Below are 121,896 nucleotides of genomic sequence, written 5' to 3' on the forward strand. Positions count from 1 at the left end.
ACGGATAGGCTCCACCCCCAGGGGCGGAGCCTGAGTCCCCTACCCTCGGGTCCGGCGATTTGCTTGACCAATGGGATGCCCGAGCCTGCCTGTGTTCCATGGCCACCTGTGGGCACCCAGCCCCAGCATCCTGAGTCCCGACCTCCACAGGTGCCCACCAGGACGCCCCCTCAGACACCTTGCACCCTGGGTGGCTGGGCCCGAGCATGGTCACTCACCCTGTCTGACCCCAGCCCGGGAGGGACGTGAGACGGGGTGGACGGGAGCAAGAGGCGGCTTCTCCCGCCAGCTCCTCCACCCCTGCCGTCCCAGCCACCTGCCACGCAGGAGGACGGCTCGGAGCCCCAGGCTGCGCTTGGACCGCCGACCGCCCTGCTGCCCCGTGTCCTCCGGCCTGGGCTGACCCTCCCTTGGTGCTCTGAGGGTCACTGGCCACGTGTGGCACATCCGTGTGCTCGGGTGTTCTCCCTGAGCACCCGTGGGGAGCCCCAACTCATACCTGCCCCTGCCCACCGGCTCCACTCACCTTCCCAGCCTCGGTGCCGCCACACTGGGTGCCGTGTCCCCGACCCCTGCCTGCTTTTGTAAGTGGGAGGTGGGGGCTTCTCCCCGCAGGGCTGCTGGTAGGATGGGTTGTGGGAGGGAGACGGCCACATGGGGACGAGCTGTCCTCATCCTTGGGCAGCCCCAGGTCTGCCAGAGCCCCGCGGAAGGGGGCTGAGAGGCCTGGCTGCTTGGCCCCCGGCTCCCGCAGGGCACTGCACACAGGGAGAGGACTTACCCCAGGCTGACCGCCTGCCTGCCCGTCCGGGAGGAGCCCTGGGTTCCTGCTCTGATCTTGCCAAAGCCTCCCCCAGCACCAGGGCCAAACCTCAGCCCCCGCGCCCATCCAATACTGCCTGCTCTGGCGAAGAGGCCTGGGGCGCTGGCGGGCCCAGCTGCGGGGCGCCCGGCTCCCTCTCCTCAGCCCCGGGATGGGGTGCCATTGATCCTCCAGGCGGGGGGCCGTTCCTGCTGCCGACGCGGCCCCCATCGACCGCCCACCCGTGCTCCCTCCCTGGCGCTAACAGCCTAATTGACAGGACGGGCACGTGCTGTCTGGGAACCCTGGCCGTGGTGCCCACCCCCACCCCGGCTTCAGGAGGGGGTCAGTGTTGGGGGCCGTGACTGGGCGTCCCCTCAACCAGGTGACCAGGGGCCTCCTGGGTTCTGAAGCAAGGCCATCAGTGGGGTCAAGGGGCCCCCGGGGGTGGGTGGGCAGTGACGGGACTGGGGTACTGTGGGGGCTGGGGCCGTGGAGGTGTGGGGAAGAGTGGGACCCTGGCCTGGGATTTGGGTGGGAGGAGACCCTGTTTGGGGGGCATGGAGGTTGGAGGGAGACCCTGCCCTGGGGCTCATGGAGGGGAGAGGGACCCTGGCCTGGGAGTGGGGGGAGTGGGAGGGGGGCCCTGGCCTAGGGGGCATGGATGTTGGGGGAGAGGGACCCTGGCCTGGGAGTGGGGGGGAGGGGGAGGGGGGCCCTGGCCTGGGGGGCATGGATGTTGGGGGAGAGGGACCCTGAACTGGGAGTGGGAGGGAGTGGGAGGGGGGCCCTGGCCTGGGGGGCATGGATGTTGGGGGAGAGGGACCCTGGCCTGGGAGTGGGGGGGAGGGGGAGGGGGGCCCTGGCCTGGGGGGCATGGATGTTGGGGGAGAGGGACCCTGGCCTGGGAGTGGGAGGGAGTGGGAGGGGGGCCCTGGCCTGGGGGGCATGGATGTTGGGGGAGAGGGACCCTGGCCTGGGAGTGGGGGGGAGGGGGAGGGGGGCCCTGGCCTGGGGGGCATGGATGTTGGGGGAGAGGGACCCTGGCCTGGGAGTGGGGGGGAGGGGGAGGGGGGCCCTGGCCTGGGGGGCATGGATGTTGGGGGAGAGGGACCCTGGCCTGGGAGTGGGGGGGAGGGGGAGGGGGGCCCTGGCCTGGGGGGCATGGGAGAGAGGACCCTGGCCTGGGAGTGGGGGGAGTGGGAGGGGGGGCCTGGCTGGGGGGCATGGAGGAGTTGGAGGCGGGGGACACAGAACCCTGGCCCAGGAAGACAAAGGGGACCCAGGACTGGGCAGGAGGAAGAAGATGGCGGAACTGGGGCAGGAGTCACATCCCCTGGGATGAGCCCCACACCCCTGCTCCCCACCCCACTCTGGGGGCCGGGATGGGCTTGGCGCCTGAGCCAGGGGGCTGGGCTGCCCGTGTGGCTAGGGGGACAGCGGGTGGGCTGTGAGGGGCTCTGAGAGGACCCTGCTGTGCCTCAGAGCTGCACAGAACCGGCCTCAGGAGTGCCCGAGGGCCACTCAGCAGAGCAGAGCCGGGGGCGCCAGGACCCCGCGGGCCCCTGTGCCGGCCTCGGTTTCTGCAGCCCAGGATGCCTGGGGACCCTCAGGGTGACGCTGGGACCCGGGCTCCAGGGCGCCGCCTACCCACCCAGCCCTCCCGTCCAGCCCTCTGCCCGGCCCCCAGCGCCACCTCCACGCCCCGGCCCCAGGAGCCCCGGCCTGAGCAGCAGTGGGAGGGACCCCCGGCTGCAGCCCAGCTCCCGGAGGCCCCTGTGCACAGGGCGGATGTTGGCAAACCGTAGGCCCACACAGCCTTTCCGTTCCCTCGCTCGCGGCCAGTGCGCAGGCACGCCCTGCCCCAAGTCCGATTCTTCTCCAGCCAGCTGGCCCTGTGGCTGCCCGGCTCCCTTCTCCGGAAAGCCAAGGCCGGAAGCCTGGTCGGGCGGCACCGGGCCACGGCCGGCACCAGGACACCGGGGCGCCGGCCGGGGTGGCCAGGACAGGTGTGCGGCCGGTGGTGCGGCCGCCCATCCATCAGCCGCTAATCCCTGCCGCCCGCCGGCCTCTTGTGGGGCGTGATGGATGGGCGGGCGGCCGGGCCGACTGCTGTGAAATCACTCAGCGGCCAGACAAGCCCCTAAATCTGACGCGCGGAGTGTTGAAAGCAGCCATGTCTGTTTTCCCAGCCTACCTCAGCTGCGATAAATATTTAAAGCGCGCGTTAACATCCCGGCCGCACAATCGGGCTCTGTGGCCCTGGCCCTCGCAGATTTAATTAGCTCCCGGCTTCCCCTGCCGGCCGCGTTCGCCCGTGGACGGAAGCCCCTGTTTGCTTAAACTCCCGGCCCCCATAAATATCAGCCGCGCACAGCTGGGCCCGGACAGAAGCTTTTTGTCTGGCTGGCGGCGGGGAGGGCCGGGGGAGGGGCTGGGGCCCGCTGGCTGCCCGTGAAGAGGGGGTGGTCCTGGCCCTGGCTGAGCCCTGCCCCCCCATGCTCACAGTCGGATGAGGAAGCCAGGGGGGAAGGGAGGGCCGGGCGGGAGCCGAGCTCCCCCCTCCGCCCCACTCTGGGCTCTGGGGGCGGCCGGTGCCCCGCCCTGGTGCTGCAGCCCTCAGCGTCACCCCCATTTCAGGGACGAGGAAGCCGAGGAGGGCGGCCAGAGCCCCATGGCTGGCTGTGAGGGCCGAGCTGGGTGTGTGTGGAGCCGCTGCCTGCAGACCCTGTGTCCCCCACCCCCTAACTGGCCCAGCAGAGGCCCGAAGGCGGGGGCTGAGGCCCAGGAGAGGCCAGAGCAGGGTCTCTGAGGTCGGATTCCAGGACGGCAGCCCTGAGCTGTCCACTGTCTGCTTGGGAGCAAGAGGCGGCCAGAACGGAGCCGCAGGAGGGGCTGGTGTGGAGGAAGCCGGGAGTCCTCCCTGGAGGAGGTGGCTGTGCTGAGTCCCTGCTGTCAGTTGACCCAGCCCTCTGCTCTCGGCCCTGCGTAGACACAGGCACAGCGTGGAAGAGGGAGCGGCTGGGAGCTGCGGTGCCTCTCCAAGCCTGACCCCTGCAGGTTATGGGGGCGGCCTGCGACACAAGGGCCCAGCAGGGCGAGAGCTGGGGCACCAGACACGGGAGACGTCAAGGCCACAGGCTGCTGCCCTCGCGCCTGCTCAGGGCCCTTGCAGGAGCCGCCACCGCCCGCTCCCTCGCTCCCTCCCTCCCTCTCTTTCCAGGCTCACCCTCCTCTGGGCTCAGCCCAGGGTCGCCCCCGCCCCGCTATGCCCAGGTCTGTTCCCCCTCCGCAGTCCCCTCTCCTCCAGGGCACAGGCCCCACTGCAGCCGGCGTGACCCTGGAGCATCATCGGTTAGGGAGACTGGGTCCCTCCACGCTCCGGCCCCAAGCACGGGACCGGCACTGAGGTTGCGTAGTCGAGTGAAGTCGCACGCAGAAGTACTTGGGAGGCGTAGGTTAGGGCTCTGCTGTGTGAGTAGTAACAGTAACAGGACAAGAAGGTGGAAGACGGCCTATTACCTTCTGTAAGGGCCGGTGACAGAGTAACGATTGATGTGTGTTACACAGGAGACCAGCAATGCCCCGAGAGATACACAGTGGCTTTGCCCGGTTCCCTGGGAAATGCGGATTTGCAGAGAGCCACGGATAGGAGGATAGGACAAGTGATTCCTTGCAGGGCAAGTGTGGCCCCTGGGCAGAAGCAGCCGTCGGCCCTCAGCCGAGTGACCAGACAGGACTCCGCTGAGGTCCCCGAGCGCCCTGGGGACTGGGCTTCACTGAGCCACGGCCTCATGGCCTCCAGGACAGGCTGCAGACACCGTGGGAGACCCCCCAGGGCACGGCCCCCGAGGGTGGGCCAGGTGGGGCTGGCTGAGGCGCACCTGCTGCCTGGTAGCGCCAAGCCCGCCTTGGCGAGGAGGAGACTCAGACGGGGCAGCAGCAAGGGGCTCTGAGGCCCGAGACCAGAGGGCCGGGGGCCGGGGGCCGGGGGCAGAACACCCGCCTGGTGGGGGCTGCTCGCCAGGCCCGGGCGGGGACACGCCTAGCCTGGCTTGTGTCTGTGTGCCCGCTCCTCCCTGGCCCTCGGCCACCATGCATTTGCGGGTGTGCCCAGGTGCATGGGTGTGGGTGCGCGTGTGACTGGATCCTAACCTCTGGCCCTGCAGCCAGCCAGTGAGAGGCCCTGTGCGTGTTCTCGGTGGGGGGCAGAACCGCCCCCAGAATGCTTTGCCGAACTGCACCTGCCGCGGTGCTGTCCTGGGGAGGCAGCTCGGAGGTCCCAGGCTCCCGACACGGGCAGCTCCTGCCGGGGAGACACAGGTCACTGCCTGCCTGCACAGGTACACACATGGGAGCCACGTGTGAGCGTGTGCACATGCGTGCACGTGGGGCTCCTGGCACCACCGCTGCGGCCCTGGGGCGTGTGGGGTCAGCGGTGCAGCCTCCATGACTGGCACCGTCACAGCCAGCCCAGAGCCGGAGGCAGGGGTACAGTGGGGGCGGGGGCTCCCGTGCCGAGCCGTGCCTGTAAACCGTCGCCGTCAGAGCTTCCCGACAACCGGCTCTGGGTGGGCGTGTGGAGCGGGGGCCACAGGCAGCCCCGTCCCCCTCCTCCGAGCAGCAGAGCCGGAGACGGGCAGGGGTCACCAGCAGGCAGAGAGGCCCAGGGGCCGGTACTGGGACCCCGTGGTCGGCACCCACACTGGACTCGGACCAGAGACCCGGCTCATCTGGAGCTGCTCCGACCTCCGGCCCCCTGCCCACCGGGCACCACGGTCCCGGCGTGTGCATGCGTGTGCGTGCGTGTACACGCGTGTGCGCCGGGCCTCTCGACAGCCGATTTCTCACAGGCGCCCGAGCCAGCTCCCGCTCCGCCCGCTCGCTCCTGTTTATGAAGCGAAGGGTAAGTGTTTAATTAGTCGCCTAATTGCCTGGGTAATTGGGAGCCGCACTCAGCTCTCCAAGTAATCAGTCGGAACAGGCCTCGAAAATATCGGGCCCAATATTCATTAGTGTGGCTCGATCGTTAAACAGCTACCGTGTTTGGTGCGTGACAGGGCCCAGCCAACAGCTGCCGGCCCTGCAGTCACCGCCAGACTGAGGAACGGAGGGCTGCTGGGGGCGGGGCCTGCGCCCCCCCTGCCCCGCCTCTCCCGGGAGCTGCTGTCAGCTGAGCTGGCCCCTGGGGACTCTCCCGCCTAAGGGGCCCCACGGGGAGGGCAGGAGGTGCTCCCTTGGAACACAGGGAAGTGGGGGTCTGTCCCTCAGAGAAGCCCTGCCTGCAGGGCCAGGCCCACAAATGTGCCCATTTCCCAGATGGGGAGACTGAGGCCCACAGGAGCAAAGCTGCCCAGGGAGGGGGCCAAGTCTCCCCCCGCCTTAGTCAGCAGCCCCTGTGGTCCCCTCTGGAGGAGGGGCCTGCCCATCTGCCCCCTTCCCCAGGCACAGCAGTGAAACGGGATGCGGCTGGCGGCCGCTGTGAACCCCCCAGGTGTTCTGAAGGAGGGGACGGGGACAGAGAAGGGGCCCAGGAAGCCACTGTCTGAGGCAGGGTCAGCGTTGTGTGGGCGGGGTCAGAGCCCGGTGGGCAGGGGTCAGGGCCAAGTGGGCAGGTTCAGAGTCAGATAGGTGGGTCAGAGCCAGGTGGATGGGGTTCAGAGCCAGGTGGGTGGGTTCAGAGTCAGATAGGTGGAGTCTTAGCCAGGTGGGTGGAGTCAGAGCCAGGTGGGTGGGGTTCAGAGCCAGGTGGGTGGGGTCAGAGACAGGTGGGTGGAGTCAGAGCCAGGTGGGTGGAGTCAGAGCCAGGTGGGTGGGGTTCAGAGCCAGGTGTGTGGGTTCAGAGTCAGGTGGGTCAGTCAGGTGGGCGGGTTCAGAGTCAGATAGGTGGAGTCATAGCCAGGTGGGTGGAGTCAGAGCCAGGTGGGCGGGTTCAGAGTCAGATAGGTGGGTCATAGCCAAGTGGGTGGAGTAAGAGCCAGGTGGGCGGGTTCAGAGTCAGATAGGTGGAGTCATAGCCAGGTGGGTGGAGTCAGAGCCAGGTGGGTGGAGTCAGAGCCAGGTGGGCGGGTTCAGTCAGGTGGGCCAGCTGGTTCAAGGCGTGGCAGGTGCCAAGTCCCTGAAGCAGGAGGGGCTGCGGCTGGGGGGTGGGGGCGGTGGCCACACATTCGTGTGGGGAGCAATCCGGACTGGACTAAGTTACTGGAATTAAGACTTATTCTATGCATCTGCTCTCCCACAATATGGCGCTGGGAGAGAAGTAAACAGCTTCTGCACAGCTGCCTCCAGTTCAACCAATAAACTGTAGGACTTGCTCCTGATTGGAGAGCAGCGTACTCGGCGTGTGGGCAGCCGAGTTAGGATTGGCGGAGGAGGACTATAAAGGAGGAGAGAGACGGCATGCACCAGGAACATCTAAGGGGAACATCTAGCTGAAGGAACACCCGTGCAGCCCCCGAGAGAGCCGGCCGGCGGTGTGCCGCTCCCCTGCGGAAGTGGGGAATGTGGCCAGGGGGAACTGCCCTTCCACGGAGGTGGAAGGGATAGTAGCCAACCCGGGAAGAACCAGCAGCAAACCCGGGGAGGGCCGAGCAGACAGAAAGAACAGCGCAGGGTCCTGTGTTGCTCCTCCACGAAGAGGGGGAGCGACACATTCGGACGTGCAAAGGCTGTGAGGGGGCTCTGGGCAGAAAGGATGCCATGGGGCTGGCATTTGTAAAAGACCCTCTACAAGGAGAGGGGGCGGGGACCTGAGTGGCTGCCAGGAGAGGGAGGGGTACTTCCTGCTGGGGTGGACCCTCCATCCCCCAGCACCGCGTGGCTGGAGCCCCGCACGACCACCACGGTGCCTGTTTGGGGTCTCCCTGGCCCTGACCTCCCGCCTAGTGCATGGACAGAGACACAGCCTCCCCCGGGCTTGGGTTCCAGCCCTGCGGTGTGACCGGTGTGACGAGGTAGAACAGAGGTACAGCTCACGCCCGGGGTCCCCGTGGGGAACAGGAACCCAGGCAGCCCTTGATAGTGCTCCTGGCTGCTGCCTGGCCGGGCCTGGGGCTCAGCTGTCGCCTCGTCTAATTCCTCTCCCCTCCCACACCCCATCTTTGCTAGAAATAAACCTTCCAGAACATGAAAGAAACCAACCACGCCCCTGGGAGCCCTGGCTCCTCCCCCGCTTCCCATCTATTGGAGAGAAAGAGAGAGAGAGACAGAGACAGAGACAGAGAGAGAGGCTCTTCCATCCACTGGTTCACTCCTCAAATGGTCACAATGACCAGAGCTGGGCTAGGACAAAGCCAGGAGCCAGGGGCTTCCTCCAGGTCTCCCACGTGGGCGCAGGGGCTCCAGCACTCAGGCCATCTTCTGCCGCTTTCCCAGGCACGTGAGCTGACGGCTGGATCAGAAGTGGAGCAGCCGAGACTGGAGCCAGCACCCGTACAGGAGGCCAGTGTCGCAGGCGGTGTCCTAACCCGCTGTGCCACAGCACTGTCCCCCACGACCTCCCTGAACAGCCTGGCCGCCTCCAGCCCTGGCTCAGCCCCAGCTGTAGCCAAATGGGGAACAGAGAAATGGGCTAGCTGCCGTCCCCACTGGCGGCGTCCAGCTCTGCCCAGCCCAGCCTGAGGGTGGAAGCTGCCAGAGCTCGGGCAGGTGTCGGGGAGACGGCAGGTAGAGGGCGCCAGGGGGCCCCCAGCACTCCCTGCCCCTGGGGCTGTGGGTGAGGGGCCACAGGGGTGTCCAGCGGCAGGGCAGGCCGTGCAGAGGCCCGGGTGGGCACGGAGTGGGGCCCCCGGCGGGAGAATTAATTAAGCACCGTTCGCTCGGCTGCCACCCCAGGATTGCTGCTGACCTCACCGCTGATGAATATTTCATCCGCCTTCGGGCGGGAGGCTGCAGAGCGCTTATCAACCCTCCATGCGCTCTCTCAGCGCGCCCGCCACCAGCGTCCCAGCGAGGCCACAGGACGACGGCGCTCAGGCACCGCCCGGAGCTGGACACCACCGCCCTGCTCCAAACACAGCAGCACCAATGTGCCCCCACCAAGGTGCTCCAGCCGTGGCCTGTGTGGCCTGGCTTAGGTGGGCGGGGCTCAGAGGTCGGGTCAGAGGGCTGAGAAGTCCCCGGCACCATGCAGGTGGCTTCCAGCCGCGCCTGGTGCTGACCAGAGCAGGAGGAGCCCCCGAGGCCCCAGGACCTGAGGCCCCTGAGCCACGGGGGAGTGGGCCGGGCCAGACAGGGGCCTGGTGGACACGCAGTTCTGCCCGGCAGCTTGAGGAGAGGCCGTGAGCCCAGCCTGGACACCACACCCGGCGGCCGTGCCTGAGAGTCCAGGTCCCCGGCGGCCACCTCTGGTCACCAGCTCCGTGCTGCCCTCCACGACCCGCTCAGGTGCCCCGGAAGCACCAAGGCCGGGTTTCAAATGGGTCACAGATTCCACGCTGTGTGCAGGGAGCGACCCCTGCGTCCACCGGCCGGCAGCCCAGGCACGCAGGTGGCCCTCAGGAAACTCTGGTCTGACCCAGGCGCTCCCTGCCTTCAGCTCTGGGCCATGCTGGATCGGCCGGGTTCCTCACAGGGAGGAGGAGGACCTGGGACCCCTGCAGATGGCCCCCCTGGGGGCCGGGGGAAGGGGCTTCTCCTTCCCTGGGGAGGAGGGGGAATGCGCTGGGAGCTGGGCCGCCCGGTGCCCTCTCGGCCAGGTGCACGGGCCAACTCCGCGAGCACCCCTGGCCCCCACGTTGGCAAGCAGCGATGAAATTTTTAAATAAGACAAAAAATGAAAACTCCCCCGAGTTTTATTAAGCGGGGATGCAGTTAGATAATTACAAACTGGCTTAATTAAAATCCACGCTCTTCAGACGGCGCTGGACTGGGAAGGGAGAGGGGGACGGCTGACCCACAGTGGCTGCTGGGTTCACAAGCCTGGGGTCCAGTCATGGCAGTACTGGGCCGGGCCAGACTCCCCCTCCCCACCCGGGGCAGACCGAGGCTGGGGGTCCTGGCGGGGCTGGGGTCTCTGGGACTGGAGAAGGCGGTGGGGGAGGGGGAGGTACAGCATAGTGAGCGCAGGGACCCGACAGGCTGGAGGGGCAGTGCCCTGGGGCCCAGGGGAGCTGTGGGGCTGGATGGCCAGGGCAGGGGTGCATGGACAGAGATCACAGCTGGGGGTCAGACAGGCATGGGCGCTCACCTAGCCCTGGGGGGTGCCCAAAGCTGCACCTCCCTGCCCAAAAGACCCCGGCACCCAGAGTCCACCGGCACCTGCCTGAGAGCTGGGGCCACCCCCCCACTGCAGGAACCCCCAGGGAGGGGGGCTGGGCCACCGGCCAGAGCCTCTGTTTCCCCACGTGTCGAGGGGCTCCCGGCCCCAAGCCCCTTCCCAGCCTTCATCCCGGCCGTCCCCACGTAGGGAGGCCCCCAGGATCCTGGGCCAGCCCCAAGCCCACCACAGCCCGTTCCAGCTGCTGCCCACCTCGGCTCATAAACCCCTGAGCTTTGATCCAGCCCCCTTCTGTCCGGGCCGGAAGACACAGGGCCACTGCTCAGGCCAGGCCACCCGGGCGTCCCGGCTCCATTAACCTCTGCACCCGGCCGGAAGGAGCTGCTCCAGCGACGGTTCCCATGGGGGGTGGGCTGGGGGCGAGTGCTGAGGCCAGCCTGGAGGAGGCAGTCTCCAGGCCACCGCTGGGCTGCACTTCCTGTGTACCTGGGAGGTGTACACGCATGGCCCTGTCCCCAGCAGGGCTGACTGCTCCTCCCCTGTGGCACCCCCGGGTGGGGTCTTGGGCTCCCCATAGCGAAGCCTGGAGGCCTCTCCCCACCATCGAGGGTCATATCTGCACCCCACACCCTGCACGTGACCCCTGCGGCCATGTGCCCCCCGAAACCCAGAGACGTCTGTGTGTTGCGTGAGGGCAGGGGGCATCTCTCCCTCCCAGGCACAGGGCTCAGGAGGCGCTGGGGTCTTGACCCGGGAGGGGGTGGTCAGGGCCTGGGGGAGGAGCTCAGAGGGGGTGGAGGCAGAAGAGAGGGCAGGTGGGGGGCTTCTGAGCCGCGGGAGGGGGTTTCCACCGGCGGGAGGAGGCACGGGGGCGGGGCGCCTGACGCTGACCTTGGCCCCTGCCCGGCCAGGGGTCTCCACTCCAAGCTGCCTGGGGCTCCGCCGCTCCCCTCCCCCGTGTGGCTGGTGGCTGGGCGGCCTGGCTCCCCCCCCACCCCCCACCCCCGTCTGGAATCGACGCACTTCCTCCCCCGGCCCCGGGCGTGTTTCCCCAGCCGGGCTTACAAATAACTTCAAATTCTCCTGTTTTCCTTCCCTAATGGATTCTCAGAGGCGGAACCGGCTCCCGGGTAATGAGCGGGGAGCCGGAGCGCACGCACGCGGCGCCGTGCCCGCACCCGCGCTCCGCGCCGTGGGCGGGGATCCATTCTATCGACAGCACCGGGTGTGTGCTGCTGTGGATTTCTGCTTCTCACCCCGATTACCTCGTAATTGTACTGAGAAGCCCGGTTCCTTGAGAGGCGCGGTCCAGGGCGCTGGGCGGGGTCCCGGGGCAGCCTCTGCAGGGGCCGGAGCTCCAGGCGCGAGACAACCAGCAGGAAGGGTCGCCCTGGTGGGCCTCCCGCCGCCCGCCCGCACCTGGAGGGACAGGCAATGCACCTGCTCCGACCCACTTTCACAGGCAGAAAGCTGGGCGCAGGGGCTGGGTGGGCCTTTGCCCGCCCCCGGCCCTCCCCTGCCGTCCCTGGACCTGAAAGGGGCTCAGGCCCCTCCGCGCCACCCACCTTACAGACAGGACAGACGCTGCGGGGGGTTCTGCTGATGGACACAGGCGCTGCTGTCCTGCAGGCCCTGGGGTGCCCACCCACAGCGTGGGGGGGGAGGCCCCAGGAACCCCTTGCAGCTGAGGCCACGGCCAGCTCTGGACCATGGCGTCCTGGTGCTGAGCTGTGAGGTCTGGGTGAGGCTCGGGGCGCGGGGCGCATGCCGGGGAGGGGGCGCTGCCTAGCCTCACACCTGGGGGGAGGATCCCATAGGGAGTCTGAGGCTGGGGTGGGCGGAGCCCAAGGCTGTGGTGGGCGGAGTCCCAGGCTGAGGTGGGTGGAGTCCAGGGGAGGAGTCCCAGGCTGGGGTGGGTGGAGTCCAGGGGAGGAGTCCCAGGCTGGGGTGGGTAGGGTCCAATGCAGGAGTCCCAGGCTGAGGTGGGTGGAGTCCCAGGCTGAGGTGGGTGGAGTCCCAGGCTGGGGTGGGTGGAGTCCAGGGGAGGAGTCCCAGGCTGGGGTGGGTGGAGTCCCAGGGGAGGAGTCCCAGGCTGAGGTGGGTGGAGTCCCAGGCTGGGGTGGGTGGAGTCCCAGGCTGGGGTGGGTGGAGTCCAGGGGAGGAGTCCCAGGTTGGGTGGGTGGAGTCCCAGGGGAGGAGTCCCAGGCTGAGGTGGGTGGAGTCCAGGGGAGGAGTCCTAGGCTGGGGTGGGTAGGGTCCAAGGGAGGAGTCCCAGGCTGGGGTGGGTGGAGTCCCAGGGGAGGAGTTCCAGGCTGGGGTGGGTGGAGTCCCAGGGGAGGAGTCCCAGGCTGAGGTGGGTGGAGTCCAGGGGAGGAGTCCCAGGCTGAGGCGGGTGGAGTCCAGGGGTGGAGTCCCAGGCTGGGGTGGGTGGGGTCCAAAGTCAGGGGGTGGAGTCCCAGGGGAGGAGTCCCAGGCTAGGGTGGGTGGAGTCCCAGGCTGGGGTGGGTGGAGTCCCAGGCTGGGGTGGGAGGAGTCCAGTGGAGGAACCCCAGGCTGGGGTGGATGGAGTCCCAGGCTGGGGTGGGTGGAGTCCAGGGAGGAGTCCCAGGCTGGGGTGGGTGGGGTCCAAAGTCAGGGGGTGGAGTCCTGGTACTGCAGAGGGAGGGGGAGGGGTTCTTGGCTCCCACTACCCTCGCACGTGCGCGCACACACACACGCACACAGCAAGGGCCCTCAGCTGCCCTCAGCTGTCTCTAGCGCCCGTCCGAGAGAGGCGTCCACGTCAGGCCAGGAAGAAGCAAACTCCAGCGAGGGCGGCTGCCCCGCTCCCCCGAGGCTGCGGCTTCCCCACGGCCCCGGGAGCTGGGTGCAGCCTCTCCCATGTCTGCGGCCTGGCGCCCGCCTTGGCTGGTAGGAGCCCTGGCCACATCAGCTGCCCGCGCGGAAGTAGAGGCGTCCGTTGCCCTGAGAGCCGGTCTGCAGGCCCAGGGGCAATGGCACGCCCCATGCAAGGTGACAGCAGATGACACGCAGCACACGGGATAGATCACGGGAACACACAGGTGGCTGGTGAGCACGGCTCCAGGTGGCCCTGCCCTGCTGTCCAGGGCCTGGCGTGGCGGTGGGCGGGGCCGGGCAGCACCTCGGGTGGGAACAGTGGCTGCCAGTCCCCGCAGAAGTCACCTCCTGGCTCCGTGTGGGGCACCCTTGCGTTCCCCGTGGGTCCGCCCCATGGCTTGTGCTCGGGGACCAGGGGCCACGTTCCCGGCCAGCCCCCAGCACCAGATCGGCGCCGGCACACCGTGGACGCACCACAGAAGCATGGGCACAGCCTGACTGTGGACCCTGACCCCGGCCGTGTTTCCTGGCTTTGGCTAAAGGGGCCAAGAACATTCTGGAATGTGGAGGAGGGGCAGTGCACAGCTGCTGCAGGCTGCAGACCCTGGCGTGGGCGTGGGGGAAGCCTGCGTGGGGACAGGGCACAGGCTGGGCTGCACAGCTCTCAGGGCCAGCCCGATGCCCAGTGCTCTTTCAATTACTTTGTTCTGCAAAGATGCCCACCCCGGCCGGGCGGGCGCCTCTCTAGGAAGACAACCAACGAGGCCATCACCAGGACGCCTGCCCACTGCCCACCGTGGGCAGCCAGGGCCGTGGGAGCCGTGGGCAGAGTGGCCGGCACTGCACAGGGAGGGGCTGAAGCCTTGGCGGTGTTGGGCAAAGTGGGGTTCGTCCAGCTCTCTGGGGCTGAGCCTGGCCCCAAGTCCCCGGCGTGGCCACCGCTGGGTCAGCTCAGGTCGTCCCTGCCACCCCGATGGACAAGGCGCGGACGCCCGACCAGCCCAGCTTGCTCCCCTCCGGCCGCTGCTCAGTGCGGGGCCGGAGCTGCCTGGCGGGGGTGGTCCTGGCCGGAAGGGACTTCCTGCCCCACGCCTGGGCGGGTGCTGGGTCGGGGGGGGGGGGGCGTTCCATCTTCCGTCAGTCCTGCACCCACCCTGCGTGACAGCAGCAGGGGGCGTGGCTGGGACTGGATTCTCAATGCCCTCAGAGAGCGACCGGCTCTGACCGCCCACATACCCGGCGGCTCCCCTGCCCCGTGGTCAGGCACCCGGGGCTGCAAGGTGGCGGGGTGGGGGGAGGGGAGGCCGAGCTTCTAGGGGACTGCAGCCCGCCCCTCGTGGTCCACAGGGCCCTCCCAGCTGCACGGCCTGGGGCAGGCCCTGGACGCTCAGGGGTCGGGTCAGAGTGAGGTTGGTGGTGGGGGTCAACGCAGCCAGGCCAGGACCACCTAAAGGGGCCCCCACAGAACAGCCCCCGGGGATCCCGAGTGTGGGCGAGGACGTGGAAGACGCGGAAATCTTGGCTGCTGTTGGCAGAGTCAGTGCCCATCGACAGGCCAGCACGTGGCGGGGAGTGACCCGGCCGTGCCCAGCCAAGCATCCTGAGCGACACACGTCGGACCAGGAAAAGGCGTGCAGCCCGAGGGGGCTTCCTGGTGGAGGCGGCGTCCCACCGCGCACCCGTGCAGCACACGATTGTCGGATTTTGCTGCATTCCATGGGAAGCGGATGAACAGAACCCCAGGCCTGCTGTTTGGGGCCAGGTGGGCGGGAGCTCGGCTGCGTGGCGCAGAAGCCTCCGTGGGGCCTCCCGCCCGCGGCTGCCGGACAGGTGCGGGCGGATTTAATTAAACCTGGCGGCCACACCACACCTGGGCAGGAGGGCAGCGGCCAGGGTCAGCGTGGCCCAGCGTTGGGGGGGGGGAGGGGCCGCTCCTTAACCCGCCGCGGGCCTAAGTTAATCAAATCGCAGCCGGGTTGGCCTGCGAGGCCCTCCCAGGGGTTATCAGGCAATCATGGGGTGTGGGGCGGGGCTCCGGGCCGCGGAGGGCCTGGCGGCCGGCAGTGGGGGCCCAGGGCTCTGCACGTAACTCCCGGTCAGGGTGGGGGTGGGTGGGCCGTCCAGATCCCGACGTTTCAGTTATACAAGCAAGGAGCAAATTGTGCACGGGGCAAACCTGGGGCTCCCTTGGGGACCCCCCAGACATCAGTGACGGCTGCTGTGTGCCCTGGGGGACGGGAGACGCGTGTCAGCTCCCCGCGTCCCCTCGCCACCACCCTGTGTCTCAGCAGAAGCTCAGGAGAGCCGGGCCCTTGCCAGCCTGGCCCCGAATTTCCACGGAGTGCAGGGGAGGGGCGCCTGGGACCCCCGCGGCTCCTCTGCCCCCACCAGCTGTGCGTCTGCCGCTCAGGGGCGCCCCCAAAGCAGTGGGGTGGTGGACTGTTGCTTCGCTTCCAGTCTCACAGAGCCAGCACAGGGCACGGCCAGCACCCAGGCGTGGAGCCAGCGCTGTATCTGCCCCGGGGATCTGGACGCGGCCTCTGGCCAGGCTGGCGGCCCCACTGCCGCTGCCACGGGCTTGTGTCGGGTGAAGGCGGTGGTCTCAAGGTCGCTTCTCTCCTCTGCAGGAGCCTGCACACTGGGTCCAGCTGGAGCCGGGAGCGTCCTGTGGCTTCCAGCTGGGTGGCTGTGGGCTCCCGTGTGGGCAGCCTGTCCGTCCCCCCATGGCCTGTCCCCCCACGGCCTGTCCGTCTCCCACTGGCCTATCTCCCCATGACCTGTCTGTATCCCCACGGCCTGTCTCCCATTGGCCTGTCCATCTCCCCACGGCCTGTCTCCCATTGGCCTGTCCGTCTCCCACTATCTTTTCCTGCCTCACCCCTTTTGTGAGCGACTCCCCGGTTCCTGCCAGCGGCCAGGCCCAAGCGAGGCACAGAGTGAACCCCCCCCCGCCAGGGCAGCCCCCGCCCTGGGCAGACACCATGAGCTCACGGGGGAGGGAGGGCCCTGTGCTTCCTGCGGAGCCGTCTGGAGAGGGCGTCACGGGTCTCGGGCCGCTGCACGGTCCCTCTTCCCAGGGCAGGTGACGCGTCTCGGGGCCGGGGGTGGGGTGTGGGCCTCTCTGGGTTTGGCCTTGGTGTCCCCCTGACCCCAGCAGCACAGCCGCTCCCTGGTCTTGGATGGCTGGACTTCAGGTGGAGCCCTGTGTCCTCCAAATACTCTCTGGAATCTTCTAACGGTTCCAGTGGGCGACGCACAGGCGACCGAATGGAAGAGAGATGATGATGAACGCAGGCGGAGGTGGGGCGCACGCCCCCAGCAGTCCCTGGGCCCAGAGCCGGGCCCAGCTCCTGACGCCAGCTCCCTGCTCCCGCGCACCCCGGGAGGCGGCTGTCACGGCTCAAGTGCTTGGTCCCTGCCACCCACGTGGGAGACCCGCGGGGAGCACCCGGCTCCTGGCTTCCGTCCCAGCCCAGTCCTGGCCGTCGCGGGCACTTGGGGAGTGACCCAGTACTTAGTCCCTCTGCCTCTCAAACAAACAAAAACGTTCCCGTGTGCGTGCCAGACTGGCGGGTGGTGACAGCCCAGAGCCCTCCAGGACCAGGGTGAGCTAGAACCAGCCCTGTTCTGAGCTCTCCCAAAGCTCGGGGGGCCCCGGGGGCCGCAGGGGACAGGAGTGACTCCCAGGGCACGTGTGGGGCAGCTCTTGGGGGCCGGGCGCAGCCCCCAGGATGCCCGGAGCCTAGGGCGGCAGGGGTCTCCATTTGTCAGGAATTCAATTAGGTGGGAGTCGTTATTAATTTTATGGGCTCTGCCGGCCGGGCGAGGCTGCGCCGGGGGCCGCCCCTTCCCCTGCAGCCCGGTCGGCCGGCGGCGGTGCCAGCCGAGGTATTAATGAGATGCCTCCAGGTGCAAATCATACTTTAATAGGTGTTGCTCACGGGGAGCCCACGCGCCCGCGGCCTCCCCGCCTCGCCCGGGTAAGTAATTAGCGTGTACGAACACTCACTCGACACTTCAATAAAGTGTCAGCCATCACCCATTTGGTATTTAATAAAATAAGATGAAATATTTATTACATTTTGGGTATGCTTTGTATTTAAAACTCTCCGGCCCTCCTCTCCCTCAGCCCCCCAAGCGCCCCCATCCTCACCTCCCAGAGACGACCGGGGACAGGGCTGAGCCGGGAGGCAGGGGGCGGGAGGGGCTGCCCTGCACCTGCACAGGTGGGCTCAGGGGCGCTCGGGGACAGCAGACCTGGTTGGCCCAGCACCCTCACCGCGCCAGCCACCACCTAGACACGGCTGTGTCCCGAAGCCCTGAGGCCCTCCACCCCCCCGCCGCCCCAGCCCCTCCCAACTGAAGCTCCGTGGCCTCTGCACCCCCCCCCCACCGCGGGTGCTACAAAAGCATTTATTTATTTATTTATTTTTTCTGATGACAAAAGTGAAGAACGGGGCGACTGAGAAAAGTGGGGAGGGAGAGGTGGCCAGCGTAGGAGCCGGCCACAGGGACACCGGGTGGGCAGCCACGGGCGGCAGCCCCAGCGCCCAGTGGAGGAGATCGGACGCGGCTCCCCCCAGGAGGGTCCAGCACCGCGCACCAACGGACAAGCCCAGGCCAGGGGCGGCGACGCAGCCCCGCCCTGTGGGACGCTGGCCACAGGACGTCCCGGGGTGCGGCCAGCTTCCCCCTGGGGTAACGCAGGCGCCTCTTCTCCCGGACTCTCCTGAGAGGTCACAGCAGGGGCCCCTGCAGCCCCCACACCGCGGGCTCCCAGGGGTCCCCAGCCCGCCCACCCAGGTGCCCCTCAGCCGTGTCCGGGGTCCCCAGCCCCGCCCCGCCCACCCAGGTGCCCCTCAGCCTCCGTCACTGCTGCTGACCCGGTGCCGCAGCGGGCCTGGGGCGCAGCCCCCCGGGGACCCGGGCGCCCTGGAAACCGGCAGGGGCACCCCTGGGAGGGCCTTTGCTGCCCGGGGGTTGAGGGGGCTGCTGAGGGAGGGGTGGCCCCTGCCCCATGAGAAACAGCGTTAGGGCGACACCCTGGGGCTGGGCCAGACCGGGACCCTCCCGTCCCGCGCCCAGCACAGCCTGGGCCCGGGTGCGGTTCCCGGGGCCAGCGGGGGCACCCGCCAGCCCGAACCCCCGGGCCCGGCTTCCGTTCCGTTCCGTCCGGGCTGGGCCCCGAGGAGGCCCGGCCCCGGCCTCCGCAGCCAGCGCCCCGCGCCGCCCCCCGCGGGCCCCGCCGTCCCCAGGGCCGCGCGCACGGCCGGGGCCGGCCCCGCAGCCCCGTTGCCTGGCAACCACCCCGCAGCCCGGCAACCGCCATCTTGCGCGCGGCCGGGGCCGCGGGTTTCCACTGCGTCAGCGCCGCGGTCCCGGGGGCCCCGCGCGCCCCGCGCCCCTGCCTGCGGCCCCCGGGGGCTCTGCCCTGCGCCCGCGGACGGCCCCAGGCCTCGGCAGCTGCCCGGACCCTCGCGCCAGGGCCCCAGCTGCCCTGTCTCCAGCTTTGGTCGCGGAGACCAATTAGCGCTTCATTAATAATCAATGCGCGGCGGAGCGGGCCGGGCGCGCGTCGCCGCTGAGGGGGCCCGCGCGGGACAGGGCCCTCCCGCACCCCCCGGGTGTGCACCAGAGCAGGCGGCCAGGTGTGGGCCGGAATCACAGCCCCCGAGGGGGTCCCGGGTGGGCCGGGGCGCGAGCCGGTGCAGGGGTCGTAGGAGCGCCAGGTGTGGGACAGCCGGAGGGACAGTGTCCCTGGCACGGGCGCACGGGCGCGGAGGCCTGGGGAGGGCAGGAGGGGGCCGGAGGGTCAGTGTCCCTGGCACGGGCGCACGGGCGCGGAGGCCTGGGGAGGGCAGGAGGGGGCGCGTGGGCACGGGGGTCGCAGAGCAGCAGGTGCGTGCACAGGAAGGGCCTGTTCTGGGCTTGTGGACAGGGCGGGGACGCCGCCGAGTCTGGCTGGGAGGGGTCTCCGGTGTGTCCTGCTGCAGGCTCAGGGCACCTGGTCGTGGGCGGGCCCGAGAGGGGGCGGTGGCGCTGGGTGACAGCCGCGTCCGCCTGCACGCGTAAGGAGACCCTGGGCCCCGGCCACCCTGGACTTCTCGGGTTCCTCCCTGGGCCCGGCCCCCTCCCCGCCTCCCGCCGGCCCCCGCCACCCCCGCTGCGAGGTTGAATTTACGACGGACTGCGACCCATTTAAATCCATTTATTGCAAAAATTACTTTTCAATAATTGCATCACCGTGCCGACTGTGTTGCATAATGAAATTAGCATGAGAGATATTAGAGAGAATATAAAATTATAAGAAATATTGAAATACCTCCTTCCCGTCTGTCTCCATGAGACCCCGTAGCCTAACCGGGGAGCGGGCGCACTTGTGGATGGGATCGGTGTAATTCTATAACGTCTTTTGTATAAATTAATTATAACAGTTATTGCGGCTCCGTGTTATGATTGGGTTCCAGGCACTCGAGCCGGTGAGGGGAGCACCAGACCCCGGCCCCACCGACCTGAGCTGGGGCGCAGAGGTCAGAGCGCACAGCCTGGTCCAGCTGTGCATCTTGGGGGAACCAGCCACAGGCTCTGGGGCCCCGCCCTGGTGGCCTGGGCGGCTCCCCCTCGCTGGCTCCCTCACAGCCCCCCAGTGCCTCTGGCCCACGGCCCACCACCCCCGCCCCGGCCTCCAGGGCCTCAGGGCTCGGTCAGCTGAGGCCAGGAGCTCCACCTGCCCCAGCAGGGGTGGAGCCCACAGGCATGGGCGGGGAGGGCCGGCGCCTCTGGTCCTCTGCTGTCGCGGACTGGCTGCCCTGTGCCTCCCACAGGGGGCCGGGGGCCACGCTGCCCTGCCGCTTCCAGGGCCTCGGCGGGGTGGCGGGGGCAGCCAGGCTGCAGCCCTGGGGAAGAGAGGAGGGCTGTGTGGGCCGCTGGGGCAGCTGGCGCTCGGCCGCACCAAGCCTCTGGCGGTGGGCACAGGTCAGAGAGGTTCCGGCCAGGCAGCGAGGGCAGGGGAGACCTGGCCCCAGCGAGCCTCGGACGCCAGGCCCAGGGCCGCCTCGGTCAGGACGTTCCGGGGGGGGGGGGACAGAGGCAGGATCCCCAGGGCGGCTGGGGAGGGTGGGGTTAGCGGAAGCCGCTGCGCCCCCGCCCAGGGCTGTCAGGAAACAGAAGTGTCCGCAGGCCCCACGCAAGCCCCGCGCCCCTCTGAGTGGCTGGCACCCCTAACCCGGGAGGACCGCGCAGGGCTGCAGCCCTGGCCCTGCCCCCTCCTCAGGTGCCCCTGAGCACCCGGGTCGCAGCCAGGCGCCTGCCCCCCCCCACCAGCTCTTCCAGAAGCCGCTTTGCCAGGACGTGGCAGGTCCCCTCCCTTGAGCCTGGGCAGACCCCGAGGCGCGGCTGGGTGTTGGGCAGGGGGCACCCGCTGCGTGCCTGCTCCGTGCCTTGGGATACGGCACAGCCCGCTTAGGAGCCACCTCCTCCAGGAAGGCTTCCTGGCCCACTCCCAGCCACCCGGTGACCCGAGTGTCCCCTCCCCCTTGACACAGGGGCAGAGGAAGCGGACTCTCCCGGGAATCGCAGCACACGGCCCGTGCTTAACTGGTGTTTGTTGAATGAACAGCAGACGTCTGGCCCCGTGTTGGCGAGCTGAGGCTCTGAGTCTGCTCTCGCTTGCGAAGGCCAAGGGGCACGTGGCCGGTCGGGGGAACCAGACTGGAAATCCAGGCGTCCTCCCTGGAGGAGGCACCCGAGACTCTCCCAATCTCAGGTAGGCTTGCCCTGGCCACAGTGCGGAGGGTGAGGCTGTGGGGCACCAAACTAGACGGCAGAGAGCCAGGGTCCACGCAGCCCCCCGCCGCCTCGATGCCCTGAGGGTCAGCCGGCCAGCACCCTCACCCGCCCCCACGGGCGCCTGCGGGAGACTGAGGGTGGGCCTGTGCCCCCTCCAGCCCCCGTCCGCACCCCCGGCCCCGCTGGCCGCCGGCCCTGTCCCCCTGCAGCGGGCTCTGGCCACCTCCCAGTCTGTTTGTTTTCATAACCAATTCAATATTTAAGACCTGCCTGGCGCGCTTTGTCTCGGCGCCCCTCCCGCCCCGCGCGGCTGACAAGCCCGCGCGGCTGATGGAAAATTCATTAGTGGTCTGGGCCCGCCCTCCCGCTCCGTTCCCAGGCAGCCCCGCGCCGGATGTGTCAGCCTCTCCATCCTGATTATCTGGAGACGCCAATTTCAAAGAGACATCTTAATAGTGATGTCAACGAATTAATTAGATGTGTTAATGAGCTAAAAGCAACCCAAATTAAATTAATGCAGTAATAAGTACAGACAGCAAAATTAGCTCCAATTTCTCTAAATGATTCTGAACTGTACACAACAGCTCATCTCGCTAGAACATTACCAACCCCCAAAGCTAATCAGGAACCCGGCGCAATTAGCTCTTAATTACAAACAGGCGTGTGCACGCGCGCACGCACGCACACTCACACGCGTGCGCGCACACACACGCGCACACTGGTGTGGATCCGAGTCGGCTGCAGGGCCCCCCGGGGCCGGGCGGGTCACCGCCGCCCCTCCTGGCCCAGCGCAGAGCGAGCCCGGGGTCGCGGCGAGGGCTCGTGCACCCCGCGAGGGGCCGGGGCGGGGGCCGGGGAGTCTGGGGGCGCCCCCGGGGAGCCGCGGGGTTGTTTATTGCTTGCATCAGAATCCGAGTTGCGCGAGGAAGCCGGCTGATTTCCCACCGGGCCCGCAGGGCTGCTAATAGCGCGCAGGTATCTGATTAGCTGTAATTGCGGCTGGAGACGGGGCGGGCCGGGCGCGGGGGCGCCCAGGGGCCAGGCAGGGGGCACGGCCCTCGCACCCGCGCCGGGGCCCGCCAGACCACACCTGGCCGCCTCCGGCCCGCTCTCCACCTCTGCCTTCGTCACCTGTTTGTCCTCGCTCCTGGAAAACACCTCTGGGCCTCCCTGTCCCCGGCAGGAAGCGGGGTGCCGGGCCACGAGCGGGGCACCCCCAGGGACGCGGGCCCGCAGCCACCGCCCCTGCCTGCGAGAGAGCCCCCCCCCCGTGCTGCACCTGCTGGGAGCAGGTGGGGGTGGAGCCCGAGCAGCCTGGGCGGGGCCACGGGGAGCCCCCAGGGCAGGTGAGGGCTGCAGGGACCCAGAGCCGCACCCCCCCCACCGTGCTGCACCTGCTGGGAGCAGGTGGGGGCAGAGCCCGAGCAGCCTGGGCGGGGCCACGGGGAGCCCCCAGGGCAGGTGAGGGCTGCAGGGACCCAGAGCCGCACCCCCGGCAGAGCCCTGTCCACGACTCCGGGCCTGGGCCACGGGGACCCCAGCCCCAGGTGCTCGGGTCCGCTCGGAAACCTGTGGACTGGCCTGGGGGACCCTAGGCCTGGGGGGGCTCCTGTGACCTCCCGGGAGCGGGGAGGGGGCTGTTTCGCTCTGCAGCTGCCCCCCCCCAGGCCACCAGGCAGAGCCTCCCCTTGGCGGGGGGGGGGTGGTGGACAGGGCGGCCCCAGCGCCCACCCGGTCCGTGGCCCCGCCCAGCCCCACGCCAATCAGACACCGCGTCACGTGATGTTAATTTGCCCCTAGGGCCGGGAGGGGCGTGGAATCGCAGAGGCCCCTTCCCCGGCGGGGCCCTCGGGTGCGGAGCCCACACCCGCGCGTGCCTCCCTGAGCCCCCGTGGTCTCCGTGTCAGCCTCGGGGTGTCCACGCACAGAGCCCCACCGCAGCCGCCCGCCAGCCCCCGGAAGAGCACATGGAATTTGCTAGAATCAGGCGCCGGGGAGCAGCTGGTCAAGCGGCCACCTCCCCCTGTGGGCGCGGGTTTGAGTCCCGGCTGCTCCACTTCCGGTCTGGCCTCTGCCTCTGCCCTGCGGACAGAGGACCGTCTAGAGGATGCGGGGCCGGGCGCGGTGAGGCGAGGCGGCGCGAACGCCCCCGCTCCCGGGGCAGGGCCGGGTCGGGTCCCGCCCCAGGTCACCCGCCGGAGGCCCAGGGGCAGGGGGTGGAGGACGGGCACGCGGGACGCCCCCGCGCCGTGGACGCGTGTGTCCGCCACGTGCTTAGTAACGCGCCAGGCACGTGACCCAAGGCAGATGGAGGGCCGCGTGCGGCCCGCGAGGCGCGCACCGAACTCCACAGCAAGGACCGGAAGTCCCAGAGGCACAAACCGGAAGTCCTCCACAGCAAGGACTGGACGCCCCAGAGGCGTGAACCGGAAGTCCTCAGAGCTACACCCGGAAGTCCTCCACAGCAAGAACTGGAGGTCCTCCACAGCAAGGACCGGAAGTCCTGAGGCGTGAACCGGAAGTCCTGAGGCGCGAACCGGAAGCCCCACACTGCGCTGTCCCTTGATTAGCGAGGTTCAGGAGGTGTGGCGGGGTCGCGGGCCCGGGGCTCTTGGCGGCTAAAGGCCAGGCTGCCCCGTGCGCGCGTGGCCGCAGTCGGGGGTGCCCGCCAGTCACGCACGGCCTCGCTGCGTGCTGGTGTCGTCTTCGTGCACCGGGGCGCATGTCTGATGACGGAGCGCGGTCCCGGCACCCGCGGCTGTGCGGGAGCTCCGGGTGCACGCGCACGTACAGACGTGCGCTGGGCAGGACCGGGGGCGCGGCCGGAGCTGGGCCAGGGGCTGGGCCCGGCCAGATGGAGGGGCGACCGAGGCCAGGGGAGGCAGGCGCCTGCCCACCGCCAGGCCGCGTCCCGGGTCTTGGGGGGACCGAGGCGCAGGCCCTGCTGTCCAGGGAGGGCCTGACCGCTCCCAGGGGCCTCAGCACGTGCCCACCCCCTCCAACCTTGGCCACCTCCCCGCGGAATAGCGAAGCCCGAAGGGGCAGAGTCGGGGTGCAGGTGCCGTGCCCCCGCCAGCTGGGTTCCCCTCCGAGCTGGGGGCCGGGGACCTCGCCCCGCGCCCGCCTCCAGTGCCCCGAGGCTAGGTCTGCGGGGGCGTCCCCGCACCGGGTAGCGGCAGGCACGCGCACGGGCGCAGACCGGGAGCAGTGGGGCAGCCGTGGGGACGCTGGGCGGCGCTCGCGAACGTGCGGGGGTCTGCACCTGTAACCGCGACCGCCCCCGCGTCCGCAGAGCCGCTGGGCGCACCGGGGAAACGGCTGCAGCGCCCCCTGCCGGCCGCGCCCCCGCTCGCTCCAGAAGAGGCCCCGCCCCTCCGGAAGCCCCGCCTTCGGCCGGCCCCGCCCACTCTGGGATTCCGCCCCGAAGCCCCGCCTTCGCCTGGCCCCGCCCCCGTGGGCCTGGGCGCGACCCTGAGCTGACGGTGTCCACTCTTTAGGCGGCCGCGAGGACTCCCCCACCCCGGGAGCACCGGCAGAGCCCGCCCCGAGTCACTTGGCTCCATTGCACAGATGCGAGTGCCGAGGCCGAGCGAGGTGCGCCCATGGGCAGGGACGGGACTGCCGCTGGACTGCCCCGGACAGTCACTGCCGGTGCGCGTCCTGGCGGAAGGGGTGCAGGCGAGGCCCGGCCGGGACGGCGGAGGCGGCCCCGCGGGCCTGGTTCCCCGGCCGCGCGGAGCAGGCCTCCTGTCTGCCCGGGGCTCTGCGGGCTCAGGTGGGCCGGGCCTGGGGGTCCCTCCCGCCTCCTCCAGCGTGGCACCGCCAGGGGAGACTTAGGGGCTGCCAGGGACAGATGGCGCTGGCCCCTTTGCCAGCCCTGCCAGAGCCGGCGGCTGGGCTGGGCAGAACCTGCTGCTGTCCAGGGCCTGTGCCAAGCGCCGCGGCGGCCAGGCCTGAACCCGGGCTGCAGCGGGCGGGCGGGGTGACCTGGGCCCCCTCCCCACCTCTGCGCCCGCCGACCCTGCCGTCCACACCTCTCGAGCCTCGTCTGGAAAGCGGCCAGGGGCGGGGGCCGCGGCAGTGGGAGGGGGGCGACGTGCAGCCCTCGGCGGGGTCTCGCCGCCCCCCAAGCTGGCGCAGTTTCGTCCCCTTCTCCTGACCCCTGAGAGGTCAGGTGGCCGTCCCCTGAGGCTGCGCGAGCTGGGCGACCCTGCCCCGTGCCCTGGCCGGGGTGCCCAGACACCCCTCCCCAGCACCTGGGTGACTCCCGGGCGGCCAAGGGGGGGCGGAGTGGGCTGGACGTGCGGCCGGAGCAGCCACCTCCCCCTGCGGCCACGCGGACCCTGGCCCTACTGTCGAGTCCTCAGCCCCCCCCCCCCCAGGACAGGCCTGAGGCCGCAGGGCGCTGCACCAGGCTGGCCCCGCTCACAACCCCTCCCCTCCCCACAGCGCTCCCGGGCTCTCACCCTCCCCGGGCTTGTGTGGGGCGGGGCTGGGTCGGGGGCGTGGTTCCGCATGTGCGGGTGCTGGGCAGCCAGCATAATCCTGCAAATGCCCACTCTGGTTGTCGGGTGCATGGACGGGTGGGCTGATGGACGCCGCCGGTCAGCAGTGCCGAGGGGTGACCCCCTCACAGATGGAGAGCAGGCAGGCGGTGGGAGCTGACTGGCCCTGTGCCCTCGGGGCCACCTGCCTGGCCGAGGAGCAGGGGGCACTGCCCTGACTGCCACGGCCTCCAGCGGCGCCCTGGGGGCCTGCCTGTCCCCCACCGACACTGCGGAGCCCCCGTCAGGAGCCGGGAACCCACGCAGCCCTGAGAGGCGCCCGGCGCCCCCGAGGATGGAGGGGAGGCCCTGAGCCCGGTGTGGGGACGACCCCGGGGGCAGGCGTGGGCGGAGCAAACCCTGTGCCCCCTGCCCCAGCCACACCCCAGAGCCAGGACGCCCCCCACACGCGCACCGAAAACCGTCAGGCTCGGCAGCAGCACGGGCGCTGGCCGCGGTCCTGGGGGTGGGCGTGGCGTGGCCAGGACGTCTCTCCTGGCCTGCACTCCCCCGCGGGCTGCCCCCACGTGGGCTTAGCCGCGTCCCGTGTCCCAGGGCCGGTTCCCGTTCCAGCTGCTCGGCTGCCCCATCCGCTTCCTGCTGACGCTGGGCCTGGGAGCAGCAGGGGCGGCTCCGGCACCCAGAGGAGCTCCTGGCTCGGCCGGGCCCAGCCCTGGCCGCTGCAGCCACTTGGGGAGAGAACCGGCGGGTGGAAGTCTCTCTCCCCCCCCCTCCCTCTCCCTCTCCCTCTCTCCCCCTTTCTCCCCCTCCCTCTCTCTCTCTGACTCCACCTCTCAGATAAGTAAGTAAATCTTTAACCCCGGTGCTGGTGCTGTCCTCCTGTCCCCTGCTTGGGGGAGACCCCCGCTGCCCGCCTCCCTGACTCCCCACCTGCAGGCCACTCGGGGACCAAGGATCCCACCTGTGTACCCAGCCCGAGTGGAACCGACAGGCCCTGGCCGGCCCGTGCTGGGCCTCAGAGACCGCGTCCTGTGCACCCCGGGCCAGGGTGGACTCTGAGGCCCCGTGCGGGATGACTGTGGCCTGAGGCCACGTCCTGTGCGCCCCAGGCCGGGAGCTCAGGGCCAGGGTGGACTCCGCAGCCCGAGACGGGTGGTGACGGGCAGTGACAGCGGGTGTGTGACATGATGGGTGGTGACAGGCGGGTGTGTGATATGACAGGCGGGTGTGTGACGTAACAGGCAGGTGTGTGACAAGACGGGCGGTGACAGGGGTGTGTGACGTGATGGCTGGAGGCCACCGTCCATGGAAACGGAGCCGGGGGCAGCGACCAGGACAGCAGGGGAGGTGGGGGCCGGGCCGGCTCCAGGGAGGCCCCGGGGTGTGGCTGGTGTGGGCTGAGCCTGGCCGTGGGGAGGGGGCCGAAGGGAGGAGCTGCCGGCCCAGGTGCGTCCAGGTAGGGCAAGTGTGCGGCCCACCTGGCGCCAGGTGTCCCGGGAGCCAGAGAGCCCAGGGACGGCCCAGTGGGGCGCCCCGCGGCCTGCGCCCCGGCCTGGCCCCGGCCACCCCCGAGGAACCACCTCACCTCTCGGAGCCGGTCCAAGATATTAATTAAGATAAATCTACCTCAATTTTGAGATTCTCTTATCATGTAATTTATCAAAATTATGTTAATTATTTCTGTAGGGCAGCAAAATGATTACCTCTTTTGTGTCTGATTTGTATTAATATTCATAATTTAATAACTCGGCGCCCGGGCCATCTGGCCGCGCCCGCCGCCCGGCGCAGGTACCGCAGGTACCGGCCCCGCGCCCCGCCTGGCAGGTGAGCCGAGCTGAATTGACATTTTCCACAGTTTGTGAGTTTTACACTGTAATTTGACATAATTAATGCCTACATTACTGCTGATAATTTAGCTAGTTAATTAAACTCGGAGGAGATAATTAAGGAAAGGCTACTGCTTGGATTGCTAATTGTTTTTGTCATTATTTCAGGGCCGACAGCTGCCGGCTGACTCATCCTGTTTTGTCAGCTGATGGGTCACGTGACACGCGGGGGTCCCCGGGGGCCCCCCACGGCCGGGGGCGGGGGACGCAGGCGCACAGCCGGCTACCTGGCTGCCGCCTGGAGCCTGGCCAGGCCCCGCCCCCGGCCCGGGGTCTGGGGTAACCGGTCGGCTGACAGGCAGGACCCCCGGGCCGGGGGAGACCCGTGAGCAGAGCGCGGGGCAGAGGTGGCGGGAACGGCCGGGAGGGGGACGCAGAGACGGGGTGCAGCCGTGTGGGGGCCCCCACCCTGGGCCCGCCCCTGCCGAGGGGGAACACACTGCCCGCCCCCTGGAGTAGGCAGCCCGAGGCCGGAGGGCCGGACACTTCCCCACTCGGGGTGTCGGAGGCCAGCTCCGGGCCCCTCTCTGAGGACCCCGCGGCTGCCTGGCCACGGCCTGCAAGGAGCCGCCGGGACCCTGGCTCGACTTGCCTTCCGGAATATTCCACCCCAGAGCCCCGAGTCTGATCCTCCGGGCACAGTCGGGTCAGGACCCAGGGCCGCCCCGTGTCTGCCTCCTGGTTCTAACCGCAGCTGGGCATCCGGTGGGGGCCGTGCCCTCCCCGGCACCGGGAGGTTTCCAGGGCACCAAGGGTCTCAGCCGTCTCCTGCCAGACCCTCGCCGTCCCGACCTGCACCCAGGCTGGTGCAGCCCGGCCCCCGGCTGAGGTGCTGTGACCCCTCTCCAGCACCCAGGCTCCTCTGACCGCCCGCCCACCTGCAGGACCAAGTCCCTGGCGAGAGCGCGCTGACAGCCGGCGTCCTGAGTGCCCCGCACAGCCACAGCCGCGTCCTGGCCGGTGAGCTGGGAGCGTGCCCCGGGGCAGGGCGGTCCTGGGGCCCCAGCTGCCCAAGGTCCTTGCACCTGAGCCTCTGCTCGTCCCCCGGGCAGAGCCCGGTCCACCCCATGCCTTGCCACAGTGCCTTTGCCCAAGCTGTGGCCCTGCCCACTCACCCTCCACCCCCCCCCGGGGGGTCACCTCCTGGGTCGGGAAGCCGGACTGAGCCGTGCCACGGCCCTGGAGAGACCCCGGCCCTGATGCACAGTGGCCTGGACCGGGGTGAGGAGGGGTCCCTCGGGCCTCGGAGCCCCCAGGCCCACGGCACGTGTTGGGTTTAAGGCTAGGCACAGAGACGCCGACATCACTGTCTCAGCACAGCCACAGCCCAGCAACTGTCCCAGGGCCCCCGCGCCCCACCCGGCCCCTCCACCCCGACAGCCGGCGGGAACCCTGCCTGGGCTGACCCCGGTCCCCGTGCGCCTCCGACGCCGGCCCAGCAGCCGGGACCAGGGCTCCGGGAACTCTGGATGAGAAGCTTTGGTTGCCAAAGCCACACGCACGGGGTCACCCCCGCCCCAGGAGCCTGAAGCTGTGCCGAGGGACCCAGGCCCCGGCCATCACCGCTGGCGCCCAGGGTCTTCGTGGGCTGGGACTCGAACCCCGGCCCTGGGGGTGGGCCTCTGGCGTCTCCACGCCCAGGCCGAGCCCTCCCCTCCCCTGTGACGTGTCCCCCGTATCGTGTCCTGCAATGGACATGAATGCATCGAGACCCCTCCTCGGTGCGCCAGGAAGGGCAAGGTCCTCCCGCCAGCGCCAGCCCCGGCCATGAACACAGCCAACGGCCGACTTCCAGAGGGCTCTCGCCCCAGCACAGAGGCTGCGTTAGGACCGCCGGCTTTTTAACTTAAGAGAAGCAGACGAAATTCCCGCTTCTGATGGGAGGAGCTGGGAGCCGCGGGGCTCCGTGGGAGCAGGTCCTCGCGGCCACCCCACACCCGGGAGACCCCAAGGCTGGCCAGCCCAGGGCAGGGGGCACGCAGCTGGGCTCCTGGCCCCCAAGTGGCACGGGCAGGACCGGTGGGAGCCACAGCAGCTGTGGGGGGAAAGGAAGCAGAGGCAGGGCCTGGCAGGGACCCCAGCCGCCCAGGCCTCCCCGAGCCCCTCCCAACACTGCCCCTTCCACGTGCCCTGAAGGGGGGGTGCTCAGGGCAGGACGGGCCCAAGGCGAGAAGGCAGCGAGGAGACGCGGCCATCCGTCCACAGCAAGGGCCGAGCCAGCCACCCACACCAAGCCAGCCACCCCTCCAGCCCAAGCCCTGCTCCCACCGAGCACACCCCGGTCCCCAGGACCCGGAAGAGAGCCCGCAGGGGTGGGGCCCGGGAGGAGCAATGGAGTTGGGGGCAGTGGGGAGCCACAGTGGCCCCACGGCCCCGGCCTGGCCACGGCCACACCCCGAGGACAGGCCTGCTGGCCACAGTGGCCCCACGGCCCCGGCCTGGCCACGGCCACACCCCGAGGACAGGCCTGCTGGCCACAGTGGCCCCACGGCCCCGGCCTGGCCACGGCCACACCCCGAGGACAGGCCTGCTGGCCGACGGTGCCCTGTGGGGTCCGCTGGGGCAGGGGCTCTGTCTGTGGCACACCCACCATGTGCCCAGCCTGGGGCCCCAGCAGTCCGGAGCCCGAGGTGGCATAGCTCCCTCCCCCAAAGCCCCCGTGTGTCCCACCCCACCGGGGCTCCCAGGACCACTGGGTGCGGCCCAGAGCCGGCGGGGGGCTGCCAGCCACAGCTCAGCCTGCCTCTGAGGTCAGGGCCGCGTCACCCGGGGCTCTCGGGGCTGCCCCGTCCCTGAGTGGCACGCTGGCTCCCCCTTGTGGTGACGCAGCCACACTGCATCCTGGTGGGGGCGTGGGGGTCTGCCCCGCCCAGACCCCTCCCTGGCTGATACCCCAGATGCCCGCAGCAGCCACCTGCTGCCCTGGCTGTGTCCCTGACCTGCTGGCCGCTCGGGAGGCCCATGTCCCACGCCGCACCCCTTCAAGCCCCCCCAACCACTGCCCGTGCCAGGTGAGAGCTGTTGGGGCAGTCCTGGGAGCGCAGGGCCCTCCGGACAGTGCGTGCAAGGCAGGCGGCCCCCACCCCAACCCTCCATCCCAGCATCCCGGGGTTGGGTGGAGAACGGCTCGTTACTGCCTAGGTGGGCTGTGCCTGAGCAGTGGCCGCACCTGAGCGCTGCCCGTTACTCCTGTCCCCTCCCCCGCTCTGTACCTGAGCAGTGGCCACACCTGAGCGCTGCCCGTTAATCCTGTCCCCTCCCCCCTCTCTGTACCTGAGCAGTGACCACACTGAGCACTGTGACCCCCCCACTCTGTACCTGAGCAGTGACCACACTGAGCACTGTTACCCCCCCCACTCTGTACCTGAGCAGTGACCACACCTGAGCACTGTTACCCCCCACTCTGTCCCTGAGCAGTGACCACACTGAGCACTGTTACCCCCCACTCTGTCCCTGAGCAGTGACCACACTGAGCACTGTGACCCCCCACTCTGTCCCTGAGCAGTGACCACACCTGAGTGCTGTGACCCCCCACTCTGTACCTGAGCAGTGACCACAGAGTACTGTTACCCCCCACTCTGTCCCTGAGCAGTGACCACACTGAGCACTGTGACCCCCCACTCTGTACCTGAGCAGTGACCACACTGAGCACTGTTACCCCCCCCACTCTGTCCCTGAGCAGTGACCACACTGAGCACTGTTACCCCCCACTCTGTACCTGAGCAGTGACCACACCTGAGTGCTGTGACCCCCTCTCTGTACCTGAGCAGTGACCACACTGAGCACTGTTACCCCCCCACTCTGTACCTGAGCAGTGACCACACCTGAGTGCTGTGACCCCCCACTCTGTACCTGAGCAGTGACCACACTGAGCACTGTTACCCCCCCCACTCTGTCCCTGAGCAGTGACCACACCTGAGTGCTGTGACCCCCCACTCTGTACCTGAGCAGTGACCACACTGAGCACTGTTACCCCCCCCACTCTGTCCCTGAGCAGTGACCACACCTGAGTGCTGTGACCCCCCACTCTGTACCTGAGCAGTGACCACACCTGAGTGCTGTGACCCCCCACTCTGTACCTGAGCAGTGACCACACTGAGCACTGTTACCCCCCCCACTCTGTCCCTGAGCAGTGACCACTCTGAGCACTGTTACCCCCCCCCACTCTGTCCCTGAGCAGTGACCACACTGAGCACTGTTACCCCCCCACTCTGTACCTGAGCAGTGACCACACTGAGCACTGTTACCCCCCCACTCTGTCCCTGAGCAGTGACCACACTGAGCACTGTTACCCCCCCACTCTGTACCTGAGCAGTGACCACACTGAGCACTGTTACCCCCCCCACTCTGTACCTGAGCAGTGACCACACTGAGCACTGTGACCCCCCCACTCTGTACCTGAGCAGTGACCACACTGAGCACTGTTACCCCCTCTCTGTACCTGAGCAGTGACCACACTGAGCACTGTTACCCCCCCACTCTGTACCTGAGCAGTGACCACACCTGAGCACTGTTACCCCCCACTCTGTCCCTGAGCAGTGACCACACTGAGCACTGTTACCCCCCCCACTCTGTCCCTGAGCAGTGACCACACTGAGCACTGTGACCCCCCACTCTGTCCCTGAGCAGTGACCACACCTGAGTGCTGTGACCCCCCCCACTCTGTACCTGAGCAGTGACCACACTGAGCACTGTTACCCCCCACTCTGTCCCTGAGCAGTGACCACACTGAGCACTGTTACCCCCCCGACTCTGTCCCTGAGCAGTGACCACACTGAGCACTGTTACCCCCCCCACTCTGTCCCTGAGCAGTGACCACACCTGAGTGCTGTGACCCCCCCCACTCTGTACCTGAGCAGTGACCACACTGAGCACTGTTACCCCCCACTCTGTACCTGAGCAGTGACCACACTGAGCACTGTTACCCCCCACTCTGTCCCTGAGCAGTGACCACACCTGAGTGCTGTGACCCCCCCCACTCTGTACCTGAGCAGTGACCACACTGAGCACTGTTACCCCCTCTCTGTACCTGAGCAGTGACCACACTGAGCACTGTTACCCCCCACTCTGTCCCTGAGCAGTGACCACACTGAGCACTGTTACCCCCCCACTCTGTACCTGAGCAGTGACCACACCTGAGTGCTGTGACCCCCCACTCTGTACCTGAGCAGTGACCACACTGAGCACTGTTACCCCCCCACTCTGTACCTGAGCAGTGACCACACTGAGCACTGTTACCCCCCACTCTGTCCCTGAGCAGTGACCACACTGAGCACTGTGACCCCCCACTCTGTCCCTGAGCAGTGACCACACCTGAGTGCTGTGACCCCCCCCCCCACTCTGTACCTGAGCAGTGACCACACTGAGCACTGTGACCCCCCACTCTGTCCCTGAGCAGTGACCACACTGAGCACTGTTACCCCCTCTCTGTACCTGAGCAGTGACCACACTGAGCACTGTTATCCCCCACTCTGTCCCTGAGCAGTGACCACACCTGAGTGCTATTACCCCCCACTCTGTACCTGAGCAGTGACCACACTGAGCACTGTTACCCCCCCCACTCTGTCCCTGAGCAGTGACCACACTGAGCACTGTTACCCCCCCCCCACTCTGTACCTGAGCAGTGACCACACTGAGCACTGTTACCCCCCACTCTGTCCCTGAGCAGTGACCACACTGAGCACTGTGACCCCCCACTCTGTACCTGAGCAGTGACCACACCTGAGTGCTGTTACCCCCCACTCTGTCCCTGAGCAGTGACCACACTGAGCACTGTGACCCCCCACTCTGTCCCTGAGCAGTGACCACACTGAGCACTGTTACCCCCCCCACTCTGTCCCTGAGCAGTGACCACACTGAGCACTGTTATCCCCCACTCTGTCCCTGAGCAGTGACCACTCTGAGCACTGTTACCCCCCCCCACTCTGTACCTGAGCAGTGACCACACTGAGCACTGTTACCCCCCCCACTCTGTACCTGAGCAGTGACCACACTGAGCACTGTTACCCCCCCCCACTCTGTACCTGAGCAGTGACCACACTGAGCACTGTTACCCCCTCTCTGTACCTGAGCAGTGACCACACTGAGCACTGTTACCCCCCCACTCTGTACCTGAGCAGTGACCACACCTGAGCACTGTTACCCCCCACTCTGTCCCTGAGCAGTGACCACACTGAGCACTGTTACCCCCCCACTCTGTCCCTGAGCAGTGACCACACTGAGCACTGTTACCCCCCCACTCTGTACCTGAGCAGTGACCACACTGAGCACTGTGACCCCCCCACTCTGTACCTGAGCAGTGACCACACTGAGCACTGTTACCCCCTCTCTGTACCTGAGCAGTGACCACACTGAGCACTGTTACCCCCCCACTCTGTACCTGAGCAGTGACCACACCTGAGCACTGTTACCCCCCACTCTGTCCCTGAGCAGTGACCACACTGAGCACTGTTACCCCCCCACTCTGTCCCTGAGCAGTGACCACACCTGAGTGCTGTGACCCCCCCCACTCTGTACCTGAGCAGTGACCACACTGAGCACTGTGACCCCCCACTCTGTCCCTGAGCAGTGACCACACTGAGCACTGTTACCCCCCCGACTCTGTCCCTGAGCAGTGACCACACTGAGCACTGTTACCCCCCCCACTCTGTCCCTGAGCAGTGACCACACCTGAGTGCTGTGACCCCCCCCACTCTGTACCTGAGCAGTGACCACACTGAGCACTGTGACCCCCCCCACTCTGTACCTGAGCAGTGACCACACTGAGCACTGTGACCCCCCACTCTGTCCCTGAGCAGTGACCACACTGAGCACTGTTACCCCCCCGACTCTGTCCCTGAGCAGTGACCACACTGAGCACTGTTACCCCCCCCACTCTGTCCCTGAGCAGTGACCACACCTGAGTGCTGTGACCCCCCCCACTCTGTACCTGAGCAGTGACCACACTGAGCACTGTTACCCCCCACTCTGTACCTGAGCAGTGACCACACTGAGCACTGTTACCCCCCACTCTGTCCCTGAGCAGTGACCACACCTGAGTGCTGTGACCCCCCCCACTCTGTACCTGAGCAGTGACCACACTGAGCACTGTGACCCCCCACTCTGTCCCTGAGCAGTGACCACACTGAGCACTGTTACCCCCTCTCTGTACCTGAGCAGTGACCACACTGAGCACTGTTATCCCCCACTCTGTCCCTGAGCAGTGACCACACCTGAGTGCTATTACCCCCCACTCTGTACCTGAGCAGTGACCACACTGAGCACTGTTACCCCCCCCCACTCTGTCCCTGAGCAGTGACCACACTGAGCACTGTTACCCCCCCCACTCTGTACCTGAGCAGTGACCACACTGAGCACTGTTACCCCCCACTCTGTCCCTGAGCAGTGACCACACTGAGCACTGTTACCCCCCACTCTGTACCTGAGCAGTGACCACACCTGAGTGCTGTTACCCCCCACTCTGTCCCTGAGCAGTGACCACACTGAGCACTGTTACCCCCCCACTCTGTCCCTGAGCAGTGACCACACCTGAGTGCTGTGACCCCCCCCACTCTGTACCTGAGCAGTGACCACACTGAGCACTGTTACCCCCCACTCTGTCCCTGAGCAGTGACCACACCTGAGTGCTGTGACCCCCCCCACTCTGTACCTGAGCAGTGACCACACTGAGCACTGTTACCCCCCACTCTGTCCCTGAGCAGTGACCACACCTGAGTGCTGTGACCCCCCCCACTCTGTACCTGAGCAGTGGCCACACTGAGCACTGTTACCCCCCACTCTGTACCTGAGCAGTGGCCACACCTGAGCACTGCCCGTTACCCCCACCCCCACCCCCAGCTGCCCTGTCCCCGGCCAGCACCGCACCTCTCCGAGCCCCTTCTCTTCCCTGGAGCCCTGAGAGGCCGGAGGAGCTGGGCCCAGCGCCCTCGTCCCTGTGCCTGGGGCAGCTCCAGAAATCCCCATGGCAGCCCGGCCAGGGCGTCTCTCGGTCACCACAGGGCAGCCCCGGGCAGCCGAGGCCAGGACAGCGGCGGAGGCCGAGCTCTAACAGCAGAGCTGGGACTGCAACGTGGGCCCACCCTGCCTCCCCCACACCACCCCTTCGGCCTGCCCGAGACCCTCCCTGCAGCCCTGCACACCCACCCTGTCCGGTGCAAGGGAAACCCAGCACTGCAGTAACCAGCAGGGCTGCGGCAGCCGGCAACGCCGACACTGCTCACCGATTATGAGGTCGTTACAAGAAATCAGCTGGGCTGACACGCCCACCCCCGTCCTGCACCTGACACAGGAAGCGGGCAAGGAAGTGGGCAGCACTCAAGCCCCACCTTGCCCATGAATATTCAAATAAGCCCAACCCACCCTTTATGAATATTTAAACACGCTAAACATGGTGTTCTATGAATATTTGAATAACAATGACATAAACCCCGCCCTTATGAATATTCAAACAAGTATCAAACCAATACCCACCCTCTATGAATAATCAAATAAGCCCCACCCAAAGCCAATCCCAATGAGTATTCAAATCTCAACCCAAACTTGCTCTATGCATATTCAAATAAGTTCAGCCATGCCCCTTGTGAATATTCAAGATCCCCACCCAACACAGTTCCTATGAATATTCAAAGATTCAACTCAAACTCCACCCTTTATGAATATTCACATTCCATGTTATGAATATTCAAATAAGCATAAACCCAAATCCTGCCCCTTATGAATTTTCGTGTTCCCAACAAGCCCGCAACCCAAACCACACCTCTATGAATATTCAAATAAGCCCCACCCAAAGCCGATCACAATGAATATTCAAATGAGCATAACCCAAACCCTACTCTCTATGAATATTCAAACGAACCCACTGCAGGCCCCTCCCCCAAGCCTCCTGGATACAGCTGTGCACTGATGTCCCATGCAAACCTGACCCAGCCACAGCTGCACGGGGCAACTGGGGTGGGGGGCAGGGCAGAGGCTGGGCCCAGACACGGGGCTGAGGGCTCCAGCTGGCCCTGTCTGGCCCTGCCGCGACCCCACCACCCAGCTGCTTTGCTAATTCTGAGTGTCCCTGGGATGACGCTGGTCAGGCGCCCCCCAACCCAGCTGAACCAGCATGGCTGGGAGACCAGAGGGAAGCGGCTGTCCCAGGTGCCCCTCGGTCACCAGGGCCCGGGCCTGGCGAGGTCACGGGCTCAGTTCCTCTGTGCCATGGCCAGACACCTCACACCTGCGGCCGCTGAGGTCACAGGCTGCACAGGCGCACCCCCACCCCAGGAAACGAGTGAAACGGCCGCGATGGAGGGCCCAGGCCAGCCCAGGGAGGGTGGGCGCCTGCCCAGGCTGCAGGGAAGGGGCGAGCGCAGAGGTGGGGGGCAAGGGCAGAGGTTGGGGGGGGCAGAGCAGAGGTGGGGGGAGAGCAGAGGCGCGGGGGGAGAGCAGAGGTGTGCGGGGAGAGCAGAGGTGCGGGGAGAACAGAAGCTGGGGGAGAGCAGAGGTGGGGGGAGGGCAGAGGTGGGGGCAAGAGCAAAGGTGGGGGGAGGGCAGAGGCGTGGGGGGAGAGCAGAGGTGGGGGAGAGCAGAGGTGGGGGAGGGCAGAGGTGGGGGAGGGCAGAGTTGGGGGAGAGCAGAGGTGGGGGGAGAGCAGAGGTGGGGGAGAGCAGAGGTGGGGGGAGAGCAGAGGTGGGGGAGAGCAGAGGTGGGGGAGGGCAGAGGTGGGGGGAGGGCAGAGGTGGGGGAGAGCAGAGGTGGGGGGAGAGCAGAGGTGGGGGAGGGCAGAGGTGGGGGGAGAGCAGAGGTGGGGGGAGAGCAGAGGTGGGGGAGAGCAGAGGTGGGGGAGGGCAGAGGTGGGGGGAGAGCAGAGGTGGGGGAGGGCAGAGGTGGGGAGGGCAGAGGTGGGGGAGAGCAGAGGTGGGGAGAGCAGAGGTGGGGGAGAGCAGAGTTGGGGGAGGGCAGAGGTGGGGGGAGCAGAGGTGGGGGAGGGCAGAGGTGGGGGGAGAGCAGAGGTGGGGGAGGGCAGAGGTGGGGGGAGAGCAGAGGTGGGGAGGGCAGAGCTGGGGAGGGCAGAGGTGGGGGGAGAGCAGAGGTGGGGGAGGGCAGAGGTGGGGGGAGAGCAGAGGTGGGGGGAGGGCAGAGGTGGGGGAGAGCAGAGGTGGGGGGAGAGCAGAGGTGGGGGAGGGCAGAGGTGGGGGGAGAGCAGAGGTGGGGGAGGGCAGAGGTGGGGGAGAGCAGAGGTGGGGAGGGCAGAGCTGGGGAGGGCAGAGGTGGGGGGAGAGCAGAGGTGGGGGAGGGCAGAGGTGGGGGGAGGGCAGAGGTGGGGGAGAGCAGAGGTGGGGGGAGAGCAGAGGTGGGGGAGGGCAGAGGTGGGGGGAGAGCAGAGGTGGGGGAGGGCAGAGGTGGGGGAGGGCAGAGTTGGGGGAGAGCAGAGGTGGGGGGAGAGCAGAGGTGGGGGGAGCAGAGGTGGGGGAGGGCAGGGGTGGGGGAGAGCGAGGCGCGGCTCCGGCTTCCGTCAGTGCTTTATTGAGGACGCAGGGCCCCTGGCTGAGCGAGGGGCGGGGCGGGGCGGGGCGGGGCTCAGCCCGAGTGGCCGCTTTTGCTCTTCAGGGACCAGATCCTGGACAGGCGGAACTTGGACTTCTTCCTCTGCAGGCCTGGGGGGCGGGCAGCGGTGAGGCCGCGGGCAGGGGTGAGGCCGTGCCTGGTGCCCCGCGCTCCCAGCCCCCGGGCCCGGGCCCCCGCCCCAGCTCACCCAGCCCCTGGATGAGGTCCTGCAGCACCTGGTCCTCCTCCTGCTCCCTGCGGGCGGACGTGGGATGAGTGAGGGGGCGGAGCGTGAGCAGCGGGAGGGGCGGGGCGGGGTGTGAGCTCACAGGGCAGCCCGGCCCCGCCCACCTGAGCCGGTCCTGGTCCAGGAGGTCGATGATGTCACTGCGGTCATTCACGGTGCTCAGGTACTGGGTCAGCAGCTCCTGCTCCCGCTGCCGGTCGCCCAGGGACTTCAGCCCCTCTGCAGGCAGCGGGGAGGGGCTGTCAGTGGGGGCGTGGGAGGGGTCTCCGTCCCAGTGCCCAGGGGCGGAACGGCTGTGACCACCGCGCTGGGACCCTCCCCTCCCCTCCCCCACCACGTGGCCCTGGGTGCCACGGTGCAGGGTCCCACTCCAGGGAAGGACACGTGGGGGCTGCAGGGACCGGGCCACCCCAGGCACCCCAGGCCAGGGAGCAGTCACCGCTGGCCGCCACTGGCCCACCGAGCCTGGCTCCCGGGGACACCGCCTGGGTGGGCGGCGGGGGACGCACCGGGCTTGGCCATCAGCCGGCGCAGCTGGCCCTCGATGTCCAGCTGCTGCTCCTCCAGGCGCTGGTCCTTGGACCTGCGGGGCAGGGGCGGGGGGGTGGGAGGCCCGGCCCGGCTGGCCCGGCCCGGCTGACCCGGCCCGGCCGCCCGCCCCCGCGCCGCCCGGCCCTCACTTGTACATCAGCTCCGACTCCAGCCTCAGCAGCAGCTGCTTCTCGTGGATGAGCTGGAACCAGTCCACCATGAGGCCGTCCTCCGTGTCATCTGCGGACGGGAGCCAGGTGTGCCGAGGGCGCCCGGTGCGGCGGGCCGGGCCGGCGGGGCGGGGGGCGGCCACTCACCGCCCTCGGCCGCCCGCAGCCGCTTCTCCAGCTCCACGCCCCTGAGCTCCAGCGCGTCCAGCTGCCGCTCGATGTCCAGCTGCTGCTGCTGGATCTCCTCCTCGGGGACGTAGCCGGGGTGCAGCTGGGGTCACACAGGGGTGAGCAGCGGCCAGGACCGGGCCCCCACGGCCCCCACGCCCGCCCGGCCACTCACCCGCACGGGGGACGTCACAGAGGGGGCAGCGGCGGTGGCTGGGCCCAAGGACCTCCCTGGGGTAGAGAACCGGCAGAGTGGGCTCCTGGGCCCAGGGCCACCTGGACGTGGCCAGAGGGGGTCTGAGCCCTCCCAGCCCCCACCTCCAGTGTCCCCTTCCCCAGCCCCACGGCGCCCAGTGGAGCACCACAGATGGACCCCGCCCCCACCCCGCCCCCGGTCGGCAGCTCCAGGCACCCCAGCCCACGAGCAAGCCTTGCACTGGCTCCAAGGGCTGTGTCCAGTCCTCCACCCGACCCAGGAGTTAGGGCCTGTGCCATCAAGGCTCCCCCCACCCGACTCTGGCCCCCAGTGAGCTCCTATGCACCCTGCAGAGCCCCGGGCACCCCCAGGATGCAGTGGCCGGCTGCCCCGCCCACCCCGCCCACCCCCAGGGACCTGCCCTGTTCCTCCTTCCTGCTCGAAGCCGGGGCTCCCTGTCCTGAGGGCTCAGACTGCAGCCAGTCGGCAGAGACGTCGAGGCTGGCAGGCACGGTCAGTTTCCTCCGCTGGGACACGGAGGGGGATGCGGCTGGCGGCGCGGGCCGGGGAGGGGCTGGGGAGGAGACAGCCACCGTCAGCACCTCCCCCGCCACAGGCCTCCTGAGCCCCTGGCCACCTTCCGCCCAGCGTCCACCGGCCCAGTCCAGAGGGCCAGGGACCCTTTGAGGTCACACAGGAAGTGCACGGAGACGCACGCGGGTCAGAAGCGTGAGTGCCGGGAGCAAGCGTGCACTGTGCTGCACACGCACACGTCATACGCATGTGCAGGCGTGCGCAGGCAGGCACACACACCCCTCCGGGGCTGCACCCTGCCCTAAGGGGAGGCAGGGGCCCTGGTGCCCACGCCCAGTACCTAGGAGGCGGGGCCCAGGGCTGGCGGGGCTTGGCGTCCGGTCGGGCCGCACAGGGGTCAGTGTGATCCGGACGTCCCCCTCGGAGCCGCCCGAGACCTTCCTGGGTGCGTCACCTGCCCGCGGCTGCGGCTGCGGCTGCTCCAGAGCCCTGGGCAGGGGCAGGAGGTCAGCCCCACACCCGGGACCCTGCTGGGCCCACAGGTGTGCTGACCCCAGGGCCGCGGGCCAGCCGCCTCCAGGGAGGGCACGGGCTCAGGCGCACCCCCTCCCCAGCCCAGGCCCCGGTCACCAGCATCGATTAGGCACCTGCTGCACGTGCCAGGCACCCCTCAGAGCCCCCCACCCTGCCCTCACCTCCGGGCCGGGCTCCTCCGAGCGTCCACCGGCTTAAGGTGGGCCCTCCACCCCGCAGGCCCGTCCTGGGCTTCCTGGGGGCTGGTGCCTGGGCCTGTGTGAGGACCAGGAATCGGTGACGGGGGTCAGGGGGGGAAGGTGGCCCCACCCCCAACCCGCCTCCTGCAGCTCCCGCCCCGTCCCAGAAGCCCCCACAGCAGCCAGGCACAAGGGCAGGGCATGAACAGGTGGTCCTGGGGGCGCTGCCCCCACTCCATGAGCACGGGGTGAGGGGGCACGCCGAGGGGGGCGGCTGTGGAAGCGGGAGGCAGCCTGGACACCGAGCAGACCCTGGGCAGGCGGGGGTGACCCCCTGCACCCAGGCCCACCCGCCCCTTACCCTGTGCTGTCGGGGGCTCCGGCCTCGTCCCTGTGGGCACAGCCGCGTGCCCCCTGCCCGCCCGGGGCGAGGGGGATGCTGTCGAGGGGTGGCCCACACTCACAGGGGCTGGTGGCTCCGTCCTTGTCGCTGGGCGGGGGGCCTGGGGCGGAGGCTTGGCAGGGGGGCTGCCTTCCGTTTTGGGATGGGGATTCGGGGCAGAGCAGGTGGCTGGGGAGGGCCTGTGGGCGGGGGTGCAGGCGTCAGGCCCCAGGCCCTCCCCCTACCACCCCGGGCAGAAGCCCCCCTGCCCATGCCGCCCGGTTCCCAGTGAGGGGCGAGGGGCGGCCTCGGCACAGGCGCGGGTGTCGGATTTCACCAAATCCCGGGTCAGCGGAGATGGCGGTGTCCCAGCCAGGGCCAGGGCGGACATCGCCCTGGGTGCCCAGCTCCGTCCCAGGGGACTCAGGGCTCGGGGCCCCACAGCTCCGTGCGCAGGAAGTGAGGCTGGGGCAGGCGGGGCCCGAGCAGGTGCTGTGTCCCTGTCCCCTCTGCTTCCCCCAGTACTGGGCCCAGCGCTGGCCAATCCCCAAAAGGAGCTGGGACCTCCACAGCCAGACCCCCCAGAACACCCTGTCCCCAGTCCCTGTCCCCAGTCCCTGTCCCCAGAACACCCTGTCCCCAGTCCCTGTCCCCCAGAACACCCTGTCCCCAGTCCCTGTCCCCAGTACACCCTGTCCCCAGTCCCTGTCCCCCAGAACACCCTGTCCCCAGAACACCCTGTCCCCAGTCCCTGTCCCCCAGAACACCCTGTCCCCAGAACACCCTGTCCCCAGTCCCTGTCCCCAGTCCCTGTCCCCCAGAACACCCTGTCCCCAGAACACCCTGTCCCCAGTCCCTGTCCCCAGTCCCTGTCCCCAGAACACCCTGTCCCCCAGAACACCCTGTCCCCAGTCCCTGTCCCCAGTCCCTGTCCCCAGAACACCCTGTCCCCAGAACACCCTGTCCCCAGAACACCCTGTCCCCCAGAACACCCTGTCCCCAGTCCCTGTCCCCTGGTCCCTGTCCCCAGTCCCTGTCCCCAGAACACCCTGTCCCCAGTCCCTGTCCCCAGTACCTGTCCCCCAGAACACCCTGTCCCCACTCTGCTGCCTCCATGGCACCAGCGGCTGACAGGTGGCAGCTACAGATGGAGCAGAGACACCCCCACCCCCCAACAAGGGGCAGCAGGCAGCACAGCCAGCCTGGACTGGGGTCTCCTTCCCCCTGGGCCGCTGGAGGCAGAGGGAGGGGTCTGTGGTGGAGCCTGAAGCCCCCAGCAGCCGTGGGGAGGCCGCACACTCACCTGCTGGACACCGCCTCCCCAGGCTCCTCCGGCCCCTCCAGACAGGCCGACCGCGGCCCACCCACGACCCCCCGCTACCTCCTCCCCACAGAGTGCACCCAGGGGCAGGTGCGGGTGGGGCTTCTCCACCGAGCGCCTCCCCAGCTGTTCCCCAGCCCTGGCCCCCGGGGCAGCGGCCGTCGCCCACCTGGCAGGTGCGTGAGTGTCAGCCGACAGCCCGGGCAGGGCTTTCCTGAGGAGGCTCAGCGCTTGCTCCCTGCTGCTGTCCCTGGGAGCGGCGGCGGGGCCGGGGGCTGCCGGCGGCCCCAAGAACTTCTCCTGCGCCTGCTGGGTCCTGGAGGCCAGCGGGGTCCGGGCAGGGGGCCCCGCCGTGCCTGCGGGCTCCGAGCCGGGGCTGGGCCTGAGCTTGGGCGGGACAGCAACCTCTCGGGGTGCTGGTGGCGTGACCGGGCGCGGGTCCGGAGTGCCGGGGGACAGGGCAGGGCGGGAGGCCACCGCCGCCGTGCCCCAGCCGGCCGGGGAGCTGTTGGTTACGCGGACGCTGGCGCTGGTGGTGGCCAGGGGAGTCGACACGTGGACGCGGGACGAGGTGGTAGTTGGAGGCCCAGAGGAAGAGCCCACCGCCGCCAGCCCGTTTGCCTCCTGGGCCTTCCTCGGGGTGCTGAGGGACCCCGAGCCCAAGGGGGCCGCCCCCTGCTGTCTGGGGGCCACACCCCGCAGCGGGGAACCAGAAGAGCTGGCTGCGGGGTGGTGGCCGGCGGAGGTGGGCACGCCCGGCTCTCCGGTGCTGGGGCGTGGCGGCTTGGACCTGCGGGGAGAACGCTGGGCTGGCGGCCACTCGTCCACTCGTCCACTCACTCACCCCTGCCGGGGCACGAGCCCACGGACGCCCGGTCTACCCTGGGCCGGCGACTCATCCCACACACGCCTCCTCTCGGGGGTCTTTGCCCAGAAAGCGCCCACGCGTGTCGGCAAAGGGGCACACGCGCCGGCACGTCGGACGCACGCCCACTCCCTCACAGTCACCCCAAGCCCCGCCCCCGCAGGGCTGCCGCTGCTGCTCGCCTGCAGGAGCCCCCCCCCCCAGCCGGGAGGCGCGGTGGGCGGGGGCTGCCGAGGCAGGCGCGGGCCTACCTGAAGCAGCTGCGGTGGTACAGCTTCCCGTCAGCCAGGTGCCGCTGCACCAGGTGCACGTGCAGGCCGCAGATCACACAGAGGCTGCTGACCAGGCCGCCCACCGACGCCGGGCCCTGCGGGCGCCAGGAGCCACTGAAGCCGCCCACATCCCCGGCGCCCCCGCGGCCAGCGCCCGGCCTCCTGACAGCCCGGAGCCCGCACGCCGACTCCAAGGCCGGGGTCGCCAGCCTGGCCCTGGAGCGGGAGCGTGGGCCCCACTACAGTGGACCGCAGGGCACCTCGCTCCGCTCCCCGAGGGCCGAAGTAGCAGCCCAGGGCCAGCAGGGGGCGCACACTCACAAGTTATCACCGGGTCTCCGCGGGTGCCCCAGCTCCCGCAACCGGCCAGCACTGCCCACCGCACCTCGGCTGGAGCCCGGGGCGGGTCCACACCCTGTCCCACCCGCAGGGTCAGCCTGGGCCTCGGTCTACCCGTCATCCCCACCTGGACGTTAGCCCTGGGCAGGCTCTTGGCCACAGGCAGCGGGGGCCTTGCCCTGACCCCGGGGAACCCCCCAGGGGCCCCGGGGCACTCACAGCCTTTGGGGGTGGGCCCTCAGCAGCCCCATCCTTCCTGGGTTCTCTGGGGCCTGCCGGGGTGGGGGCGGGGGCCGGCTGGGGCGGCGCCTTCTTCTCCGTGGGCTCCTCAGCCGAGTTCCCCGGGGGCCGCTTCACACCAGCGATGCCCCCAACTGGAAACGGGGGTCGGGGGTCGGCAGCCTGCACCCGGCTCCCGCAGGGGTCCCCGTGTGGGGAGGGCAGGGAGGACGCCCTGGCCTGGGCGGGGCGGGGCGGGCGGGGCTGCCCTGCGCCCACACCGGTTCCGGGGATTTCTGGGGCAGCGGAGGAAAGTGGGGTGGGGGCCACCGGGGCCTGCCCTCCCCTGCCCAGCACGGCCGGGCCCACTGGGTCCGAGTCCTGGCACCCTTGCCCTGAGGGTGGGAGTGGGCTGAGGGGGGACCAGGCCCTGACAGGGCCCCGGGACCCCTCCCCCCGCTTCACATGTCAGCCGTGCTGGGCACCAGAGGGCCAGGGGCCAGCAGCAGGGGCGGGGCTGCGGGCCCCAGTGGCTCGGTGGGGGCGGGGCTGTGGTCCCAGCGGCTCGGGGGCGGGGCCCCAGGGCGGGGGCGGCACTCACTGGGGGAGCGGCCGTGGAAGTAGTTGTAGTACTGGGAGACGTAGGTCAGGATACTCAGGCGGTCCGGAACCTTCAGGGCCACCATGTCCTCGGCGTCCAGCAAGGCGGGGATGCCCAGCTTCTCCTCCGCCACGCTGAAGGCCTGGGGGCGGGCAGAGTCCGGGGTCCAGGCTGCAGCCCCCCTCCTCGGGCAGGCACCAGCTCACCGGGGAGGGGTCCCAAGACCAGAGACAGCCCAGACAGGGGCGGCTCAAGGTCCGGCCTCGGCTTGCCCATCTGCAGTGGACGCGCAGTCCTGCCGGGCCTGGGCGGGTTCTTGGGGCCACAGCCCTGGCCCTGGGGTCCTGCCCCACCCGGGCCCTGAGCAGGGTGGACACCTGGCGGGCGACTCAGCCCTCCCTGGGGGCAAGCGGGGACACGGAGGTGGCTGGGCCCCGGGAGCCCAAGCCAGGGGCGGGGGACATCTGATACTGAGCCTGGAGGCGGCACTCACAGAGCCCCTGCTGCACGCGGGCACGAGGCCCCTCCCAGCCGCCACCCCCCGGCTCCCTCCAGTGCAGCTCCCAGGGGCTCCCTGTCCCTGCCCCCACCTCTGAGGTCCCCACTGTCCCTGACTGGGCTGCTCACGGGGACCCGGGTCACAGAGGCCGCCACGGCCCTGCTCTCAGTGCAAGGCCAGGGCGGGGGTCCCCTCCCCCCCACCTCTGCTCAAAGCCCCCCCTTGCAGCCTCCCTTCCCCCCGCCCCCGGGGACTCCCATTCATCTGCCCCCTCGGGGGGGGGGGCCTGCCTGTGGTCACTGCGGTTCTGTCCCCCTCCCAGCCACCCCCCATCACCCGAGAGTCCGGAAAATTCCCCCACGTAAAAGGTCACGGCCTGGCCGCCTCTGCTGGCCGCAGCCCATCTCTCGTCCCTCTTAAAGCAAAACTCCCAGAACACTCGCTGCCCCGGCCGGGCAGGCTCCCCAGAGCCACTGCCCTCGCCCCACACTGACCCTAAACACGGGCCCCCACAGGCCCGCCCCACCTCATCCCTCGGGGCCCCCAGGACTGGCCCTCCCACAGCCACACAGGGAGCGGCCCCAGCCGGTCCTGGCCAGCTGCAGCCGGGCCGCCCCAGCCCCAGAACCATGCAGTGTCCACTCCCCTATGCTGGCCGCGGCACCCCGCGTGCCCCTCAGCGCCCCTAACTTGAGCTCCAATTCTAACCGGTCGGGAAGGTCTGACCCCCAGGGATGCCAGGCCTGGAGCAGGGGCGTGGACGGGCGACCCTTTCAGGTTATTCTGCGGTGGGGCGGGATTCAGACCCAGCGCCCACCTGGGCCCCCACCTCCCACAGCCTTGCTCAGCCTTGGGCAGAGTGGGCTGAGCCCCTGCAGGCCATGGCGGGGGCAGCACCTCCTGCCCCTCATTCCCCCACCAAGGACAGAGGGGGCCCGGGCGGCAAGACCAGAGGCCACTTCCAGGACGTGGAGGTTACCCAGCTGGGAACCCCCGGGACAGAGACTGGGAGTGGGGCACAGGTGCCGGGCGGGGTGGGGGCGGAGCAGGTGGGCTGGGGTGGGGGCGGACGGGGGCAGTGGGCTGGGGGCAGAGGGCTGGGGTGGGGGCCGGGCAGGGGCAGAGGGCTGGGGTGGGGGCAGGCGGGGGGGCAGAGGGCTGGGGTGGGGGCCAGGCAGGGGCAGAGGGCTGGGGTGGGGGCAGGCGGGGGGGCAGAGGGCTGGGGTGGGGGCAGGCGGGGGGCAGAGGGCTGGGGTGGGGGCCGGGCAGGGGCAGAGGGCTGGGGTGGGGGCAGACGGGGGGCAGAGGGCTGGGGTGGGGGCAGACAGGGGGCAGTGGGCTGGGGTGGGGGCCTGGCAGGGGCAGTGGGCTGGGGTCGGGGCGGACAGGGGGCAGTGGGCTGGGGTGGGGGCAGGCGGGGGGGCAGTGGGCTGGGGTGGGGGCCGGGCAGGGGCAGTGGGCTGGGGTGGGGGCAGATGGGGGGCATTGGGCTGGGGTGGGGGCAGACGGGGGCCAGTGGGCTGGGGGCAGAGGGCTGGGGTGGGGGCTGGGCAGGGGCAGAGGGCTGGGGTTTGGGCAGGCGGGGGGGCAGTGGGCTGGGGTGGGGGCGGACAGGGGGCAGTGGGCTGGGGTGGGGGCAGACGGGGGGCAGTGGGCTGGGGTGGGGGCAGACGGGGGCCAGTGGGCTGGGGGCAGTGGGCTGGGGTGGGGGCGGACAGGGGGCAGAGGGCTGGGGTGGGGGCAGACAGGGGGCAGTGGGCCGGGGTGGGGCAGGCGGGGGGGCAGTGGGCGGGGGGGCAGCGGGCTGGGGGGGCAGACAGGGGGCAGTGGGCTGGGGTGGGGGCCAGGCAGGGGCAGTGGGCTGGGGTGGGGCAGGCAGGGGGGCAGACAGGGGGCAGTGGGCTGGGGTGGGGCAGGCGGGGGGGGCAGTGGGCGGGGGGGGCAGTGGGCTGGGGGGGCAGACAGGGGGCAGTGGGCTGGGGTGGGGCAGGGGGCTCACCAGTTTGTTGTTCTCATAAACGTTTTCCTTCTTGAGAGTGCTGAAGTCTCTGGAAGATACAGCGCTCACGTCCACAGCCGCCCGGGGCCCGAGCAGGGGGCAGGCGAGGGGGCAGGGGCCAGGAGGGGCCCCAGGCCCTGCCCAGCACCCCGGGGCCACCAGACGCCCAAGCAGGGGTCAGGCGAGGGGGCAGGGGCCAGGAGGGGCCCCAGGCCCTGCCCAGCACCCCGGGGCCACCAGACGCCCAAGCAGGGGTCAGGTGAGGGGGCAGGGGCCAGGAGGGGCACCAGGCCCTGCCCAGCACCCAGGCAGAGGTGACAGAAAGCAGGCGGGGGCGGGGGGCAAAACGGCCAGCCCAGGGTGGCCAGGACCACCCGGGGCGGGATGGAACACCCAGCTCGGGCCGCCTGTCACTGCCCGCCCCTCGGCTCCCTCACGCTCCTGCCCTCCTGGGGAGTGGGCACGGCCACGTCCTTGCTCAGGGAGGCACATGCGTAGCAGAGAGGCCGCTGCGGGCCACGGCGCTGGGGTCCAGACGCCAGGGACAGACCCTCAGGGCCTCAGAGGGTCCCAGGAGGCTTGCCCAAGCCGAGGCTCCAGGCGACTGGACAGCAGGGCCAGCCCAGGGCACAGCCCCCACCCCCCAGCACCTGGTCCCCGTGCACCCCCCCATATACACACTCCAACACAGCCCGGATGCCCACATCCCTGGTCCGGCCCTGGCTCCCCTCGGATCCGGCTTCCTGCTGGTGCGCGGGGGGGGGGGGGCAGCAGTGACCCGTGGGAGACCCGGATGGAGCTCCAGGCTCCCGGGTCAGCCTGGCCCGGCCCTGGCAGTTGGGGCCTCTGGGGAGTGGGTGGAAGATGTCTCTCCCTCCCTCTCAAGTTTCCCGCCTGAGGGCACGCCCGTGGCCTGTGGGAGGACCGGGGAGCCGGCCACACTGGGCGATACCAGCCCTGCAGGCGCCCGGGTTTGAGCCCCATTTACAGAAGGGCAGACCGTTCCGGGGGGCGGCTCCCCGACATGGAGACCACCGGGCACACGGGCCTTCTGTGCAGGGAGGGGGATGCCCGCTGGCAGCCCCCGCCCCGGGCTCAGAGCGCAGGAGGAGGGGACCAGGCGCCGGGGCCACCACGGCTGCCCAGGGCTGGACCAGCAGAGACCCCCCCCCCTCACCGGACTCGCTCTCTCGGCACGGCCGAAGCGGTGACTCACAGGGTCTGAGACTCCTCCACGGGTCACGGGGTGACCCCGCGCCACGGCTGCCTCTCGCCCTCGCCCCCAGCTCTGGGGGCTCTGGGGGTGCACGCCCCTCCCCCTCCAGACTCCCCGAGGGCTGACCTCACGCTGCCTGTTTTCTGGAACAATCTGCAGCCCTGGGGGGTGGGGAGGGAAAGTCCCTGGCACCTCCAGCACATCTGGAGCTAATCCCAGCCGCCGGGGGCGGGGGCGGGGGCGGATGGAGCTGGAGGGGCTGGAGAGAGGGCTGATGGAGCCGAGGGGCCAGGGCTGATGGAGCCGAGGGGCCAGGGTGTCTGAGTGGACGGACATGGGAAGGGGATGAGGCCGCTGCGGGGTGACACGGGGACACCGGGACGGGCAGGGCCGAGCCCCAGCTCAGGAGGGGCTGGGCAGAGTGGGCCCGGGCGGAGGGCCGAGCCAGGGTTGGTTCTGGGCCGCCCACGTAGGTGGGCTGTGCCCCCGCCCGCCTCCCTCCGGGCAGCTCCGGCCAGCCTGGCAGGGAACAGAGGGCTTCTGTCCCCAGGCAGCTTCCTGCTGACCACAGGCCCTGTGCCACGGAGCCCAGCCCAGTCTGCTCTGACCCCGGAAGGGGGGGGCGCTGCCTCTGGGGCTTCTGGGTGGGGCACCCCATCCAGGCCTCTCCCATGCCCCTGAAGTCTGGGGAGCCACTGCCCCAGGCCGTCTCTCCAGCACCCCCGGTCAGGCCAGCCTCCCATGTGACTGCAAAGGCCCTGAGTGTCCACCCCAGGGAAGGGCTGCCCACCGGCTCCCCACGGGAGCCCGCCCCGCACCGGCTTCTGAGCTGTGACGTCACTGAGGAAGCAGCCCCCGCGGGCAGGCACCCGGAGGCCTCCCTGCAGGACCCCCCGCTCTGAGAGGCACAGGCGGGCTGACCCCAGCCCCGGCTGAGCAGGGGCGCAGGCCTCAGGGACCCCAGGTCTCCGCCCCTCCGGCCGCTGGCCTGGCGCCCGAGGCCTGTCCCCCACAGCTGCTCCCTGCCGGAGGCGGGGGAACGCCCTCCGCACGCGGCAGGAAGCACTTCCTGGTGGCCACAGGTCAGGAAGTCCAGGTGCCGGCTGCCGGGCGTCTCAGGAGCAGGGGTGCTCGGCCTGGGTCTGCGGGGCGGGGGGGCTCACCCCTGTGCCCATCCCTCGGGGCTCCTCCCCGGTCACCACCTCCCCAAGAGGCCCGGCTGCTGGCGGGGGCAGTGGCACCCAGGCGCCCGCCCGGGCCGCTGTGGGGACGTGTGAGTGCCAGCGTGGGCCACAGCGCACGCGGGGGAACAGGTCCCAGCAAGCCCAGACGCGGAGCGGAACCCGGCTGTGTGCCGCGCAGCTCCGCAGGCTGAGCCCGCACCGGGCAGGGCCCTCTCGCCTCCCCCAGCTCCTGGCCCCGGTGCTGCCTCCTCCCCCGACTGCACGCAGGCACCCAGGAACTCCTGCGACCCGGCGTGCCCATCCGCTGCTGCCAATGAGACAGACGGCCCCACCCCCAGGGGCCGAGCTCCCGTGAGGAGAGAGAGAGAGAGAGAGAGAGAGAGAGAGAGAGAGAGAGGAGAGAGTCTTCCATCCGCTGGTTCTCTCCCCAGATGGCTGCAACAGCCAGAGCTGAGCCAGGAGCTTCCTCCAGGTCTCCCACGCGGGTGCAGGGGCCCAAGCACTTGGGCCGTCCTCCACTGCTTCCCCAGGCCACAGCAGAGAGCTGGATCGGAAGAGGAGCAGCCGGGACTGGAACCCGTGCCCACACAGCATGCTGGCACGGCACACGCGGCTTCACCCACCGCGGGCTTCCCCGGCCCCAAGCCACTGCCGCCTGAAATGCTTTGAGTTTTGATTCGCTTAGCTGTGCCCCGAAAGCTGCTCCCGCATTTGGGAGCCAAGGAGACCTGGCACGGTGGCCAGTGCTGGGGACGGGACGCGCACGGACGCCCTGTGTGCACGCTCGGGTGTGTGCGCCCGTGCTCGGCTGTGGGCACGCGCACCAGGTCCTGGACCCGCACAGGAGGCTGCTGGCCCTGTGCCCTGCTCCCCAGGAGCTGCCACACCCGGGACACCCCACAGCCACACGTGCCCCAGCGTCTTCTGCCCCCAAGGGCGAGGGGCAGAGGTCACACGGAGGCCCCAGGTGGCCCCACAGGCCCCCGGCACAACCTCGGGGCTGCAGCACGGCTCTGCCTCCTGGCCGGTGCGGCCGGGGCCTCAGTTTCCCCGTCTGCTTCCAGGGTGGACGCCCGTTTCCAGGAGGGGCCTTAGCTGCGGGTGGCCGTTTCCCGGGTCGCGGGACCCAGCCCAGGGCGTCCAGCTCTGTCCCAGCTCACCCCAAGAACGTTCGTGGAGTGGACTCAGGGCCCACTCTCCACAGCTCCCGGGATAGGGACACCACCGCTTCCACGCAGGGGCCCCGCTCGGCCGCCGCCCCTCCCTCACAGCGCCCCTGCGCTCCCCGGGCGCCGGCTCGGGAGAGGGGCGGGACCCGGCCCCCGGCCCCCGGCCCCCGGCCCCGGCCCCAGGGCCGCACGCACTCACAGCAGGTCAGGCCGGTGGCGGTGCAGGATGGCGCAGAAGGCCAGGCCGTCGCGGAACGACGTGGTCATGTTGGTGATACACACGTCCCGGTAGCCCTCGCACTGCTGCCGGCACCATTGCTGCAGCGCGTGCAGCGCGGCCATGAGGGCGGCGGCGGCCCGGGCCGCTCGCACGGACGCACGGACGCACGGACGCACGGACCGGCCGGCGGCTGAGCTCCAGCCGAGCCGGCCGACGACGGGGAAGCGGCCACCGCCCCCAGCGCGCTCCGACCCGCCGGCCACACCCCCAGGCCACGCCCCCACGCCTCGGCACAGGCTCCAGCCCCGCCAGACCACGCCCCGCGCGCAGCCGGGCCCCGCCCCAACACGGTTCCCGCCCTGGAGAGGCCACGCCCCCACAATGCCCGGACCCCTAGCGGGCCACGCCCCCTCAAGGCTCCGACCCCGGGCGGGCCACGCCCCCGCTCGCTGAGCCGCGCCCACCGCCCGCGTCCCGGGACGGGGCCGAGGTGTGGCCGCCCGGCGGCGCCGCCCGCCCGCTCCCTGCCGAGGCCCGGGTTCCGTCTCGCACCATCCGCGCCCCGCTGCCCGGGCAGTGCAAGGAAAGGCGGGCGACGGCCGGGGAAGCCGAGCTCCGACAGACCGCCTCGGGGTCTCCGCGGGGCTTCCCGGCACGGCGGACGCCGGAGGTTCCTGGGCCTCCCGGTTAGCTTCGTTCCCCAGGCTTCCGCTCCGGGCGTCGTTTTTAAATTTTCTTTCTTGAGAAGCGGAGACGGAGAGGGCGCTCCTCCACGCCAGTCACTGCCCAGGCAGGGCCAGGAGCTGGGAGCCCCGCGAGGACCCAGGGACCTGGGCCGTGCCCGCTGCCTCCCGGGGTGCCCGTTAGCGGGGTGCAGCCGGGGCTGGGCCCCCGGCACTGCCATGTGGGGTACGGGCAGGGTCTCCACCGCTAGGCCAAAGCCTGGTCCTCACGCTAAACATTTGGCACAGCCATCAAGGGCAATGCCCCCACCCCCAGTCTTCTTGGGAACCCTGTGTGTGGCCATCCTCCCCAACTCCCCCCCCCACCGTGGGCTGGACCAACACCAGAAACAGGAGCTGACCCCCCCCACACACACACACACAGCCCCCAGGGCGCGTCTAGAAGTTCTGTAAGTGGCCCCCAGGAGTTGCCTGCTGCCCAGTCCCCGACCGGCCCCAAGGCTCCCCGAGGGGACAAAGGGCAAAGCCGTGCCTGCCCTCAGGGCAGCCGTTGGGAGAACCGGAAAAGCCGGTCTGGAGGGGCGGGGCTGCGTCCTGGAATTGCCTCCCCCCTCAGCCAAGGCCACTAGTGCTTCCTGGGGCACTGAAGAGCCCCCCATCACCCCCAAGGAAGGGGCCGGGATATCCCAGTGCCCCCACCGCTCCCCCTGCCCACTCGGCCCACCCCTGGCCCCCACCCAGCAGCCCAGCCTGGGCTGAGTAGTCCTGCTCCTTACCCGGCTCCCCATGCGTATCACCCGGCCCTGGCCCTGCCTGCGAGCTTGAGCCCACGCGTGCCCCGTGGGCGGCCTGTGCGGTCCCCTCCCCCAGGGGTCGCCCAGACACACAGCGGGCACTCAGTAAGCACAGGGGACACGCTCACACCTGAGCCCACAGGTGAGGCACAGCTAAGAGCTACACAGACCCCCAGGGGAGTGGGTGGAGACCCCAGACTCTAGAAAGCTTAGGGACTGGGCCGGCACACTGCCCGGGTTAGCCTGCTGCCTGCAGTGCCGGCATCCCCCATGGGTGCCCGTTCCTGTCCAGCCCCCTGCTATGGCCCAAGTGGGAGACCCAGGAGCTCCTGGCTTCAGCCTGCCCGCTGCGGCCATCTGGGGACTGAACCAGCTGGGACAAAGGCCCGGCCCCTTGGCTGGACACCTGCAGGAGCTGGCTGAGCAGGGCCGGCCACTCTTAACAATGCCAGCGGGGCGGGAGTCCACCCCCGGCTCTCGTTTTGCTCGTGGTCCTGACCATGGCCGACCCCACCGCTGCCCTGCAGGTGCCCAGCATGCTGCGGCCCCAGACCCTGGCACCGCTGTTTGCCCCGCGGGGAGGGGCCCCCAGCTCCTCCATTTCTGGTCAACACTGCCGTCCCATGGGGGCCTCTCCTGACCATGCTGTTAAACACCACAGCCACCCCTCCCTCCTTCACTGTCCACCCCCGCTCCTAGCAAGTGCCAAGTATACAGCAGGCACTCAGGGACCACACCCCCCCCAGGGGCCACAGCAGGCGCTCAGGGACCAGGACCCCCCCCAGGGGCCACAGCAGGCGCTCAGGGACCACCACCCCCCAGGGGCCCACAGAAGGTGCTTAGGGACCACCACCTCCCCTAGGGGCCCACAGCAGGCACTCAGGGACCACCACCCCCCCTAGGGGCCCACAGCAGGCACTCAGGGACCACCACCCCCCCAGGGGCCACAGCAGGCGCTCAGGGACCACCACCTCCCCTAGGGGCCCACAGCAGGTACTCAGGGACCACCACCACCCCCAGGGGCCCACAGCAGGTACTCAGGGACCACCCCCCCCCCAGGGGCCCACAGCAGGTGCTCAGGGACCACCACCCCCCCCAGGGGCCCACAGCAAGCGCTCAGGGACCACCTCCCCTAGGGGCCCACAGCAGGCGCTCAGGGACCACCACCACCCCCAGGGGCCCACAGCAGGTACTCAGGGACCACCACCTCCCCCAGGGGCCCACAGGCCTGAGCTCACGGTGCAGCCACGGCCCCTGCAGGCTGGTGGGCAGCCGTCTAGGGTCTGAGCCCATCAGATGGACAGGGACGGGATGGGGGGGCCCACGTGCTTGTATGAGCAGCGGGGGGGGACGGCAGTGGGAGCCCTTCAAGAGAGGGACCCTGCTGGCACCGACACCAGACCTGGGTCTTTGAAGAGGAGACGCCAGGCAGGTGCAGGTGAGAGCCCAGGGAGGAGCTGCTGCCCGCTGGTCGCGCCCTGCAGGCCCCCGCCGGCTCCCCACAGCAGAGGGGCTGTGACCCCCAAGGCCATGGCCCAGAGTAACAGCGCCGTCCTGGCCGGGCGGCAGTCGGCACCCGGCACCCCCCCATTATTAATGGCGTTCCTGAACTGTAGCAGCCGACGTCGCACACAATGCGCTATAAATATTTGATCCCGCATCCGCAGCCCGCCATCCATCATTTATAACGGCTTACAGAAACATTATAAAACATTTACCGCGCGTTTATAGATCATTTTCGGCTACGACGACGATGTGTTATAAATACATTATTAATCCTCACACCATTTGTAGGGGCCTCTTGTCGGGGGGCCCGGCCTGCCCGAGGCGGGGTGCCCTTGGCCAGCGGTGGAGGCCACGTGCACCCTGTGCGGGTGCTGGCCGCCGTGGGGGCTCAGGGACCAGAGGCCACCTGCCCAGCGGCTGCGGTGGCCACACGCCGTGGCCCTGGGCTCCTGGGACCTGGGACAAAGAGGCCGGGTTGGGAGGTGTTGGTCCCGGGGCCAGCAGCAAGCCAGGGGAGCGGACGGCGGCCTGCCCAGGGTCAGCTCCCCTTCCCAGGGAGGGGCGGCTCCTCCCCAACTCCCCCTCCTCTCAGGGCCTGGTTCCCTTCCTGGACCAGCACCCACGGAGCCCCGTGTTCCCCACCGCCCCTCAGGTTCCATTTCTGACCACCGGCTGAGGCCCCCGCAGGGAGCAGAGGCCCAGGCACCTGGGGGGACCCCAGCGCACCTGGCAGGGCCACTCTCCCAGGAAGCCAGGGAGGAGAGCATAGGGCCAGGACCCCCTGGGTAGCTCCAGCCCCCAAGGTGTAAAGTTCAGGGTGCTCCCTGCCCGAAAGTGAAAGCCGGGCGGCAACTCCGAGGCCGGGTGGAAGCAGGTCCCTGCCCTGTGAGGACACTCACCCACTCCGGGGCCTGGCCTTCGAGCCTCCCTGGCCTCTGCACTTCTCAGGCCTAGAGCACGACCCTGACCCTGACCCTGACCCTGGGAACACGGCTCTGCTCACGGCCCTGCCACTGGGACCCTCAGTCCGACATGGTCTGCTCAGGCCGTCCCCTGCAGGGCTGAACACGTGGTTAGCCACAGCCACCTCGTGGGCGCTGGAGCAAAACCGCCAGGTCCCCAGCCCAACAGCAGCGCTTGGCCACACCCCCCACCTGCCTCCCTCAGAGAGAGCAGGTGTGTGCGAGCCGGGCCGTGCCTGGGGACGGGGGCCCACACCCAGGCCAGTGGGCCAGGGGCTGCCCTGAGGCAGGTGCTCAGAGCCAAGGCAGGGGAGGCTCAAGAATGCAGCTCACCCCTGGCCTCACCTGACTGGAAGATGCCCCCACCCTGCCCTGCCCTGCCCCCAGGGGGACGCCTTCGTGGAGCAGCGGCCAGGTCCAGAGCCTCTGACGGGGCCTCCTCTGAGCCACGCTCTGGTCTGGGGGTCAGACAGGGCACAGGGCAGAGACACGGGGGGGGCAGGCAGGGGCCCCAGGCCCAGCCACGCGCTGCTGTGCCCGCAGAGCCGGGCGGCACAGGGCAGCAGGTGCTCGACTCCTGCCCGCTGCCTCCCCACGGGCAGGGCCATCTCCCCACGCGGGCCGCAGCTCGCAGCACACTGCCCCAGGCCCCGGTGGGCCCGGCGGAGATGGTGGTGGCCAAGGCGAGTACACTCGCTTCCCAGCCCCACTGCCCTGTGCAGGCCCTCCCAGGAGGAGCGCCCCACGGGTGAACCACAGAGGGCCGTGTGGTGCCGAGGACCCAGGCAGCCAGGCCATGACGGCAAGGGGACCGCAGACCTGGGCCCCAGCCCGCCCTCCCTTACCACCAAGCCCCACGGTCCCACCCTGCCCATTCCTAAGGGGGGGCACCACCCAATCCACGGGCGGCTCTGGATCTGGGGGGCCCCCAGGAGTGTAGGGTGTGCAGGTGCCCAGGCTCAGGGCAGGAGCCGCCCGTGCTGGGCTGCCCCGGGAATCCCTGCCCTCCCTGGGCCGTGTGTGTGCAACCCACAAGCAGCCCCAGCAGCCCCGCAACGTGGGGTGCCAGGGCCAGAAAAGCCGAGGGCAGGCACACCTGGTAAGGGACAGGCAGCTCCGTGCAGGGGTGGGGGCTGTGCCGGTACCCCTGTCCCTGCGGGACCCCGGGGGGCCAGCTGAGAGGAAACCACTCAGCCATGGTTCTTACCCCTCCCTCCTCGACCCAGGCCCTCCCAGAGCGGCCTGTTGTCCCCTGGGAGCCAGCACAGGCATGGACGCCTGGCCCTGGCACGTGCAGGGAGAGTGGACAGGTGAGCCGAGCAGGTCCGAGGTCCTCAGGAGATGTGAGCAGCTGAGCTCAAAGGCCAGGCTGGGGTGCGGCCTGCTGCCCGCCCTGCCCCCTGCAGGGCCCCAGGATGGCTCCTGGGCAGGCACCCCCCAGGGGCTCCTCTGGCTGATGCCCTCCCGCGGGGCCTGGGAAGGGTGTCAGTCTTCAAGCCACAGTGCCCCCTGGTGGCCTCCATGGGCCCAGCAGCCAGAGTAAATACAGCCTAGGGAGCGCGGCCCCAGGCGCCTGTGGGGCGGACAGGTCACTGTGGGTGCCAGCGGGGTCCCTGCTGTGGTGAGGGTGGGGCAGCTTTAGCCCATTCGAGGTGGGGAGGCCGCCAGCCAGGGGAGAAGTGCTGGAGGCGCGGTGTCCGTGCTACTCGGACACACTCGCCAACCCCACAGCCGCACCCTGGGGACACTCACGGACCCCACCAGAGGCTGGCTCCTACCTCTGCCGGCCACCACGCCCCAGGCCCACTGGCTGCTCAGACCGCTCCCCCTCAGGGCCCTGCTGTCTTCTGGGCTGGGTGGGGACAGCCCGTGCCACAGCGAGCCTGACAAGGCGACCCCACGGGCAGAGGACTCGGGGCAGGCGGGCAGGCAGGTGGGTCCCCCCCCCCCCCCCCGCCCCGGCCCACACAGCAGACCCGGCATCGGCCTCTACCTTCCAGGATCCTGCTCTCCGGGGACTAACACAGGACAGGAGACGGCAGCACGTGCGAACTGCGGGTTTCATTCAAATCCAGCCCCACCCCCACCCCCGCCTCGCGCACGCCCCCTGGACTGCCAGGCGCGCCTGGGCGCAGCAGCCTCCGGGGCTTGGCCGGGTCACATGACGGCCTCCATGTGCAGGGTCTTCAGGGCCTCGGAGATCTGCGCGCTGGTGTCGATCTGCCCGTACATGCCCACCAGGAAGGCGCGGTGCAGCAGCACGGCCGCGTGCTCTGCAGGAGAGGCGGGGGTCAGGGGCTCCGGCGCCGCGGCCGGCAGGGCCTGCACACACCGGGGCCGGCGGCTCACCTTGGCAGAGCAGCGTGTACTCGGGCAGGTTCCTCAGGGCCGTCTGCACCACCTCCAGGTCCCGGCTGCCCAGGCAGTACATGAACGTGGGCAGGAAGTCGGCCGCGATGCTGCACGGGGCACACGAGACACACGAGGTGGGCACTGCCCCTGCGCCCGACGCCCAGGCTCTGACCCGGCTGGCCTGCCGGGTCGGCGGCCGGGTGGACGGGGCGGGCTCACCTGGGGTTGCTCTGCATGGAGCGCAGGGCCAGGCTGAAGGCCAGGTCACGGCAGGACTCCTCAGCCGAGCTCATCAGCCGCTGCAGGTTGGTCTGGGGAGGGGGGGGGGGGGCTGCCGAGGTGACTGGCACAGGCTCAGCCCGCCCCCCGCCCTGCCGAGGTGACCGGCACAGGCTCAGCCCGCCCCCCGCCCTGCCAAGGTGACCGGCACAGGCTCATACGAGCCCCTTCTGCTGGGTGGCAGGAAGCTCCCGCTGTCGGAGGCTCAGGCAGTCACAGCAGTGAGGCCCTGGGGTGGCCCCTCGACCCCCACCCCACCCCACCCCTCACACTCACCGAGAAGCAGCCCAGGGCCTCAGGGAGGACCCCCACCCCACCCCCCACTCACCGAGAAGAAGCCCAGGACCTCAGGCCTGCGCCGGGACAGCTCGTCCACGTCGCTCAGCGCCTCCAGCAGGTCTAGGACGGCACGGGGAGGGGCTCGTGAGGCCCTGCGTCTCCCACCCCTCACGCCGCACAGCGCCCCCAAGCCTCAGGAGAGGGCACCGCAGCCCCGCGCCATCCACTGTGGGCGTGGTGCAGGGCCCGGGCTCTGTGGTGGCGCAGGCCAGCGGGTCACTGGCTCGCCATGTCTGGCGCCCGGAGCCTGGCCCCCGACTGCCCCTGAGCGTCCGCTCTGCCCGCAGCACAGCAGCCCCCGACACCGCCCCCAGGCCCTCCCCTCGTGGACGCTCCAGGCGGGGCAGTGCGGCCACCAACCCCAGTGGGGCGAACCAGGCCCTGCTTACCCTCGACGGTCTGGCCACGGGACAGCCTCTTCATGTAGGGCGCCATCTCGGCCGCGGTCAGCGGCGTGGAGAGGGAGACGCTGACCAGGGGCAGGGAGCTGGCAGAGCGCTCGTCTGCAAGAGAAGTCGGGCCCAGGAGGGCGGGGGACGCTCAGGCCCGCCTGGCCCTCGGGGAGCTCCTGCGGCTGCCGGCCTGCGCCCCGCCTGTGACCTGGCCCCAGAGGCCCCGAGGGCCAGGGAGACAAGCGTGGGCGGTGCTGAGCAGAGAGACGGCCGCCGTGTGTGGGGACACCCTGATGCATGCCCCGGGAGGCCCCGGAGCCGGCCCGGGCGCCCACTCACCCTCCCCGTCCTCGTCCAGGCCGCGGTCGGCTCTGCCGTCTCGGCTGGGGAGGCTCAGGCCCGCCAGGAGGGACTTCAGCGTCGCCAGGTCGCTGTTCTCAAAGGAGAGGTCGCTGGGGAGGGAAGACGGGGTCACCGGGGCCCACGGGCCACGTCCCCCGGCCCCGGGGCGAGGGCGGCCGCGAGCGGGCCGGGCGCTCACTGGAGGGGCTCGGCGTGCTCCTGCAGGAAGCAGACGGCGGCGGGCGCGTTGCAGGTGAGGTACTTGTGGATGAGCTGCACGAACTTGCTGATGAAGGGCGCCAGGTGGCGGGAGCACTTCCTGTAGTTCTGCGGGGACGCCAGCGGCACAGGGCTGGTCAGAGCCGAGCGCCCGGCCCACGCTGCCCGCCCGCGGACTGCGGCTGGCCCCAGGCAGCGCTGCAAGTGGGCAGACACGGTCCCGGTCCCCGCGGGCGCCCCGAGCAGGGGACAGCGCAGCCACGGCCCCCACACCCACCAGGAGCAGCCGGATGAAGGAGAGCAGGCAGTCCCACAGCGCCCCCTGGTGCTCGCTGCGGAACACGTGCGGCTGCAGCAGCTCCAGCACCCCCAGCACGTGCAGGAAGAAGGCCAGGTGGTTCTGCTGCCGGAACTCCTGGAAGTTGAGGTGTGTGCGGCCGTGCAGGAGCGCCGCGACCATGGGCAGGTGCCTGGGGGCGGCAGGGGCCTTGGTGGGGACCCTCCACCCTGAGCCCAGACCAGAGGCCCAACCGCAATCCCACACCCCACCCGGGACTCTCAGCTCCCCTTGCCGGCCCCTGGGGGCGGGGACGCGGTCCCGTGACCCGGGAGTCACAGGCTGCAGCTCCGGGGTCGGCGCAGGGGCACGGCCGGGCAGTACCTGAGCAGCAGGATGGGGTGGGCCACCGCCAGCTTCCTGCAGGCCATGTTGGCGTCAGCCACTCGGCTCTCGGATGACCGGGAGTCGCCGGTGTCGGCCAGCAGAGTGATGAAACGGTGGATGAGCCCGTCCAGCTGAGGAGGGAGGGGTGAGGCCTGGGCACCTTCCCGCCCTGCTCGCAGAACCCCAGGCCCCTGCACCCTCCCACGGCACTCCTGGCATCAAGCCCCCAGGGCATCCCTGGCACGCGGCGTCTGCAGCCAACCTTGCTACAGAAGTAAGCTGGCAGCCCCTGCGCTGACAGGCAGGCAACATGCCCAGCGCAGGGACACGCCGACCAGAAGCTATGTCCGCTTTCAGCCACGCGGTGCAGGTGAGGAAGCAGACGGGCGTTGCTCTGGCAGGTGTGACGCACCTGCAGCCAGCGGTCTGGCCCACAGCCCAGCGCCCACCCAGGCCGCAGCTCCCGGGAGCTGGCACGGTGGGCGGGCCCGGAGGCCAGTGCTGCGACCCCGCCCCCAGAGCGGGGGCTCCACGGGGGACAGGGACACACCCGGAGCCACGATGGTGCCCCTGCAGTCGCACCAGCTTCCCGTCCCTGACCCGACAGCACCCGTCGCCGCCTGGCCAGGCGCCCTCACCTTGCAGATGCTGCCGCTGGCGGCGCCTTCGCTGCGCACGAGGACCTCGGGCACGGGCACCCGGAGCTCCGGCCGCTGCAGGTAGAGCTGCAGGAGCAGGTCTTGGCAGCGCCTGCCCAGCGCGCTGCGGAGAGCCGACGGGCTTTGCTGGGGTGGCGGACGGCGACCCCTGGGGACCACCCGGGCCCCCACGCCGCCCCCGCGCACCTGTCCCCCCACTGCTGGATGCAGCTGGCCAGGTGCTCGGTGGCTTTCCGGACGCCCTCGTGGTCGCCGCGGCAGCAGCTGAGCAGCAGGGGCAGCCGGGCCTGGATGAGGGAGCAGGCGGCCGCGTCCCCGTCCTGGCTCCGCGTCTCGGCCTCGGCCAGGATCAGCTCCACCAGGCTGATGAGCTCCGCGGCCTGGATCCGCAGCACCAGCTCCTCCCGCCGCTTCTGCAACCAGGCACCGCCCGTGAGCCGCGCAGGCCGGCGAGGGCCACCTCCACGGGGCTGCCACCCCCAAGTCCCACCTGCGGGGTGCGCTGGTCCCTGCCCTGCCAGATCCGCGGGACGTGGATGCAGGCCCAGAGGAAATCCAGGGAGGCGGAGGGGTCAAACCTGGAGGGAAGAGGGGCCTGGCACAGCTCGGGGGGGGGACAGCACCCCACGGCGGAGCTCTAGTGCGAGCGGCACCACGCCTCCAGGGCACGACACCCCTGGGCACCCCGCAGCCGGTCATCCCTCACGGGGCGGGGCTGAGGCAGCCACAGCGAGGCCCAGATGGGCTCTGGACCACGAAGGAAGAGCTGTCCCCACAGGGCCCGGGCCGCCCAGGCGCCCTCTCTGGGGCACTGTGGGGGCTGCTCACCGAGCTGCCAGCTGCCGGGCTCTGTGGGGACCGTGTGGCTCCAGGCCCTCCATGCTGGAGCCGCTGGCCCGTGTCTGCCCGGAGCAGAGGAACGGAGCTCTGTGGCTGGCGGACGCGGGGACCTGCCTGGGGAGCCACAGGCCCCCAGGGAGGGGCGCTCACCTCTGCTCCCGGCTGGTGCCCAGCAGGACGCGGATGCACTGGTGCAGGGTAGACCAGCTGGACTGATGTGTGAAGAGAGCCAGCAGGTAGGGGCGGAAGGACGGCACCTGGACCCCGGCGTGGCCTTTGCCCTGGGAAGGGAGGAAGCCGCTGGCTCTGGTCGGGTTGGCCGGCAGCGGCCCAAGCGGCACGGGACAAGACTTCGTGGAGCCTCGGCGCCCTCAGGTTCAGGGGCCTGGCTGATCGGGCGGGGCGGGACAGAGCACCCTCCGCAAAGGAAGGCAGAGGCTGGGGCCGGAGGGGGCCGGAGACAGCTCCCCCAGCTATGGGCCTCACTGTTTCCCCAGCCCTGCCCTGGGAACACCACGGGTCCTCCTGGCAACGCTGCCCCTTGGGGTGACGCCAGCGGCCCGGCACCTGCACTCCCTCTGCTGGCCACAGCCCACCCTCGCTCCTCCAGGGAGACCCGGGCCCTGCCTGCCAGTGTGGGCCTAAGGGGGACACGCCCGCACCCGCGCCTGGGCCAGGCCCCGCACGTGCTGCCCACGCTACCTTTCTGCGTGAGAAGAGCAGCTTTTGCTGCAGGTCGGGGCAGCTGCTGACCACCTCGGGGTCCAGCATCTCCAGCCAGTCCACCAGCAGCCCCGACGCGGGCCCCAGCCGCGCGGGCTCCAGGCCGCCGCCGTCAGCGTCTGGCTCTTCCTCCTGCAGCAGCAGGGAGCTCACCACCACGATGGGCTTCGTGGCCGGCAGCGGCCCGGCCGCGTCCGCAGGGGCAGAGAACAGCGCCGTCAGCAGCTCCTCCAGGTGGGGCGAGCGCACCTCGATGAGCCCTCGCAGCACTGTGACGGACACAGGCCGGGCTCAGCGGGCGCCAGGGCAGGGACCTGTGCGGCCGGGGCCCGGGGCCGGGGCTGGGCGGTACCTTTGCTGACCAGCTCCGGCTCCACACTGCGCTGCTCCCCAGACTTCAGGGCGGCGACGATGGCCCGCACGGTGGGGCCCACCACCTCCAGGTCGCGGCGGAAGGTCAGGGCCTCGGCCAGGTGCAGCAGTCCACTCCGCACTGCAGGGAGGCCGGGTGACTGCCGCCGCCCGGGCTCCGGCCCCCCCGTGGCCGACACCCCGCGGCAGCCCGGGCCCCGCCCTCACCGTCGCTGATCCGGTGTCCGGCCGAGTAGCGGGTGGCGAGCTGCTTGAGCTGGGCCTGCAGGGGCCCGCCCTCCACAGCGGAGCCGTCCAGCCACTGCAGGAGCTGCAGCAGCACTTTGAGGAGCAGCGAGGAGAAGCCGGTGTCCTGGGGCACGCAGCGCTGCGGGAGGGCCGGCGGCACCTGAGCCACGTTTCACCCGGGAGAGCTCGGGCAAGCGGGAACTGCCCAGAGGAGGGGCCGCGGGGCACCCCACTCCCCCGGGCCACTGGGCCAGCGCCTCCCAGCCCCCCCGCTGCGGAGGGCGAGCAGTGAACACACGGCTCACCAAGCGCTCCCACAGCACACAGGCAGAGCAGGCCTACGCGGCCAAAGCCCTGCACTCAGCGGCAGGTGCACGTGCGCACACACACCACCACGCCCGGGTACCTGGTACTGGAACACCGCTCCCCACCCCCAGGCCCGGGTACCTGGTACAGAACACCGCTCCCCACCCCCCGGGCCCAGGTACCTGGTACAGAACACCACTCCCCACCCCCGGGCCCAGGTACCTGGTACAGAACACCGCTCCCCACCCCCCAGGTACCTGGTACAGAACACCACTCCCCACCCCCGGGCCCAGGTACCTGGTACAGAACACCGCTCCCCACCCCCGGGCCCAGGTACCTGGTACAGAACACCGCTCCCCACCCCCAGGCCCGGGTACCTGGTACAGAACACCGCTCCCCACCCCCGGGCCCAGGTACCTGGTACAGAACACCGCTCCCCACCCCCGGGCCCAGGTACCTGGTACAGAACACCGCTCCCCACCCCCCGGGCCCAGGTACCTGGTACAGAACACCGCTCCCCACCCCCGGGCCCAGGTACCTGGTACAGAACACCGCTCCCCACCCCCCAGGTACCTGGTACAGAACACCACTCCCCACCCCCGGGCCCAGGTACCTGGTACAGAACACCGCTCCCCACCCCCCGGGCCCAGGTACCTGGTACAGAACACCGCTCCCCACCCCCGGGCCCAGGTACCTGGTACAGAACACCGCTCCCCACCCCCGGGCCCAGGTACCTGGTACAGAACACCGCTCCCCACCCCCGGGCCCAGGTACCTGGTACAGAACACCGCTCCCCACCCCCCGGGCCCAGGTACCTGGTACAGAACACCACTCCCCACCCCCCCGGGCCCAGGTACCTGGTACAGAACACCACTCCCCACCCCCCCACCCCCCCACCCCCCGGGCCCGGGTACCTGGTACAGAACACCACTCCCCACCCCCCCGGGCCCAGGTACCTGGTACAGAACACCACTCCCCACCCCCCCACCCCCCCACCCCCCGGGCCCGGGTACCTGGTACTGGTAGAGCTGGCGCACCAATGGGCAGGACAGAAAGTGGCTGCGCTGCATGGCCATGACCAGGGCCCCGCCGTGGGGGGAGCCCAGCAACGTGGCCATGGCCTGCAGGAGGCGCACCGTGATGCCCGGCACCTCGGGGTTCCCTTGGCGGACTCGCGCCAGCTCCTGGCCCAGGGCCTGCTGCAGCGCCAGGGCGAGGGGGCGGGGACGGGAGCTCTGCCATCGCGGGTCAGGGTTCAGCGGGAAGATCTGCAGCCGCGGGGCAGGCAGGTGAGCACCCCACACAGCTCAGACCCGCTGCCCGCGCAACTGCGGCCCCAGCCCTGTGGGCCGAGGGGCCCAGAACCCACGAGACTCGTGCTGGGGGCGGCCACAAGTGCCGCGTGAGGGACAGCAGCACGGCAGAGGGCCGTGCGTGGACTCGGGAGCGCGCAGGGCAGGGCCCCCCACCCCCGCAGACGCGCGGGCCGCTGTGCGCCAGGGCCCAGCCGCGGAGCCGGTACCTGGAGGAACATGCCGGCCAGGTCGTCCTCGGGGCCGAGCACCCGCACCTGAGTCCCCGGCCAGATCCGCCCCTGGCCTGGGGGCTGCTCGGGGCTGCTTTTAGGTCTTGGCGCCTCTGTGCTGTCTGCGGGGGTTGGAGGGGGGGTGTCTGTCATCGGCTGGGAGCTGCCTGCTGCTTCCGGTAGATGGACGTCAAAGCCAAGCCTGGCCCGGGACCACCACCCAGCCACCCTGCAGGCCCCTCCCACCGACCCCAGGCCTCGCTCAGGCCTCAGGGAGCACAGCCGCGAGAGAGCAGGCAGCACACCAGCCAGAAGCTGCTGCGGGCCCCAGTACCTCGCCGGGCAGGCAGGGAGGCCGTGAGCAGGGAGTGGAAGGTCTGGCCGCCAGAGGCCCCGCGCTCGTGCTGAACCTCGACCAGGTGCGCCATGTAGTCTGCAACACAGCGGCGCTCAGACCCGCGCCCCGGCACCCCGGACGCCGGCACCCCGCTCCCGCAGGCCTTCGCGAGCTGGGCTTGCACTCCCAGCACTCCCTGTCAGCAGGGAGAGACCCCCGGCCCCAGGGAGGGCAGGCCTCGGCCCGGCGTCGCCCAACCCCATGCTCCAACGCCGACGCCAGGCGCCGCGGCCCGACACTCACTCTTGTCCATGATGTTCTGCTCCAGGGTCTGGGGGTCGTGGGCCACGGCCTGGTCCAGGTGCTGCAGGAGCTTGCTCATGCTGGACACGGGGATGCCAAAGGACTGGACGAAGAGCAGCAGCTGCTGCGGCTCCAGGTCCTGCAGGGCTGAGGGCCAGGCCTGCTCGGTGACCCCGAGCCCACGGAGCCGCAGAGCCCGCCTGAGGCCGACCCCCCCCCCCCAGGGGCTCCCGGCAGTGCTGCGGAGCGAGCGCCCGACAGCTGGGGCTGCCCGGCGCAGGGAGCCGCACACAGGCCCCTGTGGCTCCTCCTGCTGGCTCCCAGCTACGTGACCTCGCCTCCCCGGTCACCAGGGCTCCTCACAGCTCCCAGGACGTGGCCGGCCCTGGTCCTGTCCATTCCACAGCACCCTCCCCTGCCACAGCGCGAGCAAACCTCATACGCCCTCCAAGGAACCCAGCACCCCTCCGCTCCCAGCCACTTGCTGTCCTTCTCTGCCCGGGCCCGGGCACCAGGTCAGAGCTCGTGCAGGCAGGGTTGGAGTGAGGCCCAGGCCTGCACCTGCGTCCACCAGGCGAGGGACCTCAGAGCGGATCATGCGCAGCTTCAGCCAGTCGGGCAGCAGCAGGGCCTCCTCGGACGTGTCCACCAGGAAGGCCGTGGGCAGGGGCTGCTTCTCCGGAAACCAGATGTCTAGCAGCGCCCGGAACTCGCCATCGCCAGCTTTAAGGGAGACAGCAAGTGAGCAGCTGTCCACACCCAAGAACGACCAGGGGTCACCCAGGCGGGTCTCCCTCTCAGAGTGGGGAAACCGAGGCCCGGAGGAGGAGGGAGGCTCAGGCCTGGTCAGGTGCGTCCCAGGCACCGGCTTCGTTCAGTGTTCACACCGGCCCAGGCGGCCAGCACTGGTCAGGTGCGTCCCAGGCACCAGCTTCGTTCAGTGTTCACACCGGCCCAGGCGGCCAGCACTGGTCAGGTGCGTCCCAGGCACCAGCTTCGTTCAGTGTTCACACCGGCCCAGGCGGCCAGCACTGGTCCCTGCATCCTCAGGGGAGGGGCTTGGCCGTGGCCATCTTCCCAGGGATGGGTGTGGCCACAGGCAGAGCCCACCCCTTTCTCAGGCTCCACAAGGCCGCAGGACACAGGACGTCCCGGACAAGAACGGTGCAAAGCCGGCCTGCCCTCGCGCCATTCCCTCACCCTGACGGGGTCACACGGTTATGCAGCGCCCACCCACACAGCGCCAATCTCCCACAGGGGGTCCATCCCCCCCCCCCAGGGATGTCTTGAGGGAGACGGAACAGTCAGACGTCAGCCAGCAGGGAGTGGAGAGGCTGCTGGCCAGAGGGGCCGACCGGCTGGGGTCCCCAGGCTCTCAACACGACCCTGGCCACACATGCGGGCTGCTCCACAGCTCCACCGGCTGGCCAGGGAAGACGAGACCGGGGCAGTGAGACCCTGCGGGCTCCCGGTGCTGTCACGCACAGACCCCACACCCCACAGGCAGCTGAGCGCGCCAGGAGCGGCACCGCCTGCCTCTGTGGAAGCAGCTGAGCCAGGATGGGAAGGGAACCCGCTGCCCTGCCCACACTGCCCGCTTCCTGCCCAGGAGCAGAACGCACGGCCAACCCCGGGCCCGGGCAGGTGCTGCCTGGGACAGCCCCACCCGCCCCGCCCGCCCCGCCCCGCCCGGCAGCCGCTCACCGCGCGGCGGGCCCAGCGTCAGCAGAATGACCATGGCGTGCACCACGAGGATGTGCATGGTGGCCGTCTCCCCGCTCGTCCAGCGCAGGAAGACCTGGTCCTGAGACTCCGACTGTGGGGAGGGAGGTGGGGAGGAGGGCCAGTGGGCTGAGTGGGTGCGTGCGGGGCGGGGCCGGGGCGGGGCACAGGGGCGTCACTCAGCCTCACCCAGCTGTACACCTCCTCCCCCTCCTTGCTCTTGCGCATGCGCTGCACGTAGCGGGAGAAGATGGCGAGCAGGGCGCCCAGCACGGCGTCAGACGTGTCACTGCACGACAGCTTGGAGAAGAGGTGGGACATGATGGTGGAGCGCTCCACGACCAGCCGCGCCACGTCCTGGAAGGAGGCGAGGGGCCGTCAGCGGCCCGGGGACCCCAGCCCCACCTCCCCCTGCCGTGGCGCAGCTCTCATGGCGCAGGCCACACCAGACGGCGCGCGGGCTCTGCCGCAGGGACGCCGGGAAGCCCGTCTCGGCCGCCGGGGGCCACCCTCGGCACCAGACGCACTCGGGCCACACGGGTGGGCGTGGACTGGAGTCCACTCCAGCCCCCAGCAAGCACCCGCTTCCCAGTGATGCTGCTCGCTCATTCACGGAGTCACGACCTAGGCCAGAGGGCAGCCCTGCACCTCGGCGTCCCGCCCCCACCCGCCGTGGCCTGCGCCCGCACAGCGGCACCGGTCACTCTCAAACACAGGCGTGAGCACCCCCGACTGCACCAGCCCCGCACCCTCAGCGCTAAGGCCCCGGTGCGCACGCGGGCCCCTCACCAAGGCCAGGTCGCTGTGCGGGCCCTGCTCCTCCACGGGCGTGTGCTGCGACAGGTAGACCAAGTAGGCGCTGATGGTCTGCGGGTCCGTCTCCATGTGGATGGCCTGAGCGGGAGCGGGCGTGAGCTGGTCCCGGCAGTGCGGCGGCCCCGCCTCCCCGCAAGCACGGCCCCCACCTGCTGCAGTGCCAGGGCGGTGGTGGTCCTGACGCTGTCGAACAGGGGCAGCCGGGGCAGGTCCCGCAGCAGCCACTCGTAGCCCTGCAGAGCGTCCGCGCCCCCGGGGTCCTCCTCCGGGGGCTGCTCCTTCTCCTCCCCGTCCCGCAGGCCGCCCTCCGAGAGCACCAGCGACAAGCCCTGCGGCCAACACACGTGGCGTCCACACCCCAGGCCTGTGCACATGCGGACCCGCGGGTACGGCCCGCCGCCCGGCACTTGGCCTGCCCGGAGCAGCAGCAGGCGGCCAGTCCTCCCGGTCTAGGTCCCCCCCGCCTTCTCCACGTGGCAGCCGCGCGCAGTGTGGGCGGGCCGCGCACCTTCATGGCCAGCACGCGGGAGGCCACCTGGGAGGAGCTGAGGCGGCCAGTCCTCCCAGTCTAGGTCCCCCCCCCTTCTCCACGTGGCAGCCACGCGCAGTGTGGGCGGGCCGCGCACCTTCATGGCCAGCACGCGGGAGGCCACCTGGGAGGAGCTGAGGCGGCCAGTCCTCCCGGTCTAGGTCCCCCCCCTTCTCCACGTGGCAGCCGCGCACAGTGTGGGCGGGCCGCGCACCTTCATGGCCAGCACGCGGGAGGCCACCTGGGAGGAGCTGAGGCGGCGCAGGAAGTAGTCCAGCACCTCACACGTGGTCTGCTCGTCGGCCTTGGGGCCCAGCAGCAGGTCCTGCAGGCGGCCCAGCAGCTGCCGCTGCTTCTGCTGCCTCTGCGGGGCACAGGGTGTCGGGATGTCGGGGTGTCAGGGGTGTCGGGGTGTCAGGGGTGTCAGGGGGCGGGGCGGCGGGGGCGGGGCGGGGCACCGACCTGCCGCTTCTTGGCCTTCTGCTCCTTGCTCTCGCCCTCCTCCTCCTCCTCCCCGGAGGCGGCATCGTCAGCAGCGTCGTGCAGCAGGAACTCGCACAGGCACTGCACGGGCAGCACGTCCAGGGAGCCCTCGCTGGACTGCACCAGGTCGGCCAGCCAGGGCATGGACTGCGAGGAGGCCTGGGAGGCGACACTGCGGTCAGAGGCAAGCCCACGCTGTCCCCTGCCCAGCTCCCCCCGCAAGAGTGGGCCCGTCCACGCCCTGCCCCTCTGCCCCATCACACACTGTCCCCATGGCAACAGTGGGCCCGTCCACGCCCTGCCCCATCACTCACGCAGTCCCCATGGCAACAGTGGGCCCGTCCACGCCCTGCCCCTCTGCCCCGTCACTCAGGCCAAGCCCAGGAAGCCTCGGGCTCACCTGCCTCTGGATGATGTCAAGGAGGAAGTCGGGGTTGCGGCTGCGACACAGGAGGTGCCCGAGGCGGAGGGACTGGTTGAGGCCTTTCACTTGCTCCAGGATGTGGGGAGGGGGCCTCCGGGGGGGCCCTCTGGAGGGCAGAGGACACAGAGGCGTCAGAGGCCACACAGACGTATCAAAGGCCACACAGAGGCGTCAGAGGCCACACAGACATATCAGAGGCCACACAGAGGTGTCAGAGACCACACAGAGGCATCAGAGGCCACACAGACGTGTCAGAACACATAGACGCATCAGGACACACAGACACGTCAGAGGCCACACAGACACGTCAGAGGCACACAGACGCGTCAGAGGACACAGACGTGTCAGGACACACAGACGTGTCAGAGGCCACACAGACGCGTCAGGCCACACACACAGGTCAGAGAACACACAGACGTGTCTGAACACACAGAGGCGTCAGGACACACACACGCGTCAGAGGACACACAGAGGCGTCAGGACACACACACGCGTCAGAGGCCACACAGACGCGTCAGGACACACAGATGCGTCAGAGGACACACAGATGTGTCAGGACACACAGACGTGTCAGAGGCCACACAGACGTGTCAGGACACACACACAGGTCAGAGGACACACAGACGTGTCTGGACACACAGAGGCGTCAGGACACACAGACGCGTCAGGACACACAGACGCGTCAGAGGACACACAGACGTGTCAGGACACACACACAGGTCAGAGGACACACAGACGTGTCTGGACACACAGAGGCGTCAGGACACACAGACGCGTCAGAGACCACACACACGCATCAGAGGACACACAGACGCGTCAGGACACACAGACACGTCCCTCACCCACAGCAGCTGCACCAGGCAGGACCAGGGAGGCCGCCACCTCCCCCACCCCAGCTGCTGACCCCGAGCCCCACGGGGTCTGGCCGCAGAGCACCGAGAGACACGGGCCAGGGCCCCCTGCCCCCACCCACACCCAGCACGGGCCCAGGCCCGGGGCTGTCTGCGTGGCCGGCAGAGCGTACTGGGGGTCCAGGCTGGTGAGCTGCGACAGGAGCAGGCTGCTGCTCTCGGTGATGGTCTGCTTAGTGGACGCGGCGGCCAGGTGGCCCTCGAAGGCCAGGATCTCCTGCTTCTCGCGCTGGGCGAGCTGCAGCTCCCGGCTCACCATCTCCGTCCGCGTCTCCTCGTCCGTCAGGGTGCACGGCGGGTAGGAGTAATTGCTGAGACGGAACGTGCGAGAACTCGGCACCCTGCCCCGCCAGGGCTGGCTCCATCAACAGCGCTCAGGGCCGAGCAGGGTGATGACGCCCAGCGTGCTGCCGCCCGGCGCCCGGCTGGAGCCGTCACGGAGCCCCAGGGCCACCAGTGAGGCTGGCAGAGCCGGGTCCTGGCACTGTGGCCCTGGCTTCTTCTAGCAGCCCCGCCCCGCCCCCTGGCTCTAAGGGACCAGGCGGCCCCGCCCCCTCGCTCTAAGGGACCAGGCGGCCCTGCCCCTCGCTCTAGGACGTGACAGGGGTTGTGCAGCTCCCCGAGAAGCGCTCACAGGCTCCAGGGCTGAGAGCTGAGAGGCCACGGGCCAGTCACGGGGCACACGCCCGTCCCGACAGGGCCCCAGCCCAGGCCCCGCTGCGTGGCACTGCCTTCTGCACAGCACCCTGGCCCAGGAGCCCAGTCATGCCAGCCCCGCCAGCCCCGCTGGCCCCGCGCAGGGGCCTCCACCCAGCGTGGAGGGAGCTGCAGCCCCCAGCCCCAGCTTCCCTGCCGGATGTGCTGAGCCAGGCTCCACCTGCCCCGGCTGCGCTGTTCTGCTCACCTGCGGCTGGCCCCAGGCGGCCCCGGCCCCCACCCTGTGTCTGGGATCTGGTTCCCGAGCCTGGGCCACGCCCCTCGGGGCGTCACTCCAGACAGCAGCACAAGCGCCACCCAGGACACCCCCAGCCAGCCCGGGGACAGAGGGAAGCAGAGCACACAGCGAGCCAGAACCCGAGTCGGGCAGCACGCGGGAGCCAGGCGCGCACAGGCCCGGCTCGGCTCCGGCCAGGCCCCGACGTGAGCCGGCTTACTTGGTCATCACCATTTCCATAAGCATCTTCAGGGTGGGGTACTCCTCCCAGGCGGCCAGGCCTAGGCACAAGGGGGCGGGGTTGGCCTGGCTCCCTCTCCAGCACCTGAGCCCTCCTCCAGCCCCTGGCTGGGCTGCCCCGCGCCCACGCGCTGGCAGAGGGCTCACCGATGTTCTCCGGGTTGAAGGCAGCGACGACCAGCAGCAGGGGCCAGGCCTTCCAGTAGAGGGTGGAGATGGCGAGGTTCGGGGGCTGGTACCTGAAAGGCAGCACCGGCCTCAGGGGCAGGAACGGGCTGCAGGCCGGGGCGGGCCCCAGCAGACGACCCAGTGACAGGTCACCCTGGGGCTGCCTTCGAGACTCTGCAGGGGCCAGTGCCGGGGCACAGCGGGTGAAGCCGCCACTGTGATGCCAGCATCCCGTATGGGCGCTGGTTTGAGTCCCAGCTGCTCTACTTCCGGCCTCACTCCCAGCTAATGCACCTGGGAAAGCAGGAGATGGCCCACATCTTTGGGCCCCTGCACCCACACGGGAGACCTGGAGGAAGCTCCTGGCTTTGCTCTGGGCCAGCCTTGGCCACTGGGGCCATTTGGGGAGTCACCCAGTGGACAGAGCTCTCCTTCCCTCGCCATCCTTCCATCTGTAACTCTGCCTTTCAAATAAAAAAGTAAAATCCATAAAAAACACAAGACACTAGGGCAGGTATTTGGGGAGTGAATCAGCAGGCAGAGGGTCGCTGTCCTTTTCCTTCAATAAGTAAATGGAATAAATATTTAAAGCCCTGTGATGCTAACACTGGGCTGGGGACGTGGCACAGCGGTTAGACCCTGCTAGAACACCTGCGCTCCCTGTCGGCATGGCCGAGTTCAGTCCAGCGTCCTGCTGGCCACACCCCATGAGGCGGCAGGGACACTCAGTGCTGGGTCCGTGGAGGTGACCCCGACTGGCTTCTAGGCTGGCTTTGGCCCGTCCCAGCCTGGGCTGCTGTAGGCATTTGGGAGCGAGTCTGTGGATGGAACCCAGCTCTCCTCTCTCTGCCTTTTAAATAAACAACAGAACCCCACCACCCCTCCTGGGAATTTCTCCTCCAGCCACAGCTGGCCAGGCCACGGGTGCCGCACAGGCCCAGCCCGCGGGTGTGCACATGACCCACCCCACACAGAGCCCCGCGGCTCCTCATTCACAACCCAGTTTCCTGGCTGCTCCAAATCCCTGGGCCTTTCCCAACCTTCCCAAGCCTCAGCTGTGTGTCTGTGAAATGGGGACACACGCTCAGCGCACAGGCATTCTCTACCCCTCGGACAGCCAGACACGGCCCGCAACGCCAGCAGCACCCACACTCGGCCCTCTCAGCTACGCGCACTGAGCACAAACCAACACAAGAAAGACAAAACAGAAACACAACTTGCTCGCCAACCGGAAGGTGTGCCATGCCGCATGCCCGCGCAGGGCTCCCGTGAGGACACTAGGGCTCAAAGTCACCAATCTTGAAAATGACCAGGGGTGGGGGACCCGGGCCTGCCAGTCCTAGAGCCCAGCATGGACAGCAGTGTAGACGACGTGCAGGTAAGGGCCAGCCCCACTCACGACGGTGGCCTGCGACTGAGCGCGCCAGGGAATTCGGCAGGGACAAGTCTTTCCAGCAACCGGACCCCCCCCCCCCACACACAGGACACACAGATCCTAACTCCAAACCAGCCAGACTCGGGCAGGTGTAGGACCTAAAACTGCGCCGCCCTCGGAAGCAGGCAGGCTTGGGTCTCCGGGACCCCGGGCCAGGCCACGGCCCGGCCCAGCACGGACGGCAGAGGAAAGCAGGCAAGCGGGACTCGGCCAGCGTCGGGACCTGTGACAGGACCTGAGCACGCGGAGGTCACCGCCCGGCGGGAGGCCACACCTGCCAAGCACAGGTCCGAGGGGCTGCCCCTGGAAGAACTCTCGCGACAAAACCACGAAGACCTAAAGCTGGTCACATGGCAGGCCGGCGGTTTGTCTCCGCCCCCGCCCCCGATGCTGCCTCCTGCCAAGGAGTACCCGGGAAGCGGCAGCTGTGGTCCAAGCACCTGGCTCCCTGCTGCCCACGCGGAAGCCCGCACTGAGTCCCAGGCTCCTCGCTGCGGCCCGGCCCGCCACGACTACCGTGGGCATCAGGGGAGGGAACCCAGAGGGGAACTCCACCCCCACCGCCGTGCCTTCCAAACAATTACACGGTCAGCACACGAGCTGGCGCCCCGCTCCTGGGAGCCTGCGTGACATGACGCCACAGCAGCAGGTGCCAGGAGGCCCCGGCAGTGGACACAGCCACACGGCCACAGGCACACGCGCTGTGCCACGACACAGTGAACCTGGCAAACAACCCGCTCACTGGGGCAGCAGGCGGCCCCCCTCCCTGCAGGATTCCCTTTCCACAAGTGCCCAAGGAAGGCCGAGCCGGGGGGGGGGGGGGGCAGGGGAGAACCCTCATCACCGCAGAGGCCTGGCACCCGACCCGGAAAGCCACGGGAGCCACGCAGGGACCGCGGAGACAGGACAGGCCCCTGCTGTCCAGAAAACAAAGCACGTGTGCGCCAGCGAGTCACGGCAGGTAAGGGGGAGGCGGGGGGCTCCAGGGGCAACCATGCAGGGCTCCTGCAGGCCTGGCGCCACGCCCAGGTCTGGGGGATGGGGCGGGTGGGGGGCTCCAGCAGCGGCCATGCAGGGGTCCCTCGGGGACAGGGCGGGTGGGGGGCTCCAGCGGCGCCCACATAGGGCTCCCACAGGCCCAGCACAACGCCCAGGTCTGGGGGACGGGGCAGGCGGGGGCCCCAGCAGCGGCCACCGGGGCTCCCGCAGGGCCCCCGCAGGCCCCCCGCAGGCCTCCCGCAGGCCCGGCACCGCCCCTGGGCTCACCCGGGCGGGAGCTGGATGTTCTCGGGGTGGTGGTAGGTGCACAGGTTCAGGACGGCGTCGATCAGCTGGATCCTCTCCACCTTCAGCACGTCCACGTCTGAAACCCAAGGCCGCACTGTCCCGGCAGCCCCGCCCACCCAAGGCCGCACTGTCCCGGCAGCCCTCCCACCCCTCAGGGGACACCGAGCTCAGGATTCGCCTGGCTGAGGCAGAAGGCGGGTGCGGCGACCAACAGGAGGCGCCATGCGCCAGGACAAGGAGACGGCGCCGCAGCAGAGGGACGCTTCCCCGTGGGGGCCGTGGGCCGGGGCTGGAGAGCAGAGCCACGCATGGGCACGGCCTGCTGGGGCCGGGTCACCGTGGGGTGGACACGAGCAGGCCCTGGCCGTGTGCACCAGAACCCGGGCCAGGGGTGGTGGAATGCTCCCGCTGGGCCCAGCCACACGGGGAGAGCGGACGCGCTCCACAAACCCCACAGGCTGAGGGGTGGCTGAATGCACGCGGCGCCGCCGAATCTCACCTCCCAGGGAGCCACCCACAGTGGGACGAGGACGGATAAAACCCGAGGAGACGAGGTGCCACCAGCGCAGACAGACCCCACGGGGAGCCATCGCCCGCCGGCTCAAAGCCCAGCACAGCCCCCGGGACCGTTACCGTCGGCCTGCACGGCGGCCGCTCGCTTCACCAGGTGGTCAGCTAGCTCCATGGCGTCGGCGGGGCCGAGCGGGAGCTCCCGGGACAGCCCGATGACCAGGATGCGCATCAGCGTGTCCTCCAGGATGGGCACCTCCGAGCAGAGGCGCAGGAAGAAGCTGCGGGACACAGGGCGGGGCCGGGGCTGAACCCTGCAGGGAGGGGCCTGGGCAGACCGCAGCCGGACAGGGCAGGGCTCCGGCCCCTCCAGGCCTCCCGGCAGGCAGCCCCCGCCCAGCCCGCCCTGCTCACTTGCGGTCACTCTCAGGCGGCCAGTTGTCCCACTTGTAGTAGGTCTCGGGCTGCTCCGTGAAGAGCACCTTGTGCAGGCTGGGAGGCGCAAGACAGCTGCTCAGCTCACAGGCACCGGGGCCACGGGGCTCCCACAGGCCCAGCGCAGCCAGGGCCCCGCCCTCACACCGGCCGCCAGAGCTGCCACTCACAGGGTGACCGCAGCCCCTCTGCCACACACCGGCATGTCTGGCTCCCAAAGGGCAGGAGCTGGGGTGGGGGTAGGGGGCACCCCGAGGTGACAGGCTGCCGCGCGGCAGGTCAGCGGGTGCTGGGAGGCGGCCTCCCCGCGGGCAGAGGCCTAGGGAAGCGGCCGGGGCCGGGCCTACCAGTGCACGTAGTCCTTGGGGGCGAGCTTGCTGATGGAGGGGACGACGGTGTGCAGCCACCAGACGGCGTCGCGCTGGATGGCGGCAATCTGGTTCTGGAAGGAGCGCAGCACCTCGAGGTCTGAGACAGACAGGCCCGTGGTGAGCGCCACGGCTGTGCGCACAGCTCCCGCGAGGGAGGCTGGACAGCGCGACCCGGCTTCCGGGCCGTCTGTGGGCAGGCGCGTGTGCCCAACGAGAGCCGAGGCAGCGTGGGGAGCGGAACCCTCGGAGCCGCCACCTCGCTCCAGCCGACTGCCCACAGCCCCTCTGACCTCGACACCGTCCTCCTCCTGCCCTGCCCTGGCTGGAAGGCCACCAGGCCTCGGCTACCCGGCCATGGGCTGAACCTCAGTGAGTGGACAGTGCAGGCGGAGGGCAACTCAGGAGCCCCTTGGTCCCCTCCAGTGGCTGTGCTGTGGGAGCCCCCCCGCTCTGCCCCAGGAGCCTCTGGGGACAGCCTGCAGCTTCAGGAGTGCCCCTCGGTGCCAGGCGCGACCCCACAGCCCGCAGCCCCACACCCCACAGCCCCGCGGCCCCACAGCCCCGCAGCCCCACAGCCCTACAGCCCTGAGGCCCCACATCCCACACCTCCATGCCCCACGGCCCCGCAGCCCCACACCCCACATCCACACCCCCACGCCCCACAGCCCCGCAGCCCCACAGCCCCGCGGCCCCACAGCCCCACACCCCACAGCCCCGCGGCCCCACAGCCCCACACCCCACAGCCCCGCGGCCCCGCAGCCCCACAGCCCACAGCCCCGCGGCCCCACAGCCCCACACCCCACAGCCCCACACCCCACAGCCCCACACCCCACAGCCCCGCGGCCCCACAGCCCCGCAGCCCCACAGCCCCACACCCCACAGCCCCACACCCCACAGCCCCACACCCCACAGCCCCGCGGCCCCGCAGCCCCACAGCCCACAGCCCCACGGCCCCACAGCCCCACACCCCACAGCCCCACACCCCACAGCCCCGCGGCCCCACAGCCCCGCAGCCCCACAGCCCCGCGGCCCCACAGCCCCACACCCCACAGCCCCGCGGCCCCACAGCCCCACACCCCACAGCCCCGCGGCCCCGCAGCCCCACACCCCACAGCCCCGCGGCCCCACAGCCCCACACCCCACAGCCCCACACCCCACAGCCCCGCGGCCCCACAGCCCCACACCCCACAGCCCCGCGGCCCCACAGCCCCACACCCCACAGCCCCACACCCCACAGCCCCACACCCCACAGCCCCGCGGCCCCACAGCCCCACACCCCACAGCCCCGCGGCCCCACAGCCCCACACCCCACAGCCCCACACCCCACAGCCCCACACCCCACAGCCCCGCGGCCCCACAGCCCCGCGGCCCCACAGCCCCACACCCCACAGCCCCGCGGCCCCGCAGCCCCACACCCCACATCCACACCCCCACGCCCCACAGCCCCACACCCCACAGCCCCGCGGCCCCACAGCCCCACACCCCACAGCCCCGCGGCCCCGCAGCCCCACAGCCCCACACCCCACATCCACACCCCCATGCCCCACGGCCCCGCAGCCCCGCAGCCCCACACCCCACATCCACACCCCCACGCCCCACAGCCCCGCAGCCCCGCAGCCCCACAGCCCCGCGGCCCCACAGCCCCACACCCCACAGCCCCGCGGCCCCGCAGCCCCACAGCCCACAGCCCCGCGGCCCCGCAGCCCCACAGCCTTACTCCTCTTCTCTCCTTTGTCCCAGGCGATGCCGGCCTCCTTCACCTGAGCCGTGATGCCCAGCATCATGGACACGGCCAGCACGTCTGTGATGTGCACCACGAACCGCTCCTGTAGGCACAGCACGGCGGCGTCTGGCTCCGCAGGGCCTGCACCCGGCGGACCCACTCCACACAGCCCAGGGACTCCCGCACTGGCAGAGGGCCGGCGGGAGGAGCTCCTGGGCCCGTCGGGTCTCTGGACAGGACGTGGCCCTGGGCGTCTGCTCCTGCCACCGCCCCCTCCCTCCAGCCCGCAACACTCCCTGCCCCTGCTGCCCCGGCACCTGCGCACCCTGCCCTTCCCGCTCCCCCCAGCCCCGCCAGCAACAAATCGGCCCACACCCAGCCCAGGGGCCGCCCACCTCCCATGCCCGGTCGGCTGCTCCTGGGTCCTCCCACGGGACGGAGCCCACACTTCCCACAGACCGCGGGAGAGCAGCCCCCCCAGCTCCTGGCGCCACCGCGAGCCCAGGGCAGCAGCAGCAGCAGGGCGCGGCACGGCGGGCACCTTGAACTCCATGTCCAGGTACTGGGGCTCCCGGCGCTCCTGCATGAGCCCCAGGCAGAAGGCCTGGAAGTTGACCTCGTGCTTCGTCTGCTTGATGATCTCCCGCAGGAGGGCCCGAGAGGCCCGGAGGTAGTCGTCCTTGCTGGTCAGCAGGTCCTGGAAGACCATGGCCAGGAACTGCGCAGAGACACCACACCGCTGTGACGGCCGTGGCGGACGGCGGCCCTGCCACGCCCCACCAGGGCCTCAGCTTGCACGAGGCAGGCAGGCTGGTCCTGCCCGGGTGAGCGCGGGGACGCACCTCACTCACTGCCCTGGCGACTGTGGTCACGTGCGTGCTGTCCCGGGCAGCAAGGCCACAGACGCCTCCCTGCCCTCAGCCCAGCCCACACCCAGCCTCCAGAGGCCCCCATCTGAGAGCTCAACCGACCCGCAGCCGGCGCCCCCTCGGGGCCACAGCACGGCCGAGTGCAGAAGAGACACGGGATCCAGGGCACCTGAAGGCTGCACTCGGGAGCCCCGGAAAGCCACTCTAGCTCAGAACCGACCGGGCTTCAGGCTCCAGGGGCAAGAGCGTGCGCCCCTCACCCCCGCCCCTCCAGAGCCCCCGGAGCCCCCCACTATGCTGAGGCCTGCCCCGCCCCCACGCCCGGCCCCGCCCACCTTGGGCGCCAGCTCGGAGCTGTGCTGCAGCACCGTGTAGAGGATCTGCATGTTGTTCGGGTTCCGGGCGTTGGACAGCTCGTTGAAGATCACAAACTTGATGGTGGTGCCCAGGTTGTCCTTGTGTGCCGTCAGCAGCTCCCTGGACACAGCCCAGCACGCAGAGGGGCCTGAGCCGGGGGCCCTCCCCCACTGCCCAGCACGCCCGGCCCCGGCCCTGCCTACCTGACACACAGCATACAGTGGGGCCTGGGCCAGGGGCAGGTGTCCCCTCCCCCCACTGCCCAGCACGCACCTGCCCGGCCCCGCCTACCTGACACACAGCATGCAGTGGGGCCTGGGCCAGGGGCAGGGGTCCCCCTCCCCCACACCGCCGGCCCCGGCCCCGCCTACCTGACACACAGCATGTAGTGGTTGAGCAGCACCTTGGGCTTGAGGCGGATCTTGATCAGGTGGGAGATGACGTCCGTGTCCTCGGGGCCATGCGTGTTGCAGTTCATGCACACGGACATCAGCAGGTCCTGCGCGGGCCTGGTCAGCTGTGGGGAGGCCAGGCGAGGGCTGTCAGCAGCCGCTCAGCGCCGGGGGTGCGGCCACAGCAAGGCGTCCCCCTGACGCCCCGACACACCCGGGGTTCTGCAGCGAGGCACCCCCCCCCGCACCCCGGGGTTCTGCAGCCACATCCCCAGCTTCCGCACGGCCATGAGCCACAGCGAGGCCCCCCCACACACACCCCGGGGTTCTGCAGCAGACGCCCCACACACACCCCGGGGTTCTGCAGCGAGGCATCCCCCACACACACCCCGGGGTTCTGTAGCAGACGCCCCACACACACCCCGGGGTTCTGCAGCGAGGCCCCCCCACGCACACCCCGGGGTTCTGCAGTGAGGCCCCCCCCCACACCCCGGGGTTCTGCAGCCACATCCCCAGCTTCCGCACGGCCATGAGCCACAGCGAGGCCCCCCCACACACACCCCGGGGTTCTGCAGCCACATCCCCAGCTTCCGCACGGCCATGAGCCACAGCGAGGCCCCCCCCCACACACCCCGGGGTTCTGCAGCCATATCCCCAGCTTCCGCACGGCCATGAGCCACAGCGAGGCCCCCCCCCACACACCCCGGGGTTCTGCAGCAGACGCCCCACACACACCCCGGGGTTCTGCAGCGAGGCATCCCCCACACACACCCCGGGGTTCTGTAGCAGACGCCCCACACACACCCCGGGGTTCTGCAGCGAGGCCCCCCCACGCACACCCCGGGGTTCTGCAGTGAGGCCCCCCCCCACACCCCGGGGTTCTGCAGCCACATCCCCAGCTTCCGCACGGCCATGAGCCACAGCGAGGCCCCCCCACACACACCCCGGGGTTCTGCAGCCACATCCCCAGCTTCCGCACGGCCATGAGCCACAGCGAGGCCCCCCCCCACACACCCCGGGGTTCTGCAGCCACATCCCCAGCTTCCGCACGGCCATGAGCCACAGCGAGGCCCCCCCCCACACACCCCGGGGTTCTGCAGCAAGGCCCCCCCCCCCACACCCCGGGGTTCTTCAGCGAGGTGTCCCCCCACACACACCCCGGGGTTCTGCAGCAGACGCCCCACACACATACCCCGGGGTTCTGCAGCGAGGCCCCCCCACACACACCCCGGGGTTCTGCAGTGAGGCGTCCCCCACACACACACACCCCGGGGTTCTGCAGCGAGGCCCCCCCCCACACACCCCGGGGTTCTGCAGCGAGGTACCCCCCACACACACCCCGGGGTTCTGCAGTGAGGCCCCCCCACACACCCCGGGGTTCTGCAGCGAGGCACCCCCCACACACACCCCGGGGTTCTGCAGTGAGCCCCCCCACACACACACCCCGGGGTTCTGCAGTGAGGCGTCCCACCCACACACCCCGGGGTTCTGCAGTGAGGCCCCCCCCCACACCCTGGGGTTCTGCAGTGAGGCGTCCCCCACACACACACCCCGGGGTTCTGCAGCGAGGTACCCCCCTACACACACCCCGGGGTTCTGCAGTGAGGCCCCCCCACACACCCCGGGGTTCTGCAGTGAGGCCCCCCCACACACCTCGGGGTTCTGCAGTGAGGCCCCCCCACACACCCCAGGGTTCTGCAGTGAGGCCCCCCCACACACCCCGGGGTTCTGCAGTGAGGCCCCCCCACACACCCCGGGGTTCTGCAGTGAGGCCCCCCACACACACACCCCGGGATTCTGCAGTGAGGCGTCCCCCACACACCCCGGGGTTCTGCAGCGAGGCACCCCCACACACCCCGGGGTTCTGCAGCCACATCCCCAGCTTCCGCACGGCCATGAGCCACAGCGAGGCCCCCCCACACACACCCCGGGGTTCTGCAGTGAGGCGTCCCCCACACACACCCCGGGGTTCTGCAGCAGACGCCCCACACACACACACCCCGGGGTTCTGCAGTGAGGCGTCCCCCACACACACCCCGGGGTTCTGCAGTGAGACGTCCCCCACACACACCCCGGGGTTCTGCAGCGAGGCGTCCCCCACACACACCCCGGGGTTCTGCAGTGAGGCGTCCCCCACACACACCCCGGGGTTCTGCAGCGAGGGCCCCCCACACACACCCCGGGGTTCTGCAGCGAGGCCCCCCACACACACACACCCCGGGGTTCTGCAGTGAGGTGTCCCCCACACACACCCCGGGCTTCTGCAGCGAGGCCCCCCCGCACCTTGGGGTTCTGCAGCCACATCTCGAGCTTCTGCACGGCCATGAGCCGCACCTCCTGGTAGCCGCAGGTGGAGGTGAGCAGCCGCAGCAGGTTGCGGGACACGTTGTCGATGGGCTGGCGCCGGTTGAGCTGGTCCCGCAGCACCTCCAGGACGTACTCCTCCACGCTCTCGGCCAGGTCCTCGTACCTAGGCCCAGGGACGGAGCACAGCAAGGGTGGCCGTCCCCGGGCGCCCAGCCCGCCCGCGCCGCGGCCACGCCCGGTCCGAGCGTGCGCACACCCACCTGGGCATGAGCTGGCCCTCCTGCTCGGGGCTCAGCTTCTCCTCCGCCACCAGCAGCTCCGTCTGGCTGTCCTCCTCCTCCGCGAGCGAGGGGTGAGGGCTGCTCCCTGCGCGGGGCCGTGGAGAGGGGTCGCGGAGGCTCCCCGCCCGCCCACGCCCGCCCACACCCGCCCACACCCGCGCAGGCTCTGCGGCAGGGAGGGGCTTACCGGCACCGGGCTCCCCGCCGCCGCGCCCCACCTCCCCCTGCAGCAGCATGCTCTTGGGCGGCATCTTGGTGCCGAAGGCCGTCTGGATGTTGTCCACGAATGTCCTGCAGTGGACGCTGTCCACCCAGATGCGCTCGCCCAGCGAGTCCTCGATGTACACCTGCAGAGACCCGCCCTCAGCTCGGCTCAGCGCGGCAGTGCGCGGGGCAGCGCAGGCAGACACACACAGAACACACATGCGCACACACACACACAGGGCACACGGGCTCTCCCTGCGGCCAGCGTGCACGGGGGCAGCACACACAGACACACACACATGGCTCTCCCTGAAGCCAGCATGCACGGGGCAGGAGACACACACACACACACACACATGGCTCTCCCTGAAGCCAGCGTGCACGGGGAAGGAGACACACACACACACACAAACACACACATACGGGGCTCTCCCTGTGGCCAGCGTGCACAGGGCAGGAGACACACACACACACACACACACACACACGGGCTCTCCCTGTGGCCAGCATGCACGGGGCAGGAGACACACACACACACACATGGCTCTCCCTGAAGCCAGTGTGCACGGGGAAGGAGACACACACACACACACAAACACACACATACGGGGCTCTCCCTGTGGCCAGCGTGCACGGGGCAGGAGACACACACACACACACACACAAACACACACATACGGGGCTCTCCCTGTGGCCAGCGTGCACGGGGCAGGAGACACACACACACACACACACACACACATACGGGGCTCTCCCTGCGGCCAGCGTGCACGGGGCAGGAGACACACACACACACACACACACACACATACGGGGCTCTCCCTGCGGCCAGCGTGCACGGGGAAGGACACACACACACACACACACACGGGGCTCTCCCTGAAGCCAGCGTGCCTGGGGAAGGAGACGCATGCACACATGCACACACGGGGCTCTCCCTGAAGCCAGCGTGCATGGGGCAGGAGACACACACACACACGCATGCACACACACACACACACACACGGGGCTCTCCCTGAAGCCAGCGTGCACGGGGAAGGAGACACACATGCACACACACACACGGCTCTCCCTGCGGCCAGCGTGCACGGGGAAGAACACACGCACACACACACGCGCACGCACACACACACGCGGCGCCCACCCATGTGTGCCTGCCGCCCTCCGCCCGCCCGTGGCCGACTCGCCTTGACGAAGGTCTCGGGCCAGTTCTCGTCCTCCTCGTAGGCGGCCATGAGGAGGTTGCAGGCCAGCACGGACACCAGGCTGTTGCCCTTGGCCTTGAAGTTGATGGAGGCATCTCTCCGCAGGAGGCTGCACAGGGCCTGCGTGGGCGGGGCCGTCACCCGGAGCCCCGCCCCAGCCCACCCCCCACCCCCGGACCAGGGGCGGCACAGGGCCTGTGTGGGCGGGGCCGTCACCCGGAGCCCCGCCCCGGCCCACCCCCGGACCAGGGGCTGCACAGGGCCGTCACCCGGAGCCCCGCCCCGGCCCACCCCCGGACCAGGGGCTGCACAGGGCCTGTGAGGGCGGGGCCGTCACCCGGAGCCCCGCCCCGGCCCACCCCCGGACCAGGGGCGGCACAGGGCCTGTGAGGGCGGGGCCGTCACCCGGAGCCCCGCCCCGGCCCACCCCCGGACCAGAGGCTGCACAGGGCCTGTGAGGGCGGGGCCGTCACCCGGAGCCCCGCCCCAGCCCACCCCCCACTCCCGGACCAGGGGCGGCACAGGGCCTGTGTGGGCGGGGCCGTCACCCGGAGCCCCGCCCCGGCCCACCCCCGGACCAGAGGCTGCACAGGGCCTTGTGGGCGGGGCCGTCACCCGGAGCCCCGCCCCAGCCCACCCCCCGCCCCCCACCAGGGGCTGCACAGGGCCTGTGAGGGCGGGGCCGTCACCCGGAGCCCCGCCCCGCCCCGGCCCACCCCCGGGCCAGGGGCTGCACAGGGCCTGTGTGGGCGGGGCCGTCACCCGGAGCCCCGCCCCGCGCCCCCCCACGCCCCGCGCCCCCTGCCCCGAGCCCCCGCGCAGCCCCACCTCGATGACGCCCTCGGTGGCGAAGATGTTGGGCTTGATCTTGGCCAGGTACATGAGGCCCAGGTAGAGCGTGCTGTCCGGCTTGGCGCGCGTGGCCCGCAGCTGCTTCACGGCCCCGCACAGCACCGCCTCCACGCGCTCGTCGTTCCCGTCCAGCTCGGCCGCCTCGATCTCGTCCAGCAGCACCGTGGGCAGCACTGCGGGGGGCCAGAGCGCCCGTCACCCGTCACCCCCAGAGCGCCGGCCACCCAGTCACCCCGCAGGGCGGCCGCCGGGGCAGAGACTCCTGGGCTCCCTTCCGCTGGCCCTGGGGTCAGCGTCCGCCCCTGCCTCCTACCCCACCCCCGCTTCCTCCACGTTCAGTCTCGCGTGGGCGTCCCCCGTTTCCCACGCGACCACCTTACTTCGCTCATTCCCGGCCCGCCTCCTCCCCACGCCGGGCACACGGGGCCTCCCCCGCAGCCAGTGTGCACGCGGAGGGGAGCCGGGCCCGGCTCGGCTACTGCGCACGCCCCCTCCCCACCCCGCCCCCGGCCTCACCCTCGATGGGCACCACCGACGGCTCCTTGATGGACGGGGAGATGGCGCGCTTCTCGGCCACGGCGGCCTCGGCCAGGCGGCCCAGGGCGCTCAGCGGCGGCGTGGAGGAGAGCTTGGGGCGCTTGGTGAGGCCGGTGAGCGCCGCGGCCCCCGACAGCGCCGCCGCGTCCCGCTTGCGCTCGGACGGCAGCCCCGCCGGCGCCGGCTTCAGCAGCGTGGACGCCGCCTTGGACTCGCTGGCCTGGCCCTTGGAGCCCAGCGCGATGAAGTCTCCGGGCGGAGGGTGCCCTGCGCGGGGGAGGCACGAGAAGCCCGCTCGCCGCCGCCAGCATCGCTCCCTGCCCCCGGGCGCGGGAGAGGCGCCGCGGGGCCGTGGTGCGGGGTCCCCGCTCCCGTCCGCCCCCTGCCCGCCAGGCCCTCGCCCGCATCGCCGCGGGGCCACGGTGCGGGGTCCCCGCTCCCGCCCCCAGGCCCTCCCCGCATCGCTCCCCGCTCCCGGGCGCGGGGTCCCAGGTCCCCCTCCCGCCCGCATCGCCGCGGGGCCACGGTGCGGGGTCCCCGCTCCCGCCCACCAGGCCCTCCCCGCATCGCTCCCCGCTCCCGGGCGCGGGGTCCCAGGTCCCCCTCCCGCCCGCATCGCCGCGGGGCCACGGTGCGGGGTCCCCGCTCCCGCCCACCAGGCCCTCCCCGCATCGCTCCCCGCTCCCGGGCGCGGGGTCCCAGGTCCCCCTCCCGCCCGCATCGCCGCGGGGCCACGGTGCGGGGTCCCCGCTCCCGCCCACCAGGCCCTCCCCGCATCGCTCCCCGCTCCCGGGCGCGGGGTCCCAGGTCCCCCTCCCGCCCGCATCGCCGCGGGGCCACGGTGCGGGGTCCCCGCTCCCGCCCACCAGGCCCTCCCCGCATCGCTCCCCGCTCCCGGGCGCGGGGTCCCAGGTCCCCCTCCCGCCCGCATCGCCGCGGGGCCACGGTGCGGGGTCCCCGCTCCCGCCCACCAGGCCCTCCCCGCATCGCTCCCCGCTCCCGGGCGCGGGGTCCCAGGTCCCCCTCCCGCCCGCATCGCCGCGGGGCCACGGTGCGGGGTCCCCGCTCCCGCCCACCAGGCCCTCCCCGCATCGCTCCCCGCTCCCGGGCGCGGGGTCCCAGGTCCCCCTCCCGCCCGCATCGCCGCGGGGCCACGGTGCGGGGTCCCCGCTCCCGCCCGCCGCCCGCGGACACTCGGGAACGCGAAGCCCGCCCGGCGCACCTGAGGGCTTGGCGGCGGCGCTCGGCCTGCGCACGGCCGGGGGCTTGGCGCGGTTCATGCCGGCCCGCGCCTGGGTCCTCTCACGGCCGAGGTCCCGCACCAGCCCCACGCGCCGGCCGGGGAAGCAGCCCCGGCCCTCACACCTCCCGCGTCTCCGGGCGCCCCGGAACCGGAAGCAACCTCCTGGCTTGGCAAAGCCGACTTCCGGGGCAACAGGAAGCAAAATAGAGCAGAGGGCGTGTCTGGGAGCAGGGCCTGGGGGGCGTGGCGGGCGGCGAGTGCCCCGGGCCTGCAGCGCCCTCTGCTGGCGGGAGGCTGGCCAGGCTCGGTTGCGGGGCCCGGAGCGGGAGGGGCCTGCTCCTGGCCTGCGCGGCTGACGTCATCGAGGGGGCACGCCCAAGGGCGCTCGGCCAAGAGGGTGACGTCAGGGTCGGGAGCCCTGCTCCTCCCATCACCCTGCCAGATAGCGGGTTCTGAAGGGTCGAGGATGCTGTGCCCAGGGGGCAGGCGGGGGGCGGTGGATCCCTGGGCTGGGTTGCGTACTGGGCTGGATGGGGTTGGTTCTGTGCTGGTCCCTGGTTTGGGTCCTGGGCTGGTTCTGTACTGGTTCCTGGTTTTTGTCCTGGGCTGGGTTGGGTCCTGGGCTGGTTCTGTGGTGGTCCCTGGTTTGGGTCCTGGGCTGGGATGGGCTGGTTCCTGGTTTTTGTCCTGGGCTGGGTTGGGTCCCGGGCTGGTTCTGTGCTGGTCCCTGGTTTGGGTCCTGGGCTGGGTTGGGTCCTGGGCTGGGATGGGCTGGTCCCTGGTTTTTGTCCTGGGCTGGGTTGGGCTGGGTTGGGTCCTGGGCTGGTTCTGTGCTGGTCCCTGGTTTTTGTCCTGGGCTGGGTTGGGTCCTAGGCTGGTCCCTGGTTTGGGTCCTGGGCTGGGATGGGCTGGTTCCTGGTTTTTGTCCTGGGCTGGATTGGGTCCCGGGCTGGTTCTGTGCTGGTCCCTGGTTTGGGTCCTGGGCTGGTTCTGTGCTGGTCCCTGGTTTGGGTCCTGGGCTGGGTTGGGCTGGGTTGGGTCCCGGGCTGGTTCTGTGCTGGTCCCTGGTTTTTGTCCTGGGCTGGGTTGGGTCCTAGGCTGGTCCCTGGTTTGGGTCCTGGGCTGGGATGGGCTGGTTCCTGGTTTTTGTCCTGGGCTGGATTGGGTCCCGGGCTGGTTCTGTGCTGGTCCCTGGTTTGGGTCCTGGGCTGGTTCTGTGCTGGTCCCTGGTTTGGGTCCTGGGCTGGGTTGGGCTGGGTTGGGTCCTGGGCTGGGATGGGCTGGTCCCTGGTTTTTGTCCTGGGCTGGGTTGGGTCCTAGGCTGGTCCCTGGTTTGGGTCCTGGGCTGAGCTGGGTCCTGCTTTGGGCCCCTGGTTTGCTCCCTGCCGTGGGCCGCTGCAGCCAGACTTTGGGTCCTGGGCAGGGGCTGTTGCTGCTGCTGGCTGAGGACCTTGTCTTGAGCAGGAAGGCCGGGACCAGGGCAGGGCCAGCCGCCGGGGGAGAGGAAATGCCATGGCTTCCGTCCTCCGAGGAGTCACCCTTGTTCCTGGCGCCCTGTGGCGGGCGCTGCCTGCCCAGCCCCGCGCCCAGCAGGCTGGGATTCCTGGGGCCGCCCAGGGAGAGGCCCTCGCCTGTGCCCCACTTAGGAACCCCTCCTGTGGGGTGAAACGGACAGGGTACAAAGGTGCTGGCCAGCTACAGACATGTTCTGAGTGCAGGCTACTGCCTGTGAGGCCACGCACACACACGCACACACACGCACACACACGCACCGGGACCCTGCACAGCACCCACCCGTCCCCGGGCAGCCACACATCCGCCTTCTGCCAGTTGGCTTTCCGGCAGCCTCGTGCGAGGTCTCAGGAGACAGGTGCACCAGGCCCCGCCCACAGGCCCCGCCTCCATCTGTACCTGGCTCCGCCTCCATCTGCACCTGGCTCCACCTCTCTTGGGAGGAGCCCCCCCCCACAGGTGCGGCAGGATAAAGCCCCCTGCTGCGTCTGGGGGCACACAGACTCATCTCAGGGCGACTCCTGGGTGGGGCGGGATGGGGCGGGGGGCCGCCTAGCCCCACACCAGCGCCTCCCCTGGTGTTTCTGCCAGCCTGGTTCCGGTCCCTGGGACCTCGACGCATGCTGGTCCCTGAGTGTGTGTTGGGGGCATCCCACATCCCTGCACCTTGCTCCAGGGACCCAGATGTCACCTCCACGTCTTCCTTTATTCTTCCACCCACTGACTCACTCCCCGAAATGCCACAATGGCCGCTGCTGGAGCCAGGAGCTCCGTGTGGGTCTCCCCTGTGGGGGGCAGGGGCCCGAGTGCCCATCAGCAGGGAGCTGGAATCGGGAGTGGAGCCCAGGACCACGCTAGGGGCACAACATCCTCACCGCCCAGCTAACTGGCCTGGAGCCGCCCCCAGACCCGGCCTGCCTGGGCCCCTCCCCCCAGGACCGCGCCCCACCCAGTCAGGCCAGCGAGATGCGTGACAGGTGCAGATGCGGGCTCCCCAGCCTGGACTCCCTTGCTGTGACCCTGGGGCCCGCCCGGCCCCACCTGGTGCCGCCGTGGGACACTGTCCCCACCACAGAGCAGACCCCAGGGGCTGGGGCAGAGTGCAGCTGTGTGTGGTTTAACTGCCCGGAGCCAGGAAGCAGCTGCTGCCAAGTGTGCAGCCTGGGCCTGCACAGCCAGCGACCCCCGGGGCCCTGGGCTCCTGGCCTGGGCCCAGCACCCCCAGCTCGGACCAGGCCCGCGGCTCCCAAGGGGCCTCCCCCAACCCTTCCTGCCCCGCCCGCCCCAGGGCAGCCGCCCCCTGGCTGGCATCGCTCACCTGGGGTGGGGCAGACCCGTCTAGACCCCTGCCTCATTGGGGCAGGCAGGGCCATGGCTACACCCAGAATGGGGGGGGCAGCGTCCCCAGGGTGCCCTCAGCCCCAGCTCTGTGCCCTCGGAGCCGGGCAGGCAGCCACAGGAGAGTGGGGAATGGGAGCTGCGGCCCTGAGCCCCCAGAGGACCAGTGCTTCCTCTGCAGACCCCCTCGCCGCCCAGGGCAGCCCCCGAGCCCCCGAGCCCCCGAGCCCCCGAGCCGTCTCCCGCAGCCTGCACTCCCGGCCTCTCCCTTCCCCGAGTCCCAACGCGCGCCCGGTCCCAGCGCCCGGGAGCCCCCGCCGCCTCCACGGCGCGTGTTCCACCCACCCCAGCCTGACGCGCGCCACTGATGCTGTTTAAAAAATTTTAATATATTTATTTGAGGTCTGGGCGTTTGGCCTCACGGTGGAGATGCCTGCATCCCACACCGGGGAGCCCCCAGGGTTGGGGTCCCAGCTCCCCTTGTAGCTCAGACACTTGTGGGAGGGGGACTGTGAGAGTTCTTCCTGCAAATAAATAAGATAAATGTGTGCACGTTGTATCTGTTTGTAAAGCTGTGACCACTTGAGAGGCTGGGGAGCCTGGCGGGGGGCCGTCCTCACTGCTGCCCCCCAGGGTCTGCAGGGCAGGAAGCTGCAGCAGGGGCGGGGCTGGGACTCGAACCCAGGCCCAGGATGTCTTGGTGAGGCCACCCCCAGGAGCAGCAGCCGCAGGTGCGCGGGGGGAGGGGAGGGGACGCCGCCCCCAGCGGGAGAGCCGCACCACCTGACTTCTGCACCCCAAGCCTGCACGGCCTCCCCAGGGGACCTCCAGCTGGGGGGCAGGGCGGAATGGGGCCCTGAGGAGGCGTCTCCACCGGCGTCTGGCCTGGGGCTCACTCGCGGGGCCACTGATCTCCACATGCATGCGTGTGCATGCGTGTCAGGCTCTCACTAGACCCCTCGTGCTGGCCGGCTCTGCCCGCCCGTCCAGGCCGGCTGCAGCCTCCCTCCTCCAGGGGAGAAACTGAGACCCCGGGCAGCCCAGAAGCTGGGGAGACTCCAGCCCCCTGGCAACTGTTCACAGCCCACAGGGCTGCCGAAAGGTGCAGACGTCGCGGGCGGCGGGCCTGTCCCCGGAGCCGGGCAGGAGTGGGCCCAAACCCGCCGACACCCCAGCACCGGGAACCTGGGCAGGCGACTTGCTTCCGGGATGTTCAGCCTGGGGGCCTGGGGGGGTCTGTAAGGGGGGGCAGCCGCATGTTCCTCGGATGGGGTGGGGACAGAGCAGACAAGGAAGGGGCAGGGAGAGGCTGGGAGCCTCCTAGGGCCAGCAGTGGTCACCGACCCCAGGGGGCCGAGGCCAAGGCCGGTGCCCAGGACAGAGACTGAGCCGGAGTCGGGGGAACCTGCAGGGAGCACGGGGCGCCTGCACCCCACATCCTCGAGCCCCTGCCTCCTGGGAGGCCGCTGGTGAGGCTCACGTCCCTGGAGCCCTGCCACCCCCTTGGGAGACGCGCGTGGACATCCTGGCTCCAGGCTTCAGCCTGGCCAAGAGCTGGGAGCAGCTGAGGAGTGAACCAGTGGACGGAAGCTCTCTCTTTCTCCCTCTCCCTCTCTCTCTTGCTCCCTCTTTCTCTGTCACTCCGCCTTTCAAATAATTGTTCTTATATACACCTTGCAGGTGAGGAAGTGAGAGGGAACAGCTGGGCCCCGGCCCCAGGATGCCAGCGCTCTCCCCCCTTCCCTGGTACGGCACTGGGCAGACGGCCTCTGTGAGCCTCAGCTTACCTGCCTGGGAAAAGGACGCAGGGACGTCCTGCCCCCCGAGGGGCCTCAGCCAGCCGCCGCCCCCGAGCCCCAGCTCAGGGCGGGCACCGGGCTGGGGGTGCCCTAGAGGGTTCCCACCCATGCTGCCGCCAAGTTTAGCCCCCACTTCTCCCACGCTGGAAGCCGGGTCAGTCCTGGAGCCGGGAGTCGGTGGGCGCCTCTCAGGCCCGAGGTGCCCGGCCGGGGGTGGCGAGCAGCGTGAGCCCCAGGTCCACTGCAGAGCACCCCTGTGAGTCCACGCACTGGGGCCCACAGGCCCCCCGGGAGGCACGGCAGCGGCTCCAGCAGTGGCACTTGGGACGCCGGGCAGCCAGGCCTCGCGGGAGTGGGAGTGGAAGCCGGGCGGCAGCCTCTGCCTGGAGACAGCGACGCACTTCCCAGCAATTGTCCGGAAACGAGGAGATGCTGCAGCCAGGACGGCCGTGGGGCGGGGAGGGCACCCAGGGCCCTGCGGGAGAAAGTGAGACTGGGGGCACCCTCCCCGCAAAGGAGCCCCAGAGAACTCGGTGCTGGGTGAGAGGCCGTCCGGCCAGGCCGGGGGCGCTGGAGGGAGGACCTGCCTTGGGGTCCCGGCCGACCCCGGTGGGGCTGTGCCCGTGGCCTCCTGACCACCATGTCTGTCCGTGGTGGACCCCAGAGCGGTGGCGCTGGCTCAGAAATCGGGTCTGGGATGGACGCTCCCTGGGTGTCTGGGACTTCTCGGCCGAGGAGGGCCGTGTTCCCAGGCACCAGGTGGGCACCGCTGGTTTCCTGGGGCGTGCGGGGTAGGGGTCGGGGGGCTCACAGCCCAGGCTTTCTGCCCTCAGGACTCCGGGGTCAGCCGCGCTGAGCCGGGCAGTTGCTGTCAGGGCGCCCATCGTGTGGCTGCAGGAGGAAGTGGCCGGGCTGCCCTCCCTGGTGCTGGCCGTGGGCCGTCCCTCGGTTTACGCTAATCTTTTTCAAAGCTGGCGCTGTGGCGTCGTGGGCTAAGCCTCTACCTGCGGCACCAGCATCCCATATGGGTCCTGTCTGCTCTGCTTCTGATCCAGCTCTCTGCTGTGGCCTGGGAGAGCAGTAGACGATGCCCAAGTGCTTGGGCCCTGCACCAGCGTGGGAGACCTGCAGGAGGCTCCAGGCTCCTGGCCTCTGATGGGCTGTTGTGGCCATCTGGGGAGTGAACCAGCAGAGGGAAGACCTCTCTCTCTGTCTCTCCTTCTCTCTATCTGTAACTCTACTTCTGAAATAAATAACTTCTTTTAAAAAAAGTTATTTCTACCACATTAAAAAAAAGTGACAGAGAAAAGAGAGCGAGAGAGGTCTCCCATCACCGGTTCACTCTGCAAAAGACCACAACAACAGGGTCGGGCTGGAAGCCGGCAGCAGGGGCCCAAGCACTTGGGCCATCCTCGGCTGCTTTCCCAGGCCATCAGCAGGGAGCCAGATCGGAAGCCGAGCGGCTGGGACTGGAACGGGCGCCCACATGGATGCTGGCGTGGCAGGCGGCGGCTTCACCTGCTGCACCACAGCGCGGCCTCCCAGTCAGAACCTTCAACCCCAACTGAGCTGGGAGAGGAGGGGCTGGGGCAGGGGTGGTCGTCCCCGTGGGGATCAGGACCCTAAAGGACACGGAGTTTCTGCACGGGCGGCCACCTCTCCGAGCTGGGCGGGGGGCGCTTCGTGTGGCCAGGGAGCAGCCTCCCCCAGGCCCTGGCGACAATGGCCTTCCCGAGTCCGCCTTGTCCTGTCACAGAGGACGTCCCCGCCTCGGTCGGACCCGCGTTCGCAGTCAGGGAGCGGGAGGCCCTGCAGAGTGAACGTTTTACACCCACTGCTCACCCGCGTCACCGGGCATGGCCGAACCGCAGCTCCCTGCCAGGCTCGGGGCCCGGCCCCGGAGGGCTGTGGTCGCCTTATCCGTGTGGCTACAGGCCCTTCCGGAAAGGAATCCGGCCGCTCTGAGCACGGCCACCGGGGCCCAGGGCCCTGAGCCATGACCGCCAAGCAGGCTGCAAGCGCCCGTGCGCAGGGCCCACCCTTTCCCGCGGTGTCTGCGCGGTTGGGGGGCGGGCTCAGACGCCTGGTCCAATACCAGCCAGGGGAACGGTGCAGGGAGCCTCCCCTGGGAGAGAGAGAGAGAGATTTCTCAGCTGCTGGTTCCCTGCCCCCGGGCTCCCACTGGGATGTCAGGGACATCGGCCGCCTCCCGGGCTGGGTGCAGTAGCCGGGAGCTCCCTCCGGGCCTGGGCTGGAACCTGAGGAGGTCCAGGTGGCAGCGCCACAACCCCCACCCCAACGTCCCCCTCTGACCCCCACTTAGGGACTGGGAGATGCTCAGAGGTGGCGGCTGACTCACCCCAGGCCACACAGAAGCCGGATCCACTCCCTGGCTCTCCGGGCCAAGGGGTCTCAGGACCACCCCTCTCCAAGCGCAAACCTGGGCCTCTCGCTGGCTTCCAGGTGAGGGACAAAAGCAGGCAGAGCGGCCCCGGCCCCTCCCAAACCCCGGCAAGACCCCGGGCTGCGGCTGCTTCCTGGCAAACGGAGAGCAGGGCACGAGGCCAGGCCGGACACCTGCCCGCCTGAGAGGAGGCACCTGCCGTGGCCTGGGGAGCAGGCAATGGCGCAGGGGCAGTGAGGGCGTCCGGTCAGCTCCCCCATGTCTGCAGCGGCCAGGGCTGACCGGAGCGGGGGCCGGTATCGGAACCCGGCGACCCCACACCCAGGCTCAGGAGGCCTCACTCCCTCCTGCTCTCGTCCAGCTGCCCGTGCAGCCCGCAGAGACCGGCCTGCCAGACCCGGGGCACTCAAGCACCAGTGTGCCCATGGGAAGCATGGCGGCCTGGTCACCTCCGGCACGCAGGGGTGTTCCACTCGGTCCCCTCTCCACCAGCCCTGGCCCCCCTCACCGGGGGGAGCTGGTTCTCAGAGCGGGCAGGCCCCCTGGCCATGGCAGCTGCTGAAGCCCCCGGCCCAGGGCCACCCCCACCTGCGGATTGCTGTACTCACGGGATCTGGGGACCAGGGCCACCCCGACCTCACCTGGTGCCTACCTCGCGAGGGCCTACATGGGGTCTGTGCCCCCAGCTGCCCCCTCCGCCTAGGGCCGCGTCCATGGAGGAAAGCTGGTCCTCCCGACCCTGTGCTGCGGCCCGCGGGGGGTCGTCCGGCCTCTATACCTGTGCTGTGGAGTGGCAGCTGTGACCCTGCGCTCGCCCCAGCGCACCTGGGACCCAGCAGGGACCCCCTGCAGCGAACAGGTGGGCGGCGGGGGCTCCCCGCAGGTGTGACCTGAGGCACAGACCGCACGCGGGGCATGCGGAATATGGGGTGCGGGACGCCATCGTCGTTCAGGGTCTCCCCCCGCACCCCGACTCTGCAGAGGAAGGAGCGCAGGTGCCCCGCTCAGGTGCGCGCCACAGGAGCAGCCGGGGGCGGGGCCGAGGAGGGGGCGGGGCCGGGAGGGAAGGTCGCTTTCTGGGGGTGTGGCCGTCCGGGGGCGGGGCCTGCGGGCCGGGGCGGGGCCGGCGAGGGCGGGGCCTGGAGACGCGAGCGTGGGAGGAAAGGGTCGCGGTCTGGGGGCGGGGCCGTGATGGGACTCGTCGTCCGCGCACCACGGGGCGGGGCCGGCGAGGGGGCGGGGCCGGCCGGGGGCGGGGCCTGCGGGTGGGGCGGGGCCGCGGCGTGACGCGCGCCGACGCGATCCCGGAAGCGGTGTCAGATGCTGGGAGCCGGCGGCGCGCGGGCGGCGGGCGCGGGGGGGGAACTTGTTGTTCTTCGCGAAGTCGGAGCCCGAGCGCGAGGCGGCGGCGGCCGAGGGGGAGCACGGGAGTGAGCGCGAGCGCGAAGAGAGCGCGTGCCCGCGAGGAGCCGCCGCGCGCCCGCCCGCGCGAGCCAGGTGAGCGCGGCGGGCGCGGGGCGCGGGGCCCGTGGGGGGCGGGGGGCGCTCGGAGCCACGCGGCCGCGGAGTCACGGCTGCCGGGGCCCGCGCGCCCGCCCGGGCCCGGCGCTGAGAGCCGGGGGCGCGGACCCAGGCCCGGCCGGGGCCCTAGCACCTGCGGGGCGGGACGGCGGCGCGCGGGGCCGCCACGTGCGGGTGCGGGGCCGCGACCGCGTGGTCCGGGGGCGGCAGGTGTCTGCCGTCGCGGAGCGGGGCCAGGCGCGCCTCGCCCTCGCCACGTGCCCCGGCAGACTCGGACCCGAGCTCCGGCAAGTGTCTGGCCCCGACAGGACACGGTAAGTCCTGGTCAGGTGCGGCGGCGCCCGGGAGCTCTTACATAGGTGTCGGCCCGGCCGGTGGGTGGGGTCTGGGGGCCGCGCAGGTGGGCGGGACGCACCTGCGGGGCACGGCTCGGGGGAGGACCTCCTGGTGGGAATGCCCGAGGGGGCCTGCCCCGAGGACCCGGCCCGCAGTAGAACGGTCAGTAAGGCAGTCCCGGGGGCCAGGATCCCAGGGAGCGGCCCCGGTGAGGCCGCGGGCGCCCGGGACGGCGGGAGTCGGTTTACAGCCTGGGGCGAAGCTGTCGCCGCGGACCCAGAAGAAGCCGTGCCTGTTGGCGGCCCGGCGGCTCCGGGTCTAAAGGTTCCTGGAGTGGACTTTCTGGGTTCCGGGTGCAGTCCGCACGGGAAGTGGCGATCGGGCCAGCTGGGAGCGCTCTCCCGGGCAGTAAACAGTGACTCACGCGCTCCGCCCGCCTGGATGGGAGGCGCCGCTCCCGCACGCACGCACGGGGGGCTGCGAGCCGGCCTCCGTTTCCTCTTTCTGAGCTGCAGGAAGCGGGAAGTTATCTGACAGTGCAGGGCAGGTGGGGGTGGGGGTGGGGGTGGGGGTGGGGGTGGGGCGCCACCCCGGGCCGCGGGGTCCCCTCGCCCCCTGCCAGGCTCGCCCGCCTGTTCTCGCCGCCGGCTCAGCTCCGTGGGGTCTTGGGGGAGAGCAGGTGCCTCCCACGAGGAAGGTAGTGGGGAGAACCTTCTGGAAGAAGCAGCGTTGGGGGAGGGCTGGTGCCCGGTGCACCTGGGAGCTGTCAGGAGGGACCCACCCACGTGCAGCTCAGGGCTGGGGCTGAGCGGGGCAGCTGCCCCTTGGGGGCGAGGTCACGGAGTCTGGGTCAGCACACAGACAGGGGAGAGCCCGGGGTCAGGCTGAGGGCGAGGCTGTGCGGTGCAGCGGGTGCCCTGGGGTGGGGTGCCCTTACGCGAGCTGCACACAGGTGAGGGAGGCGGGCCGGGGCTGTGTGTGCTTTCCCAGGGCGCGTCCCCGGCTGACCACGGAGCTTGGGGCCTTGCTGAAGCGCCTGGGTGGCCAGCAGAGGGCCGGCTCCGTGAGCGGGGCTGTGTCAGCCTCATCCCCACGCACCTCTGCATGTAGCAGCTTCCTCAGCCCAGATCAAGGCGACTGGACATCCTACAGGTCCGGGGCTGCCGGCTGGGGGCACTGCGGGCACCTGCCCGCCGAGGGGCCGTGTCCCGGCCAGGCTGGGGTGCTGGGGGGGTACAGTGGGCACCTCCCACCTGCCCACAGAGGGGCCGTGTCCCGGCCAGGCTGGGGTGCTGGGGGAGTACGGTGGGCACCTCCCACCTGCCCACAGAGGGGCCGTGTCCCGGCCAGGCTGGGGTGCTGGGGGGGTACAGTGGGCACCTCCCACCCACCCACAGAGGGGCCATGTCCAGGGCCGTGCTGGGGGGCACCATGGACACATCCCACCTGCTCATAGAGGGGCCGTGGCCAGGGCCAGGCTGGGGGGCACCATGGACACATCCCACCTGCCCACAGAGGGGCCATGTCCAGGGCCAGGCTGGGGGGCACCATGGACACATCCCACCTGCCCACAGAGGGGCCGTGGCCAGGGCCAGGCTGGGAGACACCATGGACACATCCCACCTGCCCACAGAGGGGCCGTGGCCAGGGCCAGGCTGGGTGCTGGGGGGCACCGTGGACACATCCCACCCGCAGAGGGCCATGCTGGGGGGCACCGTGGACACATCCCGCCCGCAGAGGGCCGTGTCCAGGGCAGGGGCAGCGGGTGTCTCTGCGGTGGGGCCTCGTCTTCAGTGGGGTGCGAGTCAGCGTGTCTGTGGCCCCAGCTGCGGCTGCGATTGGCTGACGTGTTTACTTGACAAGTGTGTGTGGCCCCAGCTTCCGCGCCGGGGCGGCCACATCCTCCGTGTGTGGATTTGCATCTGTCACGGTTGCTGCCTGGGTCTTGACTGCCGCTCCCGGTCCCGCCTCCTCGCCCCCCACTGGACGCCCGCGGGCAGGACGGGGCAGGTGGGACCGGGCGTGGGTCGCAGCCCCGGACCAGAGCCAGAGCTTCGGCAGCAGGCAGGAGAGGGCGTAGCCGGTCACTGACGAGGGAGGCTTGGAGCCCTGTGCGGCTCGGGGACTCCGGGGGCCTGAGTGCTGGCCTCTGCGGAGCGGGTCCCTGCCCCCAGGAGCCCCCGGCCGCATCACTGTCCCTGCACTTGCCCGGCCTCTCTGCCGCGGCCCCGGGCGGGCGCCGGCACATCCTTTGAGAGGAAGCCACTCTTCCCGCGGCGCTGGGGCTGGATGGCTCACGAGAGTTTCTGGCTGTGGGTTTAAAACCCACGCAGGAGTCGCCCGACAGGTGTTGTGAGTCTGCGGTGCCGGTGCCGGACAGGCTCCTGGCGGGCGTCGCCCATCCCCGAGGTCCTCACGCACGTGGCGGCTGGGGTGGGACCCGGCCTGGCCTTGGTGCTGGCATCCCGGTGGCTTTTCTGAGATTTTGAGGCGCTCGGGTGCCGGGGTGGGGGTGGCGCTGCCGAGGGGTGCCTTGGCTGGCTGCCTGGGCCGGGGGGGCAGGTCCGTCTGGGCCTGGGCCCCCTGCAGCCCTCACCCCAGCTCTGCCTGAGGTGGGACGGCGTACGAGGCCCCGCTCGGAGCGTTGTTTCCGAGTCAGTGCTGTTGCGACCTTGCAGGTGCGAAGCTCTTCCCAGGTCTGTTTTCCGGAACCCTGCTGCCCTGTTTCTCGCCTCTCATGTTTAAAGCAGCCTTGGGCATACGGGGCTCACGAAGGGAGCGCCCCACCCAGGCCGCACCCTGCCCCCGGCACCAGGTCGAAGGGCAGCAGGCTGAGCTGTGCCCATCCAGGCCTGGCCTGGGCTGGGGCCAGGGTCCGGGCGCCCCAGAGCTCTGACCCACCTAAGGAGTGCTGTGACGAGCGTCTCCTGCCTGGGGAGGGCCCTAGGACAGGTGCACCCCAGGGTGCTGGGTGCTCTAGAGCCCCAACATTGCCCCCTGCCCTGGGAGTTCTGGGAGCTGGGTGGGACCCTGGGCTCTTGATTGTGTCCCCAGAAGCAGAAGTGAGGACCCTCGGTGGAGTCGGGAGGGTCCCGTGTGTGGTCTGCAGCTGCCCTGGGCAGGGTGGGAGGCGTGTGGGTCCCCCATGTGTGCACACCTCGCTCCCCGTGCTCCTGGTGTCATCCTTGGAACAGTTCCCAAGGCAAGAGCAGGTCTGGGGCCCTCGCCCTGCACCCGGCAGGGTCCCGTGCACTTGTCCGGGGGTCCTGGGGCCCAGGGCGAGGGTCCCGTGCACTTGTCCTGGGGCCCAGGGCGAGGGTCCCGTGCACTTGTCCGGGGGCCCAGGGTGAGGGTCCCGTGCACTTGTCCGGGGGCCCTGGGGCCCAGGGCGAGGGTCCCGTGCACTTGTCCGGGGGCCCTGGGGCCCAGGGCGAGGGTCCCGTGCACTTGTCCGGGGGCCCAGGGTGAGGGTCCCGTGCACTTGTCCGGGGGCCCAGGGTGAGGGTCCCGTGCACTTGTCCGGGGGCCCTGGGGCCCAGGGCGAGGGTCCCGTGCACTTGTCCGGGGGGCCCGGGGCCCAGGGCGAGGCGGGCCCAGTGAGCTCAGAGTTGGTGCATGGCCCCTGTGCCAGGCTTGGGTTTCTAGGGTCGCCTCCTGTTGCCGGATGTGCCTGACCTTGACCTCCTGGGGAGGGTCCCCTGGGGGGGCGGAGCCCCATCCTCTGCACCCTGGCTGCTGCTGGGAAGTTTCCTGGAAGGAGCCGGCTGAGCTTGGTGCCCGCTGGACGCCCCTCTCGGGCCCTCCCTCCTCTCGGTGGGCGGTGTGGGGCGCGGTGAGCGGCGCGGGTCGGTCCGTGTGGGGTGGGAGGGGCCTGGCTGTGGGAATGTGAGCCGGCTCTGTAAACAGCGGGTGACTCACCGCATAGCTATGTCACTGGCGGGGAGATACACGGCCCCTCCTCCCTTTCCCGGCCGGACTGGAAAAGTTTCCAGGGCTCACCAGGCTCCTCAGGTGCCACACGCGTGGTGGCCTCTGCAGTGCCCTGGGTGGGGGTGGGGGCTCCCTGCTGCGTGCCGGGGGTCAGGTCTCGGGGTGCCGTCAGCACCGCCTGCCTCGGGCTCCCGCGTGGCCAGGTGAGGGTGCTCGGGCCCCGCAGGTGCACCTCGGCGCCCGTGGGAGTGGCTGGGTCCTGTGTCAGCGTGGGGACTGCGGAGACCAGCAGGGGCCTCCCTCAGGGCGGGGCCCAGAGCTCAGCTGTCCTGCTGGGGGCCCCGGGGTCTCTGTCCTGCACCTGAGGCCCCCCCCCGCCTGCCTTCTGGACTCTCCTCTGGCATCCAGCTCGGGAGGGCTGGGGGCAGGGTGGAGGGCCGTGGGCCCGCCCTGTCCGGTCTCCGGGGTGAGCTGGCTTGTTTACCGTCTGATGTCTTCCTGAGCCTGACCCAAGTCAGGATTGCTTTTGGGCTTCTCCGTTTCCATGACGACTGTGGGGGCTGGCTCGGTCCCAAGGTCGCCATGGCAACTGTCGGAGGGGACTCCTGCTTGGGATGCTCCGGCTGGTTGGCGGTGAATGATTAGAATGTGTGACACAGCCCGGAGCAGGGGCAGGCGGGCGGCGCGTCCGGGCCGCAGCCGCTGAACCTGCCGCTGGCTGGGACCCCCACCCCCTGTGGCCGCACACGGGACAGCCTGGGTGCAGGTGGTGATGTCACAGCTGCAGTGCCCTTCTCCACGGTAGGTGTCCCCAGGCCTGCGGGGAGGGGCGGCAGGTGCTCCGTGATGCGACTGAGCTGGGGCGGGGGCTCCCCCGAAGAGGGGCACCAGGCTGGGTCTGCAGGGCCGGCTGGGCGTGGCCGACCTCAGCAAGTGGCCGGCTGCTGGCCACCTGGGTCCTCGGGATACAGGTAGCTTGTCTGAGTTGGGAGGGGTGAGGCAGGAAGGGGCGGCTGGTGGTGGGGGCAGCAGGGCCCTGTGTCCCCGCTGCTCTAGGGGCTGGCACTGGAGACGGGGTCCAGCCAGGCCTCTGCTGAGCTCCTTGGGCAGGGACAGAGTGGGGCCAGGCTGCACACCTCGGGGGAGGCCCCAGGACTGGCTTGTGGGCGGGGTGCTGTGATGGTGACGGGAGGGAGGGCCCGACTTCGCCAGGGTGTCGCTGTGGGAGGCGGCCGGCGCGGCCTGAGCCCGGCATCTGACCTGTGCTGCCCCGCATGCTGCTGTCTTTCCAGCTACGGTTTCCCGGCAGCTCCGTCCTGGTGACCGTGCCCAGGTTATGACGACTAATCCCAAGCCAAACAAGGCACTGAAGGTAAGGAGAGCCCTGGTCGGCTTGGGAAGGACCCCGCGCCTGTCCCACGCCTCCCCGCCTCAGAGCCTCAGGCCCCAGCAGCCCTGTCCAGGGAGGTGACACCAGGCAGAGCGGCGGGCGGGCGGGCGGGCGGGCAGAGCCTGCGGCCCCGGGGAGTCCCGTGCCCCGGCTCCCAGGGCTTCCCAGTGTGCACGTCCCAGCCCTCCCGAGGTCCCTGCCGTCCCGAGGGAGCCCTGTGCAGCCAGCCCCTGGGGGGAGGGAGGGTGGCCTCCGTGCCCCGTGGCGGGCAGCGTGACCGAGCTCCAGGTCCCCACCGACGTCGCCCGGCCCTCCTGAGAGGGCCTGGGGTCTCCCCGTGGGCAGGGGCCCCGGGGCGGGTGGTGTGGCGCGGCACGCGGTGCTGGGCGCTGACCCCGGCGGCCCCGCAGGTCAAGAGGGAGGCGGGCGAGAATGCCCCAGTGCTCAGCGACGACGAGCTGGTGACCATGTCCGTGCGGGAGCTGAACCAGCACCTGCGGGGCCTCACCAAGGAGGAGGTGACGCGCCTGAAGCAGCGCCGGCGCACGCTCAAGAACCGCGGCTACGCCGCCAGCTGCCGCATCAAGCGCGTGACGCAGAAGGAGGAGCTGGAGCGGCAGCGCGTGGAGCTGCAGCAGGAGGTGGAGAAGCTGGCGCGCGAGAACAGCAGCATGCGGCGGGAGCTCGACGCCCTGCGCGCCAAGTACGAGGCGCTGCAGAGCTTCGCGCACACCGTGGCCCGCGGGCCCGTGGCGCCCACCAAGGTGGCCACCACCAGCGTCATCACCATCGTCAAGTCGGCCGAGCTCGCCGCCTCCGTGCCCTTCTCGGCCGCGTCCTAGTGCCCGTGGGGCGCCCCGCCTGGACGCGGACGGACGCCCGGGGCTGCAGGCGCGGGCCGGGCCCAGGAGTAGGCTCTTGTGAGCCGCGCGCCGCACGCCACCCCACACGCGCACACGCGTGCACACACACCCTCACACGCCCATCCCTTCTCCCCAGCCGCGTCTCGTGCCTGTGAGAGTCAGGATGGACGGGGGAGGGTCCTCAGAGGGCCCCACCGTCCCCCGCAGGGGCTGCCACGAGGGGCGGTAGGGGGCCTGTCTTCCGTGCCTCCAACGAGCGGCCCGTCCACGCCTGTCCTGCCGCATCCACCCCTCCCAGCCCCGATGGCTCGGGCCCTCCAGGGGCAGGTGGGGGCAGCTGTGGCCCTAGCGTGCCCTGTGGAGGAGATACGGGAGGGCTGCCTGAGCAGCTGGCGTGTGCACGTGGGGCCGAGCACACATGTGTGCACACACGTGTGTGGGCGTGCCGTCCCAGGGGTTCTTGAAGGAGCAGCTTGTTGGGCGGAGAGTGGGTCCCAGGCCCGGTCCCCACCAGCTGTGCTGCGCAGGGCAGGTCATGCAGGTGCCTTGGGGGCTGGAGGGGGTGGGGCAGGGAGAGGAGGCCAGAGCCTGGAGTGGGCCCAGGACACAGCACGGCGTGGCCTGGTGGCCCAGGTGCCGTGGCAGGGGGTGGTGGGCACTGGGCAGGAGAGCCATGTGGACACGCGCCCCCCCACTGGTCCGCTGTCAGGAGGGGGCACAGCCCTGGTGCTTCATTATGGCTTGGAGCCTTAACCGGAGCCACCGGTGGTCCTGGCGAGCCTTCCCGGCTTCCTCTCCATGGACGCCCTGGGGCCCCATCCAGGCGAGAGGGCGGCATGAGAGCCCCGAGCTCTGACACCCAGAGGCCACCACACAGGACAGGCAGGGGCAGCCCCCGGGGCCCCAGCTTCCGCCTCCCGGTGAGGTCCCCGGGCCAGGGCCCAGGTGGGCAGGAGGGCAGAGGTGAGCCCGGGGGCTGCGCCGCAGCTCCGAGCCCGCCGTGGGAAGCAGTCCGCGTGCGGCGCCCCCTGCCGCGCCCAGGGCCCCAGATGGCCGGGCCAGGTGTTTCTAAAAACAGCTGTTGATACCATAGCCATGGTAGGTAATCCATATTGGATATCAGTAAGGACCATGGGAGATATTTAAAGAGAAAGAAGAGATATATATCTATAAAGTTATGCACATTTTATCGCAGATTCCGTAACGACTTCTTCCCGTTGTATACTGCAAACCTTCACTGGAGCAGCGCTGCGATGCACGCGGGGGCTGGGGTCCCGCCTGGCCCCGGCCCCCCGGCGTCCCTCGGGCACACTGGGGCGGGGCGGGCCCCTTCTGGCTGCCTGGCAGAGCGTTGCGGCCTCACCGACACGAGTTCATACATGGGTTTTTTATTTAAGCAAAAGGACAAGGACCTCTGTCGGGGGTTCGTTTTCTGTCTCCCTCGGACAGGGCGCCCCGCCCGCGCCAGCTTGCCCAGCTGCGTCTTCCTGGCAGGCTCATTTCAATATTTATTTTTGTGCCGTCACCGCCACGACCACCGAGACGCGGCCACGTGCGGAGGGCCCGCACCGCCCTCGCGGCCCCCTAATTTATTGCTGGACGTCTCCCGCTTCACCCCACGACAATAAAAGTCCTGGTTCAGAGCCTTCCTGCCTGCGCTCCTTGCTTTGCCACGCCCACCCCAGCACCTTGGCCCCCACAAGAGAGCTTCCTCTGTGGCCAGCCGGGACCCCCGTGGCATTGGGGCGGGGGGTGGCCGGCTGCTGTGGCAAGCACCAGGGGTCGGTAAGCAGTGGCCCCCTCACTGGCCAGAGAGGGTCTGGCGGCACTGAGCAGAGTGGCCTGCCTCCTGGGGGGTTGGGCAGCAGCACGGGCCGCGGCCTTGGAGCCACGCGTGCTGAGACCTGTGCTGGCCGGGGCAGGGACGCACCAGACAGCACACAGCACAGGCCGGGCCGGGCAGCCGCGAGCCGGGCACGCCATCCCTGGGAGCCTGAAGAGCTTCCCAGCCAAGCCGCCCAGCCCCGGGGATCCCCGGCCTCTCCTGTTTCTGGCGCACAAGCCTGAGCCCTGGCCCAGCGCCAGGCTCCTGGAGGCTGTGGGCGGGGGGGAAGCTGGTAGTGGGGACCCTGCCCGGGTGCTGGCCAGGCCCTGGGCTCCCACCCCTCCTACCTCCGCACGCCCTCGTGTGTGCCGCAGGCCCCGGTCCAGCCCTCCTGGGGCTGGGTTCCATGTGCAGGTGGCGAGAGCCCTGGAGGCTTCTGTCACCTTAGATAGGTGACCGGCAAGGGGGGCAGGTAAGTGGCCGCTGGTGACGCCACGTCCCTGCTTCAAGTCCTGGCTGCGCCACCTGTGCCCCAGCTTCCTGCCGTGGTGATGGCCCACGTGGGAGACCCAGATGGGGCTCCTGGCTTTGCCTGGCCCAGCCCCAGCTGTTGCAGGTGAACCAGTGGATGGGAGACTCCCTGCCCGGCTCCACCCCCGCCCCACCCCTGCCCCTGCCCCAGTAGGTGAGAACAAAAAAAATACAGCCTCAAAAAAAAGCCAGCTTGGGGGGAGCTGGGGGCGGGGAGGAGCAGGGAGCAGGTGGAGTTGGGCCGTGTCCCAGCCCTGCCCACTGGGACACCCTGGGCTCTGTCACGTGGGCTCAGCAGGGGGGTGGCCCACACAGGGATGCAGGTGGGTGCCGACTCCTGCCCTCACCCTCAGTGTGGCTTGGGGTGGCCTGTGCCCCACGGGGCAGCCGGAGGCTGGGGGAGGAGGGAAGCAGGGTCTGCCCGCCCAGCCTGTCCCCTCCTTCCTGGGCCTGCCTGGCCTTGGGGTCAGCCAGCTACAGGGGCTCCGTAAAGGGCAGGGGCGTGGCCTCTTACCAGACCTTGGCCTTGAGTTCTGCCAGCCGTCCCCAGGCCCTGCATAGGCAGTCTTGGCGTGCTTCTCCCAGTGGCCGCCGGGCAGGGAGGGCAGCTGTGGGGCCTCCTGTCTGCTGCCCCGGGCCTGGCCAGCTCCTCAGTGCACCCCTGAGCCCCCAGGCTGCCTGCCGCCTCCCCTGCACCTTCCCTCAGCCCCCCCATTTGTGCTGTGGGCCACAGACAGAGCTGGGGCGCACTGAACTCCTGCCTGGCCGCCCCCACCCGCCATGTCCTCGCAGTCCTGGAGTGACGCACGGCTCCCGGGCAGGCCTGAAGGCAGGGCTGGTGCCCACGGAGGAGACAGGGCAGGCCCCTAGGGCCTGGCATGCTGGGGGCTGAGCCCCGCTGGCCTCGCTCCCGCTGTGGGTGGGGAGGAAGCCGGGGCGTCCGAGCCAATGCCTTGTCCTGCTCTCAGCAGTGTCATGGCTGGGGGGGCAGGGGCGCCCCCCGCCCCCAGACTCCCCCACGGTGGCCTGTGACTCAGCGTGCTGGCCGGCCAGGATGGAAGCCAAAGGAGTTGAGAAAAGACCTGAGGTGTTTTTATAAATAAGGGCGCCTCGCGGGAGGGAGGCAGTGAGGGCCAGCGAGCCCCACGCACACACCTCCTCGGGTGCGGCCCACCAGGGCTCCCCGTGGCTGGGGTGCGGGCCTCACGGTGCCCGAGAGCCCTGCGTGGGCCTCAGGCTGGGCTGCCAGCTCTCCCCCGGCCGCACCTCGAGGCCACTGCCCGCCTGGGATGTGTCCACTGCGTCTCGTGCAGCTGCTAGGAGCCGTGGCTACAGCGGCCCCTGCCTGCCGGCCGGAGCCCCCTCCTCCGCCCCGGCTGGCCCGCTTTGTTCCGGCAGCTTCTCTGAGGATGCGGGGGGGGGGTGCCCAGTGTGGCAGCTCTGCTAGGGGCTCCACCTCTGGCGAGAGGGTCGGAGTGGGGGGCCTGCCCCTTCCCAGAGGCCCCTACAGGTCCTCCGAGGGGATCAGCATCCGCTTCTCCACGTTCCGGCTCCTCCTGCCCCCGCCGGAGCCGCCGGGGTGGGTGCCGGGCGAGGGGGGCCCAGCCTGGCCGGGCGCGGGGCTCTCGTGGGTGGCCTGCTGCGTGTACTGCTGGTAGGTGGGGGAGAAGTTGTGGACGGCGTCCTGCACGATGTCCTGCGGGCTCACCGCCTCCCGGAGTCCCGAGGAGATGCTCTGCATGGGGGCCGGCGGCGCTGCAGGGGGGCGGCGCGTGAGCTGGGGTTCCCCGGCCCGGCACCCCCACGGCTGCCTGGCGCTCCCCCAGGCCCTGACGGGTTCCCCAGTCCAGCTCCTCCCTCCGCCAGGCAACCCCGACGCTGGCCGCCTGCAGGGGTTGGGCGGGGCTAACTGGGCGGAGCTGGGGGCAGGACTGGACTGGGCGGGGCTGGGGTGGGCTGTGGGTGGGGCTGGACTAGGAGGGGCTGGGGTGGGCTGGGGGCGGGGCTGGACTAGGCGGGCTGGGGTGGGCTGGGGGCGGGGCTGGACTAGGCGGGGCTGGGGTGGGCTGGGGCGGGGCTGGACTAGGCGGGGCTGGGGTGGGCTGGGGTGGGGCTGGACTAGGCGGGGCTGGGGTGGGCTGGGGGCGGGGCTGGACTGGGCGGGGCTGGGGTGGGCTGGGGGCGGGGCTGGACTGGGCGGGGCTGGACTGGGCGGGGCTGGGGTGGGCTGGGGGCGGGGCTGGACTGGGCGGGGCTGGGGGCGGGGCTGGACTAGGCGGGGCTGGGGTGGGCTGGGGCGGGGCTGGACTGGGCGGGGCTGGGGTGGGCTGGGGGCGGGGCTGGACTGGGCAGGGCTGGGGTGGGTGGGGTGGGGCAGGGCAGGGCGGGGCTGTCCCTTCACACTCTGGGGCAGGTGGCCTGCACGCTGGCGGCATGGGAGTTGGGCGGGTCCTGGGCGGCCACAAGCCATCCAGCCGCACGTGACCCGTTTTCGAAGGCTGCGGGTCTGGTGTTCCCGGCGGCTGGGTGTGGGTGGGGCTCTGGTATGGCCGGAGGAGCCCCCCCCCCCCGGCCTTGCTCCTGGGCCAGCCCCAGCCGCCTGCAGCCACGCAGAGGGGCTGCCTGCCCCGGGCACACAGCGTGGACGTTCCCACGGCCTCGTGCCTCGTGTCCCGGGCACCCCGCGGGCCCCGTGTACCTGGCGAGTTCTTCTCCGCGTACACCTGGCAGGTGAAGGCGTGGCGCAGGGCCACGGCCGCGAACAGCATCTCGATGCAGAGGAGGAAGTTCTGGTAGCCCGCGGCCAGGGTGCCGGCCCCCACCGTGCTGCCGTCCACGGTCTGCGCCTCGGGGAAGGCCCCGCACCTCTCCAGCAGGGCCAGCAGCACCCCTGGCGGGGGGCAACGGCCACTCAGCTCCAGCCTCCTGGGTGGGAGGCTGGACAGCGCCGGCCAGCCAGGCTCCCCCTCCCCCGGGCAGCGTCAGGACATGGTGACCGCTCCGAGTGCCTGGGACCTCCCGTCCCTGCCGTCTGGCTCTGCCTGCCCCCTCCACGTGGCCTCACTCCCTGACCCCGGGGCAGCGTCAGGACATGGTGACCGCTCCGAGTGCCCGGGACCTCCCATCCCCGCCTCGCTCCCTGAACCCGGGGCAGCATCAGGCCCATGGTGACCGCTCCGAGTGCCCGGGACCTCCCATCCCCGCCTCACTCCCTGACTCCGGGGCAGCATCAGGACATGGTGACCGCTCCGAGTGCCCGGGACCTCCCGTGCCCGCCTCACTCCCTGACCCCGGGGCAGCATCAGGACATGGTGACTGCTCCTAGTGCCCGGACCTCCCGTCCCTGCCGTCCGGCCCTGCCTGCCCCCTCCGTGTGGCCTCGCTCCCTGGCCCTGGGCAGCATCAGGACATGGTGACCGCTCCGAGTGCCCAGACCTCCCGTCCCTGCCGTCCGGCCCTGCCTGCCCCCTCCGTGTGGCCTCACTCCCTGGCCCCGGGGCAGCATCAGGCCCATGGTGACCGCTCCAAGTGCCCGGGACCTCCCGTCCCTGCCGTCCGGCCCTGCCTGCCCCCTCCGTGTGGCCTCGCTCCCTGACCCCGGGGCAGCATCAGGACATGGTGACTGCTCCGAGTGCCCGGGACCTCCCGTCCCCGCCTCACTCCCTGATCCCGGGGCAGCATCAGGACATGGTGACCGCTCCGAGTGCCCGGGACCTCCCGTCTCTGCCGTCCAGCTCTGCCTGCCCCCTCCGCATGGCCTCGCTCCCTGACCCCGGGCAGCATCAGGACATGGTGACTGCTCCGAGTGCCCGGGACCTCCCGTCCCCGCCTCGCTCCCTGGCCCTGGGCAGCATCAGGACATGGTGACCGCTCCGAGTGCCCGGGACCTCCCGTCCCCGCCTCGCTCCTGGCCCCGGGCAGCATCAGGCCCATGGTGACTGCTCCGTTTGCCCGGACCTCCCGTCCCCGCATCGCTCCCTGGCCCCGGGCAGCATCAGGACATGGTGACCGCTCCGAGTGCCCAGGACCTCCCGTCCCCGCCTCACTCCCTGGCCCCGGGCAGCGTCGGGACATGGTGACCACTCCGAGTGCCCGGACCTCCCGTCCCTGCCGTCCGGCTCTGCCTGCCCCCTCCGCATGGCCTCACTCCCTGACCCCGGGGCAGCATCAGGACATGGTGACTGCTCCGAGTGCCCGGGACCTCCCATCCCTGCCGTCCGGCCCTGCCTGCCCCCTCCGTGTGGCCTCGCTCCCTGGCCCCGGGGCAGCATCAGGACATGGTGACCGCTCCGAGTGCCCGGACCTCCCGTCCCCGCCTCGCTCCCTGACCCCTGGCAGCATCAGGCCCATGGTGACTGCTCCGAGTGCCTGGACCTCCCGTCCCCACCTCACTCCCTGGCCCCGGGCACACGGGCGCGGGGGAGGGGCAGGCTGCCCCCCACCTTGCCAGAAGGACAGGAAGATGACGGCCTTGATGGTGACGAACTTGAGCACCGGCTCAAAGGGCTGCAGGAGCTCCCTGGTGGCGAAGTAGAAGAGGAACAGGGCGTAGAGGGCCAGGCTGACGGAGGCGTTGTAGACGAGCGTGACGTACAGGTAGCCGCTGCGGACGCTGGGCCAGAGGAGGGCACGGTCAGCCTGGCCGGGTGCCCCGGGCGCTGTGCCACCAGCCCCCACCTGACCTCCCTGGGGCCCCTGTGCTGTGCACACGCAGGAGAGCGTGCGTGTGTGCACGCATGCTTGTGTGCGAATGTGCATGGACAAGGCACATGTGTGTGCGTGCGTGCGTGACTGTGCAGAGCCGTGCACGCGTGTGCTGGGTGTGTGCGCATGTGCCTGTCTGTGGACACGCCCGTGTACACCTGCCCCACTCAGGACCCCGCCCGGGCCACGCCCCTCACTTGAAGTCCCCGTCGTGGTATCTGCCGAACGCCTGGAGGACGATGGTGGTCAGGGCCATGATGGGCTTGATGATGCAGAACTGCAGCGTGGCCTGCGGACGGCAGCGGGCGAGGGAGGGTGGGCAGCGGCGGGGGCGGGGCAGCCGCCCAAGCCCCGCCCTGCCCTCCCGGAGGCCCCACCCACCTGCTTGCAGAAGCGCAGGAAGCCGATGGAGTAGGACCAGTCCCGGAGGCAGCAGGTGCCGTAGAGGCAGCTGGACCTGGGGCAGAGACGGCCTGAGCGGGGCTCGGGGCTGCGGCCCCGCCCTGTCCCGGCTGCACGGGCGGCCGCGGCCAGGGCCTTACCTGATGGGCTTTCCCCGGATCTCGGCCATGATGGCGCTCTCGCCCCCCAGATACTGGAAACACAGGCTCAGGAAGCTGTAAATGACAAAGGCTGGGCCGAGCCCCGGATGGCGTGAGCTCCTGGCCCACGGCACAGCAGGGGCCTCCTGCCAGGCCCACACAGGACTCCTGGTGCCTGCTTTATGCGGGGCGAGCCGACACTCAGCACCGGCCGCCCCCCTGCTCGCCTCCCGCCCCTGCCCTGCCCCGCCAGGGTGCCACCTGCCACAGGTCAGGGCCACCAGGACGGCCCCTTCTCCAGGGTCTGTCTCCTGTGTGGGCAGCAGCCCCTCCCCCCCTCACCTTCGTAGCAGTCCCGCACGGAGTCGAAGTAGACGTAGTACGGGTAGCCTCCCAGGAGGAGGAGGCTGAGCCAGGAGTCGAAGGCGTAGACGGGCACGATGAGCAGCAGGCGGATGATGTAGCGCTGCTCCAGGGGCACCGTGTAGGAGCGCAGGTGCAGGAAGATCTGGCCGTGGGGAGGGTGCGGCTGCGAGCAGGCCCGGCGCCGCCCTCCGCGTCCCCACTTTGCTACACTGAGCTTGCTTGTTGCTGCTTCTGCTGTAATCAGAGGCGTGCACCTCGCAGAACAAACGCGGGGCACAGCGGAGCAGCCCGAGCAGCAGGGACACGCCTCCCTCCTACACTCTTAATCAGAAGTAGGTCTGATTGTAGCTGATTGTAGCAGAGTGAGACAGAACTTAAGGACGAATGTATCCTTCACAGGACACCCGGCTAACACCTGTATGTGCTGCCCCCCAAGCCCCACCCCCACTCATTCTTCCACTGGGAGGACTCCGGAAACGACCCCCCCCCCCCAGCGCGGCTGCCCACAGCCACGCCACCTGCTGCACGGAACGCCTTTTTTGTTTTAATAACAGGGGCACGAGCCAGGCGCCTGTTCTTGGCAAATACTCTGGCCAAGGGAACACTGTCCACACACTCACTCACCCCAGGAGGATCCCGGGGAGGCCGCCCCACCCCCCGCCAGCAGCTTGGCTCTCAACATGCGGGCATCGGACCCACTCAGGCCCTCGGACCCTTTCTAGGGGTCTACACGAATAGAGGGAAAGGCTTAGCTGCAAGGATGTCCGTCACGGCCAGCGATGGAGCCCCACCTCGGGGCCGGGCGCGCTGGGGACGCCACCCCTCTGGCAGAGGTGGCGCCTGGCGCTGCGCCCCACCAGGGCACCCCTGTCGCTCACGGGCGGGGCAGGCACCCGGCTCCGCTGTGGACGCCAGTGGACCAGCCGTGCTCCACACCAGCACCACGGGCTCGACCCCAGCTTCTGACTCCAGCTTCTAGCTAACGTGCACCCCGGGAGGCGACAGACGAGCGCTCAAGTAGCTGGGCCCCTGCACCCACGGGGGAGACCTGCACGGAGCTCCCGGCTCCCAGCTGTGGCCTGGACCAGCCCTGGCTGTTGGGGGTGTGACCCAGCAGATGGGCGCTCTGGCTCTGTGTCTCAAACAAACAAAATTCACGGAGCTCTGGCTCTGTGGCCCAGCAGCTAAAGCCACTGCCTGCAGCACCGGCGTCCCCTGTGGGCGCTGGTTGGAGTCCCGGCTGCTCCGCTTCCGATCCAGCTCCCTGCTGATGGCCTGGGAAAGCAGCAGAAGATGCCCAAGTGCTTGGGCCCCTGCACCCACGCGGGAGACCTGGATGGAGCTCCTGGCTCCTGGCTTCAGCCTGGCCCAGCTCCAGCCATTGTGGCCATTTGCAGAGCGAACCAGCAGATGGAAGACCTACCCCTCTCTCTTTCTCTGTTATTCTGTCCTTCAATTAAATAAATAAATCTTTAAAAAATCAATCAGGACAAGTGACAACGTGAGCAGGATCCCAAATATGTGAACAGGTGAGGCAGACACCAGGGGCTTCCTCGCCCCCAGCCCCCGTCCCTGGCCATGGGGAGAATGGTTCTCGCCCTTATAGATTTCTAGATTTTCTGTCAAAAACGGGGTCTTCAGGAGGAGGAGCTGGGGGTGGGGGCATGCACACAGGCAGCTGGCAGTGAGGACTTCCTGGAGGAGGTGCCGTGAGCAGAGGCCACAGGGACCCAGCTTCCTCCGCCCGGCACAGGGAGTGCGGGGGCAGGCTGGCATCTGGGGTGGCCTCGTTATCAGTTCAGTCACACGCTCCACTCCCCGCGGGTGCAGCAGGCGGGCAGGGCAAGGCCAGCCCTCAGGCGACTGCTCCTGGTGCTGGCACCGCCTGGCTGGGTGACCCCGGCAAGCCACCGTCCTCTGGGACCTCAGTTCCATGTGCGAGGCGGGGGCCCAGCCCCCCTGTCCTGTCCAGCTCTGCACGGGGAAAGAGCCCCGGGCTCCTGTGACAAGGCTGGACCTGGCAGGTGCAAGATGGGGAGGGGCCTGAAGCCACAGCCGTAGGGGTCTCCACAGACTCTGTCCTGGCGGTGTGGCCCCAGGACGCTGGGCCCGGTCTCGCACATGGCCAGGCATCCACCTCAACCCTGCCTCCCCGGGAGGCCCTCCCTGATGGCCCAGCGGGACCGACGGCCTCCACACTGCCCCCGCGGCTCTGCACACGTCCTGTCCAGCCTGCATGCGGCTTGCCGACGCCGGGCCTGGATTGTATCAGCCTGCAGGCGGTTGTTCCCAAGAGGGGCACCCGCCCACCCCAGGTCCCTGGTGCCCGGCTCCCCCGCCAGCCATCCCCTACGTCGGGGCCAGAGGAGCAGTCCTAAAGGCCACTCTGCTCTCAGCCCCTCCCTCCACAGCCATCCTTGGCTCCCGGCACCCCTTTCTCCTTCCACTGGGTCCGAGGGCCCTGGACAAACCCCTCCAGCCAGGCGGCCCCACCGTCCTGTGCCAGCTCCTACCCTCCCACCTGGGGTCCATGCTTCTGTGCCTCTCTGTGAACCCGAGAGTGTCCCGGGCCCCCGCCCCGGCCAGCCTCCCAGGGTCTCTGCCCATCCACTCCCTGGCCCATGCTGGCAGCCCGGCCCTGCTGCTTCTGCACTGGGGGACCTGTCCTACGTCCCCCCTTGCTGACCCCTCAGCCAGGGATTGCGGGAGGCTTGTGGCTCGGGAGAGGCGCCTCTGTGCCAGACCCTGTCCTGCTGCCCAGCCCTGGCCTGCTCCCTGCTCCCCCGTGCCCCCTGTGTGTGGGGGTCTCCCTGGGGCCCAGCCTGGCAACACCTGGGTGTCCCTGGGCTCTAAACCTGTACCCCAGGCAGGCTCCGGCGTCAGCACCCCATGGAGCCAGGCCGAGCTGTGTCCACCTCTCTTGGAGATGGGGGTCCCCGGGGGGCTCCAAGGTGGGGAGGACGTACCTGGTGGCAAGTGAGCAGCAGAGCCGTCCACACGAAGACGCCCGAGATGCCGCGGGCCAGCGGGGTCATGAGGAAGAGCTGGGGGGCGCTCTGGGAGCCGTTGCCCACGCGGTCCACCTGCGGCCCGGCGGGCACCGTGGGCATGGCTGCCAGGGGGCTGGGCTGCGGCCAGGTGGCGGACACCAGGGGGACTCCCGCCGCTCCCAGGAGCCCGGAGGCATTACTCACCTGCAGAGCGGGAAGACACACAGGCAGAGTGGAGGCCAAGGTGCAAACTCCAGGCGGCAGCCCAGGTGGGGGAGGGGCCGGGGCCGCCGCGGAGCCTGCCCTGGGTGTCGGGGTGCCCGGGTGAGGGCTGTCAGGGCCACCCGTCCTCTCTGTGGAGTCGGGCTCTGCCTGCCCCACCCACGGGGCCCCCACCTCCAGTCCTGCCCGAGGCTTCTCTCTCTACCTCCCTGCCTGCCAGATAAACTTTGAACTCTGATGCCCTGGGCTTGCGATGAGGGGGGTGGGGAGCCTGCTTTTTTGGGCCACACAGCTATCTTCCGGCCAGGTCTGAGTCTCGGGGGACGCCGCCTGTCCTGGCGGCTCAGGGAGCCTGGGGCAGCATGGGTGGCACTGATGTAACAGTGTAGGGGGTGCAGCCTCCTCACCAGGCCAGCCCCTGCCCAGTGCCCATCCAGGCGTCAGCTCGGCCACGGAGCTCTAGGCCATGCCCTGCTCACGTCCCGGCCCTGGACACCTGCTCTCCAGCCTCTTGCCAACCTGCCAGGTGCCGGGTGCCGGGCTGCGGGCAGCCCCGTCCAGCCTCCTGCCCTCCCTCCCCAGCAGTCCCAGCACCTACCTCTGCGAGCAGGAAGCTCCTTGGCCCAGCCACGGGAGGCCCAGTCTCTGGGGAAGCCTGGCCGGTTGTTTGCATGGCCACGTGGCCCCACTGGTGGCCTGCAGTGGGGAGTGAGATGGGCGAGGCTGCCAGCCAGAGGGCTGCACTGGGCTGGAGCTGCCTGGCACCTCCTCAGCTGCCCGGTGGCCCACCTGAGCTCCCGGCTGGGGGGCGGAGCCGGGGAGGGGAGGGAGGAGGGAGGCCCGGCCCCTCCCCGCTGACACTCTATCCCCCCCGGCTGTTTGCTGGGCGGCAGCTGGCTCCCAGGAACCTGCTGGCCGCCAGGTGCCCTCACCTGCCGGTGCCGGAAGGCCAGGCAGCTGCCACCTGGTGGGGACAGGCAGCAGGGCCCACCGTGGGCCAAGGTGGCCGCACGCTGGGGGTGGGGGGCTGCTGGGGCGGGGTTTCCCTTTAGGGTGAGGAACGAGCTCTGTACAGAGGAGGTGGCCGCAGGCATCCTGCCTGTGCCGCCAGCTGCTCCATTGCTGCCCACCCCTCTGGGTCTGGAAGGGGCGGGGCCTCCCCTCTGAAGCCCCAGGCCCGCAGGAGCGCTGGGGGTCTCAGCGCAGCCCTTAGCCTGCTGGGCCACCCCCGGCAGCAGCCCCAGCAGCACAGCCTCAGAACGCCCTCTCCTGCCCGGCCTCCCGTCCAGAACCACTGCACCTGCCGTTGCCCTCTTGCAGACGGGGACTGGGGGCTCGAGAGGCTCGCCCGTGTCTGACGCCCCCAGGGGCACGCGAGGGTGCTGGGACACCCCCACCCACCCCCAGGGAGCTCCCTGTCCAGGCTCTGCTCCGGGCTGCCTGGGGCCTGCGGTACCTGCTTTCCTCCTGGGGAGAACCAAAGTCTCGAGTGTGACCTCCTGTCTGCCTCTTGAACGTCACGTGGTATTCCCTACACCCCTGCGTGCCCTGGGCCCCGGGCATGGCGTCATGGACACAGGGGGCCCTCGTGGGGGCGTGGGGGGTGCCCCGCTGCTTCTGCAGCCACGGCCTGGTCCCACTGTAGGTGCCCCTCCCAGGCGCCAGCCCCGTGTGGGGACGCGGCTCTCTGGCCACGACACTGTCTCCGTCCTGGGCACTTACGAGGGCAGGAGCCACCACTGCTGGCTGCGAGCCTGGGATGGGACCCACTCGCAGAACAGGAGGGAAACTGAGGCCTGGCTAGGCTGAGCCCAGCAGGGGGCAGATCCCGCGGGGACGGGGCAGCGCTTCCTGACCAGGCTGGCGGGGCTCCTGGGCCCACGGCTGTGATGCAGGCGTGCCCAGGGCCTCACGGCTGCTCTCTCCGGGCATGCTGTAGCTCAGCCGCTCCTCCCACGAGCCCGGGCTCTGGCTCCGAAACCCACCCACGGCACACCCTGGAAATGATGGGACTCGGGCGACAGCCTTGGCTGCACCGCCCCCTTCCTCTAGCCGGGATGTTTGGCGAGCTCTCCGCCACCTCCCCCCCCCCCCCCCGGCTCTCTGGCCAGCTCACTCCCAGAGGCAGCTTCCGTGCTTAGCTCCTGTCCTGCCCACGTCCTTGATCGTCCTGGAGGGCCCTCCGGCTCATCTGGGCCCGGTTTTCTTATCTGTAGAGTGGGCGTAGTCCACAGCCTCACCAAGGCCTCGCCCGTTCCGCGGGACTTTCCCCCACCCAGTCTGCCTCCCACCCAGGCAGGGCCCGGGTGCTGCCCGGTCTGCCCACCAAGACCAGCAGGGCAAACACCTGGGAGCCCAGGTCGTGGACCCAGCCACCACCCCCCGTGTGTGCCCAGGCCTAGGGGTGCACCCTGTGAGGTGGGAGTGGGGACACCAGCCTGGTGGGCGGTGGCCAGAGGATGCGAGGACATCCACTGCAGGCATGTGGGAGCCTCCCTTGGCCGCCCACCATGGACCCGTCGTCCAGGCACAGAGAGCCCCGCCCCACCACTCCACGCCCTCGGGCCGTCTGCCCCCCCACCAGGTCTCAGCAGCGTCCTCAGCTCCCTGCTGGACCCCCGAGAGGAGATCGGTCCAGGAGCATCCCGGCCCTCGCCCTCCCGCCCCTGGGGATTCCTGGTCCCCACCCCGGGGAGTTGGGGCCCCGCTGGAGCCCCCTTCTCCTGCCTCTGGGGCCCCAGGCGCGCCGGCCGGGCAGTTTGTTCTGGGAGCCGCCAGCGGTCTGGCTGCTGGCGCACAGCCCCGCTCAGAGAATGGGCCGCTTACCCCCATTTCACAGCTGAGAAAGGCTGAGGCCGGAAGCAAACCTTGATGAGGGTCCCACAGCCCACGGGGAGGGAGAACAGGCAAGGGGGGGCCTGCCGCTGCCTCGGAGGGCTGGGCGTCTCCTGCGTGAGCTGCCCCTGGTCGCCCCAGGCCCAGCACGTGGGCAGGGTCCTGGTCTGAAGTCTTGCTTCCAGCCTGAGATGCGAGGGCTCGGCCAGTCCCAGGCAGGACAGAGCAGTACCAGGACATCGTGTTCCCGAGGGCCTCCTGGTGCCAGGGCTGGCCCCACTGTCCCTGAGCCTACGGGGAGGGGGCTGGCCCCACTGTCCCTGAGCCTACAGGGAGGGGGCTGGCTCAGCAGGCCCCTAGGGCTGGCCCCTTCCACTGCCCCAAATGCCCACCCATCCTCCTGGAAGAGGAGGGGGAGTAGGGGGAAGGGGAGGGGGAGGGGGAGGAAGGTGTCCTCCCAGGGGGGTGGGAACCCCTTCCTCAGGCCCGGGGGGGGGCGCCATCTCAGGGGGCCCAGGGAAACCCCCCCACCAGGTTCCAGGGTGGGCTCCGGGCCCCCAGAGCAGCACATGGCAAGGGCAGCCGTTTGCAGCGGGTGCCCGAGCAGCAGGATGTGGGTGGGGGAGAGGCAGGGATGGGGGCAGTCAACCCCCAACTCATAAACTGTCCCGTCGCTCCGGCCAGGGGGCCCTGCCCACTCAGGCGACGCAGTGCAGTTGGGTGGCCTTGGATGTCCCGAGCCCGGCCTCTGACACCGAAGCTTCCTGTGACCGGGGCACTGCAGGTGCCCCGGGGAGCTGTGCAGGCCAAGAAGCCGCCTAGCCGGTCCCACGCCTGCACACCGCCCTCTGCCCCGGGTCTGGCTGGCCGCCTGCCTCTCACCCTGACGCCCGCCTCCACACTACCCCGCCAGGCCACCCCCGGTCCCCCTGCAGACAGAGGACAGGGCCCCTGCTGTGGGCGCACAAGCCTCCTGCGGAGCGGACGGGGTGTGCACCTCCCGCCCCCAGCCAAGCAGCTGGCGCACTGTCTCGGGCAGCATGATGGATGGCCCTGACCCAGTGGCCGCCCCTCCGGGGGTGGGGCGGGCGGGCGCCGCCCTGGCTCTGGGACTCCCCTGGAGCCCGCCCGCAGGTGTGCAGTCAGCGTTGCCGCCTGGTGGCCATGATGCCCGCCTCACCTGGACAGGTGCAGCCCCTACAGCTGAGCGTCCCGTGGTGGCACTCAGGCTGGCCTCCCTGCCACCTGCCCTTCCTGGGCGGCCCCAGGCAGATCAGACCCGGGCAGAGGCTGCCTGGCAGGGGCCGGAACGGGCGGCGCTGGCTCTTGGCCGCCTGGTGTCCCCACGACGTGGGCGGCCCTTCTGCTTCCAGCTCAGGGCTGAGACAGGCGGGGGCGCAGGGCGGATCCCGGCCCCACCAGCCCACGCCTCCTGCAGCTGTGCCCTGCCCCTCCCCCAGCGCACAGCGAGCCTGGGAGGGCCGTCCAGGCGTCCTGGACCCTGGGGACGGGGTGCTGACCCGGCTGCCAGAGCCCCTTCTCAGGAGAAGCCGGGGGGTCTCCGGGAGCCTAGTCCAACAGCGGATCCTCCCTGCAGGGGCTCCCATGCCAGCCTGGCCCCCACGCCCTGCGCACACACTCACCTCCCTGGAGGCTCTCGGCCGCCCCACCTGTGGCAGGCCTTCAGCGGGGGGCTGTGGGGGGCCTGGGGGCCCAGCGCTCTGCTGCCCCTCCTCGCAGCTGCCAGGGAGGGGACTACCGCTCCCGGAGAAGCCCGGCCTCTCTCACACCCAGCAGCTCCTCCCAGCCCTGCCGGCCCGCCCGGCCCTACCTGCCTGGGTACAGCTGCTGCGCGGCCACACCCTGCACACCCCCTCCCGGGCTCCAGCACCGGCCTCCGTCTGCTTCTCGCACAGGGGTCAGGGATCCACAGGTGGACGTGGGCTGGCCCCTGCGGCGCTCCGGCTCTCGGCATGCGGTGAGGGCTCTGCCCACCCCAGCCTCGCCAGCCCCACCCACACCTGTCACAGGTCGCAGCCCTGGGCCCCCGGGCTCTCCTGGGTGGCCGTGGGCGTGTACCTGTGTCCTGCCGCGGGCGTCCGTTCCTCACCGACCCCTCTGCCTCTCGCTCCTGGCCCCATCCCCTCCACACCGTCATGTGTGCCACATGCGTGTGGGGCCGCAGCTCCTGGCCTCGCAGCCCAGTGGACCCCCAGGCGTCCTCGCCAACACCAGCAGACGGGCTCGTCCCGCCACCGCCGCCCCCAGGCCTCCCCAGCCCTGCTTCACCCAACAGCAGAGGCCGCCCTTCGGCAGCGTGGGCCGCGCTGCTCCCTGGCGCTGACCCACAGCACCGAGCCCTTCGTCGTCCGGGGCGATTTGTCACTTCCGGCTGGGGAGGGGTGTTGAGGACTAGGTCAAGCCGAGCACAGTCGACCCCCGAGCCATCTCGGCAGTACCCAGGCCCGTGCCCCACAGCGAGCAGGACACCGGGGGAACCCGGGGAGCCTGCAGCCCGGCGCCCCCCCCCCGTCCGAAACGGACGCATGCCCACATCTGCTGTGTGAACCACAGCTGGGGCGGCGAATCTGGGAGCTGCCGCCCCTCGCCTGCGGCCGGAGCCCGGACGACTGGGCCATTTCCTCTAACGCCCCATGGCTCTGGGCAGCGGGGAAGGACACTGGAGGGGGCACGGGAACCCGGCTGTCCCAGCACCAGTCACAGGGCCGCCCTTAGGCCCGCGGTCGGGGACCCGGGCAGACAGCACCAGCAGGGCCCGGCTCTCAGGGTGCTGCTGGTACAGGCGAGTGACTTCCCCGGCTCCACCGGGGCCTGGCAGACGGGAGCCGGGGCACGGGGACCACGGAGGAACAGAAACTGGGGAACAGTGGGCCCGCTCCGGCCCTCAGCTTCCTCACCTGTGAGACGCCCGGGGCGGGCGGAGCGGCCACACCTCAAGCCCAGGCCGCAGCCCCGGGCCCGTCCAAGCTCCTGACCCTGACCCCCGACCCCTATGTTAAAGGAAGCAGGCGCTGGGCCTCCCTTCCTGGCACGGCAGCACCCCCCACCCCACGCAGGGAGCAGGGGCAGAAGATGAGGCCGTGGAACTGTGACCTGGGAGTCCCGCCTGCCAGGGACCAGTCTGCCTCAGTGGCCCCTCCCCGCGGCACAGGCCGGGACGGGCCCCCCTCCCGACTCCTGCAGAGGGCGTCAGCGACACAGGTACCCCAGCAGCTGGGGGGGGCCCTAGAAGAGACCGTGGGCTCCCCTGAGGCAGGGGCCGCGGCCGGACAAAGATTCCTTCTGTCCCGTCTCGGGCACACGTTTGACTTCACCACACCTGCAGGTCTGGGGGCACCCGGCGATGGCCCCGCCCCCAGGAAGGGCATCCTGGGGGCTTCTGGAGTCCACCCGGACAGGGACGCTGAGCTTGGGGGTCACCTCCCGCCCTGCCACCGTCCCTCGTCAGGACCCTGAAGCACGTTGGGAAGTGTTTACTTTTAATTTAGAAAAATATCCTGTGGGCAGTCCGGCGCCAGCCCTCGCGCCTGGGCACCCGGCGGGAGGGGCCAGCGCCAGGCCGGCCCTGCGCCCGGGCCGGGTCCGCAGCCAGGGCAAGGGCCCGCCCTCCGCCCCGTTCAGCGTCCAAGCCACCGCAGCGCAGCCGGGGTCACCACACCTGGCAGAGCCGGATCAGCGCCTTCAGGGCCTGCAGCCCCGCCAAGCTCTTGTCTTTCACGGCCACGGCGAGCAGCACGGCCCTGTTCCCGGCCTCCTGAGACACGAACGCCACCAGGTTCTTCGCGAAGACGTGGATGAGAGGCTGGGGGAGGGGGAGAGCAGGCCGCTTGCTCCCCGCCCGCACGGAGGGACCCCAGCCCGCAGCAGCTCAGTGCGACCTCCCAGCGGCCCAGCTCCTCCGCGGGGGGCCCCGCCCCCGTCCTGAGGGACAGCTGCAGCCAGCCCGCCCTCACCTCGTCCTGCCCGAGGAGGACCCTCGTGGAGACCACGGGCCTGCTGAGGTCGCCGGCCACGCTGCTGGGCTCCAGGCTGACCAGCGTGCCCATCTTCCCGAACTGGGTCACGACCACCAGGATGTGGCTGGCGAAGGCGGTGCAGACCACCTGCGTGGGGACCCCGCACACCACGTCCGTCTTCTGTTTGGACACCACCATCGGCTTGTCCTCCATGGCTGGCTGGCTGGCTGGCGTCCGCTGGGGGTCGACTGGGAGAGACACAGTCGGCACCGGCGTGAGCAGCCGCCCCTCCCCCAGCCCCTCGGGCCCGCAGCGACCACCGACCCCGGGAAGCGGACCCGCAGTCGGCACCCGCGTGAGTAGCCGCCCCTCCCCCAGGCTCCCGGGCCCGCAGCGACCACCGACCCCGGGAAGCGGACCCGCAGTCGGCACCGGCATGAGCAGCCGCCCCTCCCCCAGTCCCCAGGCTCTCGGGCCCGCAGCGACCACCGACCCCGGGAAGCGGACCCGCAGTCGGCACCGGCGGCCCGGCGCGCCGGAAGTGGCTCGGCGGGAGGACGCGGGCCCGCCCCTAAGTCCCGCCCCCGCCGGAAGTGCAGCGCGCGGCTTCCGGCCCCAGGGGCCGGCGCGTGAGAGGTTCGGGGGTCCTGCGCGGGCCGGGCTACCGCGGGGCCGACGTTCTCGGGCCGACCCTGGGGCTGGGCGCGGAGCGGGCTCCCGGGCCGTCGCTGTGTCCCGGGCTGCGGGTGCGGGGCCCGCGTCCCCAGGAGGAGGGCGCGGGGCCGCCGCGGGGTGGGGTCTGTGATAGCAAAAGCGCACCCAGCCGGTGCTGCGATGCGGTGAGCGGGGCTCGCGGCGGCGTCTCCCGCTCCCAGGCCCGGGTAGGCGCCCTGGCTCTCCCAGATCTTCCGTCCGCTGGCCACTCCCCAGGTGTCCGCGACAGGCCAAAGCCAGGTGCTTCTCCCGGTCTCCCACGCGGGTGCAGGGCCCAAGCACTTGGGGCATCCACCACCACCCTCCCGGGCCACAGCAGAGAGCTGGACTGGAATAGGGGCAGCCGGGACTCGAACCGGCGCCCACCTGGGATGCCAGTGCTGCAGGCGGCGGCCCCTAGGAGGCCGGTCCCTGCAGGGGAAGCGGGTGCCCAGGCCCCCTAGGCAGGGTCGTGTCCCTGGGAAGCCCGAGTCTGTGTTGTTTGTAAGTTGACCCACCTGGCCACCGCCCGCGCCGGGGGAAACCTTGCAGGGGCCGGCTCGCTGGGATTCACCTGTTGCAGGTGTCTCGCTGCTGAACCCACTCCACACCGGTACAGGAGGGAAGGCGGGGGCCAGGCGGAAAGCCCTGATGAGCAGGTCCTTGTCTGGCTCAGGGTGGAGCCTGGCGGAAGCCGGGGCCCGAGTCCTTCTGTCCAGGGAGAGGACTCCTGGTGGCCTGGGTGATGGTGGGGTGGGGGAGGGGCCTGCCCGCCATTGACCGGCCTCCAGGGTGAGGGGTAATTAGAAAAAGACCCTCAGGTGAGCTCACTCAGAATGGGACCCAGATAGGAGTAGGGCCAGTATTGGGGTGAGAGAGTTTGGGGAGTCACCCTGAACAGTGTAGGATGGGGCCCCCCTGCAGTGCCGGCATCCCCTGTGGGCGCCGGTTCCATCAGCTCCCTGCTGTGGCCGGGGGAAGCGGAGGAAGATGGCCCAAGTCCCTGGGCCCTGCACCCACGTGGGAGACCCGGAGCGCCCAGGCTCCTGGCTCCAGATCGGTGCAGCTCTGGCCACTGCGGCCATCTGGGGAGTGACCCAGCAGATAGAAGGCCTCTGTCTCTCCCTCTCACTGTTTGTAACTCTACCTCGCAAATAAATAAAGCTTCCCCCAAAAAGTTTAAAAAAATATGAAAATATCTGGAACTTGTCTCATCTTCAAGAAACCCTAGTAGAGGCCGGCGCCGCGGCTCACTAGGCTAATCCTCCACCTAGCGGCGCCGGCACACCGGGTTCTAGTCCCGGTCGGGTCGCCGGATTCTGTCCCGGTTGCCCCTCTTCCAGGCCAGCTCTCTGCTGTGGCCAGGGAGTGCAGTGGAGGATGGCCCAAGTGCGTGGGCCCTGCACCCCATGGGAGACCAGGAGAAGCACCTGGCTCCTGGCTTCGGATCAGCGCGATGGGCCGGCCGCAGCGGCCATTGGAGGGTGAACCGACGGAAAAGGAAGACCTTTCTCTCTGTCTCTCTCACTGTCCACTCTGCTTGTCAAAAAACAAACAAAACAAAACAAACCCTAGTAGCAATCGCAGTTGGGGGAGGGGAGGAGAGGGCATCACCTAGCACCCTTCCCACACGTGTGGCCGCCCGGGGCTGGTTCCCAGGGCTGTGCGGGCGCCTGGGGCTGGGTGGGCACCCGGGGCTGTGTGGGTGCCCGGGGCTGGTTCCTGGGGCTGGGTGGGCACCTGGGGCTGGTTCCTGGGGGCTGTGTGGGTTCCTGGGGCTATGTGGATGCCCAGGGCTGGTTCCTGGGGCTGTGTGGGTGCCCGGGGCTGGTTCCTGGGGCTGGGTGGGCGCCTGTGGCTGGTTCCTGGGGGCTGTGTGGACGCCCAGGGCTGATTCCTGGGGCTGTGTGGTGCCCGGGGCTGGTTCCTGGAGCTGAGTGGGCACCCGGGGCTGTGTGGGTGCCCGGGGCTGGTTCCTGGAGCTGGGTGGGCACCCGGGGCTGTGTGGGTGCCCGGGGCTGGTTCCTGGAGCTGAGTGGGCACCCGGGGCTGTGTCGGCACCCGGGGCTGGTTCCTGGAGCTGGGTGGGCACCCGGGGCTGTGTGGGTGCCCGGGGCTGGTTCCTGGAGCTGAGTGGGCACCCGGGGCTGTGTGGGCGCCCGGGGCTGGTTCCTGGAGCTGGGTGGGCACCCGGGGCTGTGTGGGCGCCCGGGGCTGGTTCCTGGAGCTGAGTGGGCACCCGGGGCTGTGTGGGTGCCCGGGGCTGGTTCCTGGGGCTGTGCGGGCGCCTGTGGCTGGCTCTGGGGGCTGTATGGGTTCCTGGGGCTGTGCGGGCGCCCAGGGCTGGTTCCCGGGGCTGTGCGTGTTCCCGGGGCTGTGCGGGCGTCCCTGTCTTCCCCCAGAGCTGTGTGTCCCGGGCACACCAGCTTCCCTGGGCACCGTGGGCTCGGCTCACTCAGCCTCGGCAGCCCTGCCCACGCTCCCCCCTGGCTTGGGCTCCCTCTTGTACCCCAGCGCTGCACCCCCACACGGCCCCTCGTCTCTCCATGGGCCCTGCGGTGGTGGGGACCCGGGTGACGGACGGAACCTGGACACGGCAGGGACTCGGGGTGTGGCAGGTCCTCACGGAGGGTTATTGCAGTCAGAGCCTCTGTGAGTTTGGAGCAACTCCGGTTTTTAGCTTGAAGATGGAGATAGCCATCGGGCTGCCTCCCGGGGCTTGGAGGGTCCCCTGGGGGCTGCCCTGGGGGCTTGGGGGGGTCCCCTGGGGGCCGCAGCTTGGGCGGCTGAGCTTGCTGCAGACAGCAGGGAGCTCTGTGGGACAACATATTGGAGCTCCTGGGTTCAAGTCCCAGCTCCGGCTCTGACCAGCTTCCTCTAGCGCAGGTCCCCGGAGGCAGCAGGGGTGGCCCGGATGGCCCAGCCTTGGCAGGCATTTGGGGAGTGCGTGGGAGCTGTCTGTCTGCCGTCCCGGCCTCTCCAGGGAAGAAGAAAGCCTATCATTAACCAGTGTTCTCCAGTCCCAGAGTGGACACAGCATGTGGGGTCAGCCACCAGGACTCAGGCGGTGCTGGTGGCTCCAGGCCTGGGCAGCCACGACACCCCGGGCTCAGCTGGAGGCTGCTCTCAGCTGTTCTGACCACCAGGCCCGCCAAGGGTCTGCCTGGGAACTGGTCTCACGGACACAGCGTCCCCTGCGTGGTTGTGGTGTGGCTCCGTGGTTGTGTGTGGCTCCATGGTGGTGTTGGCGTGGTAGCAGGCAGTGATAATCTCTCTCCTTGGCACCCTCCCGGCACAGCACGGAGGGGGCAGGATGCACCCATGCACGGTCCTCCAGAGGCAGAGGCTGAAACCCAGAGGGGCTCCGAGTGCGGGGACGCCCCTGCCCGTGGCTGGGCGGGCCCCACCTGGCGTCTCCGGGAAGCCCTCGGGTGGGGCGCCTGCCTCTGAGCCAGGCTCTGCTGAAAACACTAGTGAGCATGGGGTCAGGGAGGAGGCACTGGACCGGCTGGACTGGGGTCCCTCCCCCAGCCCCCGTGTGCCACGGATCCGCCCCTGCTCGTCCCCCAGGGACAGAGCCCCACGCCTTCCCAGCGCACCCTGCCCCGGACCCCACCCCGGTCCCCTGTCCCGGTGTGTGCACTGCT

At 70.1% G+C, this 121,896-nt stretch overlaps 5 protein-coding genes across 19 annotated transcripts; 1 reads left to right on the plus strand and 4 right to left on the minus strand.

Annotated features, from left to right (window-relative positions):
* Nucleotides 1-37,523: 37,523 nt before the first annotated feature.
* On the minus strand, nucleotides 37,524-50,644 carry MICALL2 (MICAL like 2). Of its 2 annotated transcripts, none has more exons than XM_070064272.1 (17): nucleotides 50,391-50,644; nucleotides 46,623-46,671; nucleotides 44,125-44,266; nucleotides 43,524-43,678; nucleotides 42,945-43,060; nucleotides 41,998-42,618; nucleotides 40,487-40,707; nucleotides 40,108-40,201; nucleotides 39,753-39,901; nucleotides 39,300-39,452; nucleotides 38,858-38,913; nucleotides 38,662-38,785; nucleotides 38,494-38,584; nucleotides 38,323-38,396; nucleotides 37,918-38,032; nucleotides 37,775-37,821; nucleotides 37,524-37,676 (listed from the first exon to the last, which is right to left on the minus strand). In XM_070064272.1, the coding sequence occupies exons 1-17, from the start codon at nucleotides 50,531-50,533 to the stop codon at nucleotides 37,600-37,602; spliced, it is 2,427 nt and encodes an 808-aa protein (XP_069920373.1). In that variant the 5' UTR covers nucleotides 50,534-50,644; the 3' UTR covers nucleotides 37,524-37,599. The 2 variants fall into 2 exon arrangements, with proteins under 2 accessions (XP_069920373.1, XP_069920374.1); XM_070064273.1 differs by having other exon boundaries at nucleotides 38,858-38,909; nucleotides 39,296-39,452.
* Nucleotides 50,645-56,398: 5,754 nt separating this feature from the next.
* On the minus strand, nucleotides 56,399-84,633 carry INTS1 (integrator complex subunit 1). Its single transcript, XM_070064274.1, has 46 exons — nucleotides 84,451-84,633; nucleotides 83,208-83,495; nucleotides 82,668-82,864; nucleotides 81,822-81,959; nucleotides 80,618-80,777; nucleotides 80,410-80,515; nucleotides 80,126-80,312; nucleotides 77,822-77,967; nucleotides 77,429-77,570; nucleotides 76,766-76,942; nucleotides 76,219-76,327; nucleotides 74,478-74,598; nucleotides 74,110-74,187; nucleotides 73,819-73,976; nucleotides 73,165-73,261; nucleotides 70,443-70,534; nucleotides 70,276-70,336; nucleotides 69,235-69,432; nucleotides 68,187-68,316; nucleotides 67,766-67,945; nucleotides 67,518-67,667; nucleotides 66,924-67,103; nucleotides 66,748-66,852; nucleotides 66,148-66,315; nucleotides 65,941-66,052; nucleotides 64,798-64,959; nucleotides 64,237-64,383; nucleotides 63,931-64,029; nucleotides 63,594-63,718; nucleotides 63,085-63,339; nucleotides 61,745-61,904; nucleotides 61,518-61,658; nucleotides 61,145-61,434; nucleotides 60,593-60,723; nucleotides 60,093-60,180; nucleotides 59,789-60,015; nucleotides 59,582-59,705; nucleotides 58,941-59,074; nucleotides 58,557-58,749; nucleotides 58,260-58,387; nucleotides 58,058-58,170; nucleotides 57,716-57,829; nucleotides 57,316-57,386; nucleotides 56,928-57,019; nucleotides 56,706-56,815; nucleotides 56,399-56,629 (listed from the first exon to the last, which is right to left on the minus strand). Exons 1-46 carry the CDS (start codon nucleotides 84,506-84,508, stop codon nucleotides 56,514-56,516), a joined length of 6,558 nt encoding a protein of 2,185 aa, XP_069920375.1. The 5' UTR covers nucleotides 84,509-84,633; the 3' UTR covers nucleotides 56,399-56,513.
* An 8,192-nt stretch (nucleotides 84,634-92,825) lies between these two features.
* MAFK (MAF bZIP transcription factor K) lies at nucleotides 92,826-101,210 on the plus strand. Of its 3 annotated transcripts, none has more exons than XM_051830571.2 (3): nucleotides 92,826-93,021; nucleotides 98,604-98,683; nucleotides 99,112-101,210. In XM_051830571.2, the coding sequence occupies exons 2-3, from the start codon at nucleotides 98,648-98,650 to the stop codon at nucleotides 99,541-99,543; spliced, it is 468 nt and encodes a 155-aa protein (XP_051686531.1). In that variant the 5' UTR covers nucleotides 92,826-93,021; nucleotides 98,604-98,647; the 3' UTR covers nucleotides 99,544-101,210. The 3 variants fall into 3 exon arrangements, with proteins under 3 accessions (XP_051686531.1, XP_051686534.1, XP_051686532.1); XM_051830574.2 differs by lacking the exon at nucleotides 92,826-93,021 and adding an exon at nucleotides 93,206-93,543; XM_051830572.2 differs by lacking the exon at nucleotides 92,826-93,021 and adding an exon at nucleotides 97,784-98,112.
* On the minus strand, nucleotides 100,937-116,639 carry TMEM184A (transmembrane protein 184A). Of its 8 annotated transcripts, none has more exons than XM_070064275.1 (10): nucleotides 115,223-116,639; nucleotides 111,343-111,440; nucleotides 110,499-110,615; nucleotides 107,509-107,766; nucleotides 107,167-107,257; nucleotides 107,006-107,081; nucleotides 106,822-106,913; nucleotides 106,363-106,532; nucleotides 104,619-104,810; nucleotides 100,937-103,675 (listed from the first exon to the last, which is right to left on the minus strand). In XM_070064275.1, the coding sequence occupies exons 1-10, from the start codon at nucleotides 116,125-116,127 to the stop codon at nucleotides 103,425-103,427; spliced, it is 2,250 nt and encodes a 749-aa protein (XP_069920376.1). In that variant the 5' UTR covers nucleotides 116,128-116,639; the 3' UTR covers nucleotides 100,937-103,424. The 8 variants fall into 8 exon arrangements, with proteins under 8 accessions (XP_069920376.1, XP_051686527.2, XP_051686525.2 ...); XM_051830567.2 differs by having other exon boundaries at nucleotides 107,509-107,674; nucleotides 115,223-115,359; XM_051830565.2 differs by having other exon boundaries at nucleotides 107,509-107,674; nucleotides 110,499-110,726; nucleotides 115,223-115,359.
* A 419-nt stretch (nucleotides 116,640-117,058) lies between these two features.
* Nucleotides 117,059-118,138, minus strand: PSMG3 (proteasome assembly chaperone 3). Of its 5 annotated transcripts, none has more exons than XM_008254090.3 (3): nucleotides 118,064-118,138; nucleotides 117,554-117,804; nucleotides 117,059-117,402 (listed from the first exon to the last, which is right to left on the minus strand). In XM_008254090.3, exons 2-3 carry the CDS (start codon nucleotides 117,767-117,769, stop codon nucleotides 117,250-117,252), a joined length of 369 nt encoding a protein of 122 aa, XP_008252312.1. In that variant the 5' UTR covers nucleotides 117,770-117,804; nucleotides 118,064-118,138; the 3' UTR covers nucleotides 117,059-117,249. The 5 variants fall into 5 exon arrangements, with proteins under 5 accessions (XP_008252312.1, XP_008252311.1, XP_008252310.1 ...); XM_008254089.4 differs by having other exon boundaries at nucleotides 118,050-118,136; XM_008254088.4 differs by having other exon boundaries at nucleotides 117,962-118,124.
* Nucleotides 118,139-121,896: the final 3,758 nt, after the last annotated feature.

Source organism: Oryctolagus cuniculus, chromosome 19 (genome assembly GCF_964237555.1).
Source record: "Oryctolagus cuniculus chromosome 19, mOryCun1.1, whole genome shotgun sequence".
Lineage (NCBI taxonomy): Eukaryota > Metazoa > Chordata > Mammalia > Lagomorpha > Leporidae > Oryctolagus > Oryctolagus cuniculus.

What these genes read in the sequence shown, in the direction of transcription:
- PSMG3 (XM_008254087.4), bottom strand. An exon ending in TCCTCCTCGGGCAGGACGAG is followed by an intron (nt 117,403 to 117,553) that starts GTGAGGGCGGGC and finishes CCCCTCCCCCAG; the next exon opens with CCTCTCATCCACGTCTTCGC.
- MICALL2 (XM_070064272.1), bottom strand. Translation starts at nt 50,533, where the DNA reads ATGGCCGCGCTGCACGCGCTGCAGCAATGGTGCCGGCAGCAGTGCGAG. An exon ending in CCCTGGGCCCCGCCTCCTAG is followed by an intron (nt 39,453 to 39,752) that starts GTACTGGGCGTG and finishes TCTCCTCCCCAG; the next exon opens with CCCCTCCCCGGCCCGCGCCG. An exon ending in GAGCAGGAAGGAGGAACAGG is followed by an intron (nt 38,914 to 39,299) that starts GCAGGTCCCTGG and finishes TCTCTACCCCAG; the next exon opens with GGAGGTCCTTGGGCCCAGCC.
- INTS1 (XM_070064274.1), bottom strand. Translation starts at nt 84,508, where the DNA reads ATGAACCGCGCCAAGCCCCCGGCCGTGCGCAGGCCGAGCGCCGCCGCC. An exon ending in TGTGGCTGCAGAACCCCAAG is followed by an intron (nt 77,968 to 80,125) that starts GTGCGGGGGGGC and finishes GCCTCCCCACAG; the next exon opens with CTGACCAGGCCCGCGCAGGA. An exon ending in TTGACATCATCCAGAGGCAG is followed by an intron (nt 67,946 to 68,186) that starts GTGAGCCCGAGG and finishes GTCGCCTCCCAG; the next exon opens with GCCTCCTCGCAGTCCATGCC.
- TMEM184A (XM_070064275.1), bottom strand. Translation starts at nt 116,127, where the DNA reads ATGCGTCCGTTTCGGACGGGGGGGGGGCGCCGGGCTGCAGGCTCCCCG. An exon ending in TGCTGCTCACTTGCCACCAG is followed by an intron (nt 107,767 to 110,498) that starts GTACGTCCTCCC and finishes CTCTGATTACAG; the next exon opens with CAGAAGCAGCAACAAGCAAG. An exon ending in CGCGGAGAAGAACTCGCCAG is followed by an intron (nt 103,676 to 104,618) that starts GTACACGGGGCC and finishes GCCCCCCTGCAG; the next exon opens with CGCCGCCGGCCCCCATGCAG.
- MAFK (XM_051830571.2), top strand. Translation starts at nt 98,648, where the DNA reads ATGACGACTAATCCCAAGCCAAACAAGGCACTGAAG. An exon ending in AGCCAAACAAGGCACTGAAG is followed by an intron (nt 98,684 to 99,111) that starts GTAAGGAGAGCC and finishes GCGGCCCCGCAG; the next exon opens with GTCAAGAGGGAGGCGGGCGA.